We start from the raw sequence: 108,702 nt of genomic DNA on the forward strand, positions 1-108,702 counted from the left end.
ATACCCGTCCACTAGTTAGAGGTCAAGGGTTTTGTTTTTCTTTACACTCCAGCATATTGTTTCTTTGTTTGCTAGATCTAACTGCGGTACTGTTATTCAATTTATTTTATGCGATTTTAAAATTTAATGTAAGGTTTTCCGTTATTTATGTGTAAAAGTCGTCCTAGCCTGATACACAATGGCTAAGTACGCATCTTAAGTAAAAAAAAAAATAGTAATAACAAGGAGTTAATTGACTGTCACAAATTATTAAGAATATTATTATCAAATCAAGACATATTTGCAGGAATAATATTCAAGTTAACACGTTAGAAAAATTATTTAGCCGTAATATTTATTGACAGTGTAATATCCTTTGTTAGCACGCTGTGTTTTCTCATTCTGGCTTAAAAAAATGGTCAATGTATATCAATAAATTGGGCGTCAAGGACCAAAGAAATAAAATAAAGAGTAGGGGGTGTTTAGCTCTCCATTTAGAGATAGCCCTGGTCGTGTCTTCTACAAAATAATTAGTTACTGGCTTACTGGGCTATATAATCTCGCGGTTTGTGTTCTGTGTAGCTAAAGGTCACTCGTTTAGGTGTGTGTGATCTTTAGTCCAGCTTACTAATTGAGATTTATGTTCAAGTAACTCGGCACACTTGAAAAGGTGTGGCCTCTAGCCCAACCACGTGATTAAGATTTTTCTCCAAATAAGCAAACTCTTTGTTCGGATACCCGTGTAGATGTTTGGCTTGAAATCCAGTCCACACCCCCCCCCAAATTAATATTAACTACTTAGTAAACAAACATAGTTCCCTCGTATGACCTCTAGAGAGTGCTTACGTCCATCGTATCTAACTTGTGGTCACCTGTCAATCAATGAACTCAGTGTGATGGACTAAACAAATAAAAGGGGAGGGAGTTGTTCATCTGGAAATATACCTAGTTACCTTAGAAGGTGTGGCTATTGTAGTCCAGCCCCCCTAATAAAGATTAACTACTTAGTAAACAAACTCAGTTCCCTCGAAAGGTGTGACCTCTAGAGAGTGTCAATACGCTGACATTAAACCTACGTCCATCGTATTTAACTTGTGGTCACCTGCCTATAAAAAAAAACTCAATGGGATGGACTAAACAAATAAAAGGGGTGGGAGTTGTTCATCTCTACCTCTGGAGATATACCCGCACAGCTAGACAGACGTCTGGTCAGCATGACGTAGTCAAGGAATGTAGCATTTTAACATGTTAACTAACTTACTCAAAGGTCGAGACAAATTGAAAAAAAGTGTCAGCCATTGCTGCTCTGTATGTAAAGCGCATTTATGATGTAACGTTTCATTTCTATTTATATTAAGTTATTAACACGCCTTGTCTTATAATAAACGATGTTTGGTGCATATTCATAATGGCTCTATTTTTAAGCACATTATTTTGTTTGAATATAAACATTATTACATTCTACAACAGACATTAATTGAACGAGATCCACTTTATGCATATTAAATAGGTGTATTTTTTACTATCCGGTTTACTATCCGGTAGTGATATCCGACCGGAGCCGAATAGCACCGGATAGTAAAAAATGCCGGATATTCGGCAGAAGCCGGAGCCGGAGCGACTATCCGGTGACCCCTAACTATTAGTAGTAACAAACATGGGAGGCTATTGGGTAAGGGATATAAATATTTACTATATTTGTAACACATTTATGCAAACGGTTTTAAATTTTTTGTCCGACGCCGCATGCAGCCAGGTGCTCTCTTCTATGTCAGCCAAGGAAAGTTGACGCTAAAGATGGTCTTTGAAGCGTTTCCGTGGGGCGCCTCTGTTACGTCGACCACCTTTTAGCTCACCAAAAAAAGACTGCCTTTGGCATACGTTCGTCTCCCATATGGGATACTTGCCCTGTCAAGCGTAACTGTCAGACCATAAGAAGTCCCTCTATTCATAAAAGTGGTACATATGTGAGCAGGTCAGGCAGGCGTGAGTGGGAGAGGACCTATTCTCTGCTGCTCAACATTAAAATTTACCAACAGTAGGCAGATGTTTGCGCTACTGGGTGGGCTCAATCTGTGCACCTCGGTATGGTGACCAAGGGGCTAGAGTCACCTAAGTAACCAGACAACTAACTATACTAACTTAACTAAATGAAAACAAGATAACAAACTTTAGTTTACGATAAATAAAACAAAAAGAAACTTTATTTACATACAAAATAAATCAATAATAAAATATAATATATACACTAACTTGACTAATCACTACTATTGAACCCATCAACTAACTAAAACCCTCTAAATCTACACCACTACAAACACTAACAAACTAACCAAAACAACTATCTAACTAAATCACTACAACTACTACCCTAGACCTAGATCTACACAAACACACTACAATAAACTAGTCTAGATCTACAATATCCTACTACTATAACCAACCCATAACTCTAATACTAAAACAAGAACATCTTAGCCTGAGTACACTTACTATTAGTATTCACTAAGAACAGAAACAGACTATAACTTATTACTAAACCACTAATAAGGCAACACTACAGAATCAAAATAACACTAGCTTCCCTAGAATTAGATCTACAGAAACAATAACAAAACTATCAATAGCAGAAACAAAACAACACTAGATTCCCTAGAATTAGATTAGATATACAACAGCAGTTATAAGCAGCAGCTATTTCAGCAGAGTAATTGCAGCAGCTAAAAGCAGCAGCTAAAAGCAGTAATAATAGCAGGCCGTCCCAGGTACAAGGATAAAAATATAATTAGACGACAGACCACAAAGATCTTCAGCTGTCACACAGACAGATATGGTACTGACCACTGGTCAAATGTACACTCAACTGTTTTTTGACAGCATGTAGTACATCACTTTTATACTATCCCGCACTAACCTATCTAAATATGCGGAAGTACAATTATAAAATCTGACACTAACCTATAAAAATAAAATATATAAAAATAGATCTAACCTATTACAACAAAAATACATTTAAAAAATAGCTTAAATTACATATAAAACTTGCTCTGGGAGCGCAAGCTCACACATAATTAAAAAAAAAACAATAATTAATGTTTCATATTATCGCGTGAACTGCCGCGAGTGGTCCCTCAAAGCACTGAACTTAAGGAAGGGGAGAATTTTATTATTTTTTTTACGGAATTGTTTTTTTTTTCCTTGAGGCTTGGAATAAGAGATTGACATTTTACAGAACAATTAGATCAATTAGATAATCATTATATGACATTAGTTATGCCTGGTTCACATCGAACTTCTCCATCACTTTCACATATCCCTTGGTCTGCTGAACCGTTGGGGCACCACACAAAATCTGTCAACCTTCTTTTTGCATTCTTCTCCTTTGATAGAATTTGAAAATATTGAAACCTACCTTTCTACCCGCCTGGGTAGACCACTTAGGGAGCCGATTTAGAGCTTGTGTTTCCACACAAACTGTCTTTGTAACCTGGTTTCTAATTTATTTATTTTTTTTAGAAATGATTGAGGCTAGAATTTATCCTAGATAACCTTGCATGTGAAATTAAAACCATCACTTCAAATATAACTTCAAGAGCGTAAGGCTAACCCAAACATTTTATCAATGTACCAGCGGCAATTATTTAAAAAAACAACATTATTTCATATCAAACTGGAGGCGCGGGGGCAGAGTGGTAGGGTCCCTGGCTCAAATTCTGGTGATATTTTATTCCGGCATCTGTAGGGCGGTTTGTCGTTGTGCTGGCTCCATGGCCCGTGGATCACAGAAACAGATGCAAAGCTGCATAATTTACCTCGATGCCCGTGCAAGACTCTGGACACACAAACTTCCTATAGAACAAAAACTATACGGAGAACTGTCTGATCTGGAAAACACTGCGCGGCTCATCTCATATATAGGATTGTTGATCTGAACCCTCCGACATGTAAAATAAGAACAAAGAGGAGGAAGAATAATGGCAATCGAGTACAACAAGATAATTACCAATGTTAACAAAAATACAATTTATTAAACATTTTTTATTATTCTCTTCACATTGTTTGTGCGAGAGGCGCCTGCAGGGGAAAAAAATATCCTTCGCTCGTCTAAACAGTCCATTGTCCAATTGTACTATCGTCCAGGTCACGTCGTCTGCCTCTATTAAATCATCCTGCTAAGCAGCTAAACAATAAGATACTTCTATTTGTATCTTCTTATCTTATCTTATATAATACACACGTTACTTCAAAAAAGAAGATGATTACGTCCTACGCTTCATGCATTTAGTCATGCATATTTACCAATGACTTAAATTCTGCCAAGTCACTGGTTTTCCTGGCTAGCTCAGGCAACCCATTCCATGCTCTAATAGCACTAGGGAAGAAGGAGTATTTGTACAAATTTGTCCTAGAACAAGGAATGTGCCTTTATCTTTGTGTCTTTCAGAGTATTTTATTAAATTTTGTTTTTGTATTTGAAGATTATGGTTCAGTGTTTTATGTATAATTGCTACTTTACTTTTGAGTCTTCTGTCCTGAAGGCTTTCTAAGTTTAGTGATTTTACTAAAGGTATAAAGGTGGAATTAATTTGTTTTAGTTTTTTTGTTACTCTTAACAACTGACATTTTTTCTGGGTGGAAAGACATGCTCCAATTTGATTCCCATTTCTGTAATTCATCTAATTCTCTTTGTAAAATATCTGTGTCTTGTGTTGTTTTTATTGTTCTATATATTATGCAATCGTCTACAAATAATCTAACTTTTGTTCCTGAAGTAATGCAATTTGGTAAATCATTTATGTAAATTAAAAATAATAGTGAACCCAAGACTGTTCCTTGAGGTACAACTAAGTTTACTGTTATCGGTGTTGATTTAGAGCCATTTATTATTACAGTTTGTACTCTCCCTATCAGAAAGTCTTTAATCCACTGATGCAGTGGACCATTAACCCTTAAAGTGCTGAGCTGTTTTACAATGAAGACATACAAAAGGAAATGACTATATTCGTGTTTAGAGGCTATGCTACCACACGCATCTTAAGGGTTAATGCCGAAATATTTTAATTTTTTAAGCAAACTATGGTGGTGAACTTTGTCAAAAGCCTTAGAAAAATCTAGTAAGATAGCATCTATTTGTTCATATACCTAAACCTTTTGAAAAATCATCAATTAGTCCTATTAGTTGTGTTTCACATGATCTAAATTTCCTAAAGCCATGTTGGTATGTGGTGAGGACATTAAGTTTGTCCAAGTGGTTTATGATGTTGCTACGTATTATGTGTTCTAGGATTTTACATGTGATGCTGGTAAGTGATACTGGTCTGTAGTTTCCTGGGTCAGATTTTCCTCCTTTTTTAAATGGGGGGGTGACATAAGCTTCTTTCCAGTCCTTTGGTACTCTGCCCTGGTTAAGCCATGCCTGAAAGAGTATTTTGAACACTGGGGCTAGCTCATTGCTTAGTTCTTTGAGTAATCTAGCTGGAATACCATCAGGTCCAGAAGCTTTATTTGGTTTGGTGTTGGCTAATAGTTTTTGGATTCCATTTTCTTGTACTACTATATCTTCTATGTTGTCTACTTGGTTCAAATTAAGTAATATATCTTTGTCTCCTGGGGCTGAGAATGCTGATGCAAAGTATTTGTTTAGGATGTTTGCTTTAGTTTCATTATCATTTGGCTTCATCTGATTTTTAATATACTGCTTGTGTATCCTATATGTATTAATAATGTCGGCCTTATTTATTTGGTTATAGAGCGGCTTAATCGGATCTATGGTGACTCTGACGATATATATATATATTTATATATATATATATATATATATTTATATATATATATATATATATATATATATATATATATATATATATATATATATATCATGTCTATATTTACTTGTTGATTACTGGATTCTATTCATTCTTTTTTAAATATATAACAAAATGTTCATTTAATAAGGGGGGTAATGACCTTTTCTTATGGTTTAAAAATGTATGATTTAGTGAGTTATATCCCTTATGACCTTTTTTTTAATCTTATTTTTTTTACCAAAGTTATCATCTTTTTCTCTTGTTTGCGTCTTTCTCTTATATTATTACACACACGCGCATTATCTCTCCTCGTCTCTTTCTCAATTTCTTTTAATACATATATGTGTTATATTTGTTTGTCTTTTCTTTCAACAAACTTACCTCTTAAATTACAAAAGTCTTCAACTTTTAAATTATTGTTTGCATTTTTTAAATTATCGGTAAGAATTGACGTGCCGTTGTAATTCAATAGATTATGACGTATTTTTATTCTTGGTCTTTAAAAAAAACCAATTAACAATTTAAGGACCTGGCAATGTAGTCCCGATCGACGCTACAGTAATATCTATTGGCACAGTTGATGTGGCCTAAATTGACTTTTCTTCCCCTCCAACCAATTGACTTCTTGGTGTGTGTGTGTGCGCGTGTGTGTGTGTGTGTGTGTGTTTTCCCTAAGTGATAGGTGCCTGATCGGGCGGGCGGGTTCAAACCCTCCCCGCTCCCATCCTCCGTTGTCCTGCGGTGAGGTTTGGACTAGGATGTAAATTATCTTCCACTCTGAAGGAACATCCGAAGCATGTAAGACATTTGACAAACGTGATGAAGAAAGGCAGGATTAATTTGTGAAACTTGTAGTATCATGCAAGATAAACGTCTCTGTCATCATCTATGTTAAGACAGGGAGACGACTCAAGGACGCCGGAATGTAGAGACGTGTTATGATAGTGAGTTAGATTTGTTTAAATATCAGTTTATTGCATCTCATGTTGAATTCGTCTCTATAGTAATAAAAGTTTATGTTTAGTTTTCTTTAAAAAAAGAAGTTTGTTTAAGTAATTTCAAGTTCTAGAATTAAAAACATAATACACCTACATCGATTTAGTTGTACTAGTGATCTGGTGCTACAAGTCAACGACTGATCAACAACAATGGGTCAGTCTGCCACCACTTCATCTTTACCTCCTGTTAAAATAATTCTGAATCCTGCCTTGCAAACACTAAATTTTCCTGATTCCATAAAAATGGTTCATGTATGTCTGAGTTCAATTTATTTTCAATTAATTTTAACTTAACTTTGAAATTTCTCACAAACTTAAGACTTAGAATAGACGCTCTAAATAACGTCTTAAAATTACTCTTTTAGAAATTCTGGTTATATACACAACTAATACGGAACCTCTCCACTGACATATTGAAAATTGATAGTGAGCAAAAGATGGCCAACTCCATATAATCTCCATCTTCTGCTTTTGTTGACGGGTTGTCTACCTTTGATTGATTGATGAATCATGTAAGAGATATAGACCTGTATTTATTTTTCTGATTTCATTGGCTGTAGGGTGAATAGACAAAGTGTCAAGTTGAAATGAACATCGAATGTTTGATATGAACAATATAGAATACGAGATGAAATAGATAAATATACATTACAGGTAATTAGAAACAATGGTCCATGATACATAGGTATACATCTGTCTTTCTCTCTATCTCTCTATCTCTCTTTCTCTCCTTTCCTTCTTTCTCTCTCTCTCTCTCTCTTCTCTTTCTCTCTCTCTCTCTCCTCTCTCTCTCTCTCTCTCTTTCTTTCTCTGTCTCTCTTCACACTCCAACTATTTATCTTTGTCATTTTTTTTTCTTTCTTTTTGTCTCTCTCTATTTTTCTCTGCATTGGTTTCAATTCTCACGCTTCTCTTTCTCTCCTTCTTTTCTCTTATTTATAAGCGAACCCAATGAGTCTTATAAGTCAGAGCAAGGACTTTTAAGTTGAATCTAATCTATAAATAAATCTCTTAATAATTTGAACAATAGCAAATGACTTAATGCTCTAAAGTACACGCATTTGCACACATGACTCGAGGTCATACACTATAAATAAATTCATTATCAACCTAGTGGAGGCTCTATACGTCTAGATAAATCTAACGCTGACCCCAATCCATTTGTAGGCCTATATATCCAAGAAGTGATCCTAACGTCACTAAAAGACCCCAAAGAAAATGTTTTCTTTTCTGAATGTGTGACCTCTTGTTGTACACTAGGTCAAAGATGAACAAATAGATCAAGTCAAAGTGTGCGAGTGTGTGTTTGTGTATGTGATTCTGTACGTCTGTGTTGTTATATAGGAACGGGAGAGAGCCATGCCGAATGTTAACCAAACTAAGTTTGAAGGTACTGTAACTTACATTGGTTAGGCATTCAATTTCACTGGTTCGAATCTTGATGTTTAAGACCTGAACTAAATTCATCCAATTTAAAAGGATACTGATCCTAATTAACCAAAAAAATCTAAACAAGGTTACAAAGACAGTTTGTGTGGAGACACAAACTCAAAATCGGCCCCCGAAGTGGTCCCTCTAGGCAGGCTTCAATATTTTCAGAAAGAACATCCGAATGAAATTATATCAAAGACAAATGAGAGATAAGAATGGAGAAAGAAGGTTGACAGATCTTGTGTAGTGCCACAACGGTTCAGCAGATCAAAAGATAGGTGCAAGTGAATGCAAAGTTAGATGTGAACCTGGCCTAACTAGTTCCCCTTTCAGACCTTGTGGTCTATAGGGCAGATGATGTAAAGTTCATCTGTTTTTGTGGCCTACGGTTAACGAGGGTGTCATGTAGCCAGCACAACAACCAACTGCCTTTACTTTTCCCTAACTTATGTCAGGTACCCAAGTTGAAAATCCGTCTTAACCCGGATTCGAACCCGGGAACTCCGGTTCGGAAGCCAAGCGCTTTACCGCTCAGCTACCGCGCTTCCCATGTCCTAACTGAAGTCCTATAATTGATGTAATTGTTTTGAAAAGGCTCAATCTCTTTTTCTTTTTTCTTTTTTTTTAAAGTAATTTTCATCATTATTTACTGCCAATATCAAAATATATAATGGTATATAATATATAACAATGGTATAATATATATAACATACAAACCTACTGAAAATAATTAAAAGATTTTTCATAACAGAAATATATATTGTTATTAACCTGGTGGTGGCATGTAATGGGGTAGTGGTGTGAGTGTAGTCAGCCAACGCAAATCGCCCCAGGTCAGCGCTAGACGAGCGGTCAACCGTGACGAGTTACGACGGTCAGCCGAGTCGAGTGTCAACAGGACGGTTCGGGAAGGATCGCCGTCGTGAACAGAGCTCAGGAGCGTCACGAGGGATGTAGTCATATGACGAAGCTAGAAACGTCGAGCGATGTTCCGTCCGGTTCTAGAAGGCCAGTAGGGACCCTATGTAAAGAGCGGAGGTGTCGCAGTCAAGACGGTTCACGACAGGGCTCAGAACACGGTCGACTACAGCACTGTTCAACGGTGTGGTTCTGTACGGAGCATTACGACAGTTCACTTCGGAGTACTGTCAAGTACAGTTGAGACGACTGGCGTCTTGATCTTGGTCTGCGATCGAGTCCGACACAACGAGCCTAGTGTGTGAAGTCAGTCCTGAACAGTTGAACCCAGTGTAAGCCCGGAACGAGACGGAGAGGCCAGTGCAAGAGTTGATACGGCGGTACGGTGTTATCGGAGAGATATTTGTACAGTGTACGTGTTGCCAATTGTACAGTTTATTTATTCAACCATTAAATTGTTACGTTATTTTGGAGCCCTGAGTTGTCAAGTTCTTTAAGTTGGTGTTGTATGGTGCAGTTAGCAGAGAGCCTGGATAGTGAGATTCTTAACAATATTAATAGATACTGGTACCTACACATGGATATTATTATATTATAGCTTACACAATGTCGCAGGATTATTGATTCATACTATGGTTTCCCTTAAGTTTAAGACACTGTTTTATACACTGGTACACATATTTAATTTTTAATAACTCACAATCAATATAAACAAATCAGTAAAACAATTATAAACATTATTCAATATCATCTAAAACATGTTTTCCAAGGCTTCCTTCACGAAATGCAGCAATCTCTTATTTAAATCCTCAAAAATTAAAAAAAAAAATTAAAAAAAAAAAAAAGTCTCTACTACATGAAAATGTTTTTGCAAGAAAATGTAGTTTAGAAGATTACTATTCGTTTTAAATTAGGTCCAACTTATAATGCATACTGAATAGGTTTTTCTCTTTAAAAAAGTGCTTGCATAAGTGATTTAAAAAATTAGATTTTTCGCTTTCAGAAAAAAAAAAGTAACCGCCCGTTGCATCAGAACTTTGAATGGTCTAAAATATTGTGATGTCGGATTTTCACTATCTTTTCTAGTTTACCAGATCTAAACGGGACGGACAGACAGACGGACAGACATTTCACACAAAACTAATAGCGTCTTTTCCCCTTTCGAAGGCCGCTAAAAATTACATTTAAAAAAAACTTATATTAAGTGTATCAATTAGTCTGGATCAGTCACGTAATTCAATATGTAATAGATCTAGACCAGTGGTCTTCAACCTTTTTTGGCCTACCGCGCCCTTTTCGTATTTTTTTTTTTAATCAGCCAGCGCCCCCCTATAAGAAAAACACTTATAAAGAAGCGTGAGAAGGCACAATTTGAGCAAAATATCATATTTTTATTAATTTTTATGCTGTCAATAACACTTATCCCGCATAGGAGACAACCGCATGCCAAAGGCGATCTTTTTTGGTGAGCTTAGAGTAGGACGGAGTTACAGAAGTGCCCCCCGTAAACGCTATAAAGAAGTCCTCACTGCCATAGAGGAAAGTAACTGGCAGCAGATGGCCTCTGAGAGATACAGTTGGAGAGCTCTTACAAAAGCAGCGGAACAAACATTTGAGACTCAAAGAAAAGCCATTATTGAAGACAGGCGCAAAAGACGGAAAGAAAATTTAAATACACCGCCAGCAGACAACGGCTTTGACTGCACAAAATTCTGGAAAAATATGCAGGTCGAAATTGGGTTTGCGTAGTTATGTGAAACACTGCACTCAGTCGTATTCTTCGGTATCGAAGGCAATACCAATATTATCATTATACAAAAAATAGTCAATTCATTTGCAGTGATTACACACAAAAATTAATCTGATTGTCATGACTTTCTTTCAAATCCTAAGATATCGACCCCGTTGAAAACCACTGATCTAGACTAACAAAAATAAATATGTACCATTAAAAATATTTTTACCATTTGTTTTTGTTTAATTTTCACTAGGATTCGAACTCTAGATCCCTTGTTTCTGAAACTAAGTGCTTACATATAAAAAACATACTCAATCACTCTACCATCTTACCTGAAAAAAAAAAAAGTAGTTGATAAGTAGCCTACATCGGTGTCTGGAAATTTAGGTACAGGACAATTAGGCACTTTCCAGTGCCTAAATTTCCTACATTCGCCTACATCATCACACTCTCGTCACTAATTAACTAGGGAACTCTGTGGACTGCTAGACCCAGATAGCAATGTTCATTTGTAGACTCTACCCTCAGCTCTCTCCACAATCTGAACGTTATCCCCCCCCCCCAGAGCCTTTCCCTACATGACTTAGTTTTTAACATTCATGACTTACTGCAGTTAGTAAATAAATGATTCATGCATCCACTAACCAAAATAAAGTTGTTGATTTTTCAATTGAACCCATAGTGTGTGTGTGTGTGTGTGTGTGTGTTGATGCGCGCGTGTACATGTGTTTGTGTGTAATGAAACATAGTAATAGAACTTGAATGAGAAGGGGAAGGGGGGAGTTTGTTTTGGATCTTTCGAAATAGTTTTGGGGTCACGTGTAGCCATCACTGCCAACCATACAAGATCCCAGGTAACATCAGTGAACATCACTGCCTTAAACAGACGTGTGTGTGTGTTTGTGACCTGGCCTGCCGATCAGATACTCCTCTAGTTGTGCATATGACACGGTAAGTTGTTTTGTTGTTTTTTTAAGTCAAGAAACAAAATACTTCTAATAATAACAATAACAATAATTGTAACAGTATGCATGAAGACTTACACTTTGTTTAGGGATAATCATTGCAGCTTATAGGCGATGGTGTTACTAATTTTCAATCCTAATTCAATCCAAAGTTACCTTCATAGTTTAGCTTCGTCAAACTTACATATAAAATTTATTTTTTGAAAAAGACATTATCATATCAATATATATATATATATATATAAATATATAAATATATATATATATATATATATATAAATGTTCCTAGTACAACGAAGTAGATATGCAATTTTTAGCGGCCCCCGAAAGGGGAAAAGACGCTATTAGTTTTGTGCGAAATGTCTGTCCGTCTGTCCGTCTGTCTATCCGTCCCGTTTAGATCTCGTAAACTAGAAAAGATATTGAAAATCCGACATCACAATATTTTAGACCATTCAAAGTTCTGATGCAACGGCTACTTTTTTTTTTCCTGAAAGCGAAAAATCTCATTTTTAAAATCAGTTATGCAAGCAGTTTTTTTAAAGAGAAAAAGCTAATTAGTATGCATTATAAGTTAGACCTAATTTAAAACGAACAGTAATCTTATATATTTCATTTTCTTTTAAATTTTCGTGATTGGAGGTCCTTAATAAGAATAAAAGATTAAGCCATTTCAAAACAATTACATTATGTAAAGACCAGGAGAGGCTCGGTAAAGCGCTTAGCTTCCGAACCGAGGGTCCCGGGTTCGAATCCTGGTGAAGATTGGGATTTTTAATTTCGGGATCCTTGGACGCCTCTAGGTCTACCCAGCTCTAATGGGTACCTGACATTAGTTGGGGAAAAGTAAAGGCGGTTGGTCGTTGTACTGGCTACACGACACCCTCGTTAACCGTACGCCACAAAAACAGATGAACTTTACATCATCTGCCCTATAGACCACAAGGTCTGAAAGGGGAACCAATTAGGCCAGGTTCACATCTAACTTTGCATTCACTTGCACCTATCCTTTGATCTGCAGCACCATTTGGGCACTACACAAGTTCTGTCAACCTTCTTTCTCCATTCTTATCTCTCATTTGTCTTTGATATAATTTCATTTGGATGTTCTTTCTGAAAATATTGAAGCCTGTCTGGGTGGACCACTTCGGGGGCCGATTTTAAGTTTGTGTTTCCACACAAACTGTCTTTGTAACCTTGTTAAGTGTTGCTTTTTATTTTTATTTTATTACTGTAGTACATGACTGTGTCACACAACGCAATTATAATTTCATTTTTCGTTTTATTAATTTTAATAAAGCATTTAATTTTTAAATAAATTTTTGTTGTAGTAAAAGGATCAATTCTTTTGTCAATTTTAGTCATAGAAATGGAAATTTATTTTGATAACCTCAATGGAGCATAGAGGTAAAAATGATTGTCACAATTAGGATATGCATGGTCTTCTTAACTGGGCAGATCTTTAATATAGACACTACACACTCTGACTAACACGTCCCGCGGTTCTCGAGAGTAACAAAGACGGTCACTGTTCTCTTGCGTTACTTCGGGGGCAGAGTTTGACAATGTTTAGGCATGTGTGTAGAGACGGGGTCAAAGTGGTATTCGGACGTGCTGTACGTTGAGGTCATTCAATGTAGATACAATAGCTGGCTAGTTGGAATGCCGGGCAGTTTGAATGCCGGGCAGTTTAATTGCTGGGGCAGTTTAAATGCCGGGCAGTTTGAATGCCGGGCAGTTTAATTGCTGGGCAGTTTGAATGCCGGGCAGTTTAATTGCTGAGCAGTTTGAATTCTGGGCTGTTTAATTGCTGGGCAGTTTGAATGCCTGGCAGCTTAATTGCTGGGCTTTGGTAGTGGTATCTAGCAGTGAAAAACAAAGGGGTAAAAGAAGGGACAGGCCTGTCATTGAATGATATTTTATCCAAGGTGAAAGACAGAAAGGAATGGAGAAAGGCGGACGGTAGATGTTATGTGGTGCCCCAACGGTTCAACAGACTTAGGGATATGCGAAGGGTAAACAGATTTATATAAAAAGCAGGTCTGTTTTAGCCCATAAATAAAATATTCTTAATATAATTATTGAGTAAGAATAACATCCCAAGCGGCGAAAGTGCCTCATTCAAGAGATGTCCAGTCGTTCACCCCCCCCCTCTCAGCAATGAGCGGGGCCCTGGGAGAGTGCCTTATTTGGACGAAGACTATCTGTATGATAGACTGACAGTGACAAACCATTCTCTTTATCGCTGTAATCGCGGGGCTGTCTAAGGCGCGGGGCCTAGGTCGGTTGCCCCAATCGCCAACCCCCCCCCCTAATGCCACCTTCGCCTACATTGCCTCTTGTGTCTTTATTCAATTACTTTGTTTGGAGGGATTAACGTTTTAACCCTAGACACACGCACACACGATCACACACCAACCCCCTCTTCTTTTATGAGAAAAAAAAAAGTCCACTACACCACAAGTCCTGAATGTCACCATAACATTGACAGAGGTATAAATACTCCCCATTCTTTCCTTACTTAACAAACAGAACATTGTTTGTGAGAGCACAGTCACGTCCCCATAAAAAAAAAGTTTTCTATTAAGTTTTGAGACAAGAGTTAAGGATATAAAAAAAACAATATCTGAATTATTTGTGTGTGTGTGTGTTTTCAATCTCTAAAAAATGTAGCCCCACCTGCTTTATGTCGTCTGAATGGTTTTTGTTTTTGTTTGGTATTGATGATGATTCACTGAATGGGATTTAAAAGATTTAAAAAAAACATTTATTCAGACTTACATCGTATAGAAGGTACTTTGTTCACAATCTTTTTTCTTTCTTCCTGTGTATCATAAGCCAACTTTCTTCAATTAACTTAGCATACATATTTCATGTAATATAAGCCTACTTGGCATACCTATTTCATGTAATATAAGCCTACTCAACATACCTATTTCATGTAATATAAGCCTACTCAACATACCTATTTCATGTAATATAAGTGTGACAGGTGGGGAAATGTGATGTGTGTTTGGCGCGTTTAATTTCTAGGGGATGATTATTTTTAAAGCTATCACACCCCAACCTATCAGCATATGAATCGGGAGCAGACACGCAACGAGACAAGCAATGAAAGATAGATACAAAAGTTAAAATGACGAATATTTATTTACATAAATATTTACAGATAATAATAAAAAGGGGGAGGGTTTGCATCTATCTCTAGTGAATACCTGATTTGATCATCACTCTTGCACCTAATAAGAGAGTATGTTACTTTGTCCTCTGACTTAGCTGGTTGTCCTGTTGATGTCGCAGCTGGCTGTGTCCTGGCTTGAGGTTCTGCAGCTGGAGGTGGCGCTCTAGCGGATAGAGGGACGCCGGTGATATAGTTCTTGTGGAGTCTTAATCCCAAGCTCTAGAATCTGTAGTGGGCACAGTAGGGCGGGTGGCCGGCTACCGTGGGCACAAGGTTACTGCGGGCAGAGCTGATCTGCCTTGGGCAGCGTAGTTGACAGGATATGTCCAGTGAGTTGCAGAGGGTTGGCGTAGCTATGACGTCTCACACAGATCTGAATCTATAGGGACGTCGCACCTAATAGCTTGACAGGTGGGCTGTCGAATAGGCGGGCAATGCCGATAGCGCCAAGTGGTAGAGTTGAGTAGATCTCAGTAGGCAAGTGCTGTGCTGAATAGCACTAAGCACAAATGCAGGTAAATAGATCGTTGATCCAATAAATAAATAGGCAGACACCTGAGGGAGGCTGCGGATAAATAAAGACAAGTTAGGACATGTCTCTCATGCATCTTATCGATGCCCTCGACTGAGGTGCATTCGTCAGATTGGTAAAATTGCTTTAGAGCACAATGGGGAGATGATGACAAATGGGATTTGGAAAATAGATGGCTGATAGTAGCAATATAAAAAGGTACATAAAAGGGGAAAGTAATAATATAAAATGTACCTAGAAGGGTTTATGTTTTCTACTTACGCCAGTGAGAAATACACAATGCACTAATTAAATATAAATGAAATAAGGAAAATACACATGATAATATCCAATGGAAATAGCACAAAAGTAATTAAGATGGAACTTGTGATTAAGTTCGGCTTACCACCAGGTATTCCTCTAGGAGGGAGAATAAATGATATAGTCCAGACTCGATAGCTCAGCTCGAATGAGAAAGAGAGAGTCTTACTTGATTTAATTTACCTTATATACAGGCCTGGAAAGTGTGGGCGGAAACAGGAAATGTCCTAGGCTAAGGATTATCTTACACGTGGGTGAATTAGACTTGAGATGGGAGTCGCACATGGGTACGTCGAGAGGCACTTTGACTCGAGTAATCTCCTAGATCAAAGAGAGACGTAGGAGAAAGGGGGGGGGATTGACTTGCATTCCACACAAGGTGGTGTCCACTGCGGCTGTCAGACATCCTGCCGATGAGATCAAAGAGAACGTGTCTATCTTTGCCCCGGTCAAGGGCAGATAAATGACAGGACTGGCCTAGTTTTCTCCAATGTGGTCAACTAAGTTTAGCCTGGAGCGGAAAAGGTGGTGCGGGTGAAGAAATTGCGGTTAGGACGGGGAAATAATTGAAATAAAATAAATAAATAATGAAAAATAATTATTAATGCTGTGATAAATTTGAGTGACTCTGACATCGAGTTTTTGACTTGTCACAATAAGCCTACTCAACATACCTATTTCATGTAATATAAGCCTACGTAAGCATACCTATTTCATGTAATATAAGCCTACTTAAGCATACCTATTTCATGTAATATAAGCCTACTTAAGCATACCTATTTCATGTAATATAAGCCTACTTAAGCATACCTATTTCATGTAATATAAGCCTACTTAAGCATACCTATTTCATGTAATATAAGCCTACTTAAGCATACCTATTTCATGTAATATAAGCCTACTTAAGCATACCTATTTCATGTAATATAAGCCTACTTAAGCATACCTATTTAATGTAATATAAGCCTACTAAGCATACCTATTTCATGTAATATAAGCCTACTCAGCATACCTATTTTATGTAATATAAGCCTACTTAAGCATACCTTTTTCATGTAATATAAGCCTACTCATCATACCTATTTCTTGTAATATAAGCTTACTTAACATACCTATTTCATGTAATATAAGCCTACTTAACATACCTATTTCATGTAATATAAGCCTACTCATCATACCTATTTCATGTAATATAAGCCTACTCAGCATACCTATTTTATGTAATATAAGCCTACTTAAGCATACCTATTTCATGTAATATAAGCCTACTTAAGCATACCTATTTCATGTAATATAAGCCTACTTGGCATACCTATTTCATGTAATATAAGCCTACCTTCTTCGAGACAACTTACTTCATTAGCCCACTTCCTTCACTCGTAATAAGCCTTTTTCCTTGACATGAAATAAGCCTACTTTCTTCAAGTAAAAAAAAATCAAATTCTTTGTGTAACATAATCCTACATCCTTCTATTTCTACAATTGTATTAAGAAATAGTGCGCTATCATACAGAATAAATATTTATACAGAACATTGTATGTTACACGAGAATATCTCTGCACTTAATGTGCATACGCTGGCAGGACTATATTACATATAACTATGTTCTGCTGTAGGCAGGTGTGGACAGTATAGAAGCACTAATTACCATTCGACAGCTGCACTGGGTCGGACACTTAATCCGGCATGAGAGACGACTGCGATTTTCATTGGCGAGCTTAAAGGAGGAAGGCGTAACAGAGGTGCTTCCCGCCCCACCCCACGTTGGCGCTATAAAGATCTGACCTCCCTGGCATGAGGGAAAGTAGATGGCAGCAAATGGCCTCTGAAAGAGAAAGCTAGAGAGCTCTCATAAAAAGCTGCGGGACACAAATTTGAGACCCAAAGAAAAGCCCTTATTGAAGACATGCGCAGATGAAAAAAAAACAAAAAAACTTACATTGACCGACGTTGGACAACGGCTTTGTCTGCACAATGCACTAAAAAATATATAGGTCGCAACTAGTTTTGAGTAGTCATGTGTTCCACAGAACGATTCATTAATCTTCGAAGTTGAAGACATTGCCATTAGCAGACATTTATATAGTATGGATAACATTGATATTCTACCTCTGCTTCTTAAATATTTGTTCAAATGCTTAGAATATATGTGGTAATTAAATTTTACATAAAACAACACTTTGCAATCAGTTAATTTAAAGTCTTAAAAATCGCGAACATTCCAAAATATCTTAAAAATATGTTTTTTTTACGTTTATTCTCTACCCAGATAAAAACCCAGAAAACCCATCATTCTGAGAGAAAATGGCAGGCTTGAGCATCATAGGTCTATTTGTTTTCTTTGCTGGTAAGTACCACTACTAGTTGTACAAAATAAAAGCTCTTTCAGACCTTGCGATCTATGAGGCAGATGATGTAAAAGTCATCTGTTTCTGTGGCCCACTGTTAACGAGGGTATCATGTGGTTGGGACTAACCTACTTTACACTTCCCCAACTAATATCAGGTACCCTGTACCCATAAGAGTTTACTCAGGTGCTTCCTAAAAATAAAAAAAAATTAAAATCCCAGTCTTCACCGGCATTTAAACCCGGGACCCATCGGTTCTAAGCTAAGCACTTGACCACCCTGCCATCGCGTTCAACATTAGTGGTTGACTTGAACCGAGGCCATTCGTCATAGAAGGCCTAAACACTGGCCCGCGAGGTCACAACCTGTGGGCAGTTTAGAACGATAGCTCGTTGACACGTCGAAATATTCTCGGCAGTTTTAGAGAGAGGTCGGCTTTAGGTTCTGGAGAATTTATTTATGTTAGTGGCATTCGATTGTTTCCCTTCATTACGTATTCAACCTCTTGCTCAAATACGTTCATCAGCATCGATTGTTTTCTGCAATCTTGACCTTTGTCCTGTGTCAGCTGGTCACTTAAGAGTTACCTCTCTTTAGACTTGTCTTCACAAGGTATAGCGCTGAGTCGCCATTAACAATGGACATGTAGTCCGCATGCCAGACAAACGCCTTCCCAAATGACTTCTGTATTGGGAGTTGTGTTCAGGAAAGCGCTCCCAGGGAAGCCAATACAAGCGCTACAATGGCACTCTCAGGGCTCCTTCAAGGATTGCGATATCGACATTCACAGCTGGGAAGCACTAGCTCTCGATCGCTCCTCATGGCGTGAAGCTGTAAGTCTCGGAGTCTCAAGATTTGAAGCAAGAAGAGTGGCCAGGGTGAAAGAGCGCCGAACCAACAAAAGGCTGAGAGAAGAAGAAAGCCTATCTGCAACTGACCTAGCCTACCCATGCCACGTATGCGGCTGGCTTTTTAAAGCGAGGATTGGACTTTACAGTCATCTTCGAGTCCATAGGAAATAAGAAATGTCATCATCTTCGACAACAAAGGAGGAGCTCTATACTAGTATTTCTACTTTTAAAACACGTTATTCCCCTTTAGTGTTTTGTTGAATATTGATGATCTTATTTACCAATTTTGAACAAATTAGAAATTGAAAATTAATATTAGATCTGTATTTGACAAAGAATTTTTTTTATACTGGACTAATGAAATAATTGTTTTCTCTAAGTAACACTTTAAACCCCAGTTAGGACCATCATTTGTATTTGCATGTGATAAGTCTTATATTAAACAAAAAGTAAGAAATTCAAAGAAGTTTCTCCATTGGTTTTCAGAATACAAAACAAAGAATATTATTTCTACGCCATGAATTTTGCCTGTTTTTACTCGTATTTTCATTAGTTCATCCCCAGAGTTCATTAGTTGTATCTTTTTTACTTTATTGACAGTTGCCCTACAGAGTGTATGCTACGCTGATTGCCCAAGCTGTGACTCAGGAGGGACCTCTTGCAGGTTTTATTTCATATTGTCTTGTACTTATGGGAAAACTATAAAAAAAAAAGTGGGGGGGAGCTGTTGTGAACTCCTGACATGGTTTGGACATGGACACATACATTGACGTACTTCTTTCAAGAATTCAAAAGACGCCAGGGATCAACTAATGACAGAAATATACATTTAATAAAACAATCATAAACTGTCGTTGTAGATAACGGCATCAAATATTAAAGTATTAAACATACACAACTATGAAACTGACTTTTATAGTACTTATACGCTTAGACTTAAAACTCAGGCCTCTGTCGATAACAACAACCTCTCAAGGGATGTCACTCTACTAAAACTAATAGACCAATGAAATGATAATAAATAAACATAGAAATCGTTATATCTTACAACCAAGATTCTATTACAAACTTTATACAAATACAATCATGACAGCACTGGCGGATCCAGGAGGTAAATTCTCCTACTCGGCGGACGAATTTTAGTATAGAATTCACACAATTTATATACGAATTTATTACTTATGCTAATAATATATACTAATTATTTATATTTCAACCTATTTTTAGATTATTTCGCCCCCTTTTCCAGTATATGGGCCGATTTGGTAGGGTCGGGAGCGGGCGATGGCATCAATCCGCCCCCCCCCCCCCCCAACCATAAACTTTCGAGTGGGGGGGCGGTCCTATTTATTTGTAGAAATCACAGCTTGCTAACAGAATCAATTAAATATCTATATGATTAAAACTTGTTATGGGTATTTTAACCGGTCTTTATATTATGTCGTTCACTTGATGGCCGATTGGAAGGGGAGGAGCGAATACCTCTACTGCCCTTCCCATCTAAACCCTTTAGTGTGGGGGGGGGGGGGAGGGGGCGGTCCTACTTTTATGGAGAAAACATAGTATGTGAACAAAATTAGTCGAACATCTATATAATATAAACAGGTGGAAGTGCTATACATGCAATCACCTTCCCCCCATCGGACAAACCAATACTTTTTCTTTTTGTATTATAGTAAGAAATTACAAAATTTAAAAAATCTGTCACTAATATAATTTATATATGCTATAAATTAATCTCTTATATCGAGTCGCCCAACCCCTATTCTTGAATGCAAAATGCAATCATTAGCAGAAATTATAAAAAGAGCGAGGATTAATCGTTTTCATTTTACTGCCCTTCCCCTTTCCAGACAGAGTTTGTGTAATTTCACATGAATTTATCATAACTATTTTAAAAAAGACTTTGCTTTGGAAATGTTATAATTGAAACGAAATTTTTCAATATAACAGTCACGGTTGAGATGAGTTCAAAAGCCAGATAATCTTTTCCTAGTCGACTTTTTCCAACCTTTACTCTATCTCATATTTTTCTAGTTAAATAAATTTAGGACTATAACTCAAAATTTATGCCTGAATTTTATTGAATCGAATTTTTTTTTTCGGCGGCGATCCTCAAAGCCTTAATGTAAATATGTGGGGTATCTTATCTTTTTAAAGGACAAATCGGTTGTATTTGCAATGTATTAAGGGACTATAAATTCATATTAGAATATTTTTCCACATTATTCAAAAGGTCCTTTATAATAGAATGAATAATGAGCTGTAGGTCAGGAGAATGCGTTTCTGCAGTGAAGAATGCCAGAAAACGCTTATAGCGTCGAGGCTTCGCCCCGAACCTCACTGATGAATAATAAGCTGTAGATTTCATGAGAATGCGTTTCTGCAGTGAAGAATGTAAGAAAACGCTTTTGGAGTCGGGGCTTCGCCCCGGACCCAACTGGTAAATAGTGAGCTGTAGACATTCCTCGTCCCATATGCTAGGACAAATTTGTACAAACACTCCTTCTTCCCTAGTGCTATTAGAGCATGGAATGGGTTGCTTGAGCTAGCCAGGAAAACCAGTGACTTGGCTGAATTTAAGTCATTGGTTAACATGCATGAATTTAAGTCATTGGTTAACATGCATGACTAAATGCATGACGCGTAGGACGTAATCATCTTCTTTTTTGAAGTAACGTCTGTATCATATAAGAAGATAAGATAAGATATCAGGAGAATGCGTTTCAGCCGTGAAAAATGCAAGAAAACGCTTTTGGCGTCGGGGCTTAGCCCCGAACCCCACTGATAAATAATGAGCTGTATATATCAGGAGAATGCGTTTCAGACGTGAAAAATGCAAGAAAACGCTTTTGGCGTCGGGGCGAACTGATAAATGATGAGCTGTAGATGTCAGGAGAATGCGTTTCAGCCGTGAAAAATGCAAGAAAACGCTTTTGGCGTCAGGGCTTCGCCCTGAACCCCACTGAGGGAACTTAACAAGGCCTCAACATGACTGTTTTTTTTTCTGTTTTTTTTCGCCGAAGATTGAGAAAGTCTTATTTTATTCTCATATATCGAATATATATATATATATATATATATATATATATATATATATATATATATATATATATATATATATATATATATATATATATATGCTGTACGCACGTTTATGCATAGGGTTAGGATTTACTGGGCGTTAGGGTTAGGGTTTGGAAAAAAATCGCCCCCCCCCCCCACTCCAAAGTTCTGGATCCGCCAGTGCATGACAGGAAGGCTGTTAGGTGCAATACATAGATAAAGATTACATGTAGATTTAGGAACGGTAATTCAAGATCTCGTTTAAGTATCAAAATACAAGTTTGATGGGGGGTTTATTTCTTTTTGTTGTAACATGCTGGTCTTTACCCACCGACTGGCGACTACTGACTACCATGGCTAATGATCCCAATTGTCCCTTAAAAGGAAGCATAAACATGATGTCATAAACTATTTCCGATATGTTAATGTTATAAGGATAAAAAAAAAACATATGACTATATCCACACCAATGAAATTTATTACTTTTAGCAATTTAAAAAGTTAACTAAGACATTAAAATATAACTTTTAGAAAGTCAGACATTAAAAATATAACTTTTTAGAAAGTCAGACATTAAAAATATAACTTTTAGAAAGTAAGACATTAAAAATATAACTTTTAGAAAGTCAGACATTAAAAATATAACTTTTAGGGGGAAAAAAAGACTTTCTTCTTTTTTTTCTTCCAAGTTGTCCTAAGAGTTGAGTCTAAGCCTCTTGGAGCCCTGGGCCCACAGAAGCTCGTTTCAATATCATCTCTGCCTGTGATCCCGTCTGGGGCATAGGCCACCAACCAGCTTCCACCAGGCGTTTCAGTTCTTGGCTAGTCTCTCCAAGTTCTCCAACTGTCCTGACGTCTTGCCTATCGGCTTGGCATCTGCTGTCTGATTGAAACAAACTTCTGTCTGGGAAAGATCCAAGCTGATGTGAATGTCTGCCCCCCCCCATTACTGATGGCTCACTTCCCAAGACTCGGCTTAGAAGTGAGGCAAAAGGCCGAGCACACCGGGAACCACCCTGCTTTATTCCTTCCTCTTTACCACATCAGCCGTGCAGGTGTCCGCCATAAAAACGGACCCTCGAGGAACTGTGTGTCGATAGTGACATGTTTACAAATATTACTTAAGAGAAAGTTAAATAGGACATTAAGAATGTTAAATAGGACATTAAGAATGTTAAATAGGACATTAAGAATGTAACTTTTAGAAAAGAAAATGGGATGAGAAAAATCTTTTGAATTATAAAACATGAGCATTGCTTGGTACCTCAAAGTGTTATTTGTATATAGTCACTAAGCCCACAATTATCCAAATATGAATTTAATTTTTAGGGGATCGTGTAAATGAAAAAAAAAAAACTGGTCGGGCAAAAGGTTTTCATCAGATCTCTAAAACCTTGACATTTTGTTTCGTTTTTATTTTATTTTGCGCTTCGACAGTTTTTTACTTCTCTGAACGAGAAACTGACCAAGCGAAGAAATCTGTGGATAATGTTTGCGCTTGTCTACGTTGCATTATATATTTCTTTTGTACACCTTTTTGTTGTGTAAATAGGAATGTGAAAAACGATGAACCGAAGCAGTGGTTCCCAAACTGTGTTTTTTACGGAACAATACTGCTCCGTGAGGCCTGACTTGGTATTCCACGAACTAATGGAATAATTAAGTAGTAGGTCTAAACATGAATTAATCTCTAAGTAAATGGGTTTGAGTTTTGAGTTTAGGCACATCGGCACAATTTAGGCCATGTCGTGCACGTAATCCTTTAAGGATCACTCTCCCTTTACATAACAAGGGCTAAATTCTATACAGTTAAATCATTAAAAACAAGGTCTATTCACAGTTTAAATAGTAAAGGTAATAAAAATTTAATAATTTGGTAAAAATCTTATGTAAATATTATATGTTCACAATTCATAAATCAGATCTTCGTAGACAACCCCACCTCCCGGACAAAGCCCAGTACCTCCCCAGGGTCGACATTGTCGAATAGTGTTTTTAAGTTGTGTGCTCGAAAAAAAAGTTCTCCCTGACATCCTGGTATCTGGAGCAATCAATGAGGATATGTTCCACGGTGAGGCGAGAGTCACAGTACTCACAAAGTGGAGGCTCCTCTCTCCTCTCTCTTCAGCACAAAATACACACAAAAAATGTAATTAGTTTTTCTTGGTAACAAATATATTAAACATCCCTATTAACTTTGAACTGATCTTGATTTTGACTCTAAATTGAAACAAAGTTATAAAGATTAACCGTTAAATGAGTTTCTGTGCAACTTTAAAGGGTATCACAAGATCTGGATACTCCTTGTTTCATCCTTATCTATCTATATATTTCTGATAAGTTTATACTTGAAAGAAAAATGCTAATGTTTAATTTAGAATATGGTTTCATTATTATTTTTTAATTAAACAAATAGAAAAAAAGTCCAACCTAAAAAAAGTAAGCAAAGTGTTCCGCTCAATGTACGAAGTGTTCCGTTGTGAGAAAGGTTTGGGAACCACTGAACTAAAGACTTGTGTATTCTGGAATGTTTGAACAAAAATTTTGTAGAAATTCTACGAGGCACAGGTTGTGCAAAGGCTTTGAAAAGCAAGGTGAAGGTGAAATGTTAGCAACAGATGACCTAGTTTTAATTGAAAACGCAAACAATTCTTCAGGATGAGATCGTACTGTGTTGAACCTTTTCAATCAGGTTACAGTTTTGGGGACGAACACACCCGAGCGCAGCAGCTTGACTTCAGTTTAACTTTCGAATTTTCTGACCTTATAGGCACTTACAACGCAATCGTTCATATACAGAGACACTGTCACGATTATCTTTTTAGTTTTAATATAATGTAGCAGTCTATACATAACGTAGCAGTCTATGCATAATGTAGCAGTCTATGCATAATGTAGCAGTCTATGCAAATTCATCTTTGTTTAACGCTTACTTCTATGCTTGGATTTTTGCGATCGAATGTTCGACCACTTCTACTCATTCTGAAGTCATCAAGTGTTGCACATGAGCTCATTCTCGGTGACAACACACGAAAAAATAACAAAATCAACCCGTTAATTAATCAATTAAGTAAAAAAAAGTAAAGTTCCCCTTTCAGACCTTTCAATCAATAGGTCAGATGAAGTCAATGCCGTCTGTTTCCTTGGCTTGCGGTTAACGAGCAGGGTGTCATGTGACCAGCACAACGACCAACCTCCTTGACATTCCTCAACTAGAGTCAGCTACCCATTAGAGTTGGGTGGAATCAGGGGCGCCCTAAAAATCCCGAAATTGAAAATCCCAGTCTTCACCGAGTTTTGAAAAGAAAATATATGTAAAAATGTGTTTCTTGTTACAGTGCTATGAGAGCCTATGTTACTTGTCTAGCGACTAAAACAACCAGTGCCGGCTGTAACGTTATAGAAGCCACAGCTGCCTCAGCGCTCAAGGTATCAGTGGAAGCCACAATAAAAGTAGGATGCACAGGTAATATTTCTGTTATCCACTTCCTTGTCTTAATTTTTTTTTTCATAAAATGCCGATCACCTCCATACCCCGTGGGCCCCCTTTGAATTCGGGCTTGGACTAGAACGTAATAATCTTCATTTCTGACAAACATATTTCAAACTTAAACGCCAGTGTGGGGTGGGTTGATTTCCAAGTGTTAAAAAAGACAGTAACAACGAATTCGAAAATAAATTGAACCTGTCCCCGCTGTACAGTAACAACAAATTCGAAAATAAATTGAACCTGTCCTCGCTGTACAGTAACAACGAGTTCTAAAATAAATTGAACCTGTCCCCGCTGTACAGTAACAACGAATTCGAAAATAAATTGAACCTGTCCCCGCTGTACAGTAACAACAAATTCAAAAATAAATTGAACCTGTCCCCGCTGTACAGTAACAACAAATTTAAAAATAAATTGAACCTGTCCCCGCTGTACAATAAGAGGTGACTTCAAAATAAATTGAACCTGTCCCCGCTGTACAGTAACGCTGACACTCTGCTATTTTCGTATAATGTTACAACACAAAGTGCATAAAGAATGAACCATCGATAGATTTTACTGGGTAATTATATTTTGGGATGGGAGTAATCGAAAGGGTGACACTATTAGCCATTTGGGTGACACCACACTTAGCTACTCCTCTGCTGTAAGGTATATGTGTGATTTCATTTCGTACATCACTTGATTATTAACATGTTGTAATCAAATATTAAATTATTTTAGTTCATTTTATTTTATGACCTCCAGGCTGTGGGCTGGTCTCTTCAGTTGCTCTTGTGCTGATGCTCAACGCCGCTGTCTACTTTGGACGAAAGCTTGTTTGACTGACATGACATAATGTTGTTTTAGTTTTTGTTGCCTTTTATAAAGTCTTTTTTTTTGTTTGTTTTAAACATATTTTTTTTTTCATCTTTACAGAAGATATATATATATATATAACTTTGTAGTGACCGCTCACTTCGATGTTGCAATGTGGTTAAACCTCAAAGTCTAACGTTGAACCACTGAAAACCTACACATTATATTTATGTTAATCAATATTAATTAAGCACTCTCGCGCTGACATGTAAGAACAGCAATCTGCTCTTTGTTTACACTTGATTTTATGTTTCATATGCAATAAATTCAATCAGACTGAAAAAAAGAAGAAAACGCGATATGAAGAAATGTGGTGGAAGAATACCTTAATTTTAAAAAAATAAAAGAAGAAGATTGGGAAAAGGTTTTGAAGTAACTCAACAATGTCAAGGACGTCATAAATCACTTCTGCCAACTCAACACTAAACGTTGATAACTTTTATAATAAACTATTACTTTGAGCTAAAAGCAAATGGACACACCAAAAATCTTTTTTTTTTCTTTTTCATGACAGCATGTATCAATTCAAATATGTTTAATGTTACCACCTCTCGACCTTTTTTTTTTCTTACTTTTCCAATTTTATATACAAAAATCATAAAGATTAGCTTTGTAAGCCTACCGGGTTCTAGTTGTTAATTTTTCCATGTAGATTTTAATAACTTGTTTTTTACATATTATTTTATGTGTTTGTGATATACCAGCAATCTATTGATTCCTTAGTAGCCTTTGGCACATTTTTATTAAACACGTGACATGACGTGCACCTGATGTGAAACATCTCAAATTAATGAATCGCTTTGTATTTATGGACAGTGTTTGGACATAGCGTATGACCTTTCTCCTTAAAAACGGTGGTGTAAAAATCTGAAGGGAAACAGTAACATGTCACAGTGACGTTAAGAATATTTTGCTTGTATATGTTCTTATTCAATTTATTTATGGAAGTAAAGGTCTTTCTTCTGATTAACCTGCTTGATTAAAATGAATAAATTGGTCGCTTTATTAAACTGTTTTGTGTTGTTTGTTTGTTTTTTTTTCTTAATTTTTCTACCAACTATCTTTTTTTTTCTTAATTTTTCTACCAACTATCTTTTTTTTTCTTAATTTTTCTACCAACTATCTTTTTTTTTCTTAATTTTTCTACCAACTATCTTTTTTTTTCAATTTTTGAATTGCTTTTGAATAGCGCATCTCTAATGTAATGGAAGAAAAAAAAACACCCTGTTACCGAAAAAGAATCCTGTCTACGCCCATGGCACGGTACATTTAACCGGTCGATGGTGTGCCCCAGGGATATGCCCACCCCAAGCTAAACATTACTACCCGCAGATTTACTGTTGGAAGAATTGTCTGATTAAAAGTCTTTTTTTTTTGGTGAGTGGCCCATTGTATCTGCAGTGTAGAGAAAAAGAGAAATATTCGAAAATGAGATAGAAGAGAGAAATATTCGAAATAGAGATAGAAGAGAGAAATAGTCAAAAGAGAGAAATAGTTGAAAGAGAGATAGAAGAGAGAAATAGTCGAAAGAGATATAGAAAAGAGAAATAGTCGAAAGAGAGAAATAGTCGAAAGAGAGATAGAAGAGAGAAATAGTTGAAAGAAAGATAGAAGAGAGTAGTCGAAAGAGCGAGAAAAAAAGAGAGAGACAAAGAAATGAAAGAGAAAAAGAGAGGTCACGTTTGCAGCAGCACTGGGTTAAAACAATACTTTGTTTGTAATATATTTATGTGTGAAGATTTCTTTAATAATTGTTTCGAAGTTTTTCTAATTTCTAACCGCCGTTTTGAAAAGAATTTTCAATCCCACCCACACGAAACAAAAGAAACAACTACTTTTTTTAAAAGGAATTAAGCGGAGCACAGCGTAATCCAGTGTTTAAAGAGAGAGAGAGAGAAAAAAAGAAGTGAGCGGTACAGCTCTTGGTTTCTAAACTGGAGGTCCCGGGTTCGAATCCTGGTGAAGACTGGGATTTTTAATTTTGGGATCCTTGGGTGCCTCTGAGTCAACCCAGCTCTAATGGGTAACTGACATTAGTCGGGGAAAAGTAAAGTCGGTTGGTCGTTGTGCTGGCCACATGACATTCTTATTTCTTTTACCAGACAATACAAGAATCAATTTTTAAAAAAAAATCAACCAATTAGTTATTAAACTATCGGTAATTCATTTTTTTGTTTGGTATCTCGAACAAGGGAAAGAAATTGTACTGGCCTGAAGTGGTTTCTTAGCTGAATTAGTCCTCTTTATATGTCACCTCTTTAAAGTAAGTTTGAAACAAACAATATATAACCATACGATCTTCTAATTTCTATATTCGTCTCAATGGCAGAGTGGTTAGTGTGTCAGCTGGAGAAGACACGAGTTCGAATTCAGGTCGTTCCTCTTTTTTTTTTTAATATATAAATTCTTTTAAAAAGGGTTACGGTAAAATTCACCCAAATATCCCCTTCGTATGTCAATTGTCAGTAACCTAGACTTAGACATAGAGCTGACAAAAAGGATAGGAAAAGCTACCACAGCATTGACAAAACTCTCCAAGCGCGTCTTGGAAAATGGTAAATTGACCACAGCGACCAAAATCCTTGTCTACAACGCCTGTGTTGTGAGCACTCTCCTTTATGGCAGTGAAAGCTGGTCAACATACATGTACCAAGAGCACAGATTGAATAGTTTCCACTTGCGCTGCCTGAGAAGCATAATGGGCATCTCTTGGAGGGACCATGTTGTGGCGAGGTTTTAATAGTTTAAAATGATTTTTGGTTCGTTACTCTAGGGGAAGTAATTTTGAGTTTCCCCGCTCACATAAGTAAATATTGAACAGGCACACTACGAGCAACACTTAGAACAAATGAATTGACTATATGTTGAATAAAAAAAAAATATAAATTTATTTAACAACAACAATATCACTACTAGAAGGGGCGGACTGGCTATATGGGCATTTGGGCAAATGCCAGGTGGGCCGGTACCCATGTGGGCCGGTAGGGCCACCGAAATGGCCTGATCGAAGCCACTACGGCACATATCAAATTGTCAAAGGTATTATAATATTTTTATTATGTTATTATTATTATTTGTATAAAAGGCCATCTGAGCGTCGTGTTTAAACAAAAAAAACTTTCACAGACATTACAGTGTAATACTATTTTAATCGAACACATTTTCCGAAAATAAAATGTAGAATGTAGACAGTGCTACTAGTAGGCTTCATCTTTTTAGGGCCTACATAATTGCTGATTTAAAAAGACACTATATAGCTTATTAAGATATAGAGTTCACTGTATGCATGCATATCGATACATTATCAAACTTAATTATTTTTAAGGACCGATACACCTAGAAATAGATGCCCATCACATGATAGAGAATTTGTGGGCTGAATTTTATAGAAATGCCCGGGCCGATTTTGACACTCAGTCCGCCGCTGACTACTAGCTTGGGTAGTGAGTCAACAATGGTTCAGGTGGATTAATGTCATCATTGATTGCATATGAAGGATATAAGTGTTTCTATTTTGTGTTCTTAACTTTCTTTGCTGGGCTTATCTGGTAGATGCGGGAAGGACTCGGAGCTGAATCTTCTTGTAGATGGATGAGGCTTGAGTCGAAAAGGAGTATGTCTATAGCGAAAGGTGGGAAGGGTATTCTCAGGACCGTAGGTAGTGGGCAGTGGATATTGGGCAGAGGACAGCTGGAGCCTGGACTGGGCAGTTTAAGCTGGGCAGTAGGCGCTGAACACTGGGCAAGTATCTGGGCACTGGACCGTAGACAATTGATAGTGGGCACTGGGCTTTAGGGCCGTTTGTAGTGGGCACTACTGAGATTCCTTCTCGCTGACAGAAAGGGAGGGTGAGTTCGGACGTTGTAGGCTCAGGTTTGGTGACGCTGCAGCGCCAGTCGAAGCTGATGATCTAACAGATGTAGACAGTGCAGATCTTGTGGTGAAAAGACTGCGAGTCTAGTGTGCGTAATATTGCACCACCAATAACAACCAGGCTGAAAAGAAAGAAGCACTTAGAAACTTCCTTATGGCAATAGGTAGGAGCTCTCGTATGCCATGCAATCAATCAGATTGTGCATGTGAGGCATAGAGCTCATTCCGTTCAATGAATACATTTAACAAATAAAACAGGGGAAATAACTACATTAAGCAATACGTGAGGCTATAAGTGAAATAAGCCATGATGTTATGATCATACCAGTAAACAAAAGGTTTAAACTTCGAACTTCAATATTATATAAAGCAAAACAAAATAAGGTAGATAACCCAAGCAAAATGTTTAAGAGTGAACAAAAATATATGGTAATAAACCAACAGAAAAGAAGAGAGTTGCATACATCTCTAGTGGGCAACGTTGTATAAATCATTTATGATTAAATGGGTAAATATGCAGATATAAAGGGGAAGGGGATAACATGATCATAGTTTAAATATTATTCACAACATAGCGGGATTGAATAGAAGTAAAATTATAAAGACCGTCTCAAGATTAATCCAAAACCAGTGGCTGATTTGGGTGCATCCATTGCCTTTCGAGACAAAAGGAGCCATATATGTCCCCCTCCCCACACCCATTTCTAACTGGTCCATAGAAGTGATAGAACCCTAGCCTATTGAGGAAGCCTTAAGCATGAAATAGTGCTAGAAATACAATTGTTAAAAATAGTTCTAATCGCAAAGATTTATTGTTGTTGGTCTAGAATAGTCTAGATCTATTATAAATTTAATTATATGATTGATCCATGACTAGCCTAATAGATGCAATTACACTTCGTATAAACCTTGTTGTTGTTGTTGTTTTTGAAGTATTTTTTTTATTTTCTTGTAGAGTATTATAAAACTAAACTTAAAGTAAATCTGTTGCCGATAGCTAGAGAAAAAACTATAGGCCCTATAGCCTACGCTTTTTATTTGTGTAGTGTCAAAACAGCGCATGCGCACAAAAATAAAACTGACTGCAATCTAAGTGTAGTTATGTCAAATAGAAAAACAAGCGTAGTAGACCACTACTATGAACTTTGAAAATAAGTTGGTTACGGTCTACTAAATCAACATACAGTAGTACTTGAGTATATAGACTTCCCCTCAACCCCCCCCCCCCTCCCACCCAGGTCATCAGCTCGGTTCTTCACTTCAGCGTTGAATTGCACGATCTTAAAGGTATAGGCCTATAAACCAGGGGCGGATTAGCGTATATGGGCATAAGGGCTAATACCAGATGGGTCGGCATTAATGGACCAGTGAGACATTGGCGAATGGGCGCTTTAAAAGATAATAAAGCCAGTAGAAGATTTTATTATTTCTTTTAAAAGAGGTCCACAGATTGTCGTGACTGGGTCTCGTCTTAACTTTCATTTAAGATTATTAGAATTTTTTTTATAACAGTTCAATACTAGCCAAACAGATTTTTCAGGAAACATGAAAAGGATCAAGATGTCTGTGTGTAGTCGCTCAATGAACTCTTTATGTTGTGTCTGTTCTATTTATGTGAATGTTTCTGTTGTTTTGTTTTTATATGTAAAAAAAAGTCATTGTAATCACAACACATTTCCATAAGGATCAATAAAGCAGTCTTAGTCTTAGTCTTAGTCTTAGTCTTAGTAATGATAGAATTGTCTGTCTACCAGCCTACCAAGTACCTGCATGAAAACACAAGGTGTAAGGAGTATGGAGTGCAGTGCATGGTACTGCAAGGTGCACAGCTTTGTAACTCTATTAAAATGAATTACCTTGTACAATTACATACAGAATTCTACATGTGTTACAGAGCTTAGTAAGCCTGTTATTAATGAATTGCATTGTACAATTATATACAGAATTATGCATGTTTCGCCATTAGTATATGAGTTCAGTTTTTGTTTTGTTTTTATGCATTATGAAATTTTACATATGTGTACAGGTAAGAATGAATGCTTAAATAACACAAGAATTGTGTGGCCCATATCGCCTATAATGCTAGTGTTGATTTCGACAGCCAGTCCGCCCCTGGTACAAACACCAAGTCAAAGCAAACAGAATGCTTCTATGTTAGCTACTTAAAATAGTACGAAGGTCTGCAATGGCGGTACATCGGAAATAAAAATATACCAGTATATTATATCCTACAAAAGCAGTTGATGGACAGTATCCACGTGACTAACGACTTCCAGGCTATCAGTAGATTGTAGACAACAAAAGATGTTCACTTCATAGATAGTCGAGCCAAAGCATAAACTTAGTGTTCACCTCATAGATAGTGGAGCCAAAGCATAAACTTAGTGTTCACCTCATAGATAGTGGAGCCAAAGCATAAACTTAGTGTTCACCTCATAGATAGTGGAGCCAAAGCATAAACTTAGGAACTATTAGCTCGTCGGGTCAAAGGTCAATCTGCTTAGCGCCGAGCTGTTAGAGCAGTGTTTCTCAAACTGTGTGCCGCGGCACATTAGTGTGCCACCGAAGATTTGCAGGTGTGCCGCGGGAGTTTTTAGAACGCCACACGTGCAACGTTACACAGGTCTGCCTACTATTAAATTTGTATTTTACGTTGCGATGACATCTCCAATGACCAGTAGTAGTAGTGGATCGCTCCATTATGACGGAAAGGGGTGTTAGCTATTCAGGTTATGAAATAGTCCACTATACATATATTATTATAATGAATAAAATGTTGGCCGCCTTAGCAGACGCACAGCAGTTCTCGAATTGGTAACGATAATAATAACCGATGTGTTTCATGTAAATTGGTTAGGTGTATGCTAATAATAACAAATTAATAATAAGCCTTATTCATTGTTATCCATGGAGAAATACGTTAGCAAGAATGAAACTGCGAAAGCGTTAAATGAAAAGCAAGGAACCAAACGAAGGTACAAAGATTACACAAGATATGGATGGTTTCATATCTTCTGAACCATTGCCATTCTGTCTGATCTGCAATGCAACTCTGTCGAATGAGACGCTTGTTTCAAGCAAATTGAAGAGACACTTGAAAACAAAACATCCAGAGCTGTAAAAGCGCAACCGAAGAAATACTTTTGAAAACATCAGGGCTCAACAAAATAAACAAGCTAAGACACTTACGAACTACCTAAAGCTGCCAGAAAAGGGATTGATTGCAAGTTATAAGGTTGCTCAGTTATTAGCCAAACACAAGAAAGCACACACAGAGGCTGAATCAGTCATTGCACCAGTTTTAGCAATAGTTGTTGAAACTATCCTTGGACCCGATGCCGCCGAAAAAGTTAAAAAAGTTCCTTTGTCAAATGATACTATCTCGAGCAGAATCGAAGACTTATCGTCAGATTTACAAGATCAAATCTGCGAACACTTCGACGGGACTGACGATGACGTGTTTCTGCTGTGGACTCTTCAAGTTGATGAATCCACAGACTTTAGTGGCAAAGCCCAGCTGCTAGCCTATATTCGATTCATAAAGGATGAAAAATGTTTCAACGAATTCTTATTTTGAAAAGACTTACCAACTACGACCAAAGGCGAAGATATTTTCAAAGTGGTGAACGAAAATGTTTTGCTATTCAAACTACAGTGGAAAAACTGTGTCAGCGTTTGCACCGATGGCTGTCCTTCCATGCAGGGAAATAGAAAGGGATTCTTCACTCGTGTGCGTCAAGAAAATCCAAATGTATTAGTTGTTCACTGCATGATCCACAGAGAAGCTCTTTACCGAAAGATTTGATGTCTGCTCTGGATCAAGTGATTCAAGTTGTAAACTTAATCAAATCTCGACCGCTTGCATCCCGACTTATCTCTCTGTTCTGTGAACCAATGGATTCAGACTAGAAATGTCTCCTGTATCACACCAACGTTCGTTGGCTCTCCAAGATGAAAACTGTAAAAGCGCGCCGTCCAACTCAAGGCTGAGCTGATTTCATTCTTGGAGGCTGAAAAAAAAAAAGACTTTGGGTTTTCTATTCATGACGAGATCTGGTGGTTAATGTGACGTTTCTCTCTGATTTATTTGACAAATTAAATTCAAGGACCATCGGAAACCATCATCACTGCATCCTCAAACTGAATCATTTGGTGAAAAATTGTCTTTGTGGCAAAGTAAGATCTCGAAAGGAGTTTTCGACTGCTTTCCTACTTACAATGAATGTGCTTCAACTAAAGAAATCACCCCCGAAATTCTGGACACTTTGACACACTTGCAGTCAGCATTGTGGCATTAATTTTCAACAGTTGGAAGTAATGAACATGGATGGGTCAGTTATCCATTTGGAAACAAATTTGACAACAGAAGAAGCAGAGAAGCTCATTGATTTAAAGAAACAATGCCGTTCTTAAGTCAAGATTTGCCGAGAAAAGCCTGGATGTGTTTTAGATTTCAATCAACAAGTTATATCCTGCAAATCAGTTTAAAAGCAATCAAAATAATTCTTCCATTTGCATCTTCATGGTTTTGTGAGTTTGGATTTTGAGCACTGACTGAAATCAAGTCTAAGAAAAGAGAGAGACTTCTTACAATAGACGATGAAATGTGAGTTTGTTTGTCGACTCTGGAGCCTCGATTAGATCACATTTGCTCTCAAAAACAGGCACACCCTTAACATTAAATATATTACTTAAAAACAGGTAATATTTTTTTTTCTTTTTATTATAAAACAACTGTTGCTCTTCGTGGTGTGCCGCGAAACTTTTGTAGTTTTTTTACTGTGCCGCCAGACAAAAAAGTTTGAGAAACACTGTGTTAGAGCATTGAAACAAAGGAGAGTACCTGACAGCAATGCAAAGGATAGATAATAGACTCAGAACAGTCTCGATAGAGTTTGAAGTAGAATCATCCTACTATCTGTTTTGAATATTAATTTAAACTCAAGCTGTACACAGCATCCTGAATGAATGGGATTCGCGATTATACCAACAACACATATACTCAGTGATGTTTGGCTGGTTTAGATAATAGACTCAGAACAGTCTCGACAGAGTTTGAAGTAGACTCATCCTACTATTTGTTTTTAATATTAATTTAAGCTCAAGCTGCACACAGCCTCCTGGATGAAAGGGATTCGCGATTATACCAACGCATATACTCAGTGCTGTTTGGCTGTTGTTGTTTTTTTTTTCCTGCCTGAATTGTATGCCCTATATGGTATTAAAATGTATTTGGTCAAACACAAAAGAATCATTTTATAAAAATTAATAAATCTACTTCATATTTATATTATTGTATATGTTTCGCCATAATAATGTTTTATATTCCTCATTTGTTCTTAGTTTAGGTATGTACATTATTGTTAAATTGTTATAGCTCTATACTAGTTATGTGGTAAATTCTCATTATTTTCTCACTCAGTTTTATAGTAAACATATACACACAAATAATGTAACCACTTCATGCACCACTTTTCTAAAGCATTAAATTATTTCTACTGATTAGCACAGACAGACGCATTTCTTCGTTGTTTATAAAATATTTAAAGGGTCATAAACTCCACAAATTAGTCACACATCTTGACCTCATTTATTAATTTGAATTATCTCCCCTGTACGTACGTAAAGAGTTCACTGAAGTAGACTCGACTAGTAGATAACAAACAACATGAATTAACTTGAATATTTTTTTTCCCCTATGCCTCATATTCACAAACTTACATCTTCATAATCAGACAGTTTTAATTAATCGATTCTTTGTGCATTGTCTCTTTCGTGCAATAGTAAAAAAAAAAAAAAAAAAAAAAAGGACAAAAATCTTTAATTCAAAAAGACTGAAATCTAAGTTGTATTTCTCCGAAGTTCCAAAAATTAATATGGACATTTTTAAAGCGATATATCTTTCTACTATTCTTTTCTTATAAAGCAATTCAAAATGTGAAACTATTTATCGTGTCAAAATTAAATTGATAGATCACAATCACATGATCGGGGAAATGTATCTGGAGTCGTTGAAAAACGTGGTAGCTGTTGCCTTTCTTGGTAAGTATTTTTTTAAAACTATTTTAAGTTCAATATCTTTAGATACAATATACGACTAAATAACATATAAATTTCGTACAATTTACAGGAAAGTTAATTAAAAAATCGATAATTTCATAATTGTGTAATTTAGCTTATCTAATTTGTCCATTATTTTGTATTGGTAAAGTATCTTAATATTTGTGCAAATGTATTTAAGGTTCTAGCTAATCAAATATCTATATCCATAAGATTTTAATCTCATATTGTAAAGCAAAGTTCTAATATCAAACCTGCGATCTATAGTGCAGATGAGTCAGTCAGTAGTTTCTGTGGCCCACGGTTTACGAGGGTGTCATGTGTCCAACATAACGGTCAACCGCCCCAACCAATGTCAGAAGCCCATTAGGGCTAAAGATCTTGAAATGAAAATTCCCAGTCTTCACCGGGACCCCCTTTTCGGAAACAAAGCGTTTTACCAATCAGTCACCTAGCCTCCAATTTAATATTTCTTTCATTTAGAACATTTTTTTTAAACTAGCTAAAGTAACGTTAAGTTCCCCTTCAGACCACGCCCGCGGTCTAGAGGGCAGATAATGTTTAGTTCATCTGTTCTTTGGCCAACGATTAATAAGCGGGGCGTCATGTGGCCAGCAAACGACTAACCGCTCTTACTTTACACAGCGCCCCATTTTAATATTTCTTTCATTAAAAACTTTTTTTTTCAAGTTAATCGACACTTATTTTGATGTTGGTCTAGTTATAAATTGTAGATCTCCTGACCAGGACACGCCACTGTACTTCAATCGTAGTATGTGTTCACCTGATTTTAATTGTTATTACAAAGTTTATATCAACTCTGTTGTCTGTCTAGTAAAAAGTCGAGATATAGTTTTTTTTTCTCCCTATTCCCATTCTCGAGTTGAAACTTCGCACAATCATTCATTGTACCTCACAAAACACGAATCAATCAAAATATTTACCAATTAATTAGAATAGAATTTTGTTGTGTACACAGCTACTATGACATAGGTTGAACCCCTGTACACAGCTACTATGACATAGGTTGAACCCCTGTACACAGCTACTATGACATAGGTTGAACCCCTGTACATTACACATCTACGCGCATGTTGAAGTTTTTTATTTTATTTTTGTAAGTATAGTTATCCCATTAAGTGTATAACTAACATAGAAATATATAAATCTTGTTTTTTTTAATTGAATTTCCCAAACAGTAGTTCTACTCATTAACGGCTATATCACTCAGTGTTCCTTCCAAGACTGCGTGGTTCCCGACGGAAGCACACTACACGAAATGTGCCAGTAAGTCATGCATTTACTCTTCTTTTGTTCCTTGTAGTTCCTTCTATCCAAGTGCACATTGATGGCTAATGCTTCCTTCTATCCAAGTGCACATTGATGGCTAATGCTTCCTTCTATCCAAGTGCACATTGATGGCTAATGCTTCCTAGCAGAGCTGGCTTTGAATTTGCAATGAAATCCACTGGAGCTGAATAAGCCACTCCTGAATATAAAAAAAAAACAAAAAAAATGTTTAATAGAAATTTGAAACTTGGACCCCCTCAATTTTAAAGCCAAACACTTGACCACTTACTATGCGATACCAACTCTAGTAAATACATGCGCTGAAGTTTGTTACTTTGTCTTAGACGTCCTCATTTGTGTGTTTATATACACAGTAAACCAGTTTCTAAGAGAAGCCCTTTAACTAGAGTACAAACACACTGGAGAACTTACCACACTACAGAAATTTGTAGTACCTCCCCTACTGTTCGATATAGATCACTGTAAGACTTGAGAGAAACTATAGGATCAACTTAGGAACGTAGCCAGGATTTTGTTTTCGGCAGTAGGGATTGGGGAGGCTAATTTTTTTTTCTTTCCATATATATATATATATATATATATATATATATATACAGTTCTTTTTTTATTTGTGCCGGTACTCAGTGATTGATTGCCCAACTTTTAATTACTAATTACAAAAGGGCTTTTTTTTGTGACGGTACACACCGGTACGGCGTACCGGCACCTTTTTGAATGTGGGGAAAAATCATTACTTTTCTTGTATTTTAACGTATATTATTAATTAATTAGTAGTTAAAAGTTAGGAAATCAATCAGTGAGTACCGGCACCTTTTTTTTTTTGTTTTACAAAAAAGCACTATTTATATATTTTATTTTTTATTCATGCGAATATGTAGGCTATATACAAACCTAAATAAATTTAGTCTATAAATATATTTTACAGCCAGTTCATTTATTTATTTGAAAGTTTTTTTAAAATTTAGAATAGATTATTTTGAGGTTAGTGGATCAAGTAGGAATACACACTAAATCATATATTGCATATAGGTAAGTCCGTTTTATTCAAAAGAGTTGAGTCAACTTATAAAACTTCTTTGTACATTTTTTTAAAAATGACAAAAAAATCTAAAACCGTTTGCATAAATGTGTTAAAAATATGGTAAATAGTAATATCCCTTACTCAATAGCCTCCTGTGTTTGTTACTATTAATAGTGAATAGTTTTAAAAATGGTGTATTTTTTTAAAAAAAATTGCTCGCATAGTTGATTTTAAAAATTAAATTTTTCACTTTTAGAAACGAAAAAAAAAGCCGTTGCATCAGAATTTTGAAAGGTCTAAAATATCATGATGTCGGCTTTTCAATATCTTTTCTAGTTCACGAGATCTAAAAGGGACGGACAGACGGACGGACATACAGACATTCCACACAAAACTAATAGCGTCTTTTCCCCTTTCGGGTCCGCTAAAAGTACTACATTAGTCAATTAATTATTGGTAATCAATTATTTTGTTTGATATCGAATAAGGGAAATAACTTGTCATTGGCAAAAAACAAACCCCATCTGGGCAGTTGTTTTGAGACAAACATCTATAAAAAAGCTAACAAGATCCTCGAAATAAAGAATAAACCCATTGTGTCAGGATTTTGTGATTTTACCATCACAAAAGAGATACAAGACAAGGATAGCAAAGACAGACAGACACATACACTCTTTTGTTCCCCTGGCATCAAATCATTAAATAAGAACAATCTGGTATAAACTTTGTCACGTAAATTATGAGTGAGTCTGGTGTGAATGTACACTTTGGTTTCTTATAGTTATAATGTTCTTTGTTTGGTGTAATCCACAAATTGTAAGACAAATTTCCATACGGACAATAAAGATTATTATAATTATTATTATTATTATTATTATTATTGGTAGATATATTTTTAAGGAAGGAGTTATTCCCCTTTAGATAGGCTTTGTTGTTTTTTTTAAATTGCAGTCTGACGTCCAGTTTCGTTGACTGTTTGAACAAGTCTTTTGTACAGAACAATCAATGTACTATTCCGATCAGAAAGGACTGGAGAAACAGAATCGTACAAATACAGCGACTTATTCAAGACAAAGGATGTTTTAAAAGCGGTACATGATCTTTATTATTTCTCACATTGCTACATATAATTAATTGTGTCCAGTGTTGGATCTCCCTACAGGCAACATAAGCTATACCTTAGGGCCCTCATTTGATTGTGGGACACTCAAATTTTGTTTTGAAGAAAGAGCAATGAAATGAATGGCCTTACGTTAATTTCGACGAGGCCCATATCTCAAAGAGCTTAGGGCCTTATCAAGTCTAAGTCCGGCCCTGAAAGTGTCAAGACGCGCCAGATCTGGCCATGTACGAGCACGTAGCGGAAAGAGTGTTTGTGCTGAGACTCAGAATGAAGGCAATGAAAGACAGAAAAATAAAAACTATTAATAAGCTTTCTTAGTGGTATAAACCGCGCCATAAATCGTAAGCCTTCTAATGAGCATCTACGAATGTAAAGTTTGATAATGCATCAAAAACTGAGCAGTCTCACCAATGGCAAAAATAAACATGCATTAGTACATGAACAATACAGTTCATCAATAATACTACGCTCTTATCTTATATTATCTTATAAAATACAGACGTTACTTCAAAAAAAAAGAGTTTGAGTTTGAGTTTTGAGTCTTTTGGCACATCGGCACACTTTAGGCGTCCTACGCGTCATTCGTCTTGTCATGTATATTAAACAATGACTCAAAATCTGCCAAGTCATTGGTTTTCCTGCCTGGCTCAGGCAACCCATTCCATTCTCTAATAGCACTAGGTAAGAAGAAGTATTTTTTTAAGTTTGTCCTAGCAAATAGAACGAGGAATGTGCCTTTATCTTTGTGTCTTTCTGAGTATTTTTTTAGGTTTTATTTTTGTATTTGATGGCGGCTAAAGAGGGTGTCACGTGATAATCAAAGCGACCAACAGCCTTTACTTTCACCAAACTAATGCCAGGTACCCATTAGAGTTTAGGCGGACACAGGGGGCATCCTAAAAATCCCGAAATTCAAGTCTTCCCCGAGATTCGAGTCTGAGACCCCTCGGTTTGGATGCCAAGCACTTTTCCCTCCGCCACCAGACCTTTAAACTATTTCTGCCTGTGTATAAGAACCAAACGTCGAAGGCATTCACTCGAGTTGATATTCACTTAACCTACTCTCAAATCGAATCTTATCTTATAAATTACTGACGTTTCTTCGAAAGAGAATACGATGACACCGTGCGTTATCTGTTATGTTTTTATCTGTATAATAATTAGAGATTTTAGTTTTTGAAATCGTTTAAAAACTGCTACTTTCAATTGCAAATATTAACTCTCATGATTTCTACCAGCAGCTTACTTTACCTTCTTCAAACGCAGACTGACTGTTAACTATTTAATTTTTTATTTTTTTTTGATAATCAAAGTTATTGATATCACATGACCAGGAAACAGGGATGTGCGTTTCAACCCTGACCACATGTTGAAAAGTTTTACAAATTTTAATTAAACTTTTTAGTTAGTAACTAAAAAAATTAATTAAACTACGATTTTAACTAAACTGTTTTTCTAGTTAAACAATGTCCTTAATTTGTTTTTTTTTTTAGTTAAACTAAAGGTTTCTAACTTTTTAGTTAACTTTGCCCATCACTAAATATAGGCCTATGTAGGCCTACAAGCAAATGTTTTTTTTTGAAAAAATGGATTTAGGTAGATTAGCTATTTTGATAGCTCGATTCATATATATATATATATCACACCAATCTTACAATTGTAGCTTTTATTTTATTATGTAAGTAGTGCATTGATCGTTTTGTATTTATTTAGCGTACTGTGTTGGTTTCTGATTGATTTTTTTTTATTTTGCAGGTCAAGTTGGACATCTGGACAAACACACTAATTTGACCTCCGTCACAGTGGTATTGACCTGTGTCCTTGTGGCCCACACAGTAACGTCCAGCCTGTTTTTCTAGGCCAATCCCAAAAGTGCACAAACAAATACTTATCGCAATCGTTGGTCACGGCCGCGGTCACTCTTACATTTAAATAAACTACGTCCCTCCTGTTCCACTCCCCTCCCACCCTTTAACTTGACCAGTTTATCTCAAGGGGACTAGCCCGAGGGCGGAAAACAAACAATGTAAATCAGGTGTGCAGAAATCCACTTCAATATTGCAGTACTTACAGAATAGGTAATCCTGACTAGGAAGATGAATGGCCTTGTTCCTAGGGACTTCTTGAGTTCACTTCCTAACTTTCAAAGTGTTTCTAAAAAGTTGGAACATGTTTTTCTCCCATTTCCCATTCTCGGATCAAATTAAAACTTTGCACAGTTATTCATTGAGCCTGACAAGACATGAATTAATAAAAAAAAAGAAACAAATTAATTATTCTTGGTGATTAATTATTTTGTTTGATATGGAAATAAGGGAAATAAATGCTACTTAATTGGAGATGTTGATGTATATATGGATCTAATTTCCTTATAACGTTTTGACACGTTTTTTTTCTCCCACATCCCCATTCTTGGATCAAGTAGAAATTTGGAATAATTATTCTTAGCTGATAAAATAATTAATCATCAATAATTAATTAACTAATTAGTTAAGTATGTATTGATACACGTCTTGTCAAGTAACATGAATAATTGTGCGAATTTTCAACTTGATCCGAGAACGTTCAAACTTTTTACCAGGCAGACAAATAGACAGACAGAAAGACAGTGTGCATTGATATAAACTTTGTAAATATTCACTATTGTGAAAGTTGAAAAGAGGAGACTAGCAAAACACGTGAGGCAGAAAAGATGTGTATATTTTAAGTGAAGAACATCTTGTTTAAATTATCATTTCAAATGTGTTTCAATTGACATCTCCTTTTAAGCTGAAGCTGTATATATTTATAAATAAAAGTTATATTTAAGTTTGTTTTCAAAGAAGTCTGTTTAAATTTATTTCATTAAGAATGTTTAGCTTTATTAGCTACAAACCAACGACCTGGCATTAACACCAAATACAACAACATTACATCCAAGTTTTAATACTTACGAGCCGACCCGCGTCGAAGCATGCGCCCCCCCCCCCTGATTTTTTTCTCTGTCACCCCGAAAGTTACGTGGGGTAACTCTAGTTCGACTTGCAGAAATAAAAGAGTTATCTTTCCATGACTTTTTCATTGAGGTGTCCCTCATGGTTGGGCCACGAAGTGGATTGAATAGCAAGATACTTATTGCAGCCAATCTCATACCACTACTTCCTGCGTTATTCTTTATTGGTTATTAGAGACGAGAAGAAGAAAATTTAAGAGGGTGGGGGCGTGTATTTAAAGGAATAAAAAGGGTATAATTATCAGATCTAATTAAGAGGTCTCATAGTGTTACGGTATTTAAAGACAAGACACAGGGGCGGTAAAACAAAATGCAAAACCCAAGGAGAATCAAGTCCAACCTACATATGCCTAGAGTGTCATCTGCTTTGCAAAGGATAGATCTGATGCCATTACACTTCTTCGTTGGTATTGAAAGAGAAATTATGCTCATTCTTGAGCGTTAGGAAAAAGAGAAAACGCTAATATTTGTGTACTTTGTAAAAGAGATAATGTTCATATTTGTGTACTTTGTAAAAGAGATAATGTTCATATTTGTGTACTTTGTAAAAGAGATAATGTTCATATTTGTGTACTTTGTAAAAGAGATAATGTTCATATTTGTGTACTTTGTAAAAGAGATAATGTTCTTATTTGTGAACTTTGTAAAAGAGATAATGTTCATATTTGTGTACTTTGTAAAAGAGATAATGTTCATATTTGTGTACTTTGTAAAAGAGATAATGTTCATATTTGTGTACTTTGTAAAAGAGATAATGTTCATATTTGTGTACTTTGTAAAAGAGATTATGTTCATGACTAAGTGCTTGGGAAAAGAGATAATGTTCATATTTGTGTACTATGTAAAAGAGGTAATGTTCATATTTTGTACTTTGTAAAAGAGATAATATTCATATTGGTGTACTTTGTAAAAGAGATAATGTTCATATTTGTGTACTTTGTAAAAGAGATAATGTTCATAACTGAGTGCTTGGGAAAAGAGATAATGTTCATATTTGTGTACTATATAAAGAGGTAATGTTCATATGTTGTACTTTTGTAAAAGAGATAATATTCATATTTGTGTACTTTGTAAAAGAGATAATGTTCATATTTGTGTACTTTGTAAAAGAGATAATGTTTATATTTGTGTACTTTGTAAAAGAGATAATGTTCATATTTGTGTACTTTGTAAAAGAGATAATGTTCATATTTGTGTACTTTGTAAAAGAGATAATGTTCATATTTGTGTACTTTGTAAAAGAGATAATGTTCATATTTGTGTACTATGTAAAAGAGATAATGTTCATATTTGTGTACTTTGTAAAAGAGATTATGTTCATATATGTACTTTTAAAAATCGTCGAGTGCTTAGAAGTTTGACAAACTCAGTAAGCTTATCTTATCTTATATAATACAGACGTTACTTCAAAAAAGAAGATGATTACGTCCTACGCGTCATGCATTTAGTCATGCATATTAACCAATGACTTAAATTCTGCCAAGTCACTGGTTTTCCTGGCTAGCTCAGGCAACCCATTCCATGCTCTAATAGCACTAGGGAAGAAGGAGTATTTGTACAAATTTGTCCTAGCATATGGGACGAGGAATGTGCCTTTATCTTTGTGTCTTTCAGAGTATTTTATTAAATTTTGTTTTTGTATTTGAAGATTATGGTTCAGTGTTTTATGTATGATTGCTACTTTACTTTTGAGCCTTCTGTCCTGAAGGCTTTCTAAATTTAGTGATTTTACTAAAGGTGTTACTCTAGTCAAATGTGAATATTCGTTTGTTATGAATCGCACTGCTCTATTTTGTGTCTGTTCTAGTTTCTTAATGTTTTCTTGAGTTGAGGGGTCCCAAACAGAGGATGCATATTCTATTATTGGCCTAACCAAGGTTAAATAACATTTTAGTTTTATGTTCTTATTTGATTTATAGAAATTTCTTTTAATAAATCCTAATGCTTTGTTTGATTTTTTTGTAGTTTCATCAATATGTGGATTTCATGACAGTTTTTCATTTATTATAACACCTAGGTATTTTGCGTTTTTAGTCTGTGTTACTGGTTTGCCATGAATAAGATAAGTGGAATTAATTTGTTTTAGTTTTTTTGTTACTCTTAACAACTGACATTTTTCTGGGTGGAAAGACATGCTCCAATTTGATTCCCATTTCTGTAATTCATCTAATTCTCTTTGTAAAATATCTGTGTCTTGTGTTGTTTTTATTGTTCTATATATTATGCAATCGTCAGCTTTGAGAGAAGAGTACCTTAAACATGAATATACATTTTCGTCATTCGATTACTTTTTCTTTTTAATCTTTCTGAACAGGCCTTATAAAATTCAAGGATTCTTTCGAACGAAGTAAAATCATAGCTGAACAAAACAAGAAAAATTACAATAACGAAAACGGAAACAAAAAGAACGGAAATAGTCCTCCCTCCCCCCCCCCCCCAAAAAAAAAAAAGAGTAACGGAAAACTTGTAGACTGCTTATTAAAATTTAATTATTTCATGTGCACTTTTTAACACCATTTTCACCTACGTACAAGTAGAGACTATTTTTTTTGGCATTACTTAATTTCATTTATCATTTTTGCTCATTCTACAAACTCGAATAAAGTTTTAGTGTCATGGTGATTGTAATTTTGAACAATTTAAAAAATATTTATTCCCATAGAATATATTTAAATTCTAGTTAACGATATTTTCATTTCTATTTTATTATGTTTCCAATACTATTTTATAATTTTTTTTTAGCTATTTTGTTGCAAATAGTCAATATCAAATCTGATTACGTTAGTGACGACTCTGTTATTCTGTAAGGTGTGTCACGATTTGTATTGTTTATATACATTTAAAACTGACCGCACTTCAAGGTTTTGTTAATGCAAATCTATCCGTTGTTATTTTATACTGCAACAAATACAGATTTACCATATCTAAAAACTTTAGATCATATTTAGATCTACAATACACCTACATATCAGCTATAGGTTCAAACCTAAAACAAATATTAGCTTCTGGTTCAAACCTAAAACAAATATCAGCTACAGGTTGAAACCTAAAACAAATATCATCTTTGGATCCAAACCTAAAACAAATATCAGCTTTAGGTCCAAACCTAAAACAAAATATCAGCTTTACGTATAAACCTAAAACAAAATATCAGCTTTAGGTCCAAACCTAAAACAAAATATCAGCTTTACGTATAAACCTCAAACAAATATCAGCTTTAGGTCCAAAACCTATAATAAATGACAGCTTTTATTCACCAATGACCACAAAAAATAGTTTCTATTTTCCCTAGTCCATGTGTACTGTGTAAAATTGTCACTTTCAAGCACACATTGAAATGACCCTAGCGAAAACAATCTCTCATGATAGCGGCCAGTGGTCAGAGATGTAATCACGGACCAACACACAACAATCTAAATTAACGCAATGAGTCCCTGCATGTCAACCAAGTACAGGAAGCCATGAGAACAAAGTCGATATCACTATAAGGATTGGACGCCGTTGTTGTTCCCCTCTGTGAAAGTGGATACCCTGTTTACGTGGTAAGTCAGCATCCGTGTGTGGACTTTTTATTGTATTGATCCTGAATTAAAGGCGTTTCTTGAAAGTACAAGATAATTATGTCCCACGTCTATCCATAAGTTAATCTACTTGTGTTTTTGTTTTAATTAGAGACCTAAATTCTGCCAAGACTCTCCTGGTTCCATGCTCTAGTGGCACTAGTTAACAAAGACAACTAGTACGAATTTGTTCTCTCATATGGTATAAGAAATGCGCCTTGATCTTCCATGCTCTAATGGCACAAGAAAGGGCATTTGTATGTAATGTATTCGTTCTATCATATGGTATAAGAAATGTGCTTTAATTTTTGCGTCTTTCTCGTGTGTCTTATTTCATTCGGTTGTGTGTATTTGTAAGTTATAGTTCTGTTTTAGGTATTATTGCTATTTCACTTTTTAGTCTTCTATTCTAAAATCTCTAAATTGTGTGATTGTGTTACTCTAGTCAAATCTGAATATTCACAAGTTATAAATCTCTTTAGTTCTAGTTCCGGTTTCTTCGACATAACCTGAGAAATCCTAGAGGAAAAAATGTTCTATTATTGGAATAAACAAAGTGAAATAGTGATTTAGATTTCTTATTTTTTGTTTTGTAATAAAATATGTCAACAATATATATTTACTAGCCGGACATTACCCGCGGCCTCTTGGCCTTAATTTGTGTATTGCTGATGTAGTCACTGATGTAGTGCATTCGAAACGATTAAAGACAATAATAATGTTATAAGTAAAGTGAATGCATGAATTCATGAATGAAAAAAATATTGTGAATGGAGCTAAAAAAAGCTAATTGACATGAATCCATTTTTTTAATGAAAGCATTGGCTTGTGTATAGATCTGTATTTAGAAGCACGCGATATCAAGAATAGAATTGCACTCATGATGAACGAATGTATGTAAAAATGCTTTAGAAAAAAATAGAATGTTAATTTGATTAAAATATGAAATGAATGGACTGTAATTAGTATGTTCATGTGTTTAATTATAAAACTATCTTTGCTAAAAGAAGTTCTACCATCTTAGGACTGAAATAGTGTTTTACACCTAGGAAAAGAGAGTTTCATAACATTTCGGTCTGCGCATGCGTGACCTTTTCTATTAGATTACCCGAAAGATTGAAAGTGTCACCTTTCGGTAATGTCTAATGAAAGAATGTGCGTCAGGAGATCTAAATTCGCAGATATAACGAACGAATTTATGTAAAAATGTTTTTGAAACACAAATTTGAAGGTTAATTTTATTAAATAATGAAATCAATAGACTATATTATGTGTTTTCATGTATCAAAGTAAAAAACTATATGTGCAAAGTGTACTTCTTAAAAGTAGATCTATATTTAAATCCTTTCGATCTTTTCTCATGTCAACATTGTAAACAAAGCATAGATCCATAAAATACTATAGCTTTAATAGAGTTGGTCAACTTTTTTTTTTAGGGTCTTAAGTTTGTTTAAGCGCTACAATACATACACTACGGTCTAAGTTAGTACCCAGGGAACATTTCTGCCAAGTTTTATCAAGGTTGGTCAAGCGGGTTTTATTGCTATTCGCAACATACATACATACATACATAGATACATACATACATACATACATAGGCCTTACTTTCTACTTTATAGTATAGATATATATATGAACAATAGGATGACATAATCAGAGGTGAGCATGATAAATATAAACTCCAATTGAGGCATCGAAATTATCTAAGAGGCCCCATTATTTTATCCACTACCACTAAAGAACCTTTGCAACGAAAAATAACCTGCTCCTATCCCACAAATTTGAAAATACAAGCTGCCAATTCATTAAATTATTCGCTGTAGGGTGTGTAATGATAGAAAACATGGATTGGAATCAATATTTACATTATAAATGCTGGAAAATAAGTTTATGTCTTTACTCTTTAGAGTGGGGCTGAGTGGTAAAGCACCTGGCTTCCGGACCGAGGCATCTTTGGTTTGAATCTAGGTGAAGACTGCGATCTTTATTTCGTGATTTAAGTATACCCCTGAGTCCACCAAACTCGGGTACTTGACATTCGTTTTGGGAAGGCGTTTGGTGCTGAGTCCACCAAACTCGGGTACTTGACATTCGTTTTGGGAAGGCGTTTGGTGCTGAGACCACCAAACTCGGGTACTTGACATTCGTTTTGGGAAGGCGTTTGGTGCTGAGTCCACCAAACTCGGGTACTTGACATTCGTTTTGGGAAGGCGTTTGGTGCTGAGTCCACCAAACTCGGGTACTTGACATTCGTTTTGGGAAGGCGTTTGGTGCTGAGTCCACCAAACTCGGGTACTTGACATTCGTTTTGGGAAGGAAAGGCGTTTGGTCGTTGTCCTGGCCACACGGCACCTTCTTTAACTGTCGGCCAAAGAAACTGATGAACTTTAAATCATCTGCTCTATAGATCGCACGGCCTGAAAGGGCAACTTTACTTTTTTTTTTACTCTATAAGGAGACAATACCTATATAAAAGATAATCTATTCCTACTATATTATATACGAAAGAGATACTACTGATACTCTGCAATAAGAAAAACAATATAATTGTTAGCTACCATTAGTCATAGCTGGAATCCTGCTGTTAATTGAAAGTTATTAATTCAATAATTAATGAAGGGATATGTCTGAAGTTTTCATCAAATGTGTTAGCACGCCTCAGTTTATGTGTGAAGCTTCAGCTCGATAGGATAATGAAAAGTTATCAAAATGAGTTATTCAAATTTCTAAGCATGAAGAAAATATGAATTGAAAATAAAACATTTCTGAACCCATGTCAGTAATACGCCTATATCACTGAGCTCTTGGAGGGAGTACAATGAAGATGGTTACACTCGGTCAACAGAGTCCCAACAGTCAATAAGTACATACTGGGTCCCGTTTGATCCCGTGTGTTATAAGTAGTGTTATCTCCCTTGTTTATGAGTCTGTGACGCATGCCTTTGTTCATGTCTGAATGTCAAGGACACTGACCCACATCATTGTACTGGACTTCAATTTTGAAGTATTTTGGCCATTTCTTTTTTAGTTTATTTCTGAAGCTGATCTATTTGCTATTTGATCCTAAATGTATGTGCGCTTCTATTTTACATTTTCTAAACAAACCGATTTTATTTCCGGTGTATAGAGTTAAAGACGTTTCTTCAAAGATGAAGATATTCACGTCACAATCGTATCTTATTTGGTCATTCTAACCGTGCATGTTAACTAGAAACTTTCAAGTCATTGATTATCCTGCCTAATTCAGGAAAACCGTTCCATGCTATTATACTAAGGAAAAAATGGCACTTCTAATCATTTGTCCCCGCATATGGAATAAGAAATGTGCCTTTATCTTTTAATGAATTGGCTGCTTGTAACAACATCCATAACAAACAATCGTTAGATATAAATATCAAACACTAACATATAGTGGAAACTTTCTTAACCGTAAACGGTTGCTACTTTATGATAAGAGAACAGAAGGAAATATTTTAGTCAGTCATTTCACATCATCTCTGCCTGTGGTGCCGTCTGAGGCAACAACCAGCTTTCTACAAGCGTCTCTGTTCTGGGCGAGTATGTAATCAGCCTATTTCGATCTTTTTTTCTTCGCGGGTTTAACTCTTTCTCTCCGTAATTATTTGTCCACGTCTCAAAGGAATTCTTCTTATTGCTCGTTACCGTTTCCCTCCCCTGTTTTGATGAAGCTTCAAATAGTTTTGTGGTTTGTTATTAGAAAAATAGGTTTATTTGGTATAGAATTAAAGGGAAATACATGCTCTTTTTATATGACACAAGGTCAAGTTCATAAAAATAAACATTAATTTAATTTAATGAGGTCAAATCAACTTTGGTATCGACAATTAGGAGAGAAAGACTTAAAGGGGAATTGCTTAATAGAGGTACCCCCGACCCCACTAGGACACGCTATAAAGACCAACTCAGGCCTCAGTTTATCTCACTCGTACAGAGGGTCAGCAGCTGACATCAGATGTCTTCTGAAAGAAAACCAGAGAACTCTTACAAAGGTCGCGGGACACATATTTTGATATTAAAAGAAAAAAAAAGCACTTGCCAAAGACAGGCGTAGATAGGGAAAGAGAACTTCGTCGTACAAAAGCTTTTTTCAACATCAGATAGTCCCAATTTTCAGCTTCCGGAAAATGTTGTCTCATTCTGTTGTGTCTGGTTATTGAGGCAAAAAATTAGATATTGGTCATGTCAGGATAGTTTATAATGGGCGTCGTCTTGTGATTCGGATGAGAGCTTGTACATTTCTCCTAATTAGAGCTCGTGGTGGCAATTAATCATGTATTTGACTTGTTTAAGTTGTGTTTCTGTTAAGCAAGAAAGTTCCAAAATGAGTTTTTCAAGTCGTTTTATGCTGTTGAAATCGGAATTGGAGAAAGTGAAGGAGTACATTTGCGTGAACTGCAAATAAACACTACATCTATAGAACAAGTAAAGGCATATAAATATCTAGGCGTTATCATCAACAACAAGCTTTCATGGGAAGACCACCTTGGAACTCTGACAAAGAAAACAGCCCAGCGACTCTTTTTTCTATACAAACTCAACAGTTTTAAATTTAACAAGAAGATCCTTGAGACATTTTACGGCGCAACTGTACAAAATCTGCTAACATACGGAATAAGTTGTTGGCAAGGCAACGCCTCATCTAAACTGTTGCAACGTCTAGAAAACATCATTAAAAAAGCATCAAAAATAACACTCACAACATTACCACATTTAAAGGAACTTTTTGAACAAACGTGCCTAAGAAAAATCGAAAAAATCTTGGAAGACAACGGCCATCCGCTCCATCAGAACTACGCCAGGTCGTCGCGAAGTGGGCGACTGCTGTCAATCAAAACAAGAACGGAGCGGTACAAAAACTCGTTCGTACCTCAGTCGGTCAGACTCTATCACCGCCACTCATTGATCAGGGAACATGAAATGCACCAAGATACCTGTGTGTAGTCGCTGAATAAACTCTTTATGTTGTCTGTTGTATTTATGTGTATGTTTCTGTTGTGTTGTCTTTATATGAGAAACGAGTCCTTGTAATCACAACAAATTTCCGTAAGGATCAATAAAGCAGTCTTAGTCTTAGTCTTAGTCTAGATCTAACTTCCGTTGGATGTGTTTTGTTTAGGCAAGTGCAAAGGTTTGGCTCGCTCTCTTATCGCTACGATAATCACGTGAAGTGGTCTGATGTGGCGAATTAAGAATTCTTGTGTCTTAAATACAGTTAATAAAATGTACCTCTAATTTATTTTTATTTTTCTCTGAGCAGTTTACTCAAGTCAAACTTTCATTTATTAACATTTGCTAAGAATAAAGTAGTCACTTTTAAATGAACTCATTTTCCAGTGTCAGAGAAAGAACTATTTAACAATTATTTAAATCTAGTCTAGTATAATGAATATCGTTTACATAGTCCTTTTTGTTTTCATAATTATCTTACAGTTATGTGAATTGATCAATCTGATTGGATGCGTCTGGCGGAAGTAGCTCGTGCGCGAGCTGAACAATTGATAGAGCCATGCAGGACGTTAACTACTGTGTCGTCTGAGAAGATTGCCAACTTGACTCTGGAGCATGTTTCTAATGGTAACGTATAAGAACTTTAACTTTTATACAGTTCTTTGGAATCGTATTCGATCTAGCAATTTCATAATTACACAAGCAAATCCAGACATCAAGCCAGAAGCGAAAAGTCTCCTGCTACTAACTTTAGATATAACGTGCCATCGACTCTAAGATATGAATTACTAGTGACTTTAAGATAAGAAGTGCTATTGACTTTATAAGATAAGAAGTGCTACTGACTTTATAAGATAAGAAGTGCTACTGACTTTATAAGATAAGAAGTGCTACTGACTTTATAAGATAAGAAGTCCTGCTGACTTTATAAGATAAGAAGTGCTGCTGACTTTATAAAATAAGAAGTTCTAATGACCTTATAAGATATAAAGTGATACTAATATTAAAAAAATATGAATTGACTGGAAGATATATGAAGTGCTGCTTATAAATTTACGCTTTAAAGTGAGGATTTCTTTATTCAAATATGAAGTGCAACTGTTTTGTTCAGGGGTGGTCATAAAATCGGTTGCAAACAAACGCAAGACTCAGTGGTAAAAATGGCAATTCCGAGAATTGGAATTGATCATATTATTAATGCTTGCCTCATGATCATCAGAATTTCAAATAGTATATTTAAATGAAGAGAATTAGAGTTGACATTGATTAATTATGAACAGTCAAGACTCATTAAAATGTTTACGAATCATTTACAGTTGTTTTAAGAATAAATCAGAAATATAAAAAAAAAGATTTATAGAATATATAGTCACTCGATGACTCAGAGACAAGTTACGTTAGAAAGTCTTTAAATTATAATCTAGCCAAAAAAAAATTTTTTTTTGAATTTATCACTTTGTACTTTATCACTTTGTACTTTATCCCTGTTGTCTCTTAAAATATGAACTCTTCTATTTTGAGTGTTGACAAGTCTCTCATCTATTCCACAGATGTCCCTATCGACTTTGCTACACTTTGCTTTATCGTTTCCTGTATCACATTCGTCTGCGTGGTCATTTTGATGGTCAGTCTAATGTGCCCACCTAAATTTCCTCCCTGTGTGCTCAGGAAAGGCAAACAACCCACGCGACGTCAGCAACCTCGCATTCATAGCATGACAGCACATCTTGGCAGCAATGATCATTTCTTGACCGCTAGTCGCACCGGGGTACAAGTCAGGCTGAGCCCAGTGGATAAAATCTATTGCAGCTCTGGAAGCAGTACGACTTCGAGGTCGACCACCACCAGCGTCTCATCTTCTTCACGGACTGTCACGTCTCGAAAGATGACTCCAAAGTCAACCGGAAGTCCAGAAGGAGCATCAGCTTTAATCTATGATAAAATTCCAGATACAAAAAATGGATGTAAAGATCAAAATATCAATGGCTCCAGCGCATGCACATACTCAGAAAATGAATCTGGTGACCCGGATGCGCCAGAATTTTTTACAATTTTGGAGCCTCCGATGTTTGAAAATCAACACAGCAAAACTTCTTTTAAAAATAAAGCATCATACGACTGTACACATAATGAATGCTATTGTAAGCAGTTTTTATTACCTTTGCTGAAACAGAAAGTGTGTTGTATTGAAGATAAGCCTCGGCTGTCAAAGTGTTGCAAAAGAAAGCGTTCTCTGGTGCAGGAGTTGAAAAAGGCACCTAGAAATATTTACGAAAAGACTCCCCGCTCACATTTTCAAAAAGATTTACTGGGACCAGATAAAGAAGCAGAGTCCGATTCGATGACTTTGAACACGACGGCTGTAAATAGCTCCAGGATATATAGATTGCCGAGTCTCTCCCAGTCCACAATTAAACGCGCTGAGAGCTGTAGCGAGGACATGTTCGACCACTCTACACAGACTCCGTCAATCACCACAGACTCTCGCACTTTGAGCAGGACGCCCGGCAATCGAGACATTTCTCAGTGCTCTGAAACATTTGTTTGCAGTTCCGGTCCGAGGCATGCCGGGCCTTTCGCAACTCTCAATAGTAAACCAGAAGACATTACATCAGAAATGGTAGTATCCACATTATCATCAACTGCTAATCACGACACGCTAACATCTTCCTCGTATGCGTCAACAAAGGTTCAAAGTAATCAAACACTATCTCACCAAATGAATGGTAAATATCCAGTTAATCCCCACAGCATTGAAAGCTCTTTAGTGGAAGTATGTACGGATGGGAACACCCATCAACCACTGTTTTCAACTAAATCACAACCGCCCATGTCAGTATATCAGTCTTCATCAGCTACTAACCAACATCTTCCAAGCTCTTTAATAGGAACAAGCCAGAATCATAAAGTGCTTCCTTCCCATAATAACAGCCAAGCTTCTGTTTCAATGAACGCCCCCTCAATATCGACAAAGCAACATCCACTTCAGAGTTCTCTAATAGGAGAATACACTAGTAGTCTAAATCAAGATAAGCAGATGTTTCCCTTTAATCATCCAGCCACCGTGACAGCAAATGTACCTACGGTACTGGCAGCAGAACACCCCCATCAAAGTTCTTTCACAGGAGTATACAGTAACAGCCGCAATCAAAATGTGCCAATGTTGTCAAACAACGATCAACAAGCTATTTCTGTCAATATATTTGCAAACTCCGCTAGCCATCACTCCCATCAAGGGCATAGCACGATCTCGTATGCCCATGATCAGAGAAAGTTGATGAAGAATGACCAACCTCCCGTGTCTGTAAATCCGTCCTCATTGGTTAAACACAGCACTTTCAGCGGCACAAACTCTAAAGCTCAAACGTCTAACTCATTACAACTCCAGAATCACAGTCAACAGTCAGCTCTTTACTCATCATCACAAAACAATGGCGCTCAAAAACTCAATTTAGGCGCATGCGCAAATGACCAGATTTTATATCCTATGCGTTTTCCAGGAGACTACACAGCGTCCAACGAAATGCCCACAATGTTCTGTGGAAAGCCGTCAAATCAATCAACCGTGGACAACCCTTACGGTTATCTCCAGCATAAAAGCGATGAGAATTCCAAATTATATGGTGTATCATCTGGGAGTCAGCAGTGCCTTAGCTTTGGAAATAAGACAAATCAAATCAACAGGGCGGAAAACGAGAAAAAAGCTTTAGATTTTTTTGGATTTCAATTCTCTTCTTTGCCAAGTCATATTCGACCCCGACAACGGTATGATAATGAGCCTGACGCCTTAAGCAACGTGCCTAGAAGAATCAGCGCTGAAGCAACTGAGCAGGTGAGTCAGACACAACGAAGCCACTGTGAGACTCTGATTCACAGGAACAGTGATAGCCAGTTGGTCATCAGAAAAGATGGTAAGTTGTCTCATGGAGGGGGCAACTGTGATGAGGCCCAAAAGTACCAAGAACACTACATGTATTGCCCCCCTTGTCCTCCACGTAGATGCTCCCATGCTCTAGACTTTGAGGACGATCTAAGGACGCCACTTACTGAAAAATTAGTCCCACAGAAATGCGGTCTTAGGCCGGAACTGCCTCAAATTGAAACGCATGGCCGAACAAATGCAAACGGCAGAGAAAGCTCCAGAAGTCTCGTAGGGTATACTCATAACGATACCCAAATGCCAACGCAGTCACCCGAGGACTCTGACGAGGAGTATGTCGACATGAGCCAATCATCCAGAAACGGTTTCACCGTAAGTTATCACAAATCTGACCACAGACCATCCAATGCGAGGTATTGAAAGCACAAGGTAGAAACAAAACATATTTAACGCAGACAATGTTATGCATTAGAACTTTAATAATATATATAATAAAACTATGCATATATAGTTAGTCCGTCTGGATGAAGACCCTCCTGTTATCGAGCTCTTCATTATTTCTCTCCGCATGTGACTGTTAGTGCCACTTGGTGCCCGAAGTGTACTGCTGCATACTCGGTATCTTATTGGGGCTGGAACCTTTGGCGATTGGGATTCGCCGTGACTTCTGTTAATATAATTTAAACTATATTCTTTATCCATGGTGATTTTATTTTGAATAGGAAGTCGTCACAACGCTCTTTCATTACCTCCAGTCTCACAAGAGTCAAAGTCTATGTTAATATCTCTCATGGACTGTTTGATCTACAACTGTTTGAGCTATTCCACCATGACATTTGATTTACAATTGTTTGAGCTATTCCACCATGACAATTTATTTTAATCATGTACAACCTTTTTTTTATATTTATAAAAGTTTTATAGAATATTTGTAAATAGTCTTTATATATTTACATTTAGATTGTAAATATCTTTATTCATATCTATTTAGTTACAGTACCTTCATTTTGTACAGTCCCCAGATATATTTTAAGATTGTATATTTTTAATCGCGAATGTTTGCATTTAATTTACTTAATCAATTAAACCAGTTCATGAGTTCTTTTTTTTTTTACTTGCTTTTTTAATGCAATGCTAGAAGCTTAAAATGTATCACATGGCGAGAACGATATAAATTACACATAGAGCAACAAGCGAACTCTCAATAACAAATATAATTTCAATTCACCAATTTTTCATAATCTAAATCACAAACATGATACAAATACTAGAATTCAGAACTATTTCTAAAAGATAATTGGTTAAAGAAATGATTTGAAGAATAGAAGGAAACAAAGAAAATATTTTATACAATTTAAAGTTACCTGTTTTAATTCAAATATAACAACGAATACAATCTTAACTTGTGACTTTAGGATCTGATCATATCGATAGCAGCGGCTTTACATGTCTTAAAGTTCCAATAAAATAAAAATAATTAAAAATATAAGAACAAATACAATCTTTATTTGTGACTATAGGATTTCTTTATACAAACAGCAGTGACTTTACATGCCTTGAAGTTCCAATAAAATAAAAGAAATAAAATTGTAACATCAAATTACAGATTTATAGCTTTAGCTAGACAATTTCTATGTAACATATGGAATCATCGATACTTAATAAATTATGCAGAAATTGCAGAAACAAAATTGTCCTTTACTCTTATACGAAGAAACTTCTCTACCGCGCCATGTAACAAGACCACAAAGAAATGTCAACACTGATTGGTGATCCACTTTGAAATGTCGTAAATTTTCGGCTTCAGTTTGAGCGACGTCACGGCGTTACACATGGTGCAGTAGTGGTCCGGGCTGTCAAGGCTATGGTACTCGTCTATGACTTGGAGGAGTTCTGCGTAAACCCCGGCGTCAGATGCGAGTTTCAGCAGGTGGAGGGAAAGTTCTTTCGCAGACAAGAATTGGCTCGAGTCGATGAATGTCTTGGGAGGAAAATACCTGGAGTAGTTGTTCTTGCCTTGTACCACGGGGATGATGTGAAGGCCAGGTGCGTAGACTTTAAACAGTTTTTCTGTAATGTAATCTTGACACATCGAGTTTTCAAAGGCAAGGTAAAACCTGTAGGGCTGAAAGAGCTTCTTCAAACACGGCACCCTTTGTCCGAGGCAAGTCGTCTGATTACCGCAATCACCGAAAACATCAACATCTATATATTTCTAAAAATAAAATGAAAAAAAATTTTAATTTTACGAATTTTCATAAGTGAGTGCAGTGGCTACTGGAACGCAGTTTTCAATGAAGTTCCCTTTGTCTATAAACAAGAGCGGGTATTGAATGGTGTGGCACTCGTGCAATTTTTCTTTAATGGATGCCCCATTAATGGTTTCTTATATCGTTTTACTGTATCTCTTGGTAGATAAAAATCGTGAAGCCATCTTCAAACTACTTATTTGGTCGCACACGTTTCACACCCATAAAAGGGTTCTGCTTTAAATGAAATGAAATAATGACCGCGTCCCTATTTCTTTTACCGTAGCACGACTTAAGAAAGTGTTGCTTCTATGTAAGTCTTGAGTAATGATTCTGGTCGAATGGAACATTAAATACCTCAAATAATGTTTCAGCTAGCTGCCTTTGTGGTAAATAAACTCAAAGATCATTTTAATTCGTTCTATCACATTTTCTTTCCAAGTTTAAACCCAGATTTCAAGATAATAACAATCCTCATCTTCATATGTTCATAAAATAACTGCCATAAAAAAAAAAATTTCTAACTTAGATATTTTTCGATTTAAAATATCTATCGAAAATAGCAACGCAGACTGAATGGGATAAGGCTAAATACATTTCAAGACCAACAGAAACATCTGGGGAGCAGTCTCTAGCCAAACTGCTTCTGGGGCTGATAGTTAATACCATATATGAGTTTTTGAAATCTCAAATGCTCATAGTATATTGTACTATTTGAACCAGTTTAGTAATGTAATTGTCAAGTTCCCTAGAAAATAAGCTTAAAAAAAAAGATAAATGTTTATGCCCCATTGTCGTGCAATAATAAGTATCTAGGTCAAGTTTTTTTTTTATTAATTATTGAAACATTAACAACATGTTTACGAGAAACAACAGTCATTGTCCAATACAACGGGGAAAAAAAAGTCAAGGAAGTTAAAAATATGTGTACATTTTTCCAATCGAAGATTATTGTTCTCTCCTATCTATTGGAGAAGCTAATGTTAAAGTGGGTTTGTATACAAGGGAAGACATTAAACGAGATCAGTCAATAAATCTCAAGCTTCATATTAAGTTTACTTTTGTGAATTTACCATAGGAAATAAAATCTAGTATGTGTTAAACAAGGATCTCCGGCATGCATTGTACATTGGGTGATTCGTTTTAAGTTAAAATAAGCAGGAATCTATTCTATAGAAGATTATTGTTCTTTCCTGACAATTGGAGAAGCTAATTTTAGTGAGGGTTTGTATACAAGGAAAGACGCGAGAATCTCCAGCATACATTAAACACTTAGTGATTAGTTTTAAGTTCTGATTGTACGGAAGCTTATTGACCGCCCAATTTTCATTGTCTTTGAAACACCCGACTATCGAACCACGTGCAACACACAGGTAGGATAGATGACTTTCTTTGTATATTATTGAATAGTACATCTAAAATATAGTCCAATAAATCAATTTACCTTCATCTCTTGGATATAGCTCTCTCGTCTGCCAACAGTATGACAGTTGCTTGCCAGCCAAACAGCATTTTTGGTTTTGTTCTTTGCTAGTTCATCTTTGAACGCAGACATGAAAAAGACAACCAAAAAAAAAAAACTTTTCTATCGGACAAAATCTGGCTAATAGTATACTCCTGTGCTTGAATTATAGTATAACATGCTGTCTCGATACGACCTACATGTAATTTTTCGTCTCAGAACCGGACACAACAGAATCAGCTCAAGTTCTGGAAGCTAGAAATTGTAGAAAGCTTATATTACGTCCAACTGTATCAATTAGTTTGGATCAGTCCTTTAATTATGTGCGATTAGACATATTTGTACCAATTGTGTTTGTTTATCTTTTAGCACTCTCAATGCGCTATGATCCTATCACTTGTCTGGACCAGTTGGGAATGGGGGAGGGAAGAAGGGGGTATCTTGGTATCTTTTTTAAAACATTTTTAAAAAATGTTCACTCAGGGCCCGAGTCCTTAAGGGGACTAATTCAACTTATTTCACCAAATCTGCTAAGTACGAGTTCTTTCCCTTGTTCAAGATAGCAAACAAAATAATTATCAGGCAAAAGAAATAGTTGTACGAAATTTCCGCTTAATCCGAGATTGGGTGCAGGAGAAATAAACTGTACAAACTTTTTACCATACAGACAGACAGACAGACAGACAGAGTATGTTGATATAAGCTATGTAAAACATAAACAGCGAGCAACTCAAATGTGTACTACAACTACAATGTTGGGACTAAGTCTTGCTATTTCTTTGCGAGTCCTGTGCGAGGCCCCCATCAATCGGAGGCCCTGGGTGGCTGCCTAGTTTGCCTATGCCTAAGGCCGGCCCTGACACTAGCCCCAAAACAACCTTGTAGAAGAAAAACTATATGGTGCTGCTTCATTTGGAAACCACTGCGCAGTTTAAATATGATATTGAGCTGATCGTCTGAAAACACTCCGACATAAAATTGAGAACGAAGAGGAAGAAAAATGATTGACTCCTTGTAAGAATCCCCCCCCCCAACCACCACCCCCCCCCCCCAAAAAAAAATGTTTGGACTTACGAATTTTAATTTTGTAAGAATCACTTTAAAAATGTTTGGAAAAACGAGCTTGTTTCTCTCTCAAAATTCCGAAAGTTGAAAAAAAAAATGTAAATTCAAAATAATGTTCAAGCGATTTCTAAATTTGTCGAAATTTTTTTTTTTTTTTTTTTTTTTGTTTTTATCTTTTCCACTGATACTTTAATTTTTTTAGGGCTAATTAATTGTATTCAGGGCTAAAAGATAATCCACGAAATGAATGATTATTAGGATATTGTTTCGCGTTTGCTTCATTGCATTTTAGTGCTCCAGCTATAGTCCAAGCTATTCTAATATTTCCAATGATTATAAATAGAAATTATAGCGATTTTTATTTTTAAATAATTTAGAGACGTTTCACTTTAATCTAGAAAAAAAATGTAATGTTTTCTTCCTGTTTTCAGGATGTGCAAGGTGGGGGGGATGAGATACGTTAGACTTCGATTTTTTTTTTATTTTTTAGTTAATCGTATTTCTACCTAGTTTTTCCCTCTCACTCTATTTAAAAATATTGAATTCATTGGGGCACCACACAAGATCTGTCAACTGTCTTTTTCATTTCTCTGTCCTTTGCCTTTGAAAGAATTTCATTCAATGACAGACCTGCCTATTCTTTGATGCTGTCTTCCCATCGCTTTCTCTGTCTTCCTCTTCATCTAATTCCCTGTGCTGTTATTATTATTATTATTATAGCTTTTATATAGCGCTACTTTCATGCTTATAGCATGCTCAGAGCGCTTTTGGACCAATCTCATTTGTGGACCAGTTGGGGGGGGGGTATCTAGGAGTTGGTTTTCCGTGCTGCCGTTAGGCGCTCAGTATGTTCCCTGAAGGAAGGTCTTTGCGAGCCCTGAGGACCTTGTGATGTGGCCATAGAGGTTTACGTGTTTTGATAGTGGGGTCCAATGGCTGTATAAATCCTGTTTGTAATCGTGATGCGATCATTGTGAAACCTAGGATTTAATTATATCTTCATAACTATCAGTTCATTGAATACATATGAATACTAACAATGTAATAACATTAATAACTCTCCGTATCCTGTGGTATCAAGTCGTTAGTCGAACTAACAATACAACATTATCGACAACATTTTTGACACGAGCACATCTCTTCTTTTGTATCGACGGAGTTAGGGTTGTAGTTATTGATAGTTTGTAGTTCATAGTTTCTGATATTCTTTTTAAAAAATATTTAAACCTCCCTTTTTACCTGCCTGAGCGGACCACTTCGGGGGCCAACTTTTTTTTGTAACCTTGTTAGCTTTCAACATAAATTTGTCTTGTTTACGAGAATTAAAAACACACACACACTCACACACATCTACACTTACAGTAATTTGGTCTTTCCTCTGGAGGTATGGGTTCAAACCTCAGTGGGTTGTACGGGTGAAAGATGTCCGAGCTAGGGCTATACGTTGTGGTCAAGTTAAACTGATACCTCCAGCTGGTGTTATCTGTGAATAAGTCCAAAACAGTTATTTCTATTTTTACAAAACTTATATCACCTCACTCCTCTGTCTGTCTGTCTGTCTGTCTCTGTCTGTCTGTTTGGTAGCCATTTTGTGCACGTTTTATTTTCCACCTCCCATTCTCAAATAAAATTGAAACTTAGTAAAATTGTTTATCGTCCCTAGCAACACACGAATCAATTATTTTATCGATTCGTCATTAATATAATTAATTTTATTTTATATGGAAACAGTACTATCTAAGAGGTAAGCCTTGTGTATAGAGAATTAGGTCGTCGTCTAAACATTTGAAACTAAAAATCGATAACTATAAAACCTATTTTCATAAGCACTTGTCCAGCTCAGTGGCTAGTGTGTTGGCATTTCATCAAAGAGGCTTGAGTCCTCGAGTTCAAACTCAGGTCGATCAACTTATTTTGTTAAGTTTATTTTGATAAGCCAACATAGAAACCTTCTTTCAGATACCCCCCTCATTCTACTCCCCTACCCCCCCCCCCCCAACTGTTACAGACAAATTATTGAATAATAGCGCATTAAAGCTAGATTTAGTATTTAAGCTATTTATTTGGGGGGGGGGTAAATATTTTTTTTGTTCAGAAAATATATAGATCTCTATTTACTATACGGGGGAGTGGCTGAATGGTTAAGCGCTTGGCTTCCGGGCTTGGAGGTCCTGGGTTCGAATCTCGATGGAGACCGGAATTTTGAATTTCGGGATTTTTAGAGCGCCCCTGAGACTACCCAACTCTATTGGTTTCCTGACTTTAGTTGGGGAAAGTAAAGGCGGTTGGTCGTTGTGCTGGCTACGTGACACCCTGCTCGTTAACCGTTGGCCAAAGAAAATGATGACCTCAACATGCCCTATAGATCGCAAGGTCGGAATGTCTCGACACGTAAAATGTTGTTTGTAAAATGTTTGTAAAATGTTTGAAATGTTTCGGATGTTCCTTCAGAGGTGAAGATAATTTACTTCCTAGTCCAAACCTCCCACAGGACGATGGGTATGATCCCGGAACCTTCGAAAAGTCCAGCGCGCATACCGCACGACCAGGCAGCCATCAGTAATACTCTTGAGTTCGTATCAATAGACGTGCAGATCACGACACTTACACTAAAGTAAATCAACAGCTGTATGTAGAGTCGAAATGTTCCATCCAGAAAGGGAACAGTCTAGTCTCAGTCACTAAAATAAAAGCCTAACCTCAACCGTCCGTTTCTCTATATCTACACTTCGCGTTCACTAGCAGTCACCTAAAGTGCGTCTCTGCACGTTACACTAGATCAAATGAAAGGTTATAGACCACTGTCAGCTTCATAAAGTAGGAATTGAATAAGAAAAAGAATATTTTGTTTTTTGTTTTTTAATGCTGCTGCGAAATATGAAAATACTTATATATTGTAGGCGCTTCCGCGCTGTGTCTAATGCAGTTAAGTCAAACGGAGGTAAAACGCAATAATGTAATCCATTACCACTGGCGTAAGGCCAACACTAGAAGATAGTCGAGGCCAATCGCGAATGTCGAATAAGTTAAATAATAACAAAGGGCACCGTCAAATGACGTCAAGCTAAATCTCTACGTTCATACAAATCTTCTCTAAACCCGTCAAGAGTAGTCTGTTTACATCGGTTGATGTTCCTCAAAGCCTAGTCTAGTTTTTACTAGTCGCGTCATTGTCTCTAAGTCAAAACTTACCCTAATTACGAAACAAATAATCAATTCCTAATCGTGCCAGAACAATATAGATCTACATGAAAACAATAGCCACAGACAATGTAAGCTTACCATCATTTAAGAAGTTTCCGTAATACGCAGGCGCCTCCAGTTCGTCAAACAAAAACAGCTGCCCCGGCCACCTCTTGATGGACCCCGCATTCTCATTCAGTCCTACAATCCTGACGACGATCACGTCATCGACCTCGGTGATATCTCCGATCCGGTAGACGCAGGAGTTCCTCAAACAAGGAAAATTCCGATCTGGCAGTTGGTGCTCATCGAAATAATTGTAAAAATTGAAGACAACGGGATCGCGACGTTGAAGCTTTTGCCTGATTTTCCACAATCCAACTGTTCTGTTGGGCTTCACAGCTTCCTGATTCGTCTGGTTTGCCCCGAACACTGCCTCTTTTCTCTCATATACACCTTCAAAGAAGATGTTATCGAAACTAACTGTCTCCCCTGGACATAGAATATAAGGGCTATGAAAACACTTGGAGCTTTTCAGGTTTGTCCCATTGGACCACTGTAGATTTGTATTTAGTCCATGACGCCATGATCGCGTCGAATCCCTTCGCTGAGAATCTGAATGCCTTGTCAGGCTTTGCAATCGTATGATGCTATTAATATTTCTAGATCTATTTAGAATTCCTAAATTAAAATCTAGACCTAGTTCTGAAAATCTAAGCTGCGAAGCGTGATGTTTTCTGTGAGAAAATGTGTAAAACAGAAATATAGTTACCAAAACAATAGCGGAAATTTGAAAAAACCTTGATACTAAATATCTCCTTAAAATATAAATCGCCATTTTGTTAATCTTGTGGGAAAGAAAACATGATAATTATTCAATTCCGGTTTGGAAAAGCCGCTGCGCATAGACATATATATATTTATGTCTATGCCGCTGCGGTTTAAAAATAAATGCGCATTTCTTACAAGTTTGAATGGCGCGCACGCTTTTTTCTTGGCGTGCAAATAGAAACTATTGAAGCCAAATATATCTACATTAAGGTGAAAAATTGTTAACAAATCAAGTAAAATACTCTACCCCTGCATACAATAACTATATAGACTAATTGGTATTGAATATAGCACCTGGTAAAAGGCAACGTCGGAACACGATACAGACCATATGTATGTCAAAAGACAGGCGTTGACGGCTAAAATAGAACTTCACCTGCCGACATCACATACAACGATTATGACATGATATGATGATTATGTAAGTAAAGTTCCCCTAGACCTTGCGATCTATAGGGCAGATGATGTAAAGGTAATCTGTAAAGTTCCCCTTTCAGACCTTGAGTTCTATAGCGCAGATGATGTTAAGTTCTTTGGTTAACGAGGCTGTCATGTGGCCAGCACTACGAACAAGCGCCTTCGTCAGGATTGTAGGACTGAATGAGATGGCGGGGTCCATCAAGAGGTGGCCGGGCCAGCTGTGAGCGCAAGCATCTTGGCTTGTATGTTTCACTGCTTGCGCTCCATCATGGACATACGGTGGTAAGACCGCACTACAAACAGCGATGTCCTTGCGAACGCCGGTATGAACAGTATAGAGGAACTTCGTATGGTCCGACAGTTACGCAGGGCAGGGCATGTATCACGTATGGGGGACGAACGTCTGCCAAAACCAATCTTTCTTTTTGGTGAGATAAAAGGTGGTCGACGTAACAGAGTTGTCCCATGGTAAAGCTTCAAAGACCAGCTTAGACGCCAACTTGCTAAAGCTGATATAGAAAATATATAAGAGATACAAGACACCGATAGCAAAGACAAACAGACACAAACACTCTTTTGTTCCCCTGGAAATCAAATCATTAAATAAGAACAATCTTGTATAAACTTTGTCACATGTAAATTATGAGTGAGTCTGGTATGAATGTACGCTTTGGTTTCTTATAGTTATAACGTTTTTTTGTTTGGTGTAATGCACAAATTGTAAGACAAATTTCCATACGGACAATAAAGATTATTATTATGTTAGAAATGAACGAGTAGTCATTCTCTGGCGCTGCCAGGGTCGAGTTTCGCTAAAGAGAAACAAAATTCATCGTAGTCCCTTTAACAGTTTCCACTGAGGAATTTTCTGGTGATGTGGCAGGTCTGCAGCAGTACCGCCCTCTGACAGGCAACGAAGATGTTCCTAGGAATGTTAAGGGCCTTGAAGGTGTCTGTGAGGTCAGTTGTTATTATCCCCTCGGTTGATATAACAATGGGGTATATTGTTTTATTATTTTTTTATTTTTATTTTATTATTATTATGTTAGAAATGAACGAGTAGTCATTCTCTGGCGCTGCCAGGGTCGAGTTTCGCTAAAGAGAAACAAAATTCATCGTAGTCCCTTTAACAGTTTCCACTGAGGAATTTTCTGGTGATGTGGCAGGTCTGCAGCAGTACCGCCCTCTGACAGGCAACGAAGATGTTCCTAGGAATGTTAAGGGCCTTGAAGGTGTCTGTGAGGTCAGTTGTTATTATCCCCTCGGTTGATATAACAATGGGGTATATTGTTATTTTGGACAATTTCCATAGACGCTTAATCTCCAAGCCTAGGTTCCCATATTTTCTTTGTTTTTCTATCTCAGTTTTTCTTAAATTATGAGACAGTGGTACGGCGATATCGATAATGGTAGCGGTTTTTTCTTTTTTATCGATGAACAGCAGATCCGGGCGATTGAAATCTACCGTTTTGTCGGTCAGAATAGGCCTATCCCAGTACAGCAGATGTTCAGTAGACTCGAGAACCTCTTGCGGAGAGTATTTATAATAAGGGGGAGTGTCCTTACCGATCAATTTGTACGTCAAAGCCAGGTGTTGGTGTATTAACTTTGCAACTTGGTTATGGCGACCTAGGTAGGCTGATTCTGATAGGGCTGGACATCCTGCCATAATGTGTTCAATCGACTCGCCCACATTTCCACATTTTCGGCATTTGTCGACAACATTGAGTTTCAGGATATGCTTCTCGTAATTTTTTGTCCTGATTACTCTGTCCTGTATTGCTGTAACAAAGCCTTCTGTTTCAGGGTAGAGATGACCTGCTTTGAGCCATGTTAAGGAAGCAGCCTTGTCGATGTTGTCCCCATGTAATGAAGCCGGAAATTTTCCGTGGAGTGTTTTTTCTTCCCATTGGCGAATCTCATGCCCTACGTCGTCCAAACCGATATTGACATCAGCATTGTGTAGGTTCAGAGGGGTTGCATCGGAGTCGTATTTCCGTAGGAAGGAAACTAATTTGTTGCTGGAGGCGAGCAGTTTTGATCGTATTTTTAAAACTTGCATCTTACACAATTTGAAGATGTTCTGCAATCCACGACCCCCATCCTTCCTGGGCAGGTATAATCTTATGGTGGAGGACTTGGGGTGTAGACATTATTATTATTATTATTATTATTAAAAGAGCACCTGGTTGCATGCGGCTTCAGAACGAGACAGCTAGAGGTCACTCACAAAGGCCGCGGGACCAAAAGAACAGAAAAAAAAGCTTACAATGTCTTTCTCTGAGACGGAGGCGTAGTGAGGAAAACGTGCGCCCGAGACAAGATACTTTATTACCCCCCCCCCCTTTCATTTTCCATGGTCCACACATAGAAATATAGGCTTATAGATAAAATGTATTTAATAAAAATTATATAAAACCAATAATCTTAGAATGTATTACCCAACTTAAAATATCTAAAATAATTTTATTTTTAGGCGCCTCTCCCCACTAAGGTGGTAGCCCCATTAAGAGGCGCCCTGGGCATCGTGCCCTTCTCCCCCTTACTACGCCTTGCTCTGACTCTGTTTCTTTTGTCTAGTGGACATTGATTAACAAATAGACTTTTCTTTTGAACCAACGTGTTCATGCTGGAGCCTGCCTACAAATGTGTCCTACTCCTCACACTTCTATGTATGTGAATTATTGTGAATGTTTGCGTAGTTTCAAAAGGACTGATATTAATTGGTGTACAATTGGTCCTCCTTTTGCCTGACTTCTGCTAACCCTAGCTAAGAACAGCCTCTGATAGAGAAGTGGAAGGATTTGGTTACGCGAACATCCACAGCTCCCTTATGGCGAAAGTCAAGGGACAAATGAGATAATAAGAATTACGATTAAATTTCGACAGTTTAAAATTTGGTATTGATAAAAATGTAAACGAAATATATTCATAGTACTATTACTGTTTCTTGTTCAATAATTCAGATTTTCGAAAGTGTGAAATTATGCATCAAAATTAGGAGAGAAAAATCTTATCAAAAACATAAATACGCATTTCTAAAAACAAAATTATAAAACTATAAAAAGTAGAACACATTTATCTTTATTCTTATTTTTAATAACAGCAAAGGTTTACACCGGACTTATCCTCAGGTCTGTTTTAAACGATATCAACTTGTTAGGATTTTATAATATTTCAATATATACACACTTGTAATCAAAATGTTAGCAGTGTCTGCAGAGTTATGTAGAAAGGCTTGCTTTAGCTTTAAAGTTATTAGCTTGTTCATTTTTTTACAATTAGTCAATATGCACAATTGTTATCAATAGGCTACGATACAGAGTTGTATGGATCCGTGGATAACTAGGATAGAGCTGTACTGTTTCATTGATAACTAGGACAGAGCTGTACTGTTCTATTGATAATTAGGACAGAGTTGTACTGTTCCACTGATAATTAAGACAAAGTTGTACTGTTCTGTTGATATATAGGGCAGAGCTGTACTGTTCCATTAATAACTAGGACAGAGTTGTACAGTTCCATTGATAATTAGGATAGAGTGGTACTGTTCCGTTGATAATTAGTGTAGAGTTGTACTATTCTGTTGATATTTAGGGCAGAGATGTATGATTAAGTTGATAATTAGGACAGAGTTGTATGGTCCCGTTGATAATTAGGACAGAGTTGTATGGTTCCATTGATAATTAGGACAGAGCTGTATGGTTCCATTGATAATTAGGACAGAGCTGTATGGTTCCATTGATAATTAGGACAGAGCTGTATGGTTCCATTGATAATTAGATCAGAGCTGTTTGATTTCATTGATAATTAGGACAGAGCTTTATGGTTCCGTTGATAATTAAGGCATAGTTGTATGGTTCCGTTGATAATTAAGGCCGAGCTGTACTTAGAAACCTTGCATTTCGACTATGCTGGTGACCTTCATGTCACGAACTATGTCGTCACGTTTTTGGAGGAAAACGTTCCACCGTCTCTCTCCCTCATGGCAGTCCTGTTAGGCATTCTCCAGTTGGCAGTCCTGTTAGGCATTCTCCAGTTCTAATTTCTCGAAGAAACTTTCACAAATTTCAATGAGTGGTGTGGAATCATCTTTTACAAACTGATCATTCCAGCCACACACTTGAATCTCGACGGAACCGCTTTCTTCAATGAGTATCTTCTTTCCCTCATCTTCCTGGACAAATACACAGAGAAACTAGAATTAGGGATTTCTACTTAGATCTATGAGACATCGGTACTATTTAGGGCCACTTTCTGACCATTTAGTTTTTTTTTAAAACTAATTTACTGGTCCACTTTTGTTTTGTCTCTAATGTGTCACTAACACTACCAATGAGTATCGTTAAGGGGGGAAAAGGTTTTTATCCCTTTCAGAGCTTGCGATCTAAAGGAGTACTTGGGTGTAAAGGTCATCTGTTTTATGGCCGAGGGTCTCAGGTGGAAAACACAACGACCGACCGACTCTACTCTTCTCCAACTAATGCCAGGTACTCATTAGAGTTGGACTCAGAGATTCGAACCCGAGACGCTCAGCTATTGAAATGGAATAAACACTATTTTTTTGTTCCTTGCTGTCATAAAACTTTTTAAAAAACTTGTTACAGTCTTGACACCACTACATATCGTTCAACATAAGAGCTGGTATATATCTCGGAACAAATTTTTCTAATTCAACCATTACAGCAAAGACTTTAAGAGAATCGGTAAACATCAATAGGAGGCTAAATATGACTCAGTAGGGTGGCTGTCTGGTTGTGCGGTGTGCGCGCTGGTCTGTCGTTCGGTAGTCTAGAATAGTCTAGATGGTCCCGGGTTGATACCCTGCCCGCTGCCATCCCCCGTCGTCCTGTGGGAGGTTTGGATTTGTAGATTATCCTCAACTCTGATGGAACATCCGAAACATAAAAAAAAACATTATTAAAAAAAAAAACAGAGGAGACTTAGGAGCGACACCTAGATCATATCACCGACAAGGAAATAATTTCTCAAACGGGTCATCGCCCCCTTAGCGAAGTTCTGGCATCTAAGGATGTTCGCGGAGCATGTCGTTCAACAGGACTTCCCCATTAACACGGAGAATGAAAGTGGAAAACGAAATTAAACATGACTCGGAACTTTGATGGAAGATTTAAAACATTGGACATCAGCTAAGAAGAGGCCGTAGACGTCGCTGGTAACTGATCTCCAGGACATCTATTATTTGCCTCATGGTGGCGCCCGGGGGGGGGGAGGCGTTCGTTAGATGAATTATTCGCTAGAGGAAACGAATTGATCAATACGTAATCAAAACTTAACCCCTGTTTGGGGTTCAAAGAACCGAGTTCATTGCACTGGCAGGAATGGAAGCCCTACAGTCCCGTCACGACACAGTTCAAATAGTAATAAAAAATTAAATCTAATAAAAATCTAATGTAAATGCGTATTCATTTATAAGTACTTTGCCAGATCTCAACTCAAATTTGAGTTGTCAGTCCCACCTCCCGGATAAAGCCCAGTATTTTCCCCAGGATCAACGCAATCAGACAATGTTTTGAGGTTGTCTGTTCTCAAATATTTCCCTCTTATAATAATTTGGTAACTAATCTATACGCCGAACGGCGTGGAAGGATTGAGGGAAAAAGTCCAGTTATTTTCTTTCACTATTAATGGGTTATGTGTGTATGTTTGTGTACTTATTAAAAGGGATGGAGGGGGGAGCGGTTTATATAAAAAAAATATTTAGGGTTTAAGTGTGGTCTATTTTCAATACAAATTAGCATACAAGCCATGCCAATTATTAAACCAACTAATCAAGATCACTTCAAGACGGAGAAAGGCTGTGTCAAAAAATAGGCCTAGTTATTGTTAAAAAAAAACAAAAAAACTTAAGACAACTGCTATTAACATTTGGTGGCATCTTTGTTTAAGCTTATGGTTTATGTCACGAAATTTCACAGACCGTTAAAATAGAAAGGGAAATCACCTGAAACTTTGAAATGTACTTTTACTCATTTAGTACTTAGGGTTAGGGTCTGAATTATTAGCATCCTCCACAAATTCAAAAAATATGCTCCAGTTGTAGATTTACCTATAGGCGACATAAACTATATAGCTTAGGGCCCCCACTTGTTTGAAGACCCCTTCCCCACCCCTCACCCCCAAAAAAAAGGTTCCAGGGATATTTTCAATCATTTTGAAGAAAGTAAATTAAAATTCCCCTATCAGACCTTTTGATCTATAGTGCAGATATGTAAAGTTCATCTGTTTCTGTGGCCCAGGGTTTACTAGGGTGTCATGTGGCCAGCACAACGACCAACCGTCTTTAATTTTTCCCCAACTAACGTCTGGTAACCATGAGATCTGTGTGGACTCAGAGGCGCCCTTAAGATCCCGGTATAAAAAAAGTCCTAGTCTTCACCAGGAATCGACATCGGGACCCCTTGGTTCGGAAACCAAGCGCTTCACCACTCAGCCACCGCGCCTCCCATTTTCATGATAGAGCAAAGAAAAAAAAATGTTTTAAATTAATTATGAGGGGTCCCATATCCCAAATAGCTTAGGGCTGTATCAACAATTCCGGTCCTGAGAGGCCCACTTCTCCTCTTTCCAAAAAAGGCAGTTTCGTATTACGAGATCAATATAGGAGCTATTTTTTTAACAGTACATATTATACCAAAGAGAAGAGTACAGTTTCAAGTTACAATTAAGTCACTTTGCGATAAACGTAGGATGCTGTATCCGCCTGCTTCTTGTCAATGTAGCCCTGTTTCTCCAGTTCGCTGAAGAGGCATTCCTTGTGTTCGAGCTTCATACGAATTGCAATGGTAGCAGCGCTGGCACGTTCTATGCGCGTGCACTTCGGGTTGTTGACGATGTTAGTTCTCAGACACTGGATGTACTTACTAACGTCTCTGGAATGAAGGGAATATATTTCAAGATTAGATCTGAGGAGACAACTGCAGTAGAAAGGTTCAAAGACAACATTCTTCTCTTACAAACATTGGTGTACTTTTGAATGGAATGAGAGTGCAGTTCATGAAAAGGTAAGCTAACTGCATTCATACGTGTACAATCACGAGAGGGTAAAGAAATTGTGTTTTAAAATGATGAGACAAGATAGAAGAATGTCCAAATATGTAACAAAAACAAATACTTGACACATGGGAGCATTGCAGTCACACTCAGCTCATTTAGCCCTCTTGTGTTTCTCTAAACTCATCTAGGCTACTTCCCTTTAAACCTTTCCATGTTTCTCTAAACTCATCTACTTTCGTTTAAGCCCTCATGTTTCTCTCTTTTGAAATATTAGCCCTTATAAAATGGCAATAAAATTGAATTGCAAATATAAATTCATATACGTGTGTATAGAAATAACAAAAAAAAGGATGCCTTTTAGACCTTGATATGTATGGTGCAGATGATTGTGAAGCTACATCTTTGCCATCGGTTTACGAAGATATTGGGTGTCCAGCTCAACAACCACTTTTACTTTACCCAACTAATGTACTCATTAGAGTTGCCCAGGGTCTTCTTAAAATCCAAAAGTTAAAAATTCCTAGGGATTCAAACTCGAGACTCCTAGGTTTGGCACTTTGCCACTTGACCATCAAGCCTCGAACTGACTATGATCTAACAATAAACCAAGCACTTTGCCACTTGACCATCAAGCCTCGAATTGACTATGATCTAACAATAAACCAAGCACTTTGCCACTTGACCATCAAGCCTCGAATTGACTATGATCTAACAATAAACCAAGCACTTTGCCACTTGACCATCAAGCCTCGAATTGACTATGATCTAACAATAAACCAAGCACTTTGCCACTTGACCATCAAGCCTCGAATTGACTATGATCTAACAATAAACCAAGCACTTTGCCACTTGACCATCAAGCCTCGAATTGACTATGATCTAACAATAAGCCAAGCACTATGTCCAACATGGACCAAGGTTAAGATAGTGTGCTTTGAGTTAAGTGTTCCTTATAGTAGAATGTAGAATGAGTGATGTTGCAGGCGCGTGCATTGTGGGAGAAAGGTGAGCATTTGTTGTGATTGCTAACGGCTTGGTTTTAGTCCCTCGTGATTTAAAATACTTGTTTTTGTTACAGTTGTATTTGGTTGACTAGCCTACTCACTCGCACGACTCTGTCTCGTCTCCGCCAGGCGTTTCCAGAATGGATGGGGAACATTGCCTAATGTCACACACAGTCTCTGGTACATCTGTATGGCAAAAGTTGTTTATCTTTTTTTTGTTACTTTATTTGCAAGTTTGTTTTTTTTTTAATGTATATCAAAAATTTTACAATGAAGTTAAAACTTAACAGCAGCCTTGTTAGTCTTCGTCCTATTTGGTCCAATCACTTAGTTTAAAAAGTTGTTGTTTTCTTGAATCTCACTTTGTGTCCCAGTACCAATATTTCAACGACACTGATAACTTTTTTTCATATCACTTCGTGTTTCAGAAGTTGTTCGTCTCACTAGAATACTTCAGCTTTGTTTCCTCTTTGTGTCTTTCCAAGTTGACATACACGTTGGAGTTGAAGGGGAAAGAAAGTTACGAAGGCTGGAGTTTAAGTTTTGAGTTTAGGCACATCGGCACAATTTAGGCCATGTCGTGCCCGTAATCCTTTAAGGATCACTCTCCCTTTACATAATAAGGGCTTAATCCAAGAGTGTACAAGAGAATAGAGCTTTTAATGATATTTAAAATGAAGTAAAATTCAATGAAGAAATTTTAAGAAAGAAAGATTGTCCATTTACATACGTCAAAACATTATAGTATGACTAGAGCGTTTATTCTGAATCACATGGCAAGAGCATGTAACCTTAAGATACTCGATCAAATGGGTCTTCCCGGCATCTTTACAATCAGACAACGGACATCGACATTGACTACATGGAAGAGCTCTAGACCAGAGAGGTAACAAAGAAAACTATGGACAGCGATAAATCATTGGCCTCAGCTCTGTAAGTAAAGAGTGCCAAACGAAAAACGACTGGTTCCTGTACCACCAAAGCGAATGTGACCTCAAGCTGCGTTCTATGTGGACTTGATGCTCTCCAGAATAGGGCCCAACAATCACATTTAAAGAAATGCTCTACGAGACGAACCAGAAGGGAGGCCAGCTCTGACTCTCCTCTGTGTATTTGCTTTCATAAATATGGCAAACTATTTCATTTCCTCATTCAGATACTCGATAATTTCGTATGTTTGATAGTCGCTGACCTTCCTCGTCGATACCAATTATAGAACTATTGCCTTCTATGTTACATGCAAGTTAACAGGCTTTAGCCTTGACGCCTAACCAATAAAAACTTCACTGTTACAAAGAGAGTCATGCCTAAATCTGCATCTATTAAACAATTTTAATTTAACTTTAAAAAATCAACGTTTCTCCCACTAAGGTATAACTGTCATGGACATAACTGTAGACTGATAAAGAAATAAAAAGATTTACTTTCACACATGTTGACGGTCATAACGAAACGTAAAATAAGAGAGGCACTCAAGCCAGCGAGTTTGTCGACATCGTCACAGTCCTTACTGGAGGTGACCTCGTCCAGACAGGCATAGGTGGAAACTGCTTCGCTATTGATGTAGTCAAGTACAAAGACACACACACAAAATAAAGATGTTAAATTTAGAAAAAAAATCTTAAATAAATTTGAAAAAAAATGACTGTAATAATGTAGCAGGCGAAGTGTAGTTAATGTCGTTGTGGTTGTCAGCAAGACAACCAATGAAACTCACTTTCCCATAAGTAAAATGTAGGTGACGTTGAATGGACACAATGACATCCCCAAAACTATCAATCATTGCTTGGATTCAAACCCAAGACCCTTACATTAGCAGCCAGTCGACCACAATATGGAATAACGTTAAAAATAGACCATCTAGAAAGATCCTTTATTCGTTTCTTACATTTCTCTGTTTCGATGTTGTCAATAATTTTACTTGTCGTCTGTGTGTCTTGTTTCTGTTGTTTGAGTGATGTTATTAAAGTAAAAAATTGAACTTCTTCACCATGATATGGAAACAAATGTTCGTTTTTAATCATTTTACACGTATGAACATTATTTAGAAATAATTTTTCTATCAAATGTGGTGGCTGAGTGGTTAAGTGCTTGAAACCTAGAGGTTCCGAGTTCGAATCTCTCTGAAAACAGATATTTAATATCGGGATTTTAAAAAAATTTGACTCCCTGAATCCACCCAACTAATGGGTACCTGACTTAAGTTGAGGAAAGTAAAGGCGGTTGGTTGTTGTGACACCCTCGTTAACTGTCCTTAGAAACAGAAAGGATGACCTCTACATCATCTGCATTAGGGATCGTACTTTGTTTTAATTGTTAAATAAAAATGCGAGTGATTAAGCTTTGCGAAATACAATTGAGAATGAAAAACAAAATATATATTTGAAAGTTAGACAAAAGTACAATTGATGTCTGTTAGCTTTACCAACCCTCACAAACTAATTGACTTCAATATCCAGGCCTGAACTAGATGGGAGCTTTGTTGAATGTGTGTATTCCCTTATTAAGTCAACGACCAACAAGACCACATGTTTTTACTTTTTAATTTACTAGTCTCTATCTGTACTTTTTTTTTTTTGTGTATGTTTTCTTTTTGTCTTCTAGGCCTATAGCAACATAATTTGAATCCATAGATTTATAGTGTAGGTATCTAGAAAATATTAAATTAAAATTAGTTTTTAAAGACATTCGACTTATACTTGTACCTTTTTGAGTATATCGACACTTAACAGAAAATTATTAAAGCATTTTCTATATAGAAGTTTAATACATTTCATAAAATTTGGCATTGTTTCAGATCTACGTAGCACGTAAGATGGTACAACCACTAGGAACTGAACGGAACATTACAATGAGCGTGTTTTAGCTCAGATTAGAGCGAGGGGAAGACTGCAATTAGCGCACTCTATAGAATAATGTATCGATACCAAATCTAGACCCCGGTGGACCATAACGGACTCTTAACGCAAAGCTTTCTGGCCCCTTGCTATTACATATGCCCACAGTGCAGAAACTAACATGTCAAAAAAGATTTTTTTTAATGTATTTATTCGGTCCATGAAAAACGTGTCAAGAATCAAAATGGTCCCCCTAGCCGTAAACTGTTTGGGCATCACTAGAAGAATGGATTCAAATGAAGATGTCAGTGACTTGATGAAATGTGGACCATAAAAAAAGGCAAATATCATTTCAATTGACAATGAGCAGCTAGTAACCAGGCTTGGTTGGTATTCTTTTCAATAATAATAAGCAGCATTCATTGCTCAAGAAACAAATATCTCATCATTTAGTTTTGCAACATAAGGGTTGCTGTTGCACACTATGGTTTTTATTTCTCACTAAAGAATTACTGTTTCACAGTAAAAGGTTGCTTTTTCACACTAAAGAGTTGCTAGTTCACAGTAAAAGTTTGCTATTATTTCAGTGAGGATTGCTATTTCACACTAGAGGTGCATTGTTTCAGTAATTGGTGCTATATCACAGTAAAGGAAGGCTGTTTCTTAGTAGAGGATTGATGTTGCACACTTGATGGTTTCTACTTCTAGGTAACGGGTCGCTATATATAAACAAAAAGTTGCTATCTAATCCCTAGTGGATTGAGTTCCAAAAGTAGTTTCACACATACTAGAAACTATACACCTTTTAATAGCATGTCTAAATCGACTAAATCTATTAACTCCTATTCCAGATTTAGTTAAGTTATATTTACCAAAGTTGGAACCTCTACATATTTTAAACAAGGATTGCCAGTAGTATTGCCAGTTACAAAATTGTGTTATCTTTAAACAACTGTTTTATTCGTCATAGGAATTCTATTTTTCCCTTTTGACACGATAAAATGTAGTTACTCTAGTAGAGAAATTAAATCTCAACAGAATAATTACAAGTTAAAGTGAATTGTTCACCTGCAAAAATTAGGGTCCTTGTCGTTCTCTGGGTTGGTACATGACTCCAGCTTACAGGTGTTGGCGTCTTGGGCGTGACCTTCAATAGAAAAATCTATTTATTAGTAGTTTTTATGGATTAATTAAATAGATTAATATATTGACGCTACAATGGCGATGCTGGGCGCATTGATTAATGTGTGTGGTTGAGAAAAACTAAACACGTCATTTTTTTAAAGATTTTGTCTTAAACTCTTTATACCTTTTGAGTATATCGGCAGATTGATTATTATATAATGTCTAGACAAATAGAGTAAGTAGAGACATTAATGGGTAGGTAGAGACATTAATGGGTAGGTAGAGACAAACAGAGTAGGTAGAGACATTAATGGGTAGGTAGAGACAAACAGAGTAGGTAGAGACATTAATGGGGACATTAACAGTTAAGGAGTAACATTAATGATTAGGTAGGCCTAGTTATATTAATGGTTTAGTGGATACATTAATTGTTAGCTAGTCGCATTTATTGTTAGCTAGACGCATTTATTGTTAGCTAGACGCATTTATTGTTAGCTAGACGCATTTATTGTTAGCTAGACCCGGGGTCGGCAACCTGCGGCTCGCGAGCCACATGCGGCTCTTTGGACGTGAAGCTGTGGCTCTTTAGTTCCATACGCAAGTATTATTTATTTCATAGAAACATTTTTTAAAATAGTTCTGAATCGCTTAACGAGGATTAGGTACCGATGAGAACTCTCAGCCACTTGTACTCGCTTTTCACCACACCCCTCCCCAATTACACTCGTCGTCACTGTCGTCAGTCCGTCGGAAGTTCTCAGGGGAAGCTCTCGAACGACACCGTCGTCGAATGTTTCTATGTAGGTTTTAATTCGCATTGACGCAAGACAAATTGACATCTTTACCACGTGCTTTTACTGTGACGTATATTTTGTTGTTTCATGTAAATGAGTAAGAAGCGAATTATCTTCTCAAGGTTATCAGCAATCTACAAGTAATGCTAATCTAGCACGCTTTGCGGTACCAATAGAAATTGCACAAAAAGACAAACCATTTACAGATGGTGAGTATGCCAAATAATGCTTCCTGCGTGCATCTGAAGAACTGTTTCGTTATTTCAAAAACAAAACAGAAATCTTGAAAAAAAAATCAAAGATTTGCCACTATCCGCTGAAACAGTACAAGACAGAATAGCTAAAATGTCTTCTAATGTAACATATTTGGAAGATATTCTACTTTCTTCTGTCTTATCACTTGCTACATAAAGACACGGCACAAGTTGCCCATTTGTTCAGGTATATGTCTTCCCAAGGTCCAAAAGAAGAACTTCTTAGATTGTTACCGCTCTCGAGGCAAACTAGAAGGGAAGATAGAGTGAATGCCATGCAAAAATACCTTGAAGACATTAAGATCGATTTAAATAAAATCGTTTAAATAGCAACTGATAGAGCCAGAAGTATGACAGGAAAAAATAAAAGGGCAACTTGGATTTTTGGGAGCAAAATAAACCACCAAATTCTTACGTTCTCTCTGAATACATACACCAAGAAGCGCTTTGTGTCCAAACATTTCCTGCCGAAATAGTTGAGGTTATGAATTTTGGTAATCAAGATTGTTAATAGCACTTTGTCAAAAGCACTCTGCCATCGTCAGTTTAAAGAATTCGTAAACGAAATGGAGACTCGGTATTCCGACCTCCTTCTTCCCAATAAAAAGCTATGACTTTCCAAAGGTAAGGTGATGAACGTTTTGCTTTGTGCTTGAAAAAAATAAATACATTTCTGAATGAAAAAGCCATTAATCCCACTGAATTAGAGAACAACAAATGGTTGCCAAAATTGTTCGTTATGGTTGATATAACAGAGAATTTAAATGAGCTGAATCTAAAGCTGCAAGGAAACGAAAACCCATCCTGTGTTTTTGTAGAAGAAATGATTTGTTTTGTATTCAGAGCGGTAAGTTACTTCATTTTCAATCAGTATCGTGATAAAATCAGTGCTATGTTTGACAAGAATTTCTTCAGCACAGTAATAAAAAAAATACAGACGAATTTGTTGACAGATTTGAGCAGTACAAAACCAACAAAACCATTCTAGCATTCATAATAAATCTAACACACATAATACCTAAATCCACATTAAGACATTAGGAATTGATACTAGGTCTCTAGAAATGCAATTGATCGATTTAAAAATTTAAGCTTTGTGGGGTTGAAAATGTATAGAGTTGAAAGCAAGTTGGAAGTGTTGGAGGTCCAGAAATGTATGTAACGCAACAAAAATGGACAGTTTTAAAAGAAATGCCGTGAGTTGATTCGGCGCATGGACTAATCTTCCAGATTGCTACTGTGAGGTGAAGAAGTTGGTATTTGGAGTGCTGACTATCTTTGGATCGACATATTCGTGCGAGCAAGCGTCTTCCTACATGAATATAATGAAAAGTAAAGTAAGATGCCAACTAGCAAATGAAAATTTAGAATCGTGTTTGAAACTAAAAACATGTTATGAGCCAAATGTATCCAAACTTTCTAAAACCATGCAAAGCCAACGCTCCTAATGAATTTGTTTGCTTAGTTGTTTGTTATTGAAGTACAAGTTAGTGTTGTAAATAAATGTTTAACGGCTTTAGTTGTTACCGAAATAAAAAATAATTATATACTAATGCCATATATATAGGCCTATTTTCTAATTTGTTGTGAAAACCACAACTTATATATGAATTCGTTGTTTTTTTCATTAAAAAATTAATTGTGTGAGTACTATATATAATTGGCAAGAAAAAACTTTGTGGCTCTTTAAAAACTTTGAAATTTTGTAAATTGTTATTTTTGACTCTTCCGACTCAAAAGGTTGCCGACCCCTGAGCTAGATGCATTTATTGTTAGCTAGACGCATTTATTGTTACCTAGACGCATTTATTGTTAGCTAGACGCATTTTTGGTTAGGTAGACACATTAATGGGTAGGTAAGCACATTTATGGCTAGGTAAGCACATTAATGGTTAGGTCGACAAAGAAATGTTTGGATAGACACATTAATGGCTAGGTCGACAAAGACATGTTTGGATAGACACATTAATGGTTAGGTAGACACATTAATGGTTAGGTCGACAAAGAAATGTTTGGATAGACACATTTATGGTTAGGTCGACAAAGAAATGTTTGGATAGACACATTAATGGTTAGGTCGACAAAGAAATGTTTGGACAGACACATTAATGGGTAGGTAGACACATTTATGGTTAGGTCGACAAAGAAATGTTTGGATAGACACATTAATGGTTAGGTCGACAAAGAAATGTTTGGATAGACACATTAATGGGTAGGTAGACACATTTATGGTTAGGTCGACAAAGAAATGTTTGGATAGACACATTAATGGTTAGGTCGACAAAGAAATGTTTGGATAGACACATTAATGGGTAGGTAGACACATTAATGACTAGGTCGATAAATAAATGTTTGGATAGACACATTAATGGCTAGGTCGACAATAAATGTTTGGATAGACACATTAATGGCTAGGTCGAGAAATAAATGTTTGGATAGACACATTAATGGGTAGGTAGACACATTAATGGTTAGGTCGACAAATAAATGTTTGGATAGACACATTAATGGCTAGGTCGAAAAACAAATGTTTGGATAGACACATTAATGTTTAGTTAGACACATTAATGGCTATGTCGACAAATAAATGTTTTGATCGGCACTTTAATAGCTAGGTAGACACATTCATAATTGGATTGACACAATAGTGGTTGGATAGACGCATTAATGGTTAGGTTTCTTAAGGGTTAGGAGGACACATTAATGGTTAGGTAGACACATTATGAGAGCATGAGTTTTTAAAGCAACGCCCCTTCGACCTGTGCTATACATGTTTTTTCTATGCGGTCTATGCCAAATAATAATTGTGCGATTATCAATTTCATTCGATTACGTGTACAAACCTTTTTACCAGGCAGACAGACAGATAAACAGAAACAGACAGACGGAGTGAAATGATACAAGTTTTGTAAAAAAAAAAACGCACACGGAAAGCAACTAAATAAACTACAACACATTATTAACCTACTCCTCATCAAAAGGTAACATACTGGTCTAGTATTTAGCCTAACACACTGGTCTAGTATTTAGCCTAATATACTGGTCTAGTATTTAGCCTAACATACTGGTCTAGTATTTAGCCTAACATACTGGTCTAGTATTTAGCCTAATATACTGGTCTAGTATTTAGCCTAATATACTGCATTGGCAAAGTTGCTAAGAACAAAAGTTTGTCTCTCGGAACCCAACATGCACAATATTGTCCCCTGTATGCCAGTAACACAGCGGATAGTTCAGACATCGACACACTGTAGGCCAGTCGTCCCTCACAGCGATTGAATAGGTGCAGGACCGAATTTGATATAACCCTAAGTTATTGGAGGGCCCCTAATAAATTTAACCTCCCACTGGCTACAAAATCAAGCAATTTTTTGCTCGCACTTTCTTCAAAGTGATTGAAAATTTTTTTTTTGAGGGGTGGGGGTGGTTGTGGAGGCCCTAAGATTTAAAATATGCCAGTGGTTCTCGAATTGTGGAGGGTCCCCAGATATATAAATTGTATACAATTAACATAATTTCTTAGCCAAACGCTAGTTTATCCGATCGGATAATTTGAATGATAATCCATTGCCGCCTTTTTACTGCATTGCGAATAGCACAGAACCTAAAAATCGCTGCGGAGAATTAAAATAGGCCTATGCCAGCGGCTTTAAAATATGCGATTCGGCCAGACAACTCAGGCTGCGTTGCGATCCGTGGTGGCGGCTAAGGAGGTCAGAACAAGCAATCATTGCACAGTGTAGGACGGAACATTGTCCAGTTGGGGCATACTTTGCCCAGTTCCGCCCAAACTATGACCCCCGATGCCGTCACTGTGGAGAGAGCGTCGAAACAGTGTCGCATATCTTTTACGAGTGTCCCCAGCTCCGAGAGCCAAGGGGGGACGTGTCTGAGCAGTCACTCGACTTGTATGGTAGCTATGAGGCATTACGCCGAACGGCCCAGTTTCTTGCCTGAGCACTGCGGGAGGACAAGTCCTTCCTGCTCTGATTTTTCAATAGGAGTTCATCTCAGGCTGCGTTGGGGATCCGCTAATATCGCAGGGCTAGTAAAGGGTCCCTGAACAGCAGAAGTTTGAGAACCCCTGCGTTATGCAGTCTAAAGTAAAATTCAGCAATCTGTTCTCTATTTTTTGCTGATATTTAAAGTAGTTTTAAAAAAAAATAACTAAACACAGTCACTTTTTCCCTGCCATCTATAATCTTATTAAGTAAACAATTAAAACAGTATATACTTGTATTTTTCCTAACCAGTTTATCTCTCATATTGTAGCCTACACAGCACTCCACTGTACTTTACATTGTTAGTCTAAAAAGCTACAGCCGGTTGGTTTAATTAACGAAATTGGAAAACCCAGACTAAGAAAGCAAACAAATACCTTGATAATGAAGAGACGCTATCAGCAATACAATCAAACTTCCAGTGGATAGCTTCATTTTGTTTTCTATTGATGGACTTGTATGCAGTTAGCTGAGTTCATAAAAGATGCAACTTCTTCTCCAGAGAACTGAAAGTGAAATTATGAGTTGAAAATAATAATTAGACTTTATTTTTAATTGATTCTTACTTTATGTTCAAATAATTTGGTAAACTAAACATTTGTATTTTTTTGTCTTAGAAAAATAGAGAGAAAAAAAAAGGCCAGCATTGGGCTCACTCTGTTAACTTAGCTCTCTCCAGCCATCATTCATGCGCGGATAAATGATTTAATTTTTAATTTAATTTAATTTTTAACCAACTTCCATTCTATACCTACTGTCTACGCACTGGCGGATCCAGAACTTTGGAGTGGGGGGGTGCGATTTTTTTCCAAACCCTAACCCTAACGCCCAGTAAACCCTAACCCTATGCATAAACGTGCGTACAGCATATATATATATATATATATATATATATATATATATATATATATATATATATATATATATATCATGGGCGTAGCCAGGATTTTTTTTCGGGGAGGGTTTTTTTTTTGGGGGGGTCCCCCCTGACCCACCCCCTGCGGAAAAAAATATATATATTTATATATATATATATATTTATATATATGTATATATATATATATATGTGTGTGTGTGTGTGTGTGTGTACATAATTAATCTTTATTACATTCTGACCCTTTCGGAAGACGTTTATTGTTTATTGTAGACTCCCCGCCCTTGCTAGCAAGGGGTCTGGGGGAGTTCGCAGCGCTCCCCCAGCGCGGGCTTCGCCGAGCACTATTTCTGGTATTCGATATATAAGAATATATAAGAATAAAATAAGACTGTTTCTCAATCTTCGGCGAAAAAAAAACAGTCACGTTGAGGCCTTTCTCTTGCAAGATTGGGGGTCTGGGAGACGCCAAAAGAAATTTCTTGCATTTTTCACGGCTGAAACGCATTCTCCTAATATCTACTGCTCGTTATATATCAGTGGGGTTTGGGGCGAAGCCCTGACGCCAAAAGCGTTTTCTTGCATTCTTCACTGCAGAAACGCATTCTCCTGACATCTACAGCTTTTTATTCATCAGTGAGGTTCGGGGCGAAGACTCGACGCTAAAAGCGTTTTCTGGCATTCTTCACTGCAGTAACGCATTCTCCTGACCTACAGCTCATTATTCATTCTATTATAAAGGACCTTTTAAAAAATGTGGAAAAATATTCTAATATGAATTTATTGTCCCTTAATACATCTATATTATAAAGTAGAATGTGAGGTGTATGTATGTATGTTACTTATAGACATCAAAACCGCTTGACCAATCTTGATAAAACTAGGCAGGAATGTTCCTTGGGTACCAACTTAGACCTTAGTGAATGTATTGTAGCCCTAAAATAAATGTAAGACCCTCAAAAAAAAAATAAAGTTGTCCGACTCTATTACAGCTATAGTATTTTATGGATCTAGGCCATGTCTACAATGTTGACATGAGAAAAGATTGAAAGGATTTAGACCTAGATCTAATTTTAAGAAATACACTTTGCGCAGATAGTTTTTTACTTTGACACATGAAAATACAAAAGAAGATCCATTGATTTCATTATATAATAAAATTAACCTTCAATTTTGTGTTTCAAAAGCATTTTTTACATTAATTAGTTCCTTATATCTGTGATTACAGATTTCCTGACGAACATTCATTCATTAGACAATTCCGTAATGAATCGCGTACTAAATATTAATTCGTTTAATTGTTTACTTTATAATCCCATCCCTAGATCTAAAACTCTAATTCAACTCTAAGATGATAAAACTTCTCTTCGAACAGATAGTTTTATACTTTAACACATAAACATATTAATTAAAGTCCATTCATTTCATATTTTGATCAAATAAACATTCAAATTTGGTTTTCTAAAGTTACATTCGTTTACGAAAGCTGCGAAGCCGAGTTGAGATAGGCCTAGATCTATATTCATTCATGAATCGCGTACTAAACATTATTTCGTTTAATTTGTTCACTTTATAATCCCAATCATTTAACAAAGCTATCGCTCTTTTTGTTTTTAATAGATAAGAATGTATCGACTTCGGGTAAACCCATTTTCTCAAAACTAATTTTATTTTCGTAGCGAAAGAGAAATAACGTGAAAGGATCATTAGCTACGTTTAGCATACATCTAAATCCAATCCACTAGATTACCCAAAAGCAATTTTTACATAAATTAGTTCCTGATATCTGTGACTACAGATTTCCTGGCGAACATTATTTCATTAGACATTACCTAATGGTTACACATTAACACATCTCTCTACTGAGTCTATTCCTAGGCCTAGGTCTAAAACTCTTATTGAACTCTAAGATGATAAAACTTCTCTTCGCAAAGATAGTTTTATGCTTTAACACATAAACATACTAATTATTGTCCATTCATTTCATATTTTAATCAATTAACATTCAAATTTGTTTTTTCTAAAGCATTTTAATATATTCGTTCGCTGTTCGCTACAGCTGCGTAGCCGTGTTGAGATAGGCCTATATTCATTCATGAAAAAAAGTTCACGCATGCGCATCACAGAATGAACTCAATAGTCTATTAAAGCTCTAGATTAGTGTAGATTTAGATCTATGTGTACCTCAAGATCTACTTTATACTTTATACACATGAACATACAAAATGTAGTCTATTCATCTCAAATTTTAATCAAATATATGTAGGCCTACAAGCAAATGTTTTAATTTAAAAAAAAAAATGGATTTAAGCCTATTAGCTATTCTGATTTGATAGCTTCATTCACACTATTTTTACATTGACACATTCGCTTTACTTATTACATTATTATTTCGTTTAATTGTTTACTCTCACTCTCAGTGACTATATCGACGGTAATGCGCAAATAAAGACCCGCGGGTCGCGGGTAACATATGTCTAGTTTCAAATAAAACCGATTTGTTCTTTGAAAAGATAAGATACCCACATATTTAGATTAAGGCTTTAAGGATCGCCACCGAAAATAAAATATTCGATACATAATTTTCAATAAAATTCAAGCATAAATTGTGAGTTATAGTCCTAAATTTATTTAACTAGAAAAATATGAGATAGAGTAAAGGTTGGAAAAAGGCGAATAGGAAAAGATTATCAGGCTTTTGAACTCATCTCAACCGTAACTGTTATATTGAAAAATCTCGTTTGAATTATAACTTTTCCAAAGCAAAGTCTTTCTTAAAATAGTTATGATAAATTCATGTGAAATTACACAAACTCTGTCTGGAAAGGGGAAGGGCGGTAAAATGAAAACGATTAATCCTCTCTCCTTTTTTATCATTTCTACTAATGATTGCATTTTGCATTAAGGAATAGGGGTTGGGCGACTCGATATAAGAATTTACTTTATAGCATATATAAATTATATTAGTGACAGATTTTTTTTTAATTTTGTAATTTCTTACTATAATACAAAAAGAAAAAGTATTGGTTTGTCCGATGGGAGGAAGATGATTGCATGTATCGCCCTTCCACCTGTTTATATTATATAGATATTCGACTAATTCTGTTCACATACTATGATTTTTCAATAAAAGTAGGACCGCCACCCCCACAAAAAAGGGTTTAGATGGGAAGGGCAGTAGAGGTATTCGCTCCTCCCCTTCCAATCGGCAAACAGGTGAATGACATAATATAAAGACCGGTTAAAATACCAATAACAAGTTTTAATCATATAGATATTTAATTGATTCTGGTAGCAAGCTGTGATTTCTACAAGTAAATAGGACCGCCCCCCCCCCACTCGAAAGTTTATGGGGGGGGCGAATTGATGTCATCGCCCCCTCCCAACCCTACCAAATCGGCCAACATACTAGAAGGGGGGGGCCGAATATAATCTAAAAATAGGTTGAAATATAAATAATTAGTATATATTATTAACATGAGTAATAAATTCGTATTCAAATTGTGTGAATTCTAAACTAAAATTTGTCCGCCCCCCCCCCCCGCCAGTGTGTCTACGACTGTCATATATATGGTTTTTAAGTTTACCACCACCCCCAGAGAGTTTTAATTTTTAACAAAAACCCTCTTTAATATATTTCTAAAGCAAACTACATTGATCAAATTCTATGAGCGTAGCTAAGAGGGGTTTTCAGTTTGTTTAAAAAAAAAACTTTTTAAGATTTTTTAGCTTAAACCTCCCCACCCCTGATAAAACTTCCCTTTTCGATATAAAATCTAAAGCAAACTACAATCACCATATTACATAATACTAGCCAAGCGGGGTTAACCATTTTTACCAGTCGTTAATAAAGGGAAGATAAATAGCAGATAGAGAGAAAGAGAGTGGGTGAGATAGAGAGAGAGAGAGAGAGAGAGAGAAAGAGAGTGGGTGAGATAGAGAGAGAGAGACCCGTTAGGAGAGCTGACAGCGCTCCCCAGAGCCCTGTGCTGGCAAGGGCGGGGTGTTTACGGACTTTCCACTAAGTCCATGAAGAACCTATTCTAGGGTACAATAAACGTCATCCGAAAGAATGAAGGGTCGGAATGTATTAAAGATTAATTACGTACACACACGACACACTCACACACGGGTGCGGTCCACACGGGTGACACCCATTAGGGCAGGGGTCTCAAACTCAAACTCATATCAGCATGTGGGCCACAGTGGAAAGTAACAATCAGTCAGAGGGCCGCACCACGAAAAGAGAATGTTTTTTCATAAAATTTTACAAACACTACTGTCACTGCTAAATTTTTATATAATTATTAATTACATTTATTGTAGCTTATACATGCACAGGCAGTTTAGTTACTAAAATAAGTTGACGTTGCCTCTGTCACTAATAAAAAAAAAGCAAAAACTGTAGTTCCCCCCACCCCAAAAAAAAAAAAAAAAACAACTATAATAACTAGGCCTACTGCAGATGGCTCGTCACTCATGTTTCTGTCCACTCAGCTGAGAGCGTTTGGCAGAGACCAGACCATCGACGTTAGGCCTGAAGTCGCGTGTAGTGGCAAGCCGCAAGGTTGCTCTCAGATGCTCATCAGTCAATCTTGATCGTAATGCTGTTTTGTTGATCTTCATTCTGGAGAAAAACTGTTCGCAAACGTACGTACCCCCAAACATCGCAAGAATTCTAGCAGCTGCGCAAAATAAGTTTGGAAACTTCTCTCTGTGAAGAAACTGGTAGAAATCTGGAACATCAGCGTATTTTTGCTTCAGAACAGTGTCACACTGCAGGTCCAGTAGTTCAATCTGGACTTCCACTGGAACGTTTTTCACGTCAACTGCGAACGGAGTGGCAACAAGGAAAAACTGTGGTTCGAGATCAGTGAATTGCTGAAAGTGGTGTTCAAAATCTTCAAGTAGTCTGAAGAGGATGTCTACGTAGTCTTTCAGGCGCTGTAGTTCAACCGTTATGCTCTGTAGAATAAAGAAATGAGCCAAGTTTCCATCTACCAGCTGAGTGGCCCACAAAGTCAGCTTGCATCTGAATGAATCAAACATCATGGTAATCAGCTGCTTTGTGCCCTGTAGTTGTGAATTGATTGCATTGAGATGTTGCGTGGTGTCAGTAAGAAAAGCAAGATCCGACAAAAACATTGGGTCACTGAGCTAAGGTATGTCTCTGTCTTTCATTGCCATGAACAATGCTATTTCCTGTCTCAGTTCAAAAAATCTCTGCAGCACTTTTCTACGACTCAACAATCTGACTTCCGTATGATAAAGCTACTCTCCGTATTCCATTTCTAAATCAGCTAGAAATGACACAAACTGTCTGTGGTTGAGACCCCGTGCACCATCTTCATGACAACATCCATCACGTTCTTCACTTGTTGGTGCAGAATGCAGTGTATGGCTGCAAAAGGTCCCGCCAAGCTGAGCTGATACCGTTTCTCTACCATTAATCCAACAACACCAACCTTTTCTGAACACATTGCTGGTGCACCATCCGTAGCCACTTCAACAAGTTTTTCCCACGGTAGCCCACACACCTGTCAATACAAGCTTCCAGTTCTTGGAACACGTCGCGTCCAGTCGTCGTTCCTTTCATGGTTGTCCAAGTCCAATTGCTCTTCAACAATGTTCAAGTTTTCGTCGACCCCACGAATGAATACGGCACAGTATGCGGTATCCGTTACACCAGTAGACTCGTCCAGTGCAATGGAATATGCCACAAAGTCTTCTGCAGCGGCACTCAGTTACTGTTGAACATTTGTCGCTGACTCGGTGATCCTGCTTGCAACTGTGTTCGCAGACAAACGTATGCCTTCGAAGGGCTTCTTTTTCTCGGGACAGATAATTTCACACGCCTAAAGCATACACTCTTTTAAAACTAGCCTTCAGTAAATGGTCGTGATGCCTTTGCTATCATCTCGCTAACAACAAAGCTTGCTTCCACAGAATCTTGACACATGTACCCCATCCCTCCCCATCTCCCTTTCTTTCACCTGTTTCGCTAGCCGCGTGGCCTGATTAGCCACGCGGCCAAACGGTCGGAGCAGTGATATAATGGTGGCCAGATTCTATCCGCTATCGGCCAGCTGAAAGCCTAAGCGTTCGGTGGGCGACAGTGACACCTCATTTACTGATTTGTGCAGTTGTAAATCATTTCAAGGCTTATATGTGATCATTGTAAATTTTATCTAATTTTTTTTTAATTTGCGGACGTGGTCGCGGGCCACACAAAATAGTTTCGCGGGCCACGGCCACGTGTTTGAGACCCCTGCATTAGGGGGTGACACCCGAATTGAAAAAAAAAATGAATATTGGCAAAAACTAGAAAATCAAAAAAAAAAAATAATCTCGAGATATATATACCCAAATATCCCTAGGCATATAGTGTTCTAATCTAGATCTATATATTTTATTTTACGCCCTATTATACATATTTTATTTTATTTAGTACAAATGTACAAAACGTTGCGTGATAACAAGATGCAAAGGCAGACTTTTTTAAGAACAAAAATGGGTTTTATTTGCATAGTTATTTTATATTATAGTATTAATCAGGCGAAAGCATCTTTATTACCAAATTTTAAGAAAAATCAAACAATTAATTATGTGACGTCGTTTTATTGTCCACGTAGAATTTTTCTATGTTAGCAGCGAGACCGATACAAAAGGCTTTTTTTAAATGATTTTAATGCCTCTTCAACAACGTGCTTCTAGAGTCTTTAACGGCAGAACGAATCTATCTCTCCCGACCAACGTACCATCCTACTATTGACATTTTTTTTTTTTTTGCATGGACAGAACAGATTCTTTACAAGACGTCTGTCTAAACATGAGGATGATCTGAGGACAACAAGCCCATTAGAAACTCAAATAAACTAATGCAGCTTTCCTCAAAGTTGTCTGTTCAAATTTTGAATATTAATCCATTGAAATAATATTATCAATGTTTAGAAAGTTAAAGTATTGTAAAATAAAGGCTTCATATCTTCTATCAATAAGGATCTTTTTAAATGGATACCGTTTTTTTTTTTGTGTGAGGCGTCTGCAAAAATATCGCTATGAAACTTTTTGAAGAAGACATTTCAAAACGTCTCAACTGACTCGATTCTTTTTGAATGGTCAGAATTCTGTCTAGTATTTAACATCGTTATGTTGACGACTTTTTGTGACAAAAACTGAAAAGTTCGCGGAAAGGCTTCTTACTGAACATGAAGATGACCATAAGACATACGTGCGCCATATGTGCTTCAAACATCCCTCGTATAATAGTACTGGCCAATGCTGCCTCCTTCTTTAGTAGACTTAATTTGAGCAACTTATTTTTCTTTAAACTAGTATAAATAGTGCGCTTAGATTCAAATAAAATACTTCATTCTCGGAACGTACCACTCCGTTATACTTTAACTTACTTATACTTTCGTACTACGGAAAAAAAATGCGTTGAAGATGACACAAGCTCAGAACGAAGGAGAACGCTTGGGTGAGATAACGGGACCAACTTGCTGGATGGATAGGGGACCTGATGCCTCTTTAATACAATCTCCAGAAAGAACGTTTTGAGTTATACAAAACAGTTTCAAATTATCCACATAACACGATTAAAAAAAGAAAAGAAAACGTTTAGCGGACGGTGGCGCCAACGGTAAAAATTTGAGAAACATTGCTCATTAGCATAGACTGTCTCACACTTCTAATACGACCTGCAATCTTTTTACTAGTAGTAATTGTACTAGATAGACTCAAGGAGAATGAGTTTCTGAAGCTCAGAAATGCTGAAAAAAAAAAGCTTCGTCCCTCCACGGACCTCGCTGTGGGATCGTAAAGCGCTCTTCGAGACCAATAGGTGACTAAGGTAGCGGAGGCAAACGTACATTTTCTCCTTTAGGTGGTAGTTAAAGTCTGAATATCACAGTGTAATGTTATACCATTTCCGTCAAAAAGTCTAACAAAAGAAACATGCTTAGATGATGTCAATAAATATACATTGACAAAATACGCAAAACTATTGGAAAAATGTAATTAACAATGGGATTTTAAAATCGCCACTCAACTTTGTGCAAAAAAAAGTAGGTAATCAGCTTACTGTATTGGTTCAACAAAACTACTTAACGATAGTTTCTATTGCAGACGTTTGGATTGGATAAAGTTTATATATATACATATATATATATGGAGGGGGAGGACAAAAAAATCCCCCCTCCCCACATGGATCTAAATATATAAACTAGTCACTGGATAGTATAGAATATAATCTAGAGTCTAGATCTATTCTTTCTAGTTTCTCATAATTGCGGGTTATGCGGGTTTATTATGAACAGGACAAGCTATGCAAAGAAATGCCCGATCAAGAAAATGTAGATCTTCTTTGAACTAAGATTAGATGTCGATCTAATAAAAGAAAATACCGTTATCTGGAAGTTTGATTGTATGCTTGCTTCAGTTCATCAACAAAGGCCCATGCTGTGCCTAACCAGACTGCCAAAATCCAGTTAGAGTTTGACTCGGAACTGGGTTCCTTTGTGGTTCAAGATTGTCGTCAGTGACGTAACTCCAGTCTGCCTTTGTCTAAGCACATCGTGGTGCACGCCGCTTTTATCTGCAATTTATTTGTAATGCGCAAATTGACTGGATGAAATGTAAGAACGTAAATGTAATTTTGTAAGAAAATAATTTGACAGTCTGGATGGTCTTTACGCTTTTGTGAGAATACGTATAGAGTTTTCTTGAATTCTTCAGTGAAGAAATGCATTCTCCTGACCAACAGCTCATTATTCATCCTATTAAAAAAAGGACCTTTTGAATAATGTTTTACTTGACACATATTCTAATATGAATTTATAGGCCCTTACTGCATTGCATGTATCGCCCCTCCCACCTGGTACAACCCTTTTTCATTTTATATTATTACTAATCATAAAATTTGAGATTAGAATGTGGTGCGATATAACATACAAATGTGTTCGCATATCAATGCGTTGCTTATATTATATATATTATATAGATATTCAACTAATTTTGTTCACAAACTATGATTTCTCCATAAAAATAGGACCACCCCCCACTCAAAGGGTTTAAGTGGGAATTTAAGGGCAGTAGAGGTATTTGCCCCTTTCCCCACCCCCCAACCCAATCGGCCAACAGGGAAACGACATAATATAAAGATCGGTTAAATTATCAATAACAAGTTTTAATCATATAGATATTAAATTGATTCTGTTAGCAAGCTGTGATTTCAACAAATAAATTGGACCGCCCCCCAACTCAAAAGTTTAGGGGAGAAGGGGCGGGATTGATGCCATCGCCCTCTCCCGACCCCACCAAAGTCGGCCAACCTAATAGGGGGGGGGGGGCGAGATAATCTAAAAATAGGTTGAAATATAAATACTTAGTATATATTATTAACATAATTCGTATACAAATTTTGTGAATTCTATACTAAAATTCGTTTGACACCCAGTCCGCCCCTGCCTTTCAATAAGACTTTGTTTTCGGTCCGGTATAGTTTGTTAGAATCTTACCTAGCTGTTGATGGTCGTTGGGTCGAAGTTCTAAAAAAAAAGTTGATTCAAATAAACCGTTGTAGGCGTATTAATCTCTAAAAGCCGAACAATGAAAAAAAAAAACTTCTTTTCTAAACAAAAAGGAACAGGCCTATTCACATATTCAACTTCAACTTGAATTTAAATATTTAAATATTATCTTGAACAATTTATGCAAATCACTGTAGACTATAGATTTTCTGTCACCCATCTCCTGTTTAGCTCCCCTACTTCAATGTCACTCTTCTCACAAATTCACAACCCTAACTAAGAAAGACTTCCTCGTGGTTACATTCAAATCTATTGAGCTAAAAGAAACAGCTCATCCTTTTTTTTACATCAGAAACACACGCACACACTCCATCGTCAGATGGCTTTCGAACAACTTTTATTTGATAAAAGTTCATATTTAAAAGAAACCAGTAGGCCTACGAGTGGAACAAATTAGTGTTGTTGTTTTTGTTGTTGTTTTTTTTAATCGTAGGCCTATATTAACTTACAGATTCTTCATATTTAATCGCAGATATCTCTGTTATTAAACAAAAGTTTTCTCTTTTTTTTAAAATATGGTCTAAATTATTCATGTCTCAGAAACTCGAATTTAATAATGATTTTTCAGATTGTTTGTACATCGGCTAATTCTGCATACTATCATCCAATTGCAATGATAAGGCTTATATTTTATATCTTCGTGTCTGAAGAATAATAAGGAATACCGTATTTCCCGTGGCTTCGCAGCTCCAGCTGTGTCCTAGATATTTTACCACATCTAGCTCAGGCATAACCATTGTCCGCCAGTGGTCGATTAAGATTTTCTTTTCGCCGTCTACGTCTGTCCTCAGCAGTGGATTTTCTTTAGGTCTCAAAAGTGTAGGTCTATACCGCGGCCTTTGTAAAGTGACCTCTAGCTGTCTAGTTCTAATGCCGCTTGCAACCAGCTTGCTCTCTTTTATGTCTGTAGGCCTATAAAGGCTATATATAAGGCTAGTCTTCGAGTCCGAAAAGATCAGTGAGGTATGCAGTATTTCCCGTGGCATCGCAGTCCCAGCTGTAACCTACATATTTTGCCACATCCAGTGCAAGCATAACCATTGTCCGCAGGTGGTCGATTTAGATTTTCTTTTCGTCGTCTTCGTTTGTCCTCGGCAGCAGATTTTCTTTTGGTCTCAAATATGTATCCCACGGCCTTCGTGAGTGACCTCCAGCTGTCTCGTTCTGAGGCCGCATGCAAGCAGGTGCTCTTGACGCCTAAGCCAGGCTAAGCTGGTCTTTGAAGCTATATTGCCAAATAATGTATTCCGGTTTTCGTCAAACGGCTACATTCAAAAGTACTGAATCCAACCTTATTATTGTGCCGGGCCGATTTAACTCGCGTGAAATCCAATGTCCAAATTTCAAATTAGTTTTGCTATTAACTTCGTGACTGCTAATATTGAACTTGATGGTTAGTATAGTTCCATGGTTGGATTTGAAACTTAGATATATATAGATCTATGTACTGAAGTAGATAGAATAGCCAGTATTTTGAACTGCTAGATACTATTAGTTTTATATCCATTTGTTTATTTACAATGGAAAACACATGGCTTGCAAAGACAACTCGTTATCTAAAAATCTAGATCTAATACTATCATCTAGAGTCACTAGATTATAGACCTCTACTAGATCTAATCTATAGTTTATTTATTAAGTAATTTATATTCTTACTTTAGATCTAGAATCTAGATTTTGTTTAAAAGTTTAATTTAAAGACAGGTAATTGAGCCTGAGGTAAGTAAATATGAGCAGCTGAGCTAGACTAGAGATCTAGATTCTACTATAGTCATCTAGATCTCTGATTTATAAAATTTATTAGTAATTAGTCACTTTTTTTTTAGTGACAATTATTAGTCTGATGACTGATCTATTTCTAGATGTAATCTATCATAATCTATGTAAATATAGTATATTATAATTATATACTCATCTAATTCTATAGTGACTGTCCATATATATACTTATATAGATCTAAGTCCATAGTATCTACAATATTATCTAATGATGTCTAATCTAGACTAGAATTAGAGTGACTAAGAGTGACTTAGACTAGTAAAAGTAGTACTAGATCTACTAGTATTATTAAACTTAAAGTAGTTAAAGTAGACTGACTAAGTCATCTAAGACTAAGTAAGTAGACAGGCTATATCAAATTGGACTTAGAATTAGATCTAGAATCTAGATAGACTTATTAATAACTTGGGGTTTGCAGACAACGTACTAATTACATAGGATGGTCTGGTGGGGACAGAAGAAGAATTAGCTGCTCAAGGTAAGTGAGGTGCATCTAGACCTAGAATCTAATACTAATAGGCACAAGATGTTTGCAGCATATATAATAATATTATTATTATATATATTATGCAATGCAAATCAATTCCGAAAAGACGCAAGTCATGACCAATGGCCAACACACAACAGGGCTTTAAACTTTAAACACTTAATTTTCTTAACGTATCACAATGAAGCTGATAATCATCATGTTAATAATTTTTGTACATTTGAATTTGATTCTTCTATTTATTTCTTTATTAGTAACCATGGCAGACGCTAGTCCAGACTCATACTTCAATAGCTATGCTGATCTTGGAGTACATGCACTGATGATTAAAGACTGGCCTCGCACTGCTACTTACAGAAATTTCTTTGAAAACAACAGAGATTTTGTGAAAGGCAAAGTGGTTTTGGATGTAGGTGCTGGAACTGGCATATTGTCCCTCTTTGCTGCAACTGGTGAGTCGTTTATTATTTGCGAGCATTCTATTTCTTTGTTGTTGTTTTAACATTTAAACCTTCTGTATACATCTGAACTTTGTATTTAGAGCGCCTTAAGTCATAACATCATCTTTGGTAACAGCGTTATAAAAGCTATTATGAAAAAAACGTTTTAACATATTCCTTTTATGAAAGAGGTATGACAGGGAACGATGTTAGAAACTGTTGTCCAAGCTGCCTGGCAGATAGCGTTCTGCTACATATTACCATCATTTTTTTAATTTTATATACATTTATCTTATCTTATCATTTATTTATAAATCTGTTTTTCTTAAATTAACTTTTTTTATTTTTATTTCATGTCTTTTCAGTAATTAAGCTTTTTCTTAGTTTTTATCACTCAACAAATAAAAAAAAAACTAAACAAACAAAAAAATAAGAGAAAATAAATAATTTAGCATCATTTGATTGTTGTAGGTTTTTGGATATGTTTTTAAATTAATTAATATATTAGTTGTTACTGTTAGAGCACTGCATGGAATGAATGTAAAATGGTGCAAATGTGGCTGTTGAATGGAAATAACCTCAGAAAAAAGGAAGTCAGAAAAATGATTAGGCATTGACATTATTATTGGGCATTCTTTATACCAAGATTAAAGTACTTATAAAAATACAAGTTTGCAGTTGTGTGTTGATTTACTAGTCTTAACAGTAATGAACATTTTTGTATAAAAGTAAAAGACTAAAATAATAAAAGAAATAAGTGTTGATCATTATTGATTGACATCTCTTGTATTTTCCCCAGCTGGTGCTAGAAAAGTATATGCTGTAGAAGCCAGCAGTGTGGCCTGTCTGTGTCAGGAAATAGTGGAGGAGAATCACCTAGAAAACATAATTGAAGTGATCCATGGTGCAGTGGAAGACATTTCTCTACCAGAAAAGGTGGACATTATTGTATCAGAGTGGATGGGCTTTTACCTGCTTCATGAGTCTATGCTTGACTCTGTCATCATTGCTCGAGATAAATTTCTAGCCCAAGATGGAGTTATGGCCCCTTCTCATGCCACCTTATACCTGGCTCCTGTGGACATGTCTGACCATTTCCAAGAAAGGGCAGAAGAATGGAGCAACATCTTTGGCTATGATCTCTCCCCCTTGGCCTCTCAGCTTAACATAGCAGATGTGTCGAAGCCTCTAATCAAGTGCATTAAATCTGAGTCTGTGAAGGCTGAGTCTCAGACTGTGTTCACTCTGGATTTAAAGAGAGTGACAGTTGACGATGTCAGAAGTTTCACCTCTTCGCTCCTGTTTTCTGTGAAGCAGGACTCTAAAATATTTGGTTTCGCTGCTTGGTTTGATGTATACTTTTATATTGAGGGTAACAAATGTAAGGAAATGACATCCACAGCCATGAATAGAGAAAGCTTAGAGAAAAATACAGGAGACAGCAACACTGACAATTTGAGCCCATCATCCAAAAATAATAAACTCACAGAGAAACCATCAACTAGCAAAGATTCTCCCACTGTGAATAATAATTCAAAAACATTTCAAGAGCTTCTACAGTTAAATCCTGCTCAGATTCTATCCTTGAAGACTGGCCCCCAAGATCCTCCTACGCACTGGAAACAGACTATTATTATTCTTCCACAAGCAATCCTGGTAGAAGGTGGCACTGAGGTCTATTGCCGGTTAAGTATGGCTCAAAGTCCAGAAAACAAACGTCATTATAACATTACTCTTAAACTTGATGATGACAGTAATGAAGAAGACAGTTGTGAAGAATTTGAAGATTCATCTTACTGCGCTAATACTTTTGATTTTGAAGAGCCTACTGACCATCCAGTGCCTTGTTGTTGTGGGTCTGACCGATGTGTTCTGATTTCCACCCTAATAAAGAAAATGGATGACGAAGAGAAACTCATGCAAGATGAGGTTGATAGTATTCAGCAAGAAGTACAGGTAATTGTTTCTTTCTTTTTGCACTTATTGTATACTGGTATATATTTCATTGTGTTACAATTTATCTCCAAATTAGGAATGCACTATAAGAAGTGAATCAGAAATGAAAGGAAAGCACACAAAAATGATATATATATATATTATAGCACTTTACAAATTGATCATCTTCTTGGTTACTGAAATCTACATCTGATCTACAATGATTGAGGAGTGTTATTCTTTGCAGATATTTGTGTCTGTGTATGTGTATAATACATAAGTTTTTAATTGTTATTTTGTAACATGATGGAGATTTTATCCATATTTTAGTTACTCAATAATAATATACGTTTTGTTAAATTATCACATAACATCTCGAAAATTCTTTTTCTTTTCCAAATTGGAGCAAATTTACCCCTGAAAGGCCTAATCCTAAGTTATTTGCAATTGTATTGGTTTTATAATGTTACTGAAATGTACTATTCCTTTGAATAATTTTTTTTACTTCTGGCATGTGCATGTGTGCATTTTGATTTCCTAGATTAGGCATCATCAATACCAACTTATATTCTTTATATATGGCCTTTCCCATTGAAACAATCTGTTCCCACACAGTGCTTTTAGCAATGTATTTTTTTAAGAAAAAAATATAAATATTGTGACATACTTAGAAAATACAGTGGAATCATTTTAGTCCTAATAACCTGCTTATATCTGATTAACCAGATTTGGCGTAAAAAGGATTTATTTTGGTACATTAGTATTTTGTATTTAATTTACCAGATTTGACTGTATTGTGAATTGAGCTTTTTGTGAAATAGATCAAAAATAGACTAGATAAAGGGATTGATATACTATACCGTATTTAGTTAGTCATTTAGTGTCAAAATTAACAAGTAGTTTTTTACCAGTTTTATGTGTATTTAATTAGTGGCTTCACAAGAATAGGTGTCATCCGGTGCGGTAAGATCAGATTGTCCAAAAAAAAAAACACCCCCCAGCACTTCACAAGTTCCAATTATAGACTTTTGAATGTTAAGATAAATTTAAAATTTCTATTAAAGTTTTTGTACCGTTAAATATACTTTTCATAAAGTTGCATTTTTTCATTAGTCGTCCTCAGGGTAAAAGTTATCTCAATAACGTTTTGAGCTAACTTGTCACACATTTTATAGAACTATTTGAATACAGGACCATCAAGACGACCGAACCACAGTCCAATCAAGCATATAAAGTATAAAATAATAATTTGTAGTTGTTCTGTATATATGCTTAGAAAAGATGGGCTGCAAGGTTCTTCATAAATGTAGAGAAATGATTTATCTAAGCTCTTTGGGACAGATAAATAATAAAAAACTACCGTTGTTTAGTTCTTTTTTGGCGATATAATACAGTTTGTTTATTGCTCTTACACAACGTTAAAATGAGTGTCGATACTATTTTCTTTTTTTTTTCTCTGACATTTTATCGTTAGTTATTACATAGATTAACATCTAAGATTTAAATTAGAAACAAATTAAACATCAACTGAGCATGCTTACCTTAGTAAACTTTAAACAGCTCTTAATGGAAACTTTTTAACACTATAGTGGTAGTTTTCTGAGGACGACTAATGAAAAAAGTGCAACTTTATATTATAAAGTATATTGATCGGTACAAAAACTTGAAAAGTTTTATTTACTTAACATTTAAGTCTATAATTACTTTAGAAAATACAATTTAAAGTTTCCTTTTCAAGATTTCAATTTGAAACTTATGAATAACTTTAAACTCAATATATTTTGCTAGAATTCGTTTTCAATTGACAGAATTGCTTGCTTTGAAATTCGTTTTTCAAAAGTTATTAATAGTTGTTTATTAACTTTACTTTTGAAAAGCTTCTTTCACATGACACCACATAGAGATGCATTTGGTAAGAAATAGTTAAAGGCTTAAATCTAAAGCTGTTAGAGATTTGTTGATGTCCTTCAAAATGAACTTTGTTGCTAGTAGATGTATTCTAGTTTTTGTATTTCTGTTCAAATATATTGTCGTCTGGCCCAGAATATAAGATATAGATGCACTCAGCATTAACCTCTTGCTCTCTATTTAAATAGTGAATCCGACATCTTGAGATTACTCTACTAATATTTTCATATTGTTAAAACTTTTTTTTTCTGTTGCAATAGTATTCTAGTTTGATTTTACAAAAGTTATCTCAATGACATTTTGAGCTAACTTGTCACATATTTAGTAGAATAAACTTTGAAGTGCACATTGCCAATAATTAACACTTTAATTTGAAGCTACTCTTGTGTTAACTTTTCCTCAGTACATCAGCCAACAAGAAAGTAAAGCAATGAAAGGTCTGCATGTATTCACAGACAGGCGGTTGTCCTTGCACTGCTCCTCTTGTGTTTGTATTTTCAGAGCGATGGCAAAGATTTTCATCATCCCACTTTCATAAAATCGTTCTTTCATGGGTCTAACAGCAACTTGATGAGCACACCAGCGAGTTGTTCATATGACACTCTAGCATTAATTAAAATATCCCATTGATTGGTAAAAGCAGCAAAGAAAGAAAACTTTTTTCTAGAAGCATTTTCTGATTAACAATTTTGACCAAATAGCTTAAATAAATGGTGTACACATTCATTATAGTTTCTTTTCTGTTCTTCATTAGAACTAATTGCACTCCTTCATGAATTCTTGACTTTGTAGCTGCATTAGCATGTCCATGAGATCATATTCTTTCCAGGCGTTTTAAATTATCAGAGCTGCTACCATCAGCTTTTGGTCCACTTAAAGAGAAATATGGAAATATCCTACATTTCAGTCATTTGAACATGACCATTGCTACTGTTAATATATCTTACAAACTTCTGAGATCTTTGTTAGGTGTGCTGTAATACAAGATACCAGAGTACCTTGCAGCATTTATGTCTCTGATAAGTATATCCCTTAAGTGGTTTGCTAAAACATTTATAAACTTGAGAGTTTTGGTGCAAGGTTGGAAAGTAACTTTTCTTTTTTTGCATCACTGCCTTGCAATCTTATAAGTTTATAATTCAGTACTGGGTCATATTTGGATAACTTTTCCACAATCCCCCCAAAAAAAATCCATTATTCAATGAAAAGTCTTTTCTTCAATCCGCCACCAAATACCATCTTTTGCAATGCTAGAAACAATGCGATATCAAGCCATCTATAAGTGCAAGATGTTCCTCTGTTTTCCCAACTATATACATCAATCATAGCAATGACTTCGCTGACAATTTTTTGTAGCCTAAGTCCAGCTGCCAAAATAATCCAAATTTAAAAGCCTGATAAATGTTCTTAACTCTTCTCGGGAGTTTCTCATTGTGGACATGCCCACTATTTATTAAACAACAAAATCTTGCTATTGATTTTCCTAATTTAAGAATAAGTTTATTGAAATATTCATATGCTTTATGATCTTGCTCCTTGTCACTTATCAAAGTTGGGGTGGGGGGGGGTTGTTGAAAAGTGCATTTTTTCCACTTGGGTGTCACCCGGTGCGCCCACACCCCCCCTAGTGACACCACTGTATTTAATCATTATTTTCATGGCTTTTTAGTTTAACAAGAAATAACACCAGCCAAGCAACTCATAATAACAGTTGTTAATAATGGTTGTGTCTGTGCACGTTTAACAAGCAAATGGAAATTCAGTTTGATTACATTTGTTTAAACATTGAATTCTTTTTTTTTTTTTTTTTTTTTTTTTTTTTTTTTTTTTGATAATTTGTTTGATAAACCTATAAAAATAATTTTTTTTTATACCAGAATTTTTAATATTATATTTGAAAGTTGAACTAATATATACATCTAGGTCCATTCATTACCTCATGTCAAAAAGACACCTATAATATATATTATATATATTCTGAATTTAAAAATGTATATATATGGCATTTATCAAAACTTTGGCACTGGTGCCATCCATATATACTTAAATACATTTATTTTGAGGGTCTGGTGGCTGAGTGGTAAAGCACTTAGCTTCCGAACCTGGGGTCATGGGTTCGAATCCTGGTGATGACTGGGATTTTTTATTTTGAAATTTTTAGGGCGCCCCTGTGTCCACCCAACTCTAATGGGTAACTGACTTTAGTTGGGGAAAGTAAAGGCAGTTGGTGGTTGTGCTGGTCACATATAACACCACACCCTGCTGTTGGCCAAAGAAATAGATGACCTTAACATCATCTGCTCTATAGATCGCAAGGTCTGAAAGGGGAACTTTACTTTTACATATATATTATATACTTGAAGCATTGATGGAAAATATTTTTTACTTTTGCAGGTTGAAACACACCAACAGCTAAATGCAGAGATTACAAAAGACTGGCAGCTAGACTCAAGTAAATCTTCACAATCATTGGAGGATGATAGCAACTTGATTGAGGATGGTCTTCCACCTAGTTGATGTATTAGAGTTAATTTCATATTTTGTTATTGTTTTTATTATACATAAGAAAAAATAGCACTAGGGCAAATTTAATTAGCAAAACTGTGTTAGTTTGGACGAAAAAGTTTACTTCCAGCTGTCAGCAGCAGATAAATGTTGCCCACAAATGTATGTTCTTCCAATTTCTTTGGCTGTTTTTTTCATAGTAATTAGTGCTTTCAATGTGCTACTTTTAACTTAAACTTTTGGGAAAAAAAAAGTAAGCATTACCTTAAATATCACTACTGTATTTACATATATGCAAATTAATTTTTATTTGTATGTTACAAAAATTGTTTGTTTCTTTTGTTTATATAAAAAAAAAAAAGTTGAATAAAATTAAGAATATCATCAGATGGGACAGGTGAAAAATCTTGTACAAGTTTTGAATGTTTATTCAGTTTCTCAAGATAATTACATCCTAGCCCAAACCTTCTGCACGACTATAGTGGGGAAGGGGGGGGGGACAGTTAAACCCAGTACCTTCAGGACCAGCGTAAGACAGCCCAGAGTGCATTCCACACAGCCAGTGTTTTTTTCTTCATTATATTCTTCTTCTTTGTTGCCTTCTGTTAAAGTATTTAGCTCCATGTGTTAACATTTTTACTGTTGTTTTGTGATTCACGTCCATTAATGTGGAGTTGAAAAAAAAAATCAATTGATCAGTGTATATAATAAACACCCAGTGTCATACACTAATGTATGTGTTGCGCCCAGTGGTCTAAACCTCGTTGGACCATCAGCTGAACATTTGGAAACTAACATGTCTTCAATCACTGCACAGTCCTGATTACCTTACCGGTTAGACAAAAAGTTATCTTTTCATAACTAATATAAATATGTATGATAGTGTATGCGGGGCGCATAACCCAAATCTTGGTGAAGACTTGAGTTTTGAATTTCGGGATTTTTAGGGCGCCCCTGAGTCCACCCACCTCTAATGGGTACCTGACTTTAGTTGTGGGAAAGAAAAGGTGGTTGGTGGTTGTGCTGGCCACACGACACTCTGCTTGTTAACTGTTAGCCAAAGAAATGTGATCTTAACATCATATGCCCTATAGATCGTAAGGTCTGAAAGGGATGGTGTATAACTTACATTGTTTATTTCTTTTGCATAAATTAGGCCCTATATAGTAGCATGGAAGTAGTTAGAAAGAAATTAATGTTTAAAAATCTCAAATTGATCTGTTTTCTAATCAGTCAATAAGATTATTAAAGAAGTATTTCACGGCAAAGTCCAGGTTGTGACCTACATATTTTATCACACCCAACGCAGGCTTAATCTTCTACGCCTGTCCTCAACAGTATATTTCCTTTTGATCTAGCATGTGTATCCCGCGGTCTTTGTAAAACATCTCCAGATGTCTCGTTCGGAAGCTTCCAGGTTCTGTCATCTATTTCAGTTTAAACAAGAAGACCTAGAACTGGGCGTGGTCTTTTAAATGTTTTCGTAGGGAGGGGCAACTTTGCTAGGTGAGGTCTTTTTAATGTTTTCGTGGGGAGGGGCAATTTTGTAACGCCAACCGCCTTTCTGCTCTCTTAAAAAGATTGCATTTGGCATTGTCACTCCCTCCCTTATTGGATATGTGTCCTGCCCAACATAGCTGTCGAACAAAAAGCAGCCACTCTCACAACCTATAGCTGACTATTTAGTTCGGGTACCTGATTGGTGATTGCCCTAGTCACAAAACCTCCTCGTGTAATATATTGGTAGCAGGAAAAAATATAAATCCTTGACTTTCAGCCTTCGAGTGGCCGCGTATTAGAACATATCTTCTTCTTCGTTCTCATTCTACTTCATTCTACATGTCGGAGGGTTCAGATCAGTAATCCTATCTGAGATGAACCGCACAGTGGTTTCCAGATCAGGCAATTCTCGGTATAGTTTTTTTTTCTATACCGTATGAGGGTTTTGGGGCCAGAGTCTTGTTTGGGCCTCTTGATATAGTGGGGGAGCTACCATCTCCTACCAAGCACGCCCCCAGGTGGCGGATATCGGATGAGCTGTGAATATCAATTAAACAGCCATGGACCAACTGGTTTGTAGTCATGGAGGATGAGTTCAGTGGTTAGTGAAATTCACTTAGACTTAAACCATCCCAAAAAAATCCAGGGAAATAATTGCAAAAAAGCGAGTAAAAGCGCTTAAACTCTAAACCCGGGTAGATGAAACTTGTAAACTATGGATAGTAATGCATCTAGGAGAGACAACTCCGAAATAAAACAACTGCTGCCTTGCAGATAATCTTGGCTGATCAAAGGCTATGGGAGCATACCCAGAAAGAAAAGCAGGCTGAAGTCAAGTCGATGCTCCTCTTGGCGCATAACACATTGACACGCAACCTCATCTATGTTGTACCTCATAACATATCTAATTTGTTATCCATCATTAAGTGGTTTGAATGCTGGGACAAGTTCCAAAAAGTCGGGGAGCGCATGAGGCGCCCTGACCACACTTCCCCGTGGTGGAGGCTTCCCAGGCCTGAGTAAGCTATTATAGCGCAGTGCTGGCCAGGCCACTGTCCTGTTGTCTCATATAATTCTCACAGCTTTGGCCAAACTTTGACTCAGATAGTCAGAAAATGGATAAAGTTTTTACAGATCTAATAAAATATAGTGTGGGGAAGTTTTACTCTCAATGAAGGTCAATCCAAGTGGCTCTCGGAGTAAATTTCTTCTTTGGCATCCTCATCGATTTTTCAAATTGGTATGGTGCGCGAAAAAAGATGCGCGACGGCACTCTGATCATAAAATCTCGAAGCTGGTGTTCCATTAGTATAGTTCCATGGTTAAGCTAGCTACACTGTTGCTCATATTTGTAGTAGAGAAATGAAGCCGTTTTCTGAAGCATGAGATAATACTATCGCATTAATGAATGTAAGTAGGCCTACTAGATCCACGGGTTTCTACTCAAATAGTTTCAGGTCAATTTCATTTCATTTTTGTACATTTCCTTTATGTGGCCCGCGACACCAATGTCGGAAATTATCTTATCTTATATAATACAGACGTTACTTCAAAAAAGAAGATGATTACGTCCTACGCGTCATGCATTTAGTCATGCATATTAACCAATGACTTAAATTCTGCCAAGTCACTGGTTTTCCTGGCTAGCTCAGGCAACCCATTCCATGCTCTAATAGCACTAGGGAAGAAGGAGTATTTGTACAAATTTGTCCTAGCATATGGGACGAGGAATGTGCCTTTATCTTTGTGTCTTTCAGAGTATTTTATTAAATTTTGTATTTGAAGATTATGGTTCAGTGTTTTATGTATGATTGCTACTTTACTTTTGAGCCTTCTGTCCTGAAGGCTTTCTAAATTTAGTGATTTTACTAAAGGTGTTACTCTAGTCAAATGTGAATATTCGTTTGTTATGAATCTCACTGCTCTATTTTGTGTCTGTTCCAGTTTCTTAATGTTTTCTTGAGTTGAGGGGTCCCAAACGGAGGATGCATATTCTATTATTGGCCTAACCAAGGTTAAGTAACATTTTAGTTTTATGTTCTTATTTGATTTATAGAAATTTCTTTTAATAAATCCTAATGCTTTGTTTGATTTTTTTGTAGTTTCATCAATATGTGGATTCCATGATAGTTTTTCATTTATTATAACACCTAGGTATTTTGCGTTTTTAGTCTGTGATACTGGTTTGCCATGAATAAGATAAGTGGAATTAATTTGTTTTAGTTTTTTTGTTACTCTTAACAACTGACAACTTTTCCATTTTAAAATGGCCCCGCAGGTCGATTTGTGTTGGGCATCACTGGTTTAGTATGTAAGCTTACGTGTTTCACAATGGCGGCCAATAATAATATGTAAATTAATAAGTGTCAAGAAACTTACAATCACAGTAAGCTAAACAATGTCAAGGACCCCATAGTGAACTTCAATGTTGCCAACTAAACAAAGGCCACATACAGAAGAGCTTCAAATATTTTATTCTGACGTGCCAAAAAGTGCACAATAATTACTATGAAACATTGCTTATTTCTCATCTCATTTGTCTCTTGACTCTCATCGTAAGGTTGCTCTGACAGTTTGCATAACCTGATCCTTCACTTTTTCTGGTCAGCAGCTGTTCTTAGCAGGATATCAAAAGTGACCGGTCCATTCTTTTACATTGGAGGTCCTTTCTTCGTCCTTCCTCCACTGTACCTTGAAGGATGACAGTGAGTCATGTCTTACACTAGGACCAAACCAGCTCAGCTTTCGTCTCTTCACAATGTTGTGGGGTTTTTCCTTTTTTGTTACCCAGAGTGTTGGAGGCGCGGTGGCTAAGCGGTAAAGCGCTTGGCTTCCGAACCGAGGGGGTCCCGGGTTCGAATCCTGGTGAAGACTGGGATTTTAAATTTCGGGATCTTTGGGCGCCTCTGAGTCCACCCAGCTCTAATGGGTACCTGACATTAGATGGGGAAAAGTAAAGGCGGTTTGTCGTTGTGCTGGCCACATAACACCCTCGTTAACCGTAGGTCACAAAAAACAGATGAACTTTACATCATCTGCCCTATAGACCACAATGTCTAAAAGGGAAACTAACCAGAGTGTTGACTTTTAACAGTACAAACTCTTTCTTTTTCCTGGTATCTGATACCCAGCAATTTTCTGTAGCATTTACTCTCAAAGGCTTGATCTCATCCTTCAGCTTCAGCATCCAGTGTCCAACTTTCACAACCATATATATATATATATATATATATATATATATATATATATATATATATATATAGAGAGAGAGAGAGAGAGAGAGAGAGAGAGAGAGAGAGAGAGTAAAGACCACTAGCGAATAATACAGTTAAAATTTGACTTGGTTATCAGCACTTCCTTTATTCTGTACACCGGATACACCAAAAAGCTTGCTTTCTTTCGATATGCCTCCGTGTATGAAAATGCCCTATATGATGACACTTCAACGTGATAGAAAAATTCAAAGACAACAAGATAATAAATCATTCTATTAAACAATACTTTGGCTCTTTTTTTTTAAATCTTTCAATTTCGTTTAAGATATGAGATTATGTCTAGAAATGTAAATGTAACTTTGAAATCTTAATAATTTTAGTCGTGTCACGTTCAGGGCCTTCTAATTTACTGTAGGCTGGCAGGAGATGATAGTGTCAGGGGCTGTACGTTTTTATAATGGATGTCAAAAGATTTCTTATCTCATTCGAGCCCATGACGACCTGTTGCATTATTGAAACTGGAACCACAAGGACGATTGGACTATACGTAGGCTATTAGATACCTTTACATAAACTGTTTGAAACTAAGAATTCATACTTTCACGGCTGTTAACAGGGCCGGCCTTAGATAAATGGAGGCCCTAGGCGACGTGAGTTAAATTTGGTGGCCACAAATGAAATAGAAAAATTTTTTAAAAAGAAAATTACGCAATTTATTTAAAACCTAGTCAGGCTAGTGTATCCAACAATAACATTCGGCACAAATTTCGCTATTTCTTCTCCCAAAAAATTGTTTTAAGTCATGTGCGAGTCCTCCACCAATCGGAGGCCCTAGACGGCTTTCTTGCCTATGCCTAAAGTCGACACACACACAAACAAGGTGAGATCCAAAAGGCAATAGCAAACACAGAGAATACACTTTTTAAATCAGAAAGCCCTTACGGTTATAGCCGGTGTTGCAATGTTTTCTTTAGTGGTTAACACGTCTTAGTAGCCTACCAGTGGGTACCTGAGATTAGTTGGGGAAAAGTAAAGTCGGTTGATTGGGTATAGCTGCAAGGCAGCAGAGGTGAGTTTTCGTTTTCCTAGGTGGGTAGCCAGCAATAGCTTACGAGCCCTTCCTGCCCTATAATTATAGGCCTATATACATATAAATATATGAATTGTATCTGACATTGACAATCTCAGCCTCAAACCCTGCTCGCCTTATCGTACACTTCCTGTTGTCAAATGATGCAGCGCTGTCGCCGCGGTGCGAATTATTTGATGGTGAACGCAAAGAAGTTATCCTGAGAGAAATACAAGCTATGCCTCTGGTTCTGTTATTAACACAATGTTATTTTACTACCAGTGTTACAGCGTTTAATTGAAAAAGATTTATCCATTACGCTTCTTTCGATGCTTTTCCCCACCCTTTCCCCCGTATATCCATATTAAGCAACATTTATGGCAATCCTAAATATAAGTAAACAATGACAAGCCATAATGTTGTCTTCAATGTCCTTTCCTTGACATCCGGATAGTTGTCATACCCCAGTGTAGCACAGCTCGTGAGTTACAATGGTATGGGTCATACGAATGCACTTACTGACCTGATAGAGGTTGTGAGTCACTACTATATGTAGGCCTACCATAATAACTGCTTATATTCTTTTTATTTTGACTCTAGGGTTGTGTCCGGCTATAATAAAGGTCTGTCCTTAGTTGTAGCCTAAATGGGAGTGGTGCAAGGGTGTTATTAGCTACATGAAGGCTACATGGTTGTATAAATAGGCCTACTCATTTTGGACCTACTGAAGAAAATAGAAAATAACGTAAGCCTAAATGAATTTTAGGGTCTTCCACAAGTATCACATTAAAAACATACAATGCTATTTTTTACAAGATTATTACACAATCTCAATTTTCATAATTGACAAAACTGTTTGCGGTGCATTGATGTCTATAGAATATATACATTTATATCTCTTTCTTACATTGTTTATTGTTTTAAAAGTGGTGTATTTTTATATAAAAAAAAGTTTTGCATAATTAATTGAAAAAAAAATGCAGTTTCTTACATTTAAACTTACTGTACGATAGGCCTTGAAAAATAATTTAAACAATATGCCGGGGAATATGCCCTGTAGGTGAAATTTGATTTCCAATTGTTTTTTCTTTTTTGTTTATGAGATCTAACCATGACAGACGGACAGATCGACAGACTACATATCAATAAGTTGCCTTTTTTTTTTTTTAAACAGGGATCTCTATTTTAAAAAAGCACATATATTAACTAATTATGTAAGGACAGCTATGTCATATATGTCCTGTAATCCGATCCACGCAAATGCTGATTTGAGTCTGCAGGACATATGCAGACAAATTATTTTATTTAAATTAGGTCAAATTCGTCACCAATATATTTAGAACCAACATTATATATGTAGATCTTAAAAAAAAAAATTCCATTCATTTCATCGGTGATACACACCTTTACTAGCCTTTAGCAAGAATCTAGATCTAGCCTATATTTATATTTTTTTAAAGTTTTAAATATAACACACACACACACATACATTAGCAGACGATGGAAAATTTACGCTCTAACGTGTTATCCGACACGTCTGACATTTTAGTAAGATAGATCAAAATTCGGAACTATTAGTATTGTGATGAATTATTGTCTATATACCGATTCGACACAGCTTTTGGCAGTTTTTGGATACACATCATTATTAATATATGCTACTTTTAATCAATTACACTAGATCTATGTAATATCGAGCTCTAAAAAATACAATAGGCCTAATAGTTGAAGTTGCACAAGAAAATCTAGACTAGAGATGTATATGAGCTTAGGGTCTAGAATAGTTTAGATATAGACTAGATCTAGATCTAGGGCCAGGCCTAGACAATAGACTATTATAGAGATGACGAGAGTAAGAGAAGTGATAAAAAGTAATGAAACGAATGTACGTAGATTACAGTTTATAT

General features: G+C 36.5%; 6 protein-coding genes across 10 annotated transcripts; 4 read left to right on the forward strand and 2 right to left on the reverse strand.

Annotated features, from left to right (window-relative positions):
- Positions 1 to 11,665: 11,665 nt before the first annotated feature.
- Positions 11,666 to 27,473, forward strand: LOC106063321 (uncharacterized). 2 transcript variants are annotated; one of them, XM_056015334.1, is made up of 5 exons: positions 11,666 to 11,822; positions 18,120 to 18,197; positions 19,650 to 19,713; positions 25,454 to 25,581; positions 26,353 to 27,473. In XM_056015334.1, exons 2-5 carry the CDS (start codon positions 18,155 to 18,157, stop codon positions 26,427 to 26,429), a joined length of 312 nt encoding a protein of 103 aa, XP_055871309.1. In that variant the 5' UTR covers positions 11,666 to 11,822; positions 18,120 to 18,154; the 3' UTR covers positions 26,430 to 27,473. The 2 variants fall into 2 exon arrangements, with proteins under 2 accessions (XP_055871309.1, XP_013077107.2); XM_013221653.2 differs by lacking the exon at positions 11,666 to 11,822 and adding an exon at positions 14,480 to 14,629.
- An 8,674-nt stretch (positions 27,474 to 36,147) lies between these two features.
- On the forward strand, positions 36,148 to 42,623 carry LOC106063327 (uncharacterized). Its single transcript, XM_056015331.1, has 4 exons — positions 36,148 to 36,378; positions 37,596 to 37,683; positions 39,680 to 39,819; positions 41,607 to 42,623. The coding sequence occupies exons 1-4, from the start codon at positions 36,321 to 36,323 to the stop codon at positions 41,708 to 41,710; spliced, it is 390 nt and encodes a 129-aa protein (XP_055871306.1). The 5' UTR covers positions 36,148 to 36,320; the 3' UTR covers positions 41,711 to 42,623.
- A 3,697-nt stretch (positions 42,624 to 46,320) lies between these two features.
- On the forward strand, positions 46,321 to 56,277 carry LOC106063322 (uncharacterized). Its single transcript, XM_013221655.2, has 3 exons — positions 46,321 to 46,385; positions 51,855 to 51,998; positions 52,922 to 56,277. Exons 2-3 carry the CDS (start codon positions 51,881 to 51,883, stop codon positions 55,669 to 55,671), a joined length of 2,868 nt encoding a protein of 955 aa, XP_013077109.2. The 5' UTR covers positions 46,321 to 46,385; positions 51,855 to 51,880; the 3' UTR covers positions 55,672 to 56,277.
- Positions 56,278 to 56,737: 460 nt separating this feature from the next.
- LOC106063328 (alpha-(1,3)-fucosyltransferase C-like) lies at positions 56,738 to 64,127 on the reverse strand. The gene is made up of 4 exons (XM_013221664.2): positions 63,310 to 64,127; positions 61,388 to 61,510; positions 58,945 to 59,039; positions 56,738 to 57,466 (listed from the first exon to the last, which is right to left on the reverse strand). Exons 1-4 carry the CDS (start codon positions 64,046 to 64,048, stop codon positions 57,008 to 57,010), a joined length of 1,416 nt encoding a protein of 471 aa, XP_013077118.2. The 5' UTR covers positions 64,049 to 64,127; the 3' UTR covers positions 56,738 to 57,007.
- A 3,402-nt stretch (positions 64,128 to 67,529) lies between these two features.
- On the reverse strand, positions 67,530 to 90,930 carry LOC106063323 (uncharacterized). Its single transcript, XM_013221656.2, has 7 exons — positions 90,773 to 90,930; positions 81,871 to 81,999; positions 76,388 to 76,466; positions 73,907 to 74,037; positions 72,584 to 72,668; positions 71,156 to 71,354; positions 67,530 to 68,638 (listed from the first exon to the last, which is right to left on the reverse strand). The coding sequence occupies exons 2-7, from the start codon at positions 81,926 to 81,928 to the stop codon at positions 68,486 to 68,488; spliced, it is 705 nt and encodes a 234-aa protein (XP_013077110.1). The 5' UTR covers positions 81,929 to 81,999; positions 90,773 to 90,930; the 3' UTR covers positions 67,530 to 68,485.
- Positions 90,931 to 93,485: 2,555 nt separating this feature from the next.
- On the forward strand, positions 93,486 to 101,398 carry LOC106063324 (uncharacterized). Of its 4 annotated transcripts, XM_056015315.1 has the most exons (5): positions 93,645 to 93,661; positions 94,155 to 94,214; positions 94,478 to 94,675; positions 95,463 to 96,619; positions 100,901 to 101,398. In XM_056015315.1, the coding sequence occupies exons 3-5, from the start codon at positions 94,483 to 94,485 to the stop codon at positions 101,021 to 101,023; spliced, it is 1,473 nt and encodes a 490-aa protein (XP_055871290.1). In that variant the 5' UTR covers positions 93,645 to 93,661; positions 94,155 to 94,214; positions 94,478 to 94,482; the 3' UTR covers positions 101,024 to 101,398. The 4 variants fall into 4 exon arrangements, with proteins under 4 accessions (XP_055871289.1, XP_013077112.2, XP_055871290.1 ...); XM_056015314.1 differs by lacking the exon at positions 94,155 to 94,214 and having other exon boundaries at positions 93,486 to 93,676; XM_013221658.2 differs by lacking the exon at positions 94,155 to 94,214 and having other exon boundaries at positions 93,626 to 93,661.
- Positions 101,399 to 108,702: the final 7,304 nt, after the last annotated feature.

This window comes from Biomphalaria glabrata, chromosome 17, assembly GCF_947242115.1.
Source record: "Biomphalaria glabrata chromosome 17, xgBioGlab47.1, whole genome shotgun sequence".
Classification (NCBI taxonomy): domain Eukaryota; kingdom Metazoa; phylum Mollusca; class Gastropoda; family Planorbidae; genus Biomphalaria; species Biomphalaria glabrata.

What these genes read in the sequence shown, in the direction of transcription:
- LOC106063321 (XM_056015334.1), top strand. Translation starts at nt 18,155, where the DNA reads ATGGCAGGCTTGAGCATCATAGGTCTATTTGTTTTCTTTGCTG. An exon ending in TCTATTTGTTTTCTTTGCTG is followed by an intron (nt 18,198 to 19,649) that starts GTAAGTACCACT and finishes CTTTATTGACAG; the next exon opens with TTGCCCTACAGAGTGTATGC. An exon ending in AATAAAAGTAGGATGCACAG is followed by an intron (nt 25,582 to 26,352) that starts GTAATATTTCTG and finishes TATGACCTCCAG; the next exon opens with GCTGTGGGCTGGTCTCTTCA.
- LOC106063327 (XM_056015331.1), top strand. Translation starts at nt 36,321, where the DNA reads ATGATCGGGGAAATGTATCTGGAGTCGTTGAAAAACGTGGTAGCTGTT. An exon ending in ACACTACACGAAATGTGCCA is followed by an intron (nt 37,684 to 39,679) that starts GTAAGTCATGCA and finishes TTTAAATTGCAG; the next exon opens with TCTGACGTCCAGTTTCGTTG. An exon ending in CAAAGGATGTTTTAAAAGCG is followed by an intron (nt 39,820 to 41,606) that starts GTACATGATCTT and finishes TTTATTTTGCAG; the next exon opens with GTCAAGTTGGACATCTGGAC.
- LOC106063322 (XM_013221655.2), top strand. Translation starts at nt 51,881, where the DNA reads ATGCGTCTGGCGGAAGTAGCTCGTGCGCGAGCTGAACAATTGATAGAG. An exon ending in TCTGGAGCATGTTTCTAATG is followed by an intron (nt 51,999 to 52,921) that starts GTAACGTATAAG and finishes TCTATTCCACAG; the next exon opens with ATGTCCCTATCGACTTTGCT.
- LOC106063328 (XM_013221664.2), bottom strand. Translation starts at nt 64,048, where the DNA reads ATGGCGATTTATATTTTAAGGAGATATTTAGTATCAAGGTTTTTTCAA. An exon ending in CGGAAACTTCTTAAATGATG is followed by an intron (nt 61,511 to 63,309) that starts GTAAGCTTACAT and finishes ACTTATTCACAG; the next exon opens with ATAACACCAGCTGGAGGTAT. An exon ending in GCTATATCCAAGAGATGAAG is followed by an intron (nt 57,467 to 58,944) that starts GTAAATTGATTT and finishes TTTTATTTTTAG; the next exon opens with AAATATATAGATGTTGATGT.
- LOC106063323 (XM_013221656.2), bottom strand. Translation starts at nt 81,928, where the DNA reads ATGAAGCTATCCACTGGAAGTTTGATTGTATTGCTGATAGCGTCTCTT. An exon ending in AAGGACCCTAATTTTTGCAG is followed by an intron (nt 74,038 to 76,387) that starts GTGAACAATTCA and finishes CTACATCAATAG; the next exon opens with CGAAGCAGTTTCCACCTATG. An exon ending in GACGAGACAGAGTCGTGCGA is followed by an intron (nt 71,355 to 72,583) that starts GTGAGTAGGCTA and finishes CCTTCATTCCAG; the next exon opens with AGACGTTAGTAAGTACATCC.
- LOC106063324 (XM_056015314.1), top strand. Translation starts at nt 94,483, where the DNA reads ATGGCAGACGCTAGTCCAGACTCATACTTCAATAGCTATGCTGATCTT. An exon ending in GTCCCTCTTTGCTGCAACTG is followed by an intron (nt 94,676 to 95,462) that starts GTGAGTCGTTTA and finishes TATTTTCCCCAG; the next exon opens with CTGGTGCTAGAAAAGTATAT. An exon ending in GTATTCAGCAAGAAGTACAG is followed by an intron (nt 96,620 to 100,900) that starts GTAATTGTTTCT and finishes TTACTTTTGCAG; the next exon opens with GTTGAAACACACCAACAGCT.